Source organism: Primulina eburnea, chromosome 9 (genome assembly GCF_022965805.1).
Source record: "Primulina eburnea isolate SZY01 chromosome 9, ASM2296580v1, whole genome shotgun sequence".
Taxonomy (NCBI): Eukaryota; Viridiplantae; Streptophyta; class Magnoliopsida; order Lamiales; family Gesneriaceae; genus Primulina; species Primulina eburnea.
In genome coordinates this window covers 2,452,721-2,596,899 of record NC_133109.1, presented here as the reverse complement: position 1 = coordinate 2,596,899, position 144,179 = coordinate 2,452,721, and the positions used below count along the sequence as shown (strand labels likewise).

The 144,179-nt window shown below is 34.8% G+C and overlaps 13 protein-coding genes and 1 pseudogene across 20 annotated transcripts; 9 read left to right on the top strand and 5 right to left on the bottom strand.

Moving 5' to 3' along the window:
• Nucleotides 1-13,043: 13,043 nt before the first annotated feature.
• On the bottom strand, nt 13,044-17,783 carry LOC140841109 (uncharacterized). Of its 2 annotated transcripts, XM_073208311.1 has the most exons (5): nt 17,559-17,783; nt 17,361-17,447; nt 15,065-15,509; nt 14,867-14,982; nt 13,044-13,607 (listed from the first exon to the last, which is right to left on the bottom strand). In XM_073208311.1, the coding sequence occupies exons 1-5, from the start codon at nt 17,674-17,676 to the stop codon at nt 13,177-13,179; spliced, it is 1,197 nt and encodes a 398-aa protein (XP_073064412.1). In that variant the 5' UTR covers nt 17,677-17,783; the 3' UTR covers nt 13,044-13,176. The 2 variants fall into 2 exon arrangements, with proteins under 2 accessions (XP_073064412.1, XP_073064411.1); XM_073208310.1 differs by having other exon boundaries at nt 17,361-17,782.
• Nucleotides 17,784-40,859: 23,076 nt separating this feature from the next.
• On the top strand, nt 40,860-49,240 carry LOC140841107 (uncharacterized). Of its 3 annotated transcripts, none has more exons than XM_073208307.1 (14): nt 40,887-41,037; nt 41,108-41,174; nt 41,275-41,416; nt 42,086-42,183; nt 42,476-42,513; nt 42,585-42,661; nt 43,298-43,365; nt 45,207-45,597; nt 45,896-46,008; nt 46,082-46,147; nt 46,652-46,742; nt 46,872-46,939; nt 48,660-48,697; nt 48,813-49,240. In XM_073208307.1, exons 1-14 carry the CDS (start codon nt 41,012-41,014, stop codon nt 48,997-48,999), a joined length of 1,470 nt encoding a protein of 489 aa, XP_073064408.1. In that variant the 5' UTR covers nt 40,887-41,011; the 3' UTR covers nt 49,000-49,240. The 3 variants fall into 3 exon arrangements, with proteins under 3 accessions (XP_073064409.1, XP_073064408.1, XP_073064410.1); XM_073208309.1 differs by having other exon boundaries at nt 40,888-41,037; nt 42,582-42,661; XM_073208308.1 differs by lacking the exon at nt 41,108-41,174 and having other exon boundaries at nt 40,860-41,037; nt 42,582-42,661.
• An 11,703-nt stretch (nt 49,241-60,943) lies between these two features.
• On the top strand, nt 60,944-63,639 carry LOC140841106 (cytoplasmic 60S subunit biogenesis factor REI1 homolog 1-like). Its single transcript, XM_073208306.1, has 5 exons — nt 60,944-61,129; nt 61,998-62,564; nt 62,700-62,869; nt 62,972-63,190; nt 63,283-63,639. Exons 1-5 carry the CDS (start codon nt 61,025-61,027, stop codon nt 63,440-63,442), a joined length of 1,221 nt encoding a protein of 406 aa, XP_073064407.1. The 5' UTR covers nt 60,944-61,024; the 3' UTR covers nt 63,443-63,639.
• A 1,521-nt stretch (nt 63,640-65,160) lies between these two features.
• Nucleotides 65,161-66,997, top strand: LOC140842159 (aquaporin TIP2-1-like). The gene is made up of 3 exons (XM_073209969.1): nt 65,161-65,507; nt 65,674-65,924; nt 66,409-66,997. The coding sequence occupies exons 1-3, from the start codon at nt 65,381-65,383 to the stop codon at nt 66,769-66,771; spliced, it is 741 nt and encodes a 246-aa protein (XP_073066070.1). The 5' UTR covers nt 65,161-65,380; the 3' UTR covers nt 66,772-66,997.
• A 3,523-nt stretch (nt 66,998-70,520) lies between these two features.
• LOC140841105 (uncharacterized) lies at nt 70,521-75,032 on the top strand. 3 transcript variants are annotated; one of them, XM_073208305.1, is made up of 8 exons: nt 70,521-70,633; nt 70,751-70,952; nt 71,652-71,865; nt 72,251-72,417; nt 72,682-72,797; nt 73,132-73,192; nt 73,882-73,892; nt 74,684-75,032. In XM_073208305.1, the coding sequence occupies exons 2-8, from the start codon at nt 70,770-70,772 to the stop codon at nt 74,685-74,687; spliced, it is 756 nt and encodes a 251-aa protein (XP_073064406.1). In that variant the 5' UTR covers nt 70,521-70,633; nt 70,751-70,769; the 3' UTR covers nt 74,688-75,032. The 3 variants fall into 3 exon arrangements, with proteins under 3 accessions (XP_073064406.1, XP_073064404.1, XP_073064405.1); XM_073208303.1 differs by having other exon boundaries at nt 73,882-73,930; XM_073208304.1 differs by lacking the exon at nt 73,882-73,892.
• A 543-nt stretch (nt 75,033-75,575) lies between these two features.
• LOC140841104 (uncharacterized) lies at nt 75,576-77,004 on the bottom strand. The gene is made up of 2 exons (XM_073208302.1): nt 76,648-77,004; nt 75,576-75,995 (listed from the first exon to the last, which is right to left on the bottom strand). Exons 1-2 carry the CDS (start codon nt 76,862-76,864, stop codon nt 75,862-75,864), a joined length of 351 nt encoding a protein of 116 aa, XP_073064403.1. The 5' UTR covers nt 76,865-77,004; the 3' UTR covers nt 75,576-75,861.
• A 1,163-nt stretch (nt 77,005-78,167) lies between these two features.
• Nucleotides 78,168-85,078, bottom strand: LOC140841103 (uncharacterized). 3 transcript variants are annotated; one of them, XM_073208301.1, is made up of 5 exons: nt 84,976-85,078; nt 80,161-80,305; nt 79,924-80,005; nt 79,106-79,222; nt 78,168-78,507 (listed from the first exon to the last, which is right to left on the bottom strand). In XM_073208301.1, exons 2-5 carry the CDS (start codon nt 80,301-80,303, stop codon nt 78,457-78,459), a joined length of 393 nt encoding a protein of 130 aa, XP_073064402.1. In that variant the 5' UTR covers nt 80,304-80,305; nt 84,976-85,078; the 3' UTR covers nt 78,168-78,456. The 3 variants fall into 3 exon arrangements, with proteins under 3 accessions (XP_073064402.1, XP_073064400.1, XP_073064399.1); XM_073208299.1 differs by lacking the exon at nt 84,976-85,078 and adding an exon at nt 80,528-80,682; XM_073208298.1 differs by lacking the exon at nt 84,976-85,078 and adding an exon at nt 80,423-80,468.
• Nucleotides 83,600-83,971, top strand: LOC140842122 (uncharacterized). The gene has a single exon (XM_073209933.1). The coding sequence runs from the start codon at nt 83,600-83,602 to the stop codon at nt 83,969-83,971; it is 372 nt and encodes a 123-aa protein (XP_073066034.1).
• Nucleotides 85,079-91,141: 6,063 nt separating the features above from the next.
• LOC140841102 (hexose carrier protein HEX6-like) lies at nt 91,142-93,485 on the bottom strand. Its single transcript, XM_073208297.1, has 3 exons — nt 93,225-93,485; nt 92,397-92,719; nt 91,142-92,274 (listed from the first exon to the last, which is right to left on the bottom strand). Exons 1-3 carry the CDS (start codon nt 93,352-93,354, stop codon nt 91,198-91,200), a joined length of 1,530 nt encoding a protein of 509 aa, XP_073064398.1. The 5' UTR covers nt 93,355-93,485; the 3' UTR covers nt 91,142-91,197.
• Nucleotides 93,486-99,554: 6,069 nt separating this feature from the next.
• Nucleotides 99,555-100,556, top strand: LOC140840435 (uncharacterized). Its single transcript, XM_073207634.1, has 2 exons — nt 99,555-100,156; nt 100,283-100,556. Exons 1-2 carry the CDS (start codon nt 99,569-99,571, stop codon nt 100,460-100,462), a joined length of 768 nt encoding a protein of 255 aa, XP_073063735.1. The 5' UTR covers nt 99,555-99,568; the 3' UTR covers nt 100,463-100,556.
• Nucleotides 100,557-103,027: 2,471 nt separating this feature from the next.
• On the top strand, nt 103,028-104,883 carry LOC140841101 (autophagy-related protein 3-like; annotated as a pseudogene).
• Nucleotides 104,884-104,905: 22 nt separating this feature from the next.
• Nucleotides 104,906-122,550, top strand: LOC140842121 (uncharacterized). The gene is made up of 10 exons (XM_073209932.1): nt 104,906-105,027; nt 106,715-106,787; nt 106,870-106,899; nt 107,073-107,103; nt 107,226-107,440; nt 107,547-107,610; nt 118,847-118,929; nt 120,549-120,941; nt 121,210-121,311; nt 121,877-122,550. Exons 1-10 carry the CDS (start codon nt 104,906-104,908, stop codon nt 122,006-122,008), a joined length of 1,245 nt encoding a protein of 414 aa, XP_073066033.1. The 3' UTR covers nt 122,009-122,550.
• Nucleotides 122,551-126,118: 3,568 nt separating this feature from the next.
• LOC140841099 (uncharacterized) lies at nt 126,119-128,297 on the bottom strand. Its single transcript, XM_073208296.1, has 4 exons — nt 127,710-128,297; nt 126,959-127,190; nt 126,718-126,811; nt 126,119-126,606 (listed from the first exon to the last, which is right to left on the bottom strand). Exons 1-4 carry the CDS (start codon nt 128,192-128,194, stop codon nt 126,335-126,337), a joined length of 1,083 nt encoding a protein of 360 aa, XP_073064397.1. The 5' UTR covers nt 128,195-128,297; the 3' UTR covers nt 126,119-126,334.
• Nucleotides 128,298-133,084: 4,787 nt separating this feature from the next.
• Nucleotides 133,085-135,021, top strand: LOC140841098 (large ribosomal subunit protein eL15). Its single transcript, XM_073208295.1, has 4 exons — nt 133,085-133,150; nt 133,306-133,472; nt 133,971-134,168; nt 134,602-135,021. The coding sequence occupies exons 1-4, from the start codon at nt 133,147-133,149 to the stop codon at nt 134,845-134,847; spliced, it is 615 nt and encodes a 204-aa protein (XP_073064396.1). The 5' UTR covers nt 133,085-133,146; the 3' UTR covers nt 134,848-135,021.
• Nucleotides 135,022-144,179: the final 9,158 nt, after the last annotated feature.

Here is a 144,179-nt window from a genome sequence, read left to right as displayed (position 1 = left end):
GTATAACTAAAAGACTTTGGATATTACAGTACAACTCTTGTACACACCCACTTCAGAAGGACTTATACCTCGGCCTACTGAAACTCTTAGTTTCTCAACTCACAGAAATGCTAAACACAAAGTTCTGAAAAGACTCTTTTCAGATTACAAACTCTTCTAGATAAAGTGTAAGTGATGTAAAGATTGTGAAGAGTGTAAGAATCAGTAGCACAAGATGATCTTCAAAAGATCAGATATTAGCTATGAAGCGTGTGCTACTTTTCTTTGTGTTGAACTTTTTGTACTCAAGGAATTTCGAGATTTGTCTGATGAGAGATAATAACTTTTGTTCCTTGAAAGATGATATTATGCGAAGTGTCGTGTCGTATAAGGATTTGATCCATGTATATATAATCGACTGAGTTCAACGTTCACAATCAGAGGATGTCTCCAGATAACTGATACAATCAGCTTTATTACCGAAAGAAGTTTCTGCAGAAAAACTATAAAACAATCAGTCTTGTTTCATACTTAATTGGGTAAAATGCATTAAATGACTCCGTATAGTATTTAATGCTGCAATTAATACTAGTACTAGGAACCCTTTAACGGTAACAATAAAGCTAGCAACGTTAGGAAACGTCCTCTACTGGTTTTGTATCCTCTACTGATTTTGTATTACTATCCTTTCTACTGGTTTAGTTTTATGAGACCAGTAGCTTCTGATAAGTTAGTCTACTGTTCTGGTCTGCTGGTTTTAGTTAATCATCGCCATAATAAAATTCATGTCTAACAAGCTCTTTTAGCTAAGATCCAAAATCCTCTCTAATTCTTTAATTATAAAATCTCTAGCTAAATAAATTAAGAAAACCTAGAAAAATACTTAAAATCTAGATAAATAGTATATATAAGTTGAAATTTCATTCGTGCCGATACAATACAATACTATTTTTTAATTAACTAGGTAATTGCCAGGTCCATGTCAATTAATTAACAAGTTGACACCGTTAACACTAATATCGTAAGAAAATATAAATTGTTTCGCGAATATATTTAATACACCCTCGATCCTCATAAACCAAGACTTCATCAAATATTTTAGGAAAATTGCTATTTCGATCATTTATGTTTGTCTCTTCTATATTTTGGTCATTTATGTTGTCAAATTTTAGTATTAGTTATCCATCTTATAATTTTTGACAATTTTAGCTATGTTTCCACGAGAGTGTTGATGAGTCACTGAACACATATCGAAAAAATTATCGATATCGCAAAAAGCAAGATAACGTAACATCATGAAATTTGCTATTTTTCAGAAAATTTTTACTATTAGGTAACATAACAAATCATTATTCGTTTGAAAATTATCGTCTCTAATCGAGTAATCAAGATTAGCTTGACAGACCTTAAAAAAAAAAAAAAAAAAAAAAAAAAGATTAGCTTGACAGCAATTGGAGAAAAGCTTAGCTTTAGAGTTTTCTATGTTGTTGGCAGTCATTTTCTTGTTGACATTTGAGTAAACAAACAACAAAATGTCGTTGGCCCTTTTTATATTTAGGGAGAATAATCTTTAAGGATTAAAATATTAATTTAGTTATTCCAATTTAAAAAGCCACCTAAACTTAGTTATATACTTTAATATTATTGTAGTCTTTGATTTATATTTAACCTATGATTAATGTGCAATTGAACGGATATAACATTCTTCCACGACTTCTCTGCTTCAAAAAAGTAAAAGTGTGACACATAATTTATCATCACTATTTGGAAATATTAGAGAGTTGATTAAGCTCATTAAATAACTCAAACAGAATATTAGTTTTTCGATTTATATTTATTATTCAAGTTTATAAAAATTAATTTTTTGGTTATGCAACTGTTATCGTCAATTCACAGTCTTACACCATTAACTTCACTTTTTTTTAAAAAAATAGTAATTTTACATCGCAATACTGACATGATAACAACACGTGATACAACCATGGATAATTCTGAATGTAAGAAAGAACCTAAGAAGGAATGTGATCCATTAGAATTGCCAATGTGACTAATTACAAGAGAAAGAAGCAAGAAGTCAAAGAAACACTTCATGAACTCGTCTTGAGCACAAGAGAAACAACTACCGGTGGAGATGATATATATGCTAATTTTATTAAAATTGGGAACGGAGCCAAAAAAAATTCAATTTAGAAGAAGCAAAAATGAAATTTAGTTATCAAATATATATATATATATATATATATATATATATATATATATATAGACACACACACATATGAAAAAGAATTAAATACTTTTTACTTAATTGATTCTAATCATTTTAAGATTGGTAAATAGTAGGAGTGGAATAATAATTATTTTAATGGCCGATTCACTCATTATTAAGAAAATGATACTAACAAATATTATTTTTGTTTACCATTAGTATTATTATTGTTATTGCAAAATTTTATATGATTGTTAATTATAAGTAGGGATGGCAATGGGTAGGGTATGTGTAGTAACCCGATTCCTAATGTGAGTAATTATTGGATTAATTATATTTTCGGTAGGATCGGAAGGACCGAACATGTTCGGATCGTCCGATGAGTTCGGATCGTCCGATGAGTTCGGATCGTCCGAGCCAGGTGTCGGACCGTCCGAGACAGGTGGCTGGACACGTGGAAGGGTTCTGGACACGTGGTAAGGTTCGGATCGTCCGATTGGGGGTCGGATCGTCCGAGACAGGTGGCTGTACTCGTGGAAGTCATGCAAGGATCGGATCGTCCGATCAGGGTTCGGACCGTCCGAAGTGTGCTAGATCGGAGCGTCCGAAGTGGTTCGGATCGTCCGAACATTGGCTATAAATAGAGGCGCGAGGCTTCATTTGTGACTCGCCAATTCAGAGAGTTCCATAGCATTTCAGTCGTTTCTGACAGGTTCTAGTCTTTTTCCGAGGTTCGGGCACTAGCAGGGAGCTGCTGGTCTTATAGCGGAGCTGTGCTCTAGTTGGGAGCTAGCGGCATCAGCGGGCTAGCGACGGACGAAGGTTTGGAATTGTATCAGTATTTATCTCAGGATTATCTAGTTAAGTCTGGTAGATAAGTTTTAGTGATGGTTTTCACTTGATGAATAGGCTTGGATTAGACCTGTTGTCTGGTTGTTCCAGTGGATTAAGATTGCAGTGATAGAGGTACGAAGTACTATCCGAGATATCCTGGTTGAGTATACATTCATATATATGTGTTGCATGATTATGTGGTGCATTGATATATGTCATATGATGCATGCTATTATGTCACGTTTATTACTGCATGTTGCATTTCACGTTGAGCCGTATCTCCTTCGAGATAGCCTATACTGTTGAGCTGTATCTCTTTCGAGATAAGCTATATCTTGTGGGGCCGCTCAGCCCTGTCTTGTCTTGTGGACGCATGGACACCGAGAGTACACAGTGGCCGACGGGTCGGGAGGGCTTCGGTGATCCGGGACATTTTTGGTCCACGTCTGTTCTTGTAGTGGATGCAGTGACCCAGAGGAGTACCGCGCGGCACTATCCACTTGGCGCCTCTAGACTGAGCATTTTGAGATCCTTTGTTACTCCTGTTTCTTGACCTACCCTGGTATCATATCATAGCATGTGCATTTCATATAGGTTTGTATACTCATGCTTTTGTACTGGGCGTTCTTATCGCTCACGTCCTCGGTTTTGTTTATCTTGGACACCCCATTCCCACGGGACAGGCCTCAGGTTGGATGGCTCAGGAAGAGCAGGAGGAGGACAGTGAGTAGCTGGTTGGTTTAGTTTTCAGTACTATTCTATTCGATATGGTTGTACCGAATATTTTTGAGTTGTTCTGTTTTCGATTGGGTTGTATAACTATTTGTCGTTGGCCATATTTCCGCTGTTATCTCTGATTATTATTAATTAAGTTAATTGCATGCTTAGTTCTTGATTAGTAGGTGATTCTGGAACGGGTCACTACATTTATGGTATCAGAGCATGCATACGATTTTGGGATATAGATTCTGTTTTGGGATTTTCGTTGACCATTTTATCGTTTTTCCCCATTCTATCTTGTAGCGATGGCTGACCACTTTGATGACGAGAGTAGTCAGGGGAGTGTAGGTCGTTGGGGCGACCAGGATGATCATAGGCGTCATCGTGAGCATCGTCATCGTCGGGATGGTCCTAAGCGTTTTGATTTGCATCGTTTTATTCAGATGGGGCCTAAGCCTCTAGTCGGTGGAGAGACTCCTGATGATGCTGAGGATTGGTTAGAGCGCATGGAGAGTTGTTTCCGTGCATTCCAGTGCACCGAGGAGCAGAAGATGGAGACCCTTAGTTTTCTTCTTGAGGGACGTGCGCGCAAATGGTGGCGATCGACTTCTGCGCCGATAGTCCAGTCCCAGGGTAGGGTGACTTGGGCTGATTTCCGTGCAGCTTTCATGCAGCTATACTTTCCTCCAGCCCTTCGCCAGGCAAAGACGATTGAGCTCCTGAACCTTAAGCAGGGTAGTATGTCTGTTGATGAATATCAGCAGAAGTTCTTCGAGTTGTTACCCTTTGCTCCTCATATCAGTGGCAGTTCTGAGGCCAAGTATGACCATTTCCTTCAGGGTCTTAACCAGGAGATTTTTGATCGAGTCACTGTCTGTGATAATCCTACTTCTTATGATGGGTTAGTGAACCGGTGTCGCCAGGCAGAGATCAGTCTCCAGCGTGGTAGGGCTATTCTTTCTTCTAGACCTCCGAGCACTTTGAGCCCTCGATCTCAGTCTTTCAAGAAGTCAGGTTCTTCTTCTTCTGGATCTGGATCACGGTCTAGCGGTGTTTTTCGCTTTGGTAAGAAGAAGGTTTCTTGTGTGCATTGTGGGAAGAACCATCCATCGGAGCAATGCCGATCAGCCGCGGGAGCTTGTTTTCAGTGCGGAGAGATGGGTCATATCAAGAAGAATTGTCCTCAGTTGCGAGGTGGAGCAGGATCTGGTTCCGGATCTCAGACGACTGTTCAGCAGAGGAGGCAGGGTCAGGCAATGGGTAGTTCAAATCTTCGACCTCGTGCCCAAGGTCAGGTTTTTGCGCTGAACCAGGATCAGGCTGCAGATGAGACAGAGAGAGTCATAGCAGGTACTTTTCGTTTATGCGGTATTCCTTCTTTTGTTCTTATTGATACCGGAGCATCACATTCATTCATTTCTGCACGATTTGTTAAGCGTCATAAGTTACCGTATGTTTCTCTAGACGTCATTCTTTCCGTTTCTACCCCGATGGGTCATTCGGTTTTAGCCAAGCGTCTAGTGATGGGTTGTCCTTTAAATTTTGAGGGTAACGAGTTGACTGCGAATCTTATGATTCTGGAAATGGAAGATTTTGATTGTATTTTGGGTATAGACATTTTGACTACCTATCGAGCTACCGTGGATTGTTACCAGAAGCTTGTTCAGTTTCGTACGACTGAGAGCTCTAGTTGGTTTTTCTATGGTGAGGGAGCGCGACCTACGATGCCAGTGGTATCTGCTCTGAAAGCCTGTCGTGCTTTAGAGGCGGGCGGGGAAGGCTACCTAATCTATGCGATTGATTCCTCCACAGGTAGTGTTGGTATAGATGATATTCCAGTGGTTTGTGAATTTCCTGATGTTTTTCCAGATGAGATTCCTGGTTTTCCTCCGGTTAGAGAGGTGGAATTTGGCATTGAGTTAATGCCAGGGACTGCACCGATTTCTCGTTCCCCCTATCGTCTTGCTCCGTCAGAGATGAGAGAATTAAAGCAGCAATTGCAGGATCTTCTTGATAAAGGTTCTATTCGCCCGAGTGTTTCACCTTGGGGAGCTCCAGTCTTGTTTGTCAAGAAGAAGGATGGATCGATGCGATTGTGTATTGACTATCGCCAGCTGAATCGTGTGACGATCAAAAACAAGTATCCATTACCTCGTATCGATGACTTGTTCGATCAGCTTCAGGGTACCTCTGTTTACTCCAAGATTGACTTGCGATCGGGTTATCATCAGATGAGAGTCAGAGATGATGATATTTCCAAGACTGCATTTCGTACTCGTTATGGGCATTACGAGTTTCTAGTTATGCCATTCGGATTGACGAATGCACCAGCGGTGTTCATGGATTTGATGAACCGAGTCTTTCGGGATTTTCTAGATCAATTTGTTGTGGTGTTCATCGACGATATCTTGATTTATTCTCACAGTGTGGAGGAGCATGTCCAGCACTTGAAGATTGTGTTGCAGATTCTTCGCGAGAAGCAATTGTATGCTAAGCTGAGTAAGTGCGAATTCTGGATTGATCGTGTAGTATTCCTTGGTCATGTGATTTCCAAGGAAGGAATTTCTGTGGATCCCAGCAAGATTGAAGCAGTGCTGAATTGGTCACGTCCTACGACGGTGGCTGAGATCCGTAGTTTCCTAGGTCTGGCAGGGTATTATCGTCGCTTCATTGTGAATTTCTCTCAGGTAGCTAGACCATTGACGCAACTTACTCGGAAGGATGTTCCATTTGAGTGGTCATCTGAGTGCGAAGATAGTTTCAGAGAGCTTCGTCGACTTCTGACTTCTGCACCTGTTTTGGCGTTACCTTCAGGATCTGATGGTTTCAGTGTTTACACCGATGCCTCTTTTCAAGGCTTAGGGTGTGTGTTGACGCAGAATGGTCATGTGATCGCTTACGCTTCCAGGCAGCTGAAATCTCACGAGGAGAAGTACCCTATTCATGATCTAGAGTTGGCAGCTATTGTGTTCGCGCTGAAGATCTGGCGTCATTACTTGTACGGAGTTAAGTTTGAAATCTTTACTGATCATAAGAGTCTGAAGTATCTGTTCACTCAGGCTGAGTTGAACATGAGACAACGTCGTTGGATGGATCTACTGAAAGATTTTGACTGCGAGATCAAGTACCATCCAGGCTCTGCGAATCTCACAGCCGATGCTCTTAGTCGTAAGGTGAGAGCCTCTGCACTTCAGACCAGTGCTATGATTAGTACTATTCAGGATTGTTGTTCGTTGGGATTTAACTTCAAACATCGGAAAGGTATGGAGAGCATTCGTGTTGCTACCATTTTATCTGAGCCAGCTTTGTTCGCTCGGATTCGAGATGCTCAGATGTCTGATCTGAAGACTCAGAGATTAGCTCGGTTAGCGGGTGGAGATAGCGGTTTCCATTATCAGTCTAATGGTCTTCTGTGTTTGTCTAATCGGGTTGTAGTACCAGAGGATGATACGTTGAGGGAGGAGATTTTGTCTCATGCTCATCGAAGCAAGCTGAGTATTCATCCAGGAAGCAACAAGATGTATAAAGATTTGAGGACACGATTTTGGTGGAAAGGGATGAAGCGCAGTGTTTATCAGTTTGTTTCCAAGTGTCTTGTTTGTCAGCAGGTTAAGGCAGAGCACCGTCGACCTGGAGGATTATTGTTGAATTTACCTATTCCTGAATGGAAGTGGGAGCATATCACGATGGATTTCATTACTCACTTGCCATTATCGTCGAGGAATAGTGATGCTATTTGGGTAGTGGTGGATCGACTCACCAAGTCTGCTCATTTTCTGCCATATAACCGTGATTTCACTTTCGATCGTATGGCTCGATTGTACATTCAAGAGATTGTACGTTTGCATGGAGTGCCAGTCAGTATTGTCAGTGACAGAGATCCTCGTTTTACCTCACGGTTTTGGGGTAGTTTCCAGTCAGCTTTGGGTACTACACTGAGTCTGAGTACTGCTTATCATCCGGAGACTGACGGTCAGTCAGAGAGGACTATCCGTACACTTGAGGATATGTTGCGAGCTTGTGTTATGGATTTCGGACCCGCTTGGCAGGATCATTTGCCTTTGATTGAGTTCGCGTACAACAACAGCTACCATCGTAGTATTGGTATGGCACCATTTGAGGCGTTGTATGGGCGACGTTGTCGTACTCCATTATTCTGGGATGAAGTTGGGGAACGACATGTTGAGGGACCAGAGTTAGTCCAGCAGGCTATTGATAAGGTTGCAGTAATCAAGAAGCGGATTAAGACTGCTCAGGATCGACAGGCTAGTTATGCGAACACCAAGCGTCGACCTCTTTATTTTCGGCCAGGTGAGAAAGTGTTTCTCCGAGTTTCGCCTTTTCGCAGGATTTTGAGATTTGGTCTCAAGGGTAAGCTGTCTCCGAGATTTATTGGTCCATTTGAAATATTGGAAAGCGTGGGAGATTTGGCTTACAGACTTGCATTGCCGCCGTACCTATCAAGTATTCATGATGTGTTCCACGTATCTTTGTTGAGACGATACGTAGCAGATGAGTCTCACATTTTGCATCCCTCTGAAGTTCAACTAAATTCAGATTTGTCTTACGTGGAGCGACCAGTTCAGGTTCTCGATCGCAAAGACAAGGTGTTGCGAAATAAGATAATTCCTCTTGTTTTAGTTCAGTGGCAGCGCAGAGGCACTGAAGAAGCCACTTGGGAGTTAGAGAGTCGTATGCGTTCAGAGCATCCAGAGCTCTTTTGAGTTGTGCTTTGTATATGTTTGTGTTTTCAGTTGTAATCGAAATATCAGTTGTGTTTAGCAACAATTGAGATGTAATAACAATGTTGTTATTTCAGTTTTGTTCATCCTATAAACTTGATTTCGAGGACGAAATCTTTTAAGGGGGGGAGAATGTAGTAACCCGATTCCTAATGTGAGTAATTATTGGATTAATTATATTTTCGGTAGGATCGGAAGGACCGAACATGTTCGGATCGTCCGATGAGTTCGGATCGTCCGATGAGTTCGGATCGTCCGAGCCAGGTGTCGGACCGTCCGAGACAGGTGGCTGGACACGTGGAAGGGTTCTGGACACGTGGTAAGGTTCGGATCGTCCGATTGGGGGTCGGATCGTCCGAGACAGGTGGCTGTACTCGTGGAAGTCATGCAAGGATCGGATCGTCCGATCAGGGTTCGGACCGTCCGAAGTGTGCTAGATCGGAGCGTCCAAAGTGGTTCGGATCGTCCGAACATTGGCTATAAATAGAGGCGCGAGGCTTCATTTGTGACTCGCCAATTCAGAGAGTTCCATAGCATTTCAGTCGTTTCTGACAGGTTCTAGTCTTTTTCCGAGGTTCGGGCACTAGCAGGGAGCTGCTGGTCTTATAGCGGAGCTGTGCTCTAGTTGGGAGCTAGCGGCATCAGCGGGCTAGCGACGGACGAAGGTTTGGAATTGTATCAGTATTTATCTCAGGATTATCTAGTTAAGTCTGGTAGATAAGTTTTAGTGATGGTTTTCACTTGATGAATAGGCTTGGATTAGACCTGTTGTCTGGTTGTTCCAGTGGATTAAGATTGCAGTGATAGAGGTACGGAAGTACTATCCGAGATATCCTGGTTGAGTATACATTCATATATATGTGTTGCATGATTATGTGGTGCATTGATATATGTCATATGATGCATGCTATTATGTCACGTTTATTACTGCATGTTGCATTTCACGTTGAGCCGTATCTCCTTCGAGATAGCCTATACTGTTGAGCTGTATCTCTTTCGAGATAAGCTATATCTTGTGGGGCCGCTCAGCCCTGTCTTGTCTTGTGGACGCATGGACACCGAGAGTACACAGTGGCCGACGGGTCGGGAGGGCTTCGGTGATCCGGGACATTTTTGGTCCACGTCTGTTCTTGTAGTGGATGCAGTGACCCAGAGGAGTACCGCGCGGCACTATCCACTTGGCGCCTCTAGACTGAGCATTTTGAGATCCTTTGTTACTCCTGTTTCTTGACCTACCCTGGTATCATATCATAGCATGTGCATTTCATATAGGTTTGTATACTCATGCTTTTGTACTGGGCGTTCTTATCGCTCACGTCCTCGGTTTTGTTTATCTTGGACACCCCATTTCCACGGGGCAGGCCTCAGGTTGGATGGCTCAGGAAGAGCAGGAGGAGGACAGTGAGTAGCTGGTTGGTTTAGTTTTCAGTACTATTCTATTCGATATGGTTGTACCGAATATTTTTGAGTTGTTCTGTTTTCGATTGGGTTGTATAACTATTTGTCGTTGGCCATATTTCCGCTGTTATCTCTGATTATTATTAATTAAGTTAATTGCATGCTTAGTTCTTGATTAGTAGGTGATTCTGGAACGGGTCACTACAGTATGGGTCGGATTTCATACCTCCATTATCATACATATTATTAAATTCGTCCTCATACCCATCTCCATACTCATCGGGTATTGAATTTCATCCTCATCCCCATACCCATCGGATTATCGGATACACATACCCTACCCAAATACCCTATTATCATATACAATTGAATTTTTTCAAATTTAAATTGTTTCAATGAAGTTATGAATATTTAAAAATTTATTTAAATGAACAATAAGAAAAATTATTAATGATAAAAATTTGCAAAATAAATTTTATAGAAAAAATAAAAAAATATTAAAAATAGTTTATATTAGTTGAACAAAAGTACGCAATTCAACAAAAATATAGTGGAATTTACATCAAATCCAAAAATTCATAATTCAATTGATTAATCATCTATGTGTTACCCCTAATTTAATCATATGTAAATATTATCAATCCAAAATCAAACTAGATCGGTTTATCGTCGAACTAATCGTACATGTCTTCATCACTTGACATTGTAGTGTCTTTCAAAATGATGAAGAACAACATAAATAATTGACCCAACAGTTTATTTTCAATGTCAAATTTAACAAAATTATATTGTATTAAAAACTTACGACATCAATATCAATTGTATCTCATCAAATTCAACTGAAGAGTAATATGCTTTCGTTTCTTGTGAACTTGTAGCTACAAAATTCAAAGAAAAAAATCATTATTGTATATTGTAAATTAATAATATTTTTGTTCAAACACAATAAAAACTAAAAGTGCAATTTATATTACCTTATTTCTCATTCAATAACCAACTTTGAGTGCACATCAACGCTTCTATGGTTTTTGGATGAAGCCTGCTTCTATGGGAACTCACCAATCTGCCACCAGTACTAAATGCTGATTCTCAAGCCACCGTTGATATTGGAATGGCAAGTAGATCTCGTGCCATCCTCATCAAAGTGGGATATTTGATTCCATTGGTCTTCCACCACTCCAATATGTCAAAATCAACATTTTTAGGCAACACTTTGTCTTCCAAATAATGATCTAACTCAGTCTTTATATCAGTGTAAACATCACACTCAAGTGCTACTTCTTTATCGAAACCATCGAAAAAATCATCAGTATTTGCATTCAATCTAGACTTTGTTGATCTTTGTTCAACACTGGCATAACCATTATTATTTGTATAATTGTCAACCAAATTATAACACATCTTTTTAATCTTTCTAACAGGTTCTTTAAAACCAATTTCTCCATGTGTTCTTTTCAAACAATACTCAACCAACTTTGTCTTATATCTTGGATCTAAAATAGTAGCTATTCCCATAACTCCATGAATATCACACCAATACTTCTCAAATTTGGAAAGCATCATTTAAGTCATGGAAGAAATTACCTTGATAAGTGATGTGGTTCACTTGAACAATGAAGCTTTAATTTCACAAACCTTGGGCAAAATGATATTTTTCAATTTTTGAAGTCAAACATGGAATAAACTTAAAAGTGGAGAATATGAGAAATTGAATGAAAAATAAAAGAACGGTAAAACCTTGAAACGTAAAAGTGAAAAGTGAAAGGGAAGAGAAAAGAAAAAGTACCGATTTACTTGGATTTGAGAAGATGAATCTTTAATATAAATAAGTATAATTACTATATATATACATATATATATATATATATATATATATATATTAATTTAAACTGGTATTCGGGTCGGGTGTGGGTCGGATTATATCAAACCCGCCTCCATACTCGAACCCGAAAATCCACATACCCGATTACCCAATTATTTAATCGGGTCTAAAAATCCCTCCATACCCTCTTCTATTTGTGTCGGGTATCGGATCCTCCAACGGATTCGGAAGACATTGTCGTCCCTAATTATAAGTTTATTTAAAATAAAAAAGTGCTCCAGTTAAAAACAAGAAGAAAATGGGACATGTAACACATGTTTGGTCACGAAGAGAATTTCTATTTTCTAATAATGGGCATGTTACTCACATCGGTCAAATAAACTTTCTTCTCTCCCATGATCTGGATTTGGATTTGGATCCCATTTCTTTTCCACCTATTAATTTACTCAAAATCGACACTAAATATATCCCAGAAAAACATAAAATTTGCAATAAAAATTAAGTAGGAAGCGAGAAGTTGAATATGAAGTAGATGCGAAAAGGTGAAAGATAATCAATCGGAAAATATAAGATATGTCACCGGCAAAAATTAGTCACTTTTCAATGAATTTAGTTGCCGACCACCACGTCCCATCTGGGGGTGTAAACTAGTCAAGTCGGTCTCATGTATCATATATCATACTATTCGAGCTCGAACTCTATTGTATTTATTTTTCAAACTCAAGTTCAACTCGTGAAAATATCGGGTTTCTCAAGCTTCATAACCTTTGAAGCATAATATTATAGTTTACTAACAAAATACTCTTAATTTTTTTTTTAAAAAAAATAATATATATATATATATATATATATATATATATATATATATATATATATATATATATATATATATATATATAGACACACACTTTAGTAATTCGCAAAGCTACTCGAATAAAAAAATTGAAAATGGAACTCAACTCGAGCTCAATCAAATCAAGCTCAAGTCCGAATTCCCATCATCACTTTCAATACCACCGGAGACAAAACTTTAGAAGAATGTAAACAAAAAAGACTAGTATTTCTTGAAAACCACATTTATTATCGGAAGAGGCCATAATAATATAACTAGTGATACTCATGGGGTATCTACGAATAGGCTGTGGTTAAATTTAATCCGATTCAATAATTTCATCACGCATCATTTCCTTTGACTTGAATTTGATTCTCAATTTTGTGTAGCCTTTATTTAAAGAATATGGGCATCCCCTATATTGATTGCACGCCAAACCAATGAAACAGAACACAGAGAAGCTACTGAAATCTGGAAACTGTAGCATTACCCCTGTGGATACTCAACAACTAACCATAAATATTTGCGGCATTACCACGAACTGAAGGACATCTAAAGAACCACAAACATCTATGACAACGGTACCTGATATCGTCAACTAAAACAAAATTACAAGCACTTGAACCAATCCGATCCCCCAAATTCAACGATACCATGTTTCTGGTTCAGATACCTGAAGATACACCATTTGAGTGTATCCATTGAACACAGAATTATCAAATTGAGACAAGCCAAGCCTCTTAAATAACCCATATCTACCATCTTCTATGATTGGAGTAGATGCACGAGCTGGATCATACCTTGTTTGATGGGTTAGTGAAGGACCAGCAACGGGAGGAAACTCCCAGTAAACATCGAGCACTGACTCAACAAATCTGCTGTTCTCAAAATGTTCAGCATAAGTAATTGGCTTGTTGCTATGGTTAAAATCATCCCGCATATGCCCTCTTACGCCCCACCAGGCTTCTCCAGGTCCACAGAGCTCGTCTATATCAACTGCTTTGTCCCAGAATTTTTTCCTTCTAAATCTTATCCTGGCTTCATCGCTATCTTTGAAACAGCTATGTCCGCCACCTGGATAGACAGACAGATTATACAGTGACTGTGATAAACAGAAAAGGTGGCAAATAAACTGATTGAGAATGTGTGATCAACGAAATGAATGGTTTGAGTGTTCAAGGAAAATGGAGAAAGAAATGCAAGCTTCACTCTTTCATGTACTCATACAACTACCATATTCAACTGATCAAGATATCCACAGCCTAAGAGGAAACGAATATTGTAACTTCAAAAGGAAAATAATTTTGTGGCAGGGGTTAATGATTATTTCAAAGAGAATCAAGCTTTAACATTACAAGTTCTGCCATTTTTTGGCTACTCTTTGAATTAACCCTAAACCCTGCCACAAAATTATTTCCCTTTTGAAGCTCTGCCATTTTTCGCTACTCTTTGCTTGGTTGAATTGATTAGAAAAAGTTGTTAGCCAGTAAAACTGTCCATTATGAACCCTTTTACTGTCAAATTATTGAATGATTTGGACAGCATACATAATAAACTGAAAACCTCGAAATCAATCTGAAACGGGAAAGTTTAGTTTGGTTAGCAGTTTGAAAATTACAATCCTGGAGACTGAAACCAAACCATATACATCATAGGCGGTTTAAAGCAAACTGATCCGAACCCAAACTAAAATTTTAAAAAAAAAAACTGAAAACAACAAACTAAACCACGATATTTTTCCTTAACTTATGCTGTTTTGTCTCAAAACTATGTTGTTTTTTATGTGTGTGCAAATATGGAATTTATACAGACATTCTAAATTTATTTGAACTAGTTTATATCATTATAGACAATAGTCCTATTATTATCCGCTTCATAATATCATCTTATTTCTCGAAGAAAATAAAAATTTTACGTTCTCAACCGAAATTAATCCACGTGCTTTGGTTCAACCATGGTTTGGAAAAACTCTTAAACTGAAACTGACAGTTTTGACTTTAAAGAAAATGAAACTGTCCAACTCGAACGGTGTACACTCTTAGATTTGGTAATCACTTAGTGATTTTGCATAAAAGGCCAATCTATCCACGATTTTTTGCTCTACAATGCACCACGACTCAATACACGCAATCAGGTTTATGACTTGTTTCTAGCCTTACGAGAAAGTATCACTTACCCATATAAATGTTGTTAAAAGAACACTGAGCAGATAAGTCTGACATAATAGCAATATAGAATACAAGGCAATTCGAAATCAACAGACAGATCTTGCATCGCAGGCAAGGATTCAGAGTGACCAACATCAACAGGCTATGAAATAGAAAACAACATACCGCTTATGTAAAATTGATCACATATCTGCCTGAAGGAATAATGGTCCCCAGTTCCAGTATCATAGTTGTCCTCAAAAACTAGATGCTTGAAGCCAGCTTTAAGTGCTACCTTTAATCTACCATCAAAGAATAAAACCATAACAAAAAGGATACTTAGAGTTCCATGGAGAGGAACCTGTAAATTTTATGAAGATTTACCTTTTTAGTTCATTTTGATGGTCATCAAAGAAGATCAAAACCCGGCTGAGGTCTTTTATTCCGTGTTTCTTTATCACTCTTGCCCAATCCATGCTCCCAAAATCAACAAAGTCCTTTCCAGCAAAATATGTGCAATTTCCATCAACATAAGCAGGTCCTTTCTTAAGATACTTTTCTGGATGACGAGGTGAAAGTGACACAATAGGTGTATCCGGCATCGCTTGCCTTAAAACCCACGTAGAATGCCCCTTAAAAGCTCCACTTTCAATCATCAAGTCAGGCTTAAGCCATTGTGTGATAAACCAAAGTCCAAAACTATGGTCAAATCCCATCCCATACATGTTATTCTTTATAGGTCGGGTCTCGTATATTGGCACAAACTCCTCAAGAGCTTTGAGTAAATCCTTGGACGTCCATTCAACAGTTTTTCCATGTTTCGATCTGCCTTTAGACAAGGATAGTTAAATAGGTAACAGGTATAAACTCAGACGACCTTTTTTTCTACCAAATGACAAATTTAAAAACTAACTAACAAAACACAATGACTTCTTATTGCACTGCATGGAAATACGAATCTAAATGATTCTCGAATATTTGGTGAAGAATTAATGTTCCCATCAGTAATTGCATAGGAAATCTCAGCATATCGATTCACTAAAGGTAAAGTTGATACAGGATTGAGTGTCCGGCGTGTTATAAAAAATCACAGAAGTCACTGATGATGTTACTCAAACACCGACCGAATATAGCATAATTGTTCATCGCAGCAATTTCATTTTGGAATGACTTCCACTTTAATAAATCAACTTCTCAAAAAACAAACTCTTTCTAGAAGAGGCAAACCGGGAAACTTAGTTGAGAGTACAATCATGGTTCGCCGAAACGGTCACGGCGCGGCCGGATCGCCCGTTCCGGAACGGTAACGGTCACTGACGTTCCAAAGTTCTATGACAAATCGGTGATTGCTTTGTAGCGCTGTTCTTTGACGTTATAGCGGCGCTTTAACGGTGGAACGGAACGGTAACGGTCGGAACGTGAAAGTGCTAACTAGATGTATCATGTTCAGCAAGGCTCGCCTGAATCCACCGATCAGAAGGTTGTCTTTGTGTTTTTACTCCAGGTCTTCTAATAATCAACTGTATTTGATGAACAAAGTCGTTTCTTGGAAAGTTTATCAGAATTTTGTAGTGTTAGTGACCTAGTTTGCTGAAACGGTATCGGAACGGCCGTTCCGGAACGGGAACGAGGCCCACCTTGATGAAGTTCCGGGGTGTGAATGTTGATGCTTTGGGGCGTCGTTACGTAGATAGAAAATATCGTGTTATCGACGAAACGACATAGAACGGAACGGTAAAAGAAAAAAAAAGATATAGGAGCAAAGTATTCTGGAATACTTGAATACACAAACAAACAATTACAAGGCTTGCTGTAAAGAATATTTAACTGTGAATCTCGAGTCTACTTCTCGCTCCATCAATCAAAGAAAGAAGAGCTACACTGAGATTTAACTGTTTATATTGGGAAATTTTCATCTCGATGTGTAATAATAAAATAATTAAATTGATTGTAAAATATTGATTTTAGTTGATGTACTTTAGTTGATGTTAAATAATATGTAACTCTAGAGTAAGCTTTGAAGAAATTTGATTCCAATTTGGGTTAATATATGTACGTCCAATTGAAATTTTTTCAAAAGTTTAATTGATTATAACCTAAAACTTTCTTAATAGTATATTTTAATTTTGAGAGGGTTGTGAAAATTTCAATATATAACAAAGATATGTTTTGTGATTCAATAAGACGTGAATAAAATTTAAAAAATATATTTACTATATTGTTTTAATCAAATAATCTATTTAAATGATATTTATTTTGATTGACATATTTTTAAATTTTTTTCCAAAATTTTCAATTTATATTAATTTTTAAAAAATATCCGAGCCGAGACTGTTCCGCGAAATGTCATCAGAACTGGAACTGTGACCTCCACGACGGTATCCGCGACCGCGATTGCGAACCTTGAGTACAATATGAGGATTATTCAGCTGCTTTCTATACAAACTCAACTTTTTTAGCTAACTTAAGCTTCAGATCTCTCAATCATCACCCATCCTCAAAAAACAAAACAGAGCATATAATCAAGCATGGAAATCTGAATCCACATGCAATGTAATCGATAATTACAAACACAAACGAGTAAGAATAATTTTGTTGTTCGCATTTGGAAATAAAAATTCTAAAACCCTAACATTTCAAAACAAATAAAGGAAAATTGCAAAAGCTGCGGTTTACTTACACCAGGGAACGCCAAGAGATCCGAAATCCGATTCGAGCCCATCGAACCCGAAGAATCTCAACCGCGAGGTGTGATCGGATGAGGAGACTGAGATGCAGACCAAATCACGCGTATGGTAAATGAAAGACGAGATAATCAAGACACTAAGCCCGATTATGAAAATGGGCCAGATGTATCCAGTTCGGGCCAGGTAACTACCGATCCGCGTACTGACTGACATGTGCTTCCGCGTCTTGGAATCGTCCCCGGTTTCCTCGCCGCCACCGTCTTCGCCGGCATGCGGCGTTCGCCTTGTAGAAAGTACTCTGTCTAGCATTTTGAAATATGGACGGACACCCACAGCATTACCGAGACGAACGCTTCACTGGGCTACACACAGCACAGCACGATTTGGACCATAAATTCGGTTTAATCTCATATAGCTTCCAACGGACAACTAATTTGTTTAAAATAAAATATATTATTTCTTTTTTATCCAAATAAAATATTCGTTTAACTTACGAAATTGACACGTAAGAATATTTCATTAGATTTTTGTGTGTATATATATAATTTTATTTGTATTTTTTAAAATCATTTAAGAAATTTATAGAAAATGTAAGTTTTCGAAGAAATTTTTCGTTTTATCTTAATTAATTAGTGATTTTAATATGATATAAAAACATACTGAAAATAATTAATGTATTTAATAAATATGAGTAGACAACTAAAAGTTAGAGAAAATAATATTAAGACAAAAATTTATGTGAGACAGTCTCATATGTCATATTTTGTGAGACAGATCTTTTATTTGATTCATCCATAAAAAATATTACTTTTTATACTAAGGGTGTGTTTGGTTGAGTGGATTAAACAAAGATAGATTAATAGTCAAATTTTTATCGTTAAAATTTTAAGATGTTTTAATAATCATTTTGATCCAGTTTAAGATCCAATTTTATTAATCAAATAGTTATCCATAAAATTGGATATTAAATCGGGTCAAAATGATTATTAAAACAACTTAAAATTTTAACGAAAAATATTTGACTATTAATCTATCCTTATTTAATCCACCCAATCAAACACACCTTAAAAGTATTACTTTTTAGTGTGGATCTCATATGAGGGGTTTTTTTTAAAAATAATATATTTTTAAAATTTGTTTATTAAAATATAACAAATTCTAAAACATTATGAAAATATAACAATCCGGAGTTTGAAATTCCGGATTCACTGTCCCGGTCAGAATCCGGGACAGACTGACAGAATCCGATTTTAATTTTTTTTTTAAAAAAAAAGGGCAATCGACGACGGTTTAACCTAAACTGTCGCTATCTGAGACAGTTTATCAAACCGTCGCTATATGCGACCGTTTAACATAAAACCGTCGTTAATTCCCAAAATTTTAAAAAAAAATTAAGAAATGTTCTTTCCTAAACAATAATAAAATAACTTTATTTCCCAAACAATATTTCATACTATTGAATCAAAAAATTTATTATTGTTTTGGGATTTAGAAGTTGCGGTAACTTTTATTTGCGACGGTTTAACCAAAAACCGTCGTTAATTCCCAAAATTTAAAAAAAATTTAAGAAATATTCTTTCCTAAACAATAATAAAATAACGTTATTTCTCAAACAATATTTCATACTATTGAATCAAAGAATGTATTATTGTTTGGGAATCTTAATTGTTTTGGGATTTAGAAGTTGCGGTAACTTTTTTTAACATTGTTGAAATTAAACAAATTAAGATTTTCATATTGCTCTTAAAATATGAAAACAATTATTTATAGCTAGAAAAGAATTTACAATTTTTTTAACATTTTTAAACATTTCATCGTTAAGTTACGGTAAATTTAAACAATTACATTATTTATACTAATGCAAATAATTTAAATATATTAATTTATAGTAATTAAATTTAGATAATAGTATTAATTGTGTACTAATTTTTGCATACACGTTTAATTTTTTTTTTTTAATTTAACATAGAATATAAATATATTATGATATTAGTTATTTAACTAATTGTTTATATTGAGATTAATATTTGGATTATTAGTATAATCAAAATATTTGTAGTTATTCATATTACAAACATTATAGAATTAATATACAAAAAACAATTCAATATAGAAAGAAAAAATAGATATTCGAATTAGACTCGACGCAATTCTCCCAAAATCTGATACTCAACACAATTCTCAAAAATCAAATTCTGAATTACTGAGACTCGGCGCAATTCCCTCAAATTCTGTTATGCGACAGAAAACTATCAAATCAAATTAAGAATTCTGTTAAGCATATGATCGACGCAATTTATAAGGGAAAGAGAATCACTGAATTTTTATAACAAAAAAAAAAAAAAAAGACACGGACTGAAGAAGAAAAAAACTGCTCAAGAAGAATGCCGAAACCGAAAAGTTGAGCCGAAGAATGGGATGAATTCGCCAAATATATAGGCATGAAATTGTGTCACGGATTCAAAGAAAATCCGTGCCGTAGCGACGGTTTTTTTATACCGTCGCAAATAGCGACAGTTTATAAACCGTCGCAAATAGCGACGGGTTTTAAACTGTCGTCGGTTTCCTTTTTTTTAAAAAAAAATTAAAATCGGATTCTTAGAATCCGTGTCAGGCTGTCCCAGATTCTGACCGGGACAGTGAAGCCTTCAAACTCCGGATTGTCATATTTTCGTAATGTTTTAGAATCTGTTATATTTTAATAAATAAGTTTTCAAAATATATTATTTTTAAAAAAAACCCCTCATATGAGACTGTCTCACGGATCTTAATCCGTGAGACGGGTCAATCCTAGCCATGTTTACAATAAAAAGTAATACTCTTAGCATAAAAAGTAATATTTTTCATGGATGACCCAAATAAGAGATCCGTCTCACAAATACGATCCCGTGAGACCGTCTCACATAAGTTTTTGTCTAGTTTTTATTGTGAATATAGGTAGGGTTGACCCGTCTCACAGATAAAGATTCGTGAGACCGTCTCATAAGAGATCTATTCAAATATTAAATATAGAAAGTGAACTATATATCTAAAAATTATGGAAATATAAATATATCATTTTATATTTGAGATAAAACGATCATTTCTCTTTGTGTCAAATTTAAGTTTTAGCTTGTAATTTTTTTCTTCTAATTTTAGTTTTTTTCGACGTAACATTAATATGTGCAACAACACGTACATCGTCACTCCTGATTAAAAATTAGTAAAATTATCAAAAAACTGCAAATACAAGACTAATATCGAAATTTCAGAATTTAAGGGACCAAAATCATAAACTAGCAAACATACCAAATCAAAATTGTAATTTCTCCTATTTTATATCAAAATGTATATTATATGAACCGCATTTTTATGACATACTTATTGTGGACCAGTAATGTTGTTAATCCTCATTAGTTACACATGCAATTACTTTGAGTTGAAGTTAATATTTACAAAAAAAAATTGATTCATCAGCCAAAATATCTAAATTTCTCATTAAAAGTTTTCGATTTAGAATAATTCAATACAAATAATAAAATTTAGTTTCAAATAATAAATATATTATAAAAATCTACATAATTTATTTCTTTTAAAGTTATTGTTATTATTTTACTATAAGGTTGATATTTTAAAAAGATAAAAGCCTAAAACTACCGATTGTTACTTGCATATTTTGAAATTTCGTCTTTTTTTTATGGAAAATACTAACGATAATTAAAGGATCTAGATAAACGACGGCATCAGGGGCGGATCTAGGATTTCGACACTGGGGGGCCGCTTACAAAAGACAAACAAAAATTTAAAAAGGAAAAGACAAAAATTCTACGAGTTACATTGAACAAAACATCAACCGTACGTTTCTTAACAACGTACGGTTTTGACAATAACCGTCGCCGATGGTTTGGTTAAACCCGTCGCTATATACTATTAAAAGTTTTTAAATTTTTTGGGAGGACCGTGGCCCCCGTTCGCCCTACACTAAATCCGCCCCTGGACGGCACCGTAATTAATGAATCGAACATGAAAGCGAGCTAAATAAAAATAGAACCGGGTTAGCTTGTTGTAGTTCATCTGATATCAATGTTTTAAATTTGAAACGGATTATCGAGTTTTAAATTCAATGTAATAACATTTCCATAAACTTAAAAAAAAAAATGAACAACAACAAATTGTCAATTAACCCTGGGTTCCTCCGGGAAATTCAATGTAATAACATTTCCATAAACTTAAAAAAAAAATGAACAACAACAAATTGTCAATTAACCCTGGGTTCCTCCGAATACCCGCGGGCTTTCGAGCAAAATCATTCATTGGCGTGGGACAAGGATTACCGAGCCGCAATCCCACCTTCAAAATGCTGGTGGTCTTCCTTTCTCAGAAGTAGCCGGACGGTGTGACAGATTAAACGAAGACAAATAAGGATGCCGATTATAATCGTTACTGAGAACACACAGGATTTCAGAGAAGCAGGCTTGCAGCCAAACAGATTCCCTGGCATGCCATTGGTGGTCTGGTGGATAGGATGAGATTAAAGATTAAGATTGAACAAAAAATGATTATTCTTGGGATTCGGACATGATCTGGGGTCATAGATTAAGACCAAGAAATACATTAAATTCTTAATGCTGACTAAAATTCTTTGATTATGTTTCATAAAAAAAATTAAACTAAATTTGGTGGGTGAGCAAATATGTAATGCCCGAGATTTAATTACTGTAATCAGACGTTGATTAATTGTCAGAATTGTGATTAGCAAATATCACAGGAACCAAATAAGACATGAGAGGTGAAGCCGGGCGTTGGTATATTATAAGCTAAGATGTTGGACAGAACATCTGGCGCCCGAGCGGTAGAAAAGAACCGCCCGAGCGCCCATGCACCATAATTATAGAATTTGGGCAGAATGTATGGCGCCCGAGCGGTAAAGAATTACCGCCCGAGCGCCAATGGATAACAAGCGTGGTCTCGGACAGAAGGCTCCGCGCTCGAGCGGTATATTTTAATCGCCCGAGCGCGAGTCATGCAAAACGTAAAGAAGCCACGTTTGTATGCAGGCGTGAGATGTATATATATATATATATATATATATATATATATATATATATACATACAAATGTTGATAGACTCATTCAGAGGAGATCGAGAAAAGGTTCCTGTATATGGGTTGAAAATCCTTACGCCTTTTGTGAGAAATCCGTCCGTCAGAATTTGAATCCGACTTCAGTACTGTAATCCTATCGACGTAGGCTACAACTGGACGTAAGTTTTGCTACGTTTTGCTACGTTTTAAAATTATGCTATTGTCAGAATTGAATAGGATTCATATATGATGTTCTTGTCATGTTAGACATCATAGAATCGAAGTCAGATTGAGAAACAGACTGTTTATGAAATTGTTATAATTTTTGGAATTGATTTGACTGAGAATTCATATCAGATATGTATTGTTATTGAGATTATGACTGGTATCGATATTGATTATGAGTTCTGGTATTATATCTGTGATGTTCGGACTGACGGGGTTATCGAAACTGTATTGTTATATCGTCGAAACATCAGTTAATTGATATTGATCAGATTCAATAGTTATTTCGATTATATCGTGATATCGTCGATATGGATTAGAATGTATCTCAATTGACATTGATCAGATTATGTGTTTTGATTTGAGTATTGATCAGAACAGGTTCTGAATTGAGTTGTTTATTGATATTATATCTGTTCGATATTGTTATTACCAGATTGGGAATGGACCGAGATAGAGTCGGGACTTCTTCTTCTGAGCGAGAAGATAAAGTTATAAATTAATGTTGAGTGGGATTGCACAACTCGAGTGAGGTTTGACTCGAGTTTCCCTAAATCATATACTTTACTTTATTGCATGGATATTTGCATTGAGTTGATTGATATACATGTTCTCTTGAATAATAGATGACATGTGTTAGACGAGTAATCTTGTGACAGAAGTGCTTGATAGTGGTGGTATCGCCACGGGCACATTGCACGATGTCTCAAGATAGGATGTTATCGATGGAGCTACAGTCCATGACGGTTTGATCAGGACACCGGATGTTTGGTTATATCGAGTAAATAGAATTGGAATTTCTTCTATTACGGAATTCGATATAGGAACACCATATCTGGTTATATCGTAAATCGATATAGGAACACCATATTTGGTTATATCGAGTAATAGGATCAGAGTTCCTTCTATTACGGAATTCGGTATAGGATCACCACATCTGGAAACCGGGATCCCTAGGCTAGGATTGAGTCTAGTCTAAAATGTAGAGTCACGAGATGGGTGACAATTATATTGATTTGTATTGATGGGTGTTAATTTATGTTCCTGAAGATGGTTCATGACCCTTTATGTTCCTGATATTGGTACATGCTTAGAATAGAATTTATTCTTGATACGGATTTATGTTCCTGATTTGGGTACATGTTTAGAATATGATTTATTCTTGTTATTGATTCATGTCATGATTTTGATATATGATATGATTATCTGTTATATGCTTTTATATTGTTTATATGATTGCATGTATACATGATTTATACTGGGATATTTATATCTCACCGGAGTTATCCGGCTTGTGATGTCTCGAAAATTAGAAGTCCACATGAACCACGTGAGTGCAAGTTATTAAATTTCTTATGTATTTTATTAAATGATTTTAATGCATGTTTATTTCATTAGATTGTGTTTTAATTCATAATTTAAGAATTTTCATTATTTTAATAGTTATGTCTAGTGGATACGTTAAAAAGGTTTTCTTGAGTTTATGTTACAGGCGAATATTCGATGTTGGATTGAGGAAAAGATCGGCAACGATTCTGGCTATTTTAAAATATGGTATTTATTTTATTTAAGAAAAAGATGGAGTATTTTAAATAATTTAATTAATTTTAATAATTTAAGAGCCTAATTAAATTATTTAAATGATTAATTGATTTTAAATTTTTAGAGTTGTAGCATTTGTGCATCTTATTTAAATTTAAAATTTATAGTGGGGTTAATATGGGTTTTATTTTAAAGTAGTATGTTAAATATTTTTAAATAGATTTTAATCATGTTCCACTCATATACACACATGTTTCAAATTCTTTTATATATATATATATATATATATATATATATATATATATATATCAAATCATGCAAGCACACACACTTTGACTCACACACACACTCACACCTTTACACATACATATACACGCATATCCTATACTCACAACAAAACAAAACAAACTCTATTCTTTATAACCACACACGTACAACATATACACACCAAACTTATAATTTGTCTTCTTTGACTAAAGAAGAGTTTCAAAAATATTTCTTTGACAAAAAGGGAATAGAAGAATTATTGAAGTTCTCTCCTCCTTTCCCTTCAACGACATCTATTCTCTAAAATTTTCCAGCATCATTTCATTTAGTTTATTCAAGAAAATCGAGCCACGTTCGTCCTGGATCGTCTTCCGTATCGTCTCCGCTTTGGTATCGTCGTTACGGTATTTTTAAATATCAAAAGGCACGTATAATCTGTTCTTGCTGCATTGATCTTGTCATATTATGCGTTGTGTTTTTATTTATGCAAAAATTATATGTGCGATGCGTAGAAGTTTGAGCAATCACGTCTAGATCAAGTTTGAAACAATTTTGGATCACCAAATTCACGTTTTTGTTGTTCTATAAAATACTGCAATTTTTCGGTACATATTTTGAGAAAACTTTTATTACAAAAACGTAGATCTTTTCGATACATTCGATTTGATATAAAATTCGAGTTATTTGGATTAAAAACGAGTGAGTTATGGTGTTTTTAGTATGACTGCTATTTTTAGATCCGAAAACTCATGTTTCGCTGTTCTTTCGAAAACTGCGATTTTTCGGTACATATTTTGAGAAAACTTTTAATTACAAAAACGTAGATCTTTTCGATACGTTCGATTTGATTTTAATATAAAATTCGAGTTATTTGGATTAAAAACGAGTGAGTTATGGTGTTTTTAGTATGACTGCTCAAATCGTGTTTCAAGAAAGTAATGAATTTTAATATGTTCTTGAATTTTTATGTTGCAGGCTTTGTTGGGGATCGACGGGTGATCGTTGCTGCATATAAGAAAGTTAGTAATGATGTTTAGAGTATTTTTGAGGTTTTGATTCATGTCGTTAAGAGCTTGAATTATTAAGATGTCGTAAGAAATAAACTTTAATATAAATGACAATATTTTGGGTCGTATGAATTGTAGGGTGATTATAAAAGTTTAGTTCATTGTTATGGTGTTCTAGAATGGTCTCATAGTGATGAATCTTGATGTCTTATGTGTTAATTGGGAGAATAGACATGTCGCAAAATTTTCATAAAATAATTCGTCGAACAGAGCGGACACGGACCCGGACACGGAGGTAGGCACGGTGTCCGTGCCTTCTTATTTCATCACAACAATTTTTAAGCGCACGGACACGGACCATGATACGGACCTAGGGACGGGGTCCGTGTACCTTCAGATTTTAGGTATATTCTTTTATTATTTAAGGTTTGATTTGAGGTTTTATACCATGGTTTAATATGATGTTTTACAGGGTTATGTCATGGGAAATTATAGAATGTTCTAAGAATCTATTTAGCTTGGGATTAAGCATGACATTTACGTTTAAGTTGTACAAGTTAAGTTTATGTATTCATATTAGTATGTTGCAGCAACGACCCGATTGACATCCAACGAATCCCTCAATGCAAAGTAAGTATGTATGACGTGCAAAGAAAATATTTGAAGTTTTTGAGGTATGCTAAATGTCTTGTGACCAAAAGTGAATGGGTTTGGAAGTGGTGAACGTGGCCGAGGACCTCTCCACCCCGTTAAATTATGAACGGGTTTGAAGTTAGGATCGGAAAGCGTTAAATTATGAACGGGGACCAATCCGTCCGTTAAATTATGAACGGGTTAGATCGTGGTTGTGAAGCGTTAAATTATGAACGTGGATCAACTGGCCTGTTAAATTATGAACATGGATCTCATGTATGTGGCAGTGGATACGGCCCTGTCAGCCCAGTACTGTGGTTTGTCTGATCAGATATTTATTATGTTATAGGTCACTTGCTTTGAAACATCCTCTACGCAAAATGATGAAGTTAAGTATGTTGAAGTATGAAATCATGTTTAAAGAAAAGTTTATGTGATGGCACGTCATATTATGTATGCATGTATGTTCAAAGTTTATGCAAAGCTCAAGTTTATGAAAGTTCAAGTTATTATGCAAGTTCAAGTTTCAAAGTATGTATGTTCAAGTTCAAAGAAGTTTATGAGAGTTCAAAGTTATTATGAAAGTTTAAGTTTATTAAGAGTTCGAGTTTATTACGCAAAGTTTAAGTTTCAAGTATATATGTTATATTTTGAAGTTGTATGTGGTTTTATTATGTAATACTCGTTATTCCCAGTTTATACGTGTTGAGTCTTTAGACTCACTAGACTTGATCGATGCAGGTGAGTATGTTGATGAGGAGACAGGAGGTGGCGACCAAGGGGCAGGCTTGGACTGAGCGGAAGGCTAAACCCGAGGACCATTATGTTTATGTTTTATGAAAACTTTAAAATATTATGTTTTTATGTTGGATGTGAGATGATTTGAAATAAGTACTTTGTTGGAAAATATTAGTTGGGAATGTTGATTTTAATATTATTAAGTTAAATGGCAAGTGACGACCGTATGAAATTTTATGTTTAAGAAAATTTTTAATTTTTCCGTAAATTTTGAAGTAGTAAAAGTACGGTACGTTACACGACTGTTGTCATGTTTGTATGTGTGCATGACAACAGGTGGGACATGATCAGGGTCAAGAAGAGAGCGAGGCTGGACTAGATAGCGTGGAGATCCGGGTTTCAGAATGCAACTTAGGATTCAGCACTGATATGTAGTTGAACCTAGTTGAATTATTGTAGGTCATACAATAATTGTATGTTATGTTTAATATGTAATTTGAATCTAATTACATTATGTTTCCACTGTGTATTTTAGAAAAAAAAAAATTTAGACCCTGTTTATTATAAATGATTAAATAATTCCTAAAGACAATTAGGGAATGAATTAGCGTCCGGGTCCCCACAAAATACGTAAAAAGAATAACTGATAAAAATACGGTGTAAGTAAATGATAAATATTTTAATGATTTTAGCTTACTTTGTGTCATGTGAACATATATAGCTTGATCGTGCAACTTTTTAAAGTTTGATTTATAATGTAACTCAGGTCTTTTAAATTGTACCACAGAAGTCAAACAGTTCTCCAAAACCGAAAGAGCAAGTGGAAGAACCAGACATTCTCAAAAAGCTGCTCTACTTTATCGCGAGTCTGAGGAAACGATTCAAAATACCCTCTGTTTTTTGGGCTCACGGGGGAGGATAGCTAGATTTTATTTTGTCTAGAATCCTGATCCATTTATGATAATTATTGTTCATCAATAATTTGAAATAATCGACATAAATGTGATATCATCATTGTTGTTTAGTTTCTCCAGGAAATTGTTAAAATGGTTATGAAATAAGGATTTCTATAAAATATGTTAAACTTGAATTTAACCAGGATACATGTTTTTATCAATTATTTTTTCAATGTTGTCCCCGTAGAAATAACTATCTTGACATATCCACGAACTCACGACGAAATAATATTTATCTTCAATATATCTATGAACTATGATAAATAGTATATTAACAAATCTTGTTATTAAAAAACATAAAACATTAAACTAATTTTTTTAAATAAAACAATTGAGGATTTCTTTGTTTAAAAAAAAACAAACACATACACTTATTGGGCTTTTATTCCTTTTATTTGCTTTTTCTTTGTCGTTCTTGTCCGGGAGTGGTCGACAAAATTTTGACTCATTCCCATATGGACTGATCACATTGGTGATATGTAGTGATGTCTCTTTTTCTTGTTTAAAAATTGTATGGTGTGGTTGAGTTTACGAATGACACTCTCTTTGACAAACAATTATTTGTTGGATAAATGAAAATGAAGAGTTGTTGGTTTAATAGAAAAGGGAGTGGGAGTTGTCCCATATTGAAGAAATAGACATATGATGTCTCTCTTATAAACTCCAAGTTTGAATAGGGGTTTGGGCCCCAAGGGGTACCAGAAGTTTTTAGAAGGGAGAAGACGCTAATAGGCAGTGTCTCGGTGAAACACACGCGTGCGCGCGCTCGTCTCGGTCGGTGCGGTGCGGTCTTTGACGAGCATTATTCCTTTTGGAACAAGTTTATTTAAAGAATAAAATTTTGTTAGTTGAATGATGCATTCGGAGCAGAGACAGACGCGCGGGTGCGCGTATGTTACTGTATTTGGGGGCTACTGGCCAGAATAGGGCGCGCGCTTTGCTGCATGCTGTGCGAGAACACAGAGCAAGGTGCGCGGCCGCGCAGCTTCTCGCGCGGGCGCGCGCGCCTTGCTGTGCTTGGCTATGGTGGCTTCAGTTTTTCACCCAAACAATGTATCCCTTGACTAAAATGGTGTCTATTCGAAGCATCCGGTCTGGAGAAACATGTCTCCTCAACACAACCATTGATCATCTATCAATAGTTCCTCAAATCACATTCAAGGTTGCTGAATTTTTTGCATCTTCTCTTCTTCATCTTGCTGCATCAATTTCGAAAAACACTTGAGAGCTCTTGCATATTTTGTGTTCGCTGATTTCGAGATTTGAAGTACTGCAAATTCTCGACGTGAAGTCGTTGTATCTTGGGGACGATTGCCTGCGACGTATAGCACTATATACGGGCAATTTCGTCTTGCGGAGAAAGGATCCTCCTTGCCTCGACTTGATCATTTTTGTTGCTGCGGTTGGTTCGATATTCAAGTTGATGCTTTTGCTCGTGTTTCAAGACTTCAAACATATCCGGGTAATATCTACATCTAACATTATTTGAGGTCCTAACACCTATTTTAAGCCCCATCTATCGAAGAGATTGCATTTGTCTATTTTACTTAATCTCATGTAGGGTCAAGCGATCGGTCAACCAAATCAAATCGATCAAACTGTTCTAATGTGAAGTTTGGGTTCGAAGAGGGCGAAAAGTGATCGTCGGTGTTAAACAAGAAGTGGCACCAAACAAGTTTCTAGATGAAGAACTGATCCTCACACTCGAATGTAGGCATGCTTATATGTTGAAGGGTTCCAATTCTAGTCTGATTGCGACTAGTTACGGATCCAACAATGTCGGAATAGGTCAGAACCAATACATGTTCCAAGGTGTGTGCATTGGAATCAATATGATGAGTTGAAAAATACGTCATAAAAAAAATATATAAATGAAACATTGATTTCTACATTAAACATTTAAAATTAATTACAATTTACTACAATATATTTGGAACATCTTACATCTTTCTTAGTGCTTGAGCTTTCAAATTTGTCTATTGTTCCAATGGTCTTTTTTTCTACCGCAAACCTATCTTATATATATGTTAGCATGCTAAATGTTTTCAACTTTAAATTAGTTTTTGGTCACCAATGATTCTATCTCATGTTGAAAATACTAATTTGGAAGCAAAACTTGAACATTAAACGACGATACATCTCTTTCAATTGTCACTAAGGTTGGATAAAGTTCCAAATTTTCTTTCTATAATTCAAATACACGAGATTTAATCTCAATTTAACTAAAGATTAGATTTAATCTTTATTCTTCAAATCTTCAATTTTAAGCAGCAAGCTGTGAGCTCTGCTTCTCAAATGCCTTTAAGGTAATCTTGGACCTTTCCAAATGTGGATGAACAAACCACTGTTTATAAACAGGATTTATCTCTGGATCTTTTAATCGATCTTCAAGATTTTTAATTTGATTATTAATTAATTTAATCTTCTTTTTTAAGATTTTCAAATAATTTGCAGACGGCATAATATAATCAAATGGAGGATCATAAATATAATCGTATGACATAAACTTACATGAAATGATGAAACTTGAAACTGAGAACTCAAGAACTGGAGAAATCTTCGAAACTCTTATTATGAGAAAGTAGTAGAGAATTTTGGTGTGTCGATCACAAAGGGAGTCGACTCCTTAAATAGCAAAGCAATACATACTAGTTACAGTGCTTACACAAATAAAAACATGACACGTGAAAAGTAAAACTCACACTAAATAATGCACCACAATACTACATACTTTCTTACAAAGACTATAAGTCCCGTGATTGCTTGCCTTTTCATCCACTATCTTTAGTGACATCCAGCTCATGCATTCAATAATGCATATATGTCATCTTCCTCATAAGGGTCCTGAGCGTCTTGCAAATTATCCTGATCTGTCATTGGAGTATCATCCTCCATTTTCTCTTTTCCTTTAGAAGAAGTAGATTCTTGTGTTGACAGATTTGATTTTTCTCCAAATACTTCAGTAAACATTGAAGTAATGGTATCTTTATCAAGATGTTGGAAAAGTTCTTTTAACAGTGTTGTTTGTGTTGGGGTATCATTATTTAAATTCTTCATGGTTTCTCTGGCAACTCCCAGAGCTATTACCCCTTGACGGTCATATACTTTGCCTTCTGCAAAGAAATCTTCTTTACCCCACCATTTGATGAGAACTTTTCTGATTAAGAAAGTAGAGGTATATTTGAGATCAAATTTCTCTTTAGCCATATCCTGTAATCCATATTCCCATCGAATAATCCAAGGAACATTGTAGTTAACGGCGAATTGTAATATGGCTGTTAAACCATCAAACTGTGTGTTTGCATTTAAAAATTTATTCCATATGTTTTTAACATTTCTCGGAAGAATAGAGGGCATTACCCCCCATGAGAAGAAAAAAGTTTTAAACCAAATTGGTATGAATTGATGAATATCATCTAATTGGAATTTTACCCACCATGAATGTTTTCTTTGAGAATTTTCATATAAAACAATGATATCCCAAGCCATGATATAATCATGGTAATTAAACATATTAGGCATTGCCTGAAAGGTGTTTAATTGACGTGCTTGTCCAAGGGGTAAACCCCAATTAGCAGCTGGGATAATCTTTTTTATTATCATTTTAGAAAAAGCGTAATCGCGATTGCGATCCATATGTTGGATTTCAACTGAGCCAGTTTCGACTACAATTGTTTCAAAATAATCACGAGTTTTTCTCCCCAATATGGGTTGTAAATCTTTAATTAAATAGCTTTGAGCTATATGAATTGGGGATAGACCTTTTAGGTCTTTGTCAACAGGACAGCAATTAAGACATCCTGAAATTAGATAAGGATATTTTAATTCCTCTTTTGATCCCTTTAAAGCAAATATAGCATTATTATAATAATGTATTTCATACGCAGTAGGATCTTCTGCAAATTCTTTGATTGGATCAAACTTTTCTTCCTCTGTGTTAGCCATATTTGACTGAGGAACTGTAGCACCTCTTTTGAAAGGTGGTTTATTCATGGGCTTCTTCCCGGTGGCTGGTCTTTTTAAGACTGTCTTCCAAGGCTGATCCCTGCAAGAATTCTCTAGTTAAAAAATCTGGTAAAGAATTAGATTTTCCAGAAATATGTTCAATATCAAAATCGAAACAAGCTAATATTGCTTGCCATCTAGCAAATATTTGTTTAGATGCTATTACTTTAACATCTTTTAAAAGAATATCTTTGGCAGATTTGCAATCAACTCTTAATAAAAATTTCTTATTTAAAAGATCACTTTCAAATTTTGTAATACATTTAACAATTGAAAGAATTTCTTTCTTTATTGTAGAATAATTCTTTTGAGTATTATTCCAAGTTCCAGAAGTATATCTTACAAGAATTTCTTTAGATGTATTATCTAATTGTTGTTTAAGTATTCCTCCATATCCAATATCAGAGGCGTCTGTTTCAACTATTTTGAATGCTTCAGGATTAGCAATAGATAAACAAGGGAGTTCTTTAACTCTTTCTTTTATTTTTTGTATTGCTAAAGTATGACTATTAGTCCATGGTTGAGGATTTTTCTTCAACCTTTGAAATAATAATTTACAATCTTGAGCGAGATCTTTATAAAAATCTCCTATATAATTAAGACTTCCAAGAAATCTTTGTAATTGATTTACATCAGTGATTTTATCAGGAAATTTATTAGCAAAAACAATTGCTCTTTCAATAGGAATTATTATTCCATTTTCAATATAATGTCCTAAGAATTTTATCTTAGTTTGAAAAAGTTTTACTTTTTTCTGATTTACTGCCAAACCAGCTTTTTTAGTAACTTGAATAAATATATTTAAATGTTTAAAATGCTGATCAATATTATCAGAATATATAAGGACATCATCTATATAGACAATAATATAATCTGTATAAGAATTATAAATTTCATTCATTATATTTTGGAATTCCATTGGAGCATTTTTTAATCCAAATGGCATTACATTCCATTCGTAATGGCCAAATGGTACAGTAAAAGCTGTTTTATATTTATCTTCTTCTTTTAGAAGAATTTGATAAAATCCTGATTTTAAATCAAAAAAAGAAAATACTTTTCCTTTAAATAATCTATTTAGTAAATCTCTTTTATTTGGTAATGGATGCTTTATCCATTTTAATGCTTTATTAAGTGGTTTATAATTGATAACAAGTCTTGGAGCTCCTCTTTCAATTTCGGCTGCATTTTCAACATAGAAAGCTGGGCAACTCCAAGGACTATTACTTGGTCTGATTAACTCTTTTTTAAGAAGACTATCAATTTCTTCTTTGCAATAATTTAAAAGTCTAGGCCCCATTGCTATAGGCCTTGCTTTTGTAGGAATTTTATCCTCAGAAAAATCATCTGTATAAGGAAGACTGACTTGATGTTTTTTCCTATTCCAGAAGGCATTAGGAACATCAGCGCATATCTCTTTAGATATGATTTCTGAAATAATTTTTATTTTTTCCTGAATTTTATCAGATTTTAACTTATCTTTAATATTTTTAAAGAGAATTTCATCTTTTAATGAAGTAATAAAATTTTCTTTATTACTAACTATTTTTTGTAAAATATTTATAGATTTTGAAACTGGTATTGTTGTGAATGGGAAAAATAAATTATTACCTTTAATGTTGGTATATAAACCCTTTTCATTAATTTTATTAATAGGAAACAACATTTGGAAAAATGGAGTTCCTAAAATCACAGGAGTAGATATATTTTTAATGAGAATAAAAGTTGTATTTAAACAAACGCCAGAATTACATATTGCCACATCAGACAATTTGTAATTAACTATAAGAGGTTGCTTATTAGCAGCAGTGATAAATTGAGTAGTCTTTTTATAATATTTAGACGGAACAATTCCTTCACTGATGCAATTTACATCAGCTCCTGTATCTAATAATGCTTCAATAGTAATTTTAAATTTTTTGTTAATAATTAATGTTACTTTTGAGTACCATTTTTGAGAAATAATCTGATCAATTTTATTGATCCATACCATTTGATTTATTTCTTGATCATCATCATTTTTTGATAAAATTTCTTCTTCTTCTTCCTCAGAAGTAGAATCTTTGTCCCAAGTATTATTATTAATACTAAGAGTATTTACTCTTTCTTTTAAATATTTTATCTCAGATTTTATCTGATCTATTTCTCCTTTTAATTCAGAAATAGTAGGCTCTCTTTCTTTTTGTTTAGCCTTTTCTAATATTTTATTATAAGAATATAATTCATGTTCTTGTACAGTATTTTGTACAAGTTTAGTGGGCTTGTGATTTGCCATATTTAAATAATGTTCTATAGCTTTTCTTTTTTCTATAGGGTCCTTTATTTGATCTATGAGATCTAAAATGAAAGTTTCTTCATTTGATATAACATTGATTTCTAATCCCATAAAATTTATGAGACATGTATCACAATCACAATCTGGATTGCAAATTTTATTTTCTGATATTTCAGAATCATTATCTGTACTACTATTAGAATATTCAGATAATTCATTATCAATAATATTGATATAAAAATCTTTTTCCTGTAGATTTTCTTCTGTATTAAGAAGAATATTTATCAATGATTCTTTTAAATCATTGTTTATATTGAGATTATTAATCTTTTTCTTGACATAACACTTATTAGCTTTATGTCCAATCTTTCCACACTTCCAGCATACTGGAACTTTAGTAGAGTCATTTTTTATAGGTTTTTTAAACTTTTTCTTAAAATATTTTTTAGATTTTTCTTTATCTTTTATATAATGGTTTTTCTTTTTAAAAGGAAATCTTTTCTTTTTCTTATCTCTTTTAGGATATTGTATTGGTTGAAAGCCTATTTGCTCACAAAAATCACCAATAATATTTCTATTTTCTTCTTTTTGCATATCAAGTTGTCTTTTTAACTTGATATCATTGCAAAGATTAATTCCTTCTGCAGTTATTTCTGCAGATAAATCTCCGTAAGTAAGAATGTTCCAATCTATGGAATTTGTTGGAGATTTAGATTTTAATCTATTTTTTACTCTTTCAGCAAAAAGAACTGGAAGTCCAGAAATAAATTTTTCTTTCCAGAAATTTGCATTGCAATCATTTCTAGTTAAAACCTTGGTCATAAAAACATCTTTATACCATCTGAATTCAGATAGTGTTGGGCATCTCAAATTCATTAATTGTTCTTGAGATCTATCTAATTGGAGTTCATTAGCTCCAATAAAATTAGATAAAATTGTATAAATAAGTGTATTTACAGCATCTGACTCTTCTCTTCCATTAAGATCAACTATAGAAGAGTTTAGAATTTTATTCTTTGCTTCTTTAGAAAGATAAAAATCCCACCAACCTTGAAGTTGGCCTGTGAAACCAGTAATAATGGCTTGAGCAATTTGCCTATCATTATTACCTTTTATCTTTGCCGCAGAAGAATATATTAACATTTGTTTAATAATAGTTTTAATCTGATATTCAGATTTTCCATCTATATTCCATTCAGTAATGGCTTCTCCATTAAACTGAACGTAATCTTTTTTCTCTTCAATTTGAAGATCAACAGGTGTAGCCTTTTTATAAAAGGTTTTACAATTGATACTTTATGCATTTTATTAATCTGCATTTCATCTTCTGACGAACTAGAAATATTATCTAGTTGTTCAAATTTGGTAATTACCGAAATAGAACCTTTTTTTTTAATATTAATTTTTTGTAATCGATCTATTAAACCTTCCATAAAATCATCATCTTTTTTAGAACTTAAAAGAAAATTTTCTTTTTAAGATTAGGAGGAGGTTTTATCATCAAAGTCTTTGAACTTTCACCACTAGAATTTCCTTGTTTGGATTTTGATAAAATCTCTTCTATTCTAGTAGTCTGATTTCTTATAGAATGTAGAGTAAGATTGGTAAAATTATTCTGTTGAATAATATGGTCAAAATTACCATGCCCTATTTCTGATTTTATAGGGGCAGCATATATTTCTTTATTACCCTTTTTAATTTGTAAAGTAGTAAAAGGAGGATGAATCTCAAAAGATTCTTCTCCAGTTTCATGAACATATAATTTATATGTTGATTCAAGAGTATTTATAAAAGACTCATCTTTAAAATTTGGAAATATTTTATTCCTTGCTGGAAAATATAAATTTTCCATCCATTTGAAAAAATCTAAATTTAATTTAGTTTCTTCAATCCATTCTAAGTATCTTGAAACATATAATGTTTGTTGTTTTGAATTTAAACAACTTAAAAACCATTTTTTCTTATTAAGATTTTTAATCTTATCTAAACTCTTTTGGATAGAGTTATTATTAATAACCATAACATTATATCCCATATCAGAAAAGGTAGGAGAATTTGATTTTTTATTATTAACAGAATAACTTCGTTGAAATCTAGACGTACTAGATTCAGGAATATTTACTTTATATTCTGGATGAGATACATTATCATTAGTCTTTTGAAGACCAGATATACTAATTTTTTCAAAATCAGATATAGAAGAAGTAGAATTTCTACTTTCTTCAGGAAGTTTAATTCGTAAATGTCTTTGAGATGAGAATTTTATTTCGACATCTCCATCAACATATTGAATTATACTTTCTAGCTTTCTAGATTCTTCTTTTAAAGAAGGGGCTATACTTTCCATTTTCCAGATTTCTGGCAGAGTAACTTGACTCCAATTAATTGTTTTAGGAATCATAATATTACTTTTAGTAATATCAGTTATGAAAAGAGTAGTTTCTCCTCTTTTTGAACTAATTTGATTAGTATTGATTCTAAAATTGGATATCGTTGAATTCATGACTTTGTAACAAATTCTATATAATAGAACAACATTTTCTGTTCCATCTATCATATCAAAACCTTCAGTTTTTATATTTAAAGTGAGGGCTTTCATGATATTTGGATCAGAAAGAGAAATTGGAAAATTAGGGAAACAACTAAAATGTATTGGTCCTTCGCATAATGAAGATTCTACTATTCCTAATAAGGAATCTTCGAATTTATTATGCCTTTGATCTCTTACTAAAATTAAAGCTGAAGTATTTAGACCTAATCTGGTAAGAGGTTTTAAACCTACTTGTATCATTCCCAAATGCATAAATTTGTAATTTTGCTTGTGAATATTAACAAGGTTTTGAGATAATAAACTAAATGAGTCGTATCCTCCTTTTAGAGGAATTGCTTCTTCAATTGTTTTAATAATATAGTCGGATTTAAAATTAAATCCATTAGATCTATAGATCTTCATATTAGAAGATGTTGGTATTTTCCAGTTTTGAATATTTTTCTCGAAATTTTCAGAAATAATTAATTCTTTGTTCTTAGTATTACTACTTGAAGATTTATTCTTCGTAAAAGATCGTATTAATTTATCCATTCAAGAATATGGTAGATACTGTCAAGGCTTTACCCTGCCTTACCCTTTGGCTTTACAGGCCTTATGGAACCCGACTTAAGGATTTCATTCTTTCTTTTTTCCGTCGGCTTTTTCACCGGTTGCTTACTCGGTCCACCATGTTTTATCGGACAAATCAAAAAATTCTTGAAGAGACTACATGATTGACTTTTTTATCGTCAATATTCTTCCAAATACATTTATCATAATATTCAAAAAATAACCATATCTCACCTCGACTTTGCCTAGGATAAGCAAGTTATTCAATCATGCAATCCTTCCAATATTTTAAAATATTTTCTTCCATGATAAAAAAAATGACGCATAACAACATCATCACTATATTCAATAAATGTAACAAACATATTGAAAAACATAAGTAACAACATGGATGAAGTGGGGCAGTTAAATCAAGAAAAAAATGGTTGACTCTTTAAAAATTTTGAACAAAGAAATATAGTTACTCAAAATATCCCAATCAAAGTCATGCGACATTAAAGATTCCGATGCAATACTGTTGTCATATAGAGATACTAAATTTTAAAACGCAACAAAGTGAGAAAATAATACAAAGAAATCCATTGAGTTTCATCAGAAAGAAGAATTTTTTTATATTAAATCTCATTTGTAATGACTAACTGTTTCTAATCAAGATCATATCTTATTTCACACAATAATTTTCTGCATATTTCGAATTTTTCTAGAGTAGAAGTCATGTGTTCATCAAAAGCACACATAAGTTGATAATATAAAATGCATATGTATTATGAAGGAAATTATCATCTAAAATCGATTTTAATGAATATTTAAAGTATTTAAACACAATATTATTGATACTCGCATTATATAATGTAATTTACATTATTCTCCTTTGTATTCCATAACATTAATAACATTTAAAATATATCTAGCTATAATGTATTTGATATGTGACGATTCTAATTTATCTAAAATATATATTTTTTTTGCATATTTTAAGCTTTATCAATGACATGTAAGAATTAGATAAAATTCAGATTTTACATTAGTTCAAAAATCAGTTGTCAGACTAACTCTACAATTATAAAATCGAAATATGCGAAATTAATGATTTTAAGTATCGCTTATACATATCCAAAAATATTTCTTATGTTAATTTACTAGTATTATTTAACCTGATTTCCACAGTATTTCTTAAGTTTGTGTCTAGAAATATTGTGGAAATCAGGTTAAATAATGCTAGTAAATTCAGCAAAACCTTATTGTTTAGCCATTAAAAAAGATATGCAACATTTCACAACAATTTAACAATAGTTCTTCCAAAAATTCATTTTCAATTTGTCAAAATTTTAGCATTAAGAGTATTGATTTGTTGTTGTATTGGTTTTCTACTGAATGACTGTGTAATATCAGAGTCAAGTTTATGTATCTTGATCAAATGTTTTTTCAAAAATTATGGTACCACCGGAACCACCATCCATTTTGTAAGAATATTTAGTTTTGCAAATTTTACACATGACAAAAATAGTTTTTTGTACCTAGTTTTTTTTCAAGTTTGAAGTGATCCCAAACTTCGCATTATTTTTCTCGGTTTGTAATTGTGTTGCTTGCTTGAGCGGACGAGGAACTTGTAAATTTACACCATCTTCGTTGGGTAGTTCAATATCATCTTCCTCTTCCTAGCTAGGTTCGACTTCATCAAAGTTAGAGACGTGGAGAAATATAAAATTAGAAGAATATGATTCTTGTGTAAAAATGATAATGTATTAATGAATTCATGGTGGTTTCGGTTCCGGTTCTTCTGTACCAGTTTCAGGCTTATCAGACCAAACCTGCCCATGAAGCACACCACCCAGAATGGGAGAGATTCTAAAGTTGTGCATGTACGTGACTGTATAGTTAAGAAGTGTTAAAAAAATTTGATAGTTACTACTCATATCAACAAAGTGCATCTTATTTTCGAGAGTTTCACTTTAAAACTTGAAAGTTAACCTTGTTGACTTATGGCAATTATGAGATGAGTGATCCCTCAAAAGTTTCTCAAGGTATATGAATTAAGACATAAGTACGTTGGAAAGACATGTGTTGGTAAAGTGAGGGTAGTTAAAGAATCTAAGACGTTACAAAAATGGTATAAGAGACGACCTATATTAGTACGGTGTGGTCCAAGGACGAACCAACAGAAGCTGGTGGGAAAATGACGCCTTGGAAGAGGGCGTGGATATGGTGCCAAAAGGTTGCACGTACAAGAAGCGACTCTTGGAAGGCTTTTAGGCAAATGGGAATATGAATGAATCGATCATATACTGAAATAAAGAGAGATTACAAGGTTGTGCATGCATGAGAATGCATAGTTTAGGATAACTTAAAAGATTTTTTCAGGAGCTCATCACTTAAAAACTCAAAATTTAAGCGTGCTTTGACTTGAGTAAATTTTGGGATGAGTGACTCATGAGATGTTTTTTAGGTGCACGTGAGTGAAGATATAAGCACGCTAGAAAGATACATATTGATACAATGAGGATAGTAATCGAATATGAGACGTTACATCTAAGTTCTAATCACATATTCAAATTTCCTAATTAAATTAGTTTGGATTGAACTGAACCGAAAAAATCGAATTTTTGAATTAAATCAATTCAGATTTAATCAACTGTTCACCTCTAATCTATGAGCATGGACATATTATTTATCAAAATATGATATTTTAATTAGCCAAATAATAGCTACCTTTAATTTGGCTTAAACTATTAAGATCCAACATATCTTTGTTTACATCATCAATGAGGAGTTTCATCACTATTGGTTTTCAAAATCATTTTTTATTTAATAAAATATTTAAGAATCTTTGTTGAGTTAGGCTGCGTTTGGTTCGGGTGATTAGCCGGGATAGATTATTTTATCCCGGCTAATCACCCGTTTGGTTGGATTTTTAGGAAATACGAGGGCCCGTGATAAAATTGAAAAGCCCGCACTGTAGCTACTATTTGTTGGACAAATAATACTGACAATTTAGGTGTGATAAATTATCCCACTCTTAATACCTCCTATTTTTCCAATTTTACCCTTCTCCTAAATTCAAACTCACCACCATGACCGCCGCCGGCCGACCATCCGGTTAGCGACGGTTTGCAAAAATCCGTCCCAAATAGCGACGGTTTTTGAGAACACCGTCGCTAATAGCCACGGTTTTCTCAAAAACCGTCGCTAATAGCGACGGTTTTTCAGAAATTGTCGCCGATCTGAACAAATCGGCGACGGTAAATCCGTCGCAAATAGCAACGGTTTTTTTAAAAACCGGCGCTATTAGCGACGGTTTTTAAGAAACGTTCGCCGATGTAAACAAGATCGGCGACGGTTGCCCAAAAACCGTCGCTATTCGCGACGGTTTTAGAGAAACCGTCGCCGATTTTCCGGCAATCGTTTCAGACCCTCTCACCCGCCGACCTTTTCCGGCAGACCATTTCCGCCCGACCGCCGGCCACCACCGCCACTGTCGCCGTCGCGAAGGGGAAGGGCAAATTCTTCTTTTCATCAAAAAATTCAAAATAATCCTACACTTAAAAATCTTACCAAACATAATATTATTTTACACCATATATTACAATCCTATCACAATCATTTTCTTTATCATTTACGTACTAATCATTAATTTACTCAATCCTTCAACCAAACGTAGCCTTAGTGGCATAGTTTCATCGTTTGCTTCATTCCTTTTTTCCGGGCCGTTTTGGTCATGCAAGCGGGTCAATTTCGGGCCTAGTCGGTCTGGTCTTATCTGAAGCCCGATTAAGTTTTATCTTTAATTTATCTTTTCGAATATCCGGTACCTTCGCAGCCGCCAGACATTCGCAAATGATCTCTACCAAATCACTCTTGAGGTAATTTTCCATGATCTACAGTCCTATCGAAGTTACGAATTAGTTTCTGTCCTCAAATTTTTGTTTTCAGAATTAATTTTTTAGCTTGGAGAGCAACTAATGCTTGTGCTAAATCAAAGCCCAAGCAGTACCTTCAGGTTTAGAATTTGGATTCTGGAATAGGAATTTTCATATCTACGTTTGTGAAAATTAAGTTGGATGGAGAGTTTAGCCTGATTGTTGTTTGTTATGTCGCAGAAATGCTATTTTCGCCATGATTTGAGCTATGAGTTGACAATGGATGTTAAGAAAGGAATGCTAGAAAATACCTACCGAGGGAAAGGGAAACCGGTGAAGCAGAAATGGAGAGCTGTATCTACTCAATCAAGCAGCTTTGAGCGTAAATTTTAATATTTCTTTGTTTTTTGAACAGATTTTAAGTTGTGGCTGGATTGATTCGTACGATCCCATTTCTTTGGATCGTCATGATTTTAGGCGAATGAACAGTAATGTTTTACCATTTAACAAATGGGTTATGCTTTGCATTGACTTATGAGCTGTACTGTAAAACTATATCTATGAATTTGAAATTTTGGCACGAGTTCAAGGTAACTTAAAGCTTTTAGCCTTCACCAGGTAGGTACCAAACTTGTGAAAATAGTTTTTGAGAGAAACTACTTGAACGTGGAGATGCTTTGTGATCATTGTTTGTTTTTATGATTATGTTATTTAGTGTGGGGTTATCTTTTTTTAATTTTTTGCTGTTCTAATATGTTATAAGATTACTAACTTCTTTCTTGGTACCATGCTTTATATAGCTTTTTCAATAGAATTGTATTTGTGATAACTGTGTTTTGATTTTTTTGGACTTACCTCTCTGCTCCCTCTCGTAAATATATATGAATTTAAATGAGGAGAATATAAACTATATTTGGAGTTTTTAAAGTGTAATTGGCTTGTTAATCATTTGATAAAGTAATTGTCCCGCTTTCAAGAAATATTAAATGTTACCGTGCAGTGTATTCGATGAAGAATGTGACAATTGACCGTGGAAGTTTACATGTTTCAGGTGATGGTGAAAAGGGTGAATTACAAATTCGATTGGAAAATATATATCCTGCTACTTCTTCAACTAATTTGACAGCTGAACATTCAATGTCAATGAATGTGAGTTTTCCTGTCCTTTTGTTTTCATGAAGAGTATTCTGATGTCCCTTTCTTGGTCAACTTATTCAAGGGTTTTTTTCCCCATAAATTAGAAGGTTTAAGCCAAGTTTTTAAGCCTCAACTTTTTCATAACTTACTAGATGGGATACACAGATTGGATGCGTTACTTTTTCCTAGAAAGAGAACTCCATTCAATTCAAAGTTTATTAGATGCTTTTCCTCAATCTCTGTTTAGTTTCTTTGTTTCCATGAACTGATGCAGTTTTTAATCTCGTCTTGTCTGTGTTTGTAGGTAGGTCAGTCCTTAATGCGATTCATTGCAGGGAAAGGGTATGTACGTTTACAAGTACTGTATTATTGGTGGAAAGTTGTAATTTCTGTTATAACATTTTGATCAGAAGAGGCACTCAAGAGGAGATTGAAGAGGAGACTGGAGTCAAAATTATATTACCATCATCTAGAACGGAGGACTCTATAAGTGAGCTCTTGTTCTGGAGTCCAGGACAAATTATGTTTGCAGGCATTTAATTAGTCGCTGTTTCAACTCTATGAGCCAATAATTTTATGAGTTCTTGATAGTTCAATTTAAATTTGTTTTGATCCAAAGATATACTTCTGGTTTGAATATGAATCAGGATAATGTAATAAATGATCGTTGGCTCGTGTTGTTTCTACTTTTTGTATGATTGGTCCAATTCCCTTGGGTTACTACTTGATGGTGACTTAGAAACGACAATATGGAACTTCTATGCTTTGTCAATGATTTATTTTGGAAGAAATATACCATGAAAACCTTTAAGCTTCAAAGAACCAGAAATTTTTTTGTGTTATGATTGGCAACAGACAACCTCGTTTCATTTTCCTCCGTCTGTATTATGAAACTGCCATATGCTAGTCATTTTTGGTAAAGTGTGCCTAGTTAAAACCGTATCAATAATCAATGCCATCTTTGGCATTCTCGTAGCCAATGTTCACCTCTTCCTGACAGATTCCTCTTTTAGTTTTTACTTTTTATGATTGAATATTGTTCAATAACTGGATATTGACAGACTTAAGTAACCACGCCGTACTATTTATCTGATTAACTTGTTTGACTAATTATCTTTTATTGCAGTCATTGAAGGCAACTCTATTGAAAGTGTTACTAAGGCATCTGAGAAAGTACAAATCATTATTGATAAGGTTTTGATGTCATAACTTTTATTCTTTTTGGCTTTATTAGCATTTTTTCCTTGGCCAGATGTAACCAATTTAACAACCGTATTGTTCATGGCTTCATTCTCTTCCAGACCTACCCTTATCTGACCGCCAACGATACACACAAAATTTTGTGTCTATAAAAGGTGGTTTTGTATTAACTGTACTAACTTTGAATTTATATCATAAAGTAGTTTTTGAGATACATGTGCTCACAATGATGATGTGCGACTTCAATGTACATTTCAAAACTTGTCGTGCAGCTGATACGATATAATAAGCACAATTCGAGTATGTGTGAACTCCTAATACAATGCAATAGAATTTCTCAATACCCCTTGACTCACTCTACTATGGCTTATATATACCTTTTTCTCTAATCAACAACACTAAGTAACAACCAAACGTGATTACAACTAGAGTAGTCAAAATCAGACCCGACACACCAACCCGACACGGTTCAACCCGAAAAAATCAGGTTTGGGTTTGTGGTTAATGACCCGAAAAAATGATCGGGTTGGGCCGGGTTCGGTTGACCCGTATAATTAATAAATATTATTTATATTTTTATATATTGTATTTCTGTAAAAATATTTACTGTATACTTATATCATGAGTTTTCATAATTTAATATTTATTTTATACATTTTTTATTTTTTAAACAATTGTTTATTTAATTAGTAAATGTATTTTATTTCTCTATATTTCTACTTTTAAAATTAACATTTAAATTTAAATTATATACATAAGAGAGATTCTTTTATTTTGTGTTTAAATTAAATATTATTATTACTATTTTGAATTTTATGTAATTTTTTAAAAAAATTAAAAAAATTGGGTTAGTCGGGTTGATCAGATTAGTTGGGTTCGTGTTCGGGTTGGGAGTTTTTGGGTTCGGGTCAGGTTCGGGTCGAGCAAATTTTTAATAGTACTATGCATCAACCCGGCCCACCTGAATTGACACCCCTAATTACAACTCAGAATCATAACCAACCAATATTTCCCTTCATTCAAGTGAAGTAATCATGCATCCATGTGGGTGGCTCACTCTTTGCTGGTGAGCCCTCCATTTCCTCTCCCACGTGTGTGATGGTATTTTGGTTGGGTTCTCTTGTGAGTTGCTCCTGAACTTGGGCCATTTCTATAATTCTTTTTTTTTGTCCATTCTCTACTTTGCTGGTCCAGTAGTTGGGAGCCCATGTCAATTTCCACGTGTTATCAGCAACTGCATCAACAAAGATAGTTACACAACTTTTCACACATATGCAGAAGTTCCGGTGTAAACTTGTGTCACGCCCAACTGTGTGAGAAAGTTACTTTTATGATCAGCAACCAAATCTTTGTACTCAGTCAAATTTTGAACTCTATATTTTCAACTGACTCTCACCCATCAAGTTCAACGTTTGGCATATATTTAGTCTTACAGTATTATTGGCATGCTTAGTTTCTTCAGAAAATTAAATCGATTTCAAGCTGATTGTCTTTTAAATGATGCTCACTATATTTTGTTCTGACTTAACATTGACTGATGCAAGGTTTCTTAATTATCAATCCAACATACAGGCTTTTGATAAACGAAAATTTTCACTGGTTTTCGAGAGAAAAATGTTTTTTTTCAAGGTAGAAATTTATTTTGACAAAGCACAACAGTTCTATCAAGGGAGTATAAAAGCTTTAAGCATCTGCATCCTGGTGGAAAATGTTTAACGAAAGGAAACGGACATCATAATTTTCTATCTCAGGAATCTGTTGGTTCACTGAAATTTGTTACTTGAAGTTTTTGCTTTTGTGTGATATCTGATCTGCTATATTAATGTATTGAACAGGCAGTTAATAGTCGAGCTCTTGATTATTCTCACTTTGTTTCGCTCCCTTTGGCTATTCATCCTGGATTAGTGGATAAACTCATCAATTTTCAGAAGACAATACTACAAATTGTGGCATGTGATAATGGAGAGAACCTTGACAGTGATACAAGTGGAGATAAACAACCAATGGAAGCACAAAAAATTGATGTTGTGATGAATGCTGAAAAAGGTGATGCTTATGTTGATGTACATGTTAAAAGTGATCAACACTCCAGAAAAGCATATGTGGTCAAAGATAGAGATGTTGATACACCGGTCAAAGTGAAAATAGCCAATATCCCTCTTGTAAGTTTTTATCCGAAAAAGTCAAAGACTCCCATCTCACAGTCCAGCTCTTCTAAATTAAGGGGTAAGCTTAATTATTATTTTAATCACCTTGTTTGTTTTCAACTCTTTCTCTCTGCTTCCCTGCTCCTCTCCCTTCAACAAGGACAAAATTATGCCACTATTGATTGAAACTTTCTCTTCACTCCCTTGTGGTTTAGGCTGCTTAGGATATCCTTTAACATTTGAAACCCGGCAATTGATCTCAGTAAATTTTGTGTTCTCTCTTTTCATCCATTACTCAATTTGCATTATTTGATATTTACGAAGAATAGTTATATAATGCAATTCTTCCTCTGCCTTAATCAGACTATCTCGTGCAGATTTAGGGATTGAAAAGTCAATTTTTATAAACCCCAAGACCTTTCACTTGACCATTCTCATGCTGAAGTTATGGAATAAAGAACGAGTTAATGCAGCTTCTGAGGTTTTGTGGGTAAATTTTTTAACCAAATTATGCACAGGTTGCAGACAATATTATTCGTAGTAACACTATTCCTTTTTTCTAGAGTGTCTCGTCTCAGGTCATGGATGTTTTGGACAATCGGCCAGTTTCGATCAAACTCAAAGGGCTGGTAGAATTTCTTCTGAATTAAATCTCAACTCTGACTTCAGCATTTATTTCAGTCATTGGGTGGTTACTCTTGATTGACCAAAAAAAAAATTCAGTTACACTCCCGTGTATTCCTCTACCTGACACCCCACTAGTAATATTCAGTTCTACAAACAACATATGATGCTGTTAGTGTTACTGATTTCTGGTGGTTGTAGCATTGTATCCGTTATGTTCTATTACCAATCAATCGCAAGGGTAAAACCATCCTTGGAGAAAAACACAAACACCTTCATTATGTTGTGGACGTGGCTCTGTCAAGTATTTTTAAACACACTATTACATTAATATTGATAAACCCTGCATGAGTCAGGGTGCAAAGTTTTCCATGTCTGGGTTAGGGGTTGGTTGGGGAGAAAGCTTGTTGCAACTGTGTATTACTGTTTGGTGTGGCATAATAATTTGTCTTGTTTTTTCTCAGTGCCTCTAAAATATGCATCAAAAAAGTTGAATGATATTCTTGCAGGATTGCATGAAGGGGTCTTTGGCCAAGGCTCGTGTTCTTTATGCGCCTGTAGAAGAAGTCAATGGAGAGGACCGTCTTTTGCGTGCCAGTCGTATCCATATTTTGTGGCCAATATTTTATTTCCATGTTATTTTTTTTTACCATCCGTTTGAGTAAGAGCAGCTTGAGCTGTAAATGTTCTAATTACTTGTCGACTTTTGATTTCCTTGAACTTCCTTAGAAGTTATCATTGATGCATTTGCTGAGGCTGGTTTACTCGTTGGAACAGATGCGCAGCAAAAGCTAAAGGTATTTTTTCTTTTTACTAGACAATACAAGTCCTTTCACTCCAGTGCGCTTGGAGATGTTTAATACATGACTTGTACTTATGGTTTCTGTGATGCATTGAACTTTAAGGCATAGAAAATTCAGTTCTAGTTCTGTCTGTGTGTGTTAGTGGATGGGTGGGTTCTCCCTGTGAAACAACTGAAAGTTCATTATTTTGAATTTCTTTTTCTGTGTATATATATATATATATATATATATATATATATATATATATATATATATTTGCGATGCCGCGTCATTATTTTGCTACTTTATAAATACGAAAAGTGGCTATATTGATTCCTTTGTTTGCAAACGAACAATTAGTAGCATACTTCTATTGTTTTTATTGAGAGTTTTCCTCTCGATACCGAGGCGTATGACACCGGCGTTGTTTCACAATCACATATTGCAAAACATCAAGTTTCGGAAGTACAGAATTTCCAAACCAGTCTTTATTCATAAATAGAAACATTGTCTATACAACTCCGAAATAATCACAGAATATTTTACAGCATCTGAATGTAAAAAATTAATTATTGTGTGGAAACATGCAACTTGAAATAAACTGATAATGAAAATGAAGCTTAAACATTAACAGCGGTCTTCTTTTTCCTTACCATCCCCAAAACTATTATTGTTTTTCATCTTCTAACTGATCTTCATTCTTATATGAGAGGGGAGTGAGTTTGTGAATGATATGGTCGTCGTTCAGGAAGCAGGGAAATTCTTCTCACCCTTTAAATTCATTTTTCAACTAAAACAGTAATAGCGTATGTATATAGAAATATTCTTATTTTTCAGAAATCATGTATCAGAATTACGCACTTAACAAATTATGAATTTCATGACCAATTGATATCAGTTTTCTATATGTTCTCTTCTATGAGGGGTGAGGCCAGAAATCAGGAATGTTCAGAATATATATTCTTACCATTAGTTCACAAAGTTCCTGTGTTTCAGAAATACAGATTTCAGAAATCATATTTTAAACAATATAATACCTATATGTTGGTGACTTTTAAAACATATATCTCGAGATAAAACAGAAAGTTCACTTACAGAAATATGCTCCAAAAACTTGAAGAACTTGCTGGATTTTTCTATAATTGGTCGCCTAAACAGAAAGCCTATGCTCCTCGAATTGGACAGAAATTTGGCTCGATAATTTGGCAGCACTCTTTCTCGAAATTTTGGTATGATTTTCTTGCATGTTGTGAATCTGTATCTATAGGTCTTCAAGGGTGAGTTGAGGAGTGACTCGATTCATGGTCATTCTTAAATATAATTATTCATGGTCATTAACCTCATCTTAAAAGACACCTATTCAGGGCCATTAGCCTCCTCTTGAGCATTATTCAACCAATAGATGACTGATGCATATTTTAACCTTCATTATCACCCATTAATCACCATCACTTGGTGATTACAATCTCATGGAGGTGAGGGGTCTCATGGCACATAATTCAGAAAGTTGGTTAGGATGAGTTTGGGCCACTGGACTTATCACTGAATTCTGTATAGTGACTGAGTCACAATGTTTTGATGTTTTCCCTGTAATTCATCAAAAATGAAGCTCTTTCCCACTTTAACTTGATCACTTTTCTCCTTGAAGTAAGTGCTGGCCATGCTACAATATGTACTTCTTTTATGTTCATTCTTTTTTATACTGACGATAGACTACTTTTCCCTTGGAATGCAGTTGCACGCTACTCTTATGAATGCTCGACACAGAAAGAGGTGTTATTCTGTTTGTCAGTTCATATGTTTGAGTATCTTTTATTAAAAAATCATTTACTTTGTTGGAAACTCTACCAAGGGTGCTTTAGTTTTTCTTTCATCATACTTGTTTCAGAAACAAGAACACAAGGAATCCCGACTCATTTGATGCTAGGATTATTTTTGATCGTTATGGTTCTGAAGAATGGGGAGAGTATCCTATACGTGAAGCTCATCTCTCTCAAAGGTTTGTGTACGATGAGAATGGATACTATCACTGCTGTGCCTCAATTCCATTTCCAGGAAATATTCAAGTAGAGTGATTCATTTACCAAAGATTTTCCTTGTATTTCTCTACTAGAAACTGAACAGTGTTTAGGTAGTTCTTTTTTTATGTTGGTCTTTATGTGATTTGATCTGCATCATATTGTTATTTCTGAAACTTATGAATAACACCATATCATAGAGATTTATTCTATAAATCTCAAATCTAAATAGAACTGATAGCCATCATATCACGACCATATTGATTGATCAATGACCTACATCTGGTAATCTCTTATACTTGCTATCAGTAGTATCTTCTGTGCCCTTTGCACTCTGTATAATGGTGGTATATGAAGCTGTAGTGTTAAAAAATTGCCCCTGTTAAGAAGTCGCAAAATGGGAAGCTTGGTGTTTTCTGAGAGGAAAATCACATAGTTTAACATTATTCATGAAATTTGAAATTTCCTTTGAAGGGGCGGCTGTCCCTTTCTCATCTGCCAGTGGTCTGGCCCGGCTGACAGTTGTTGAGCAAAACATGATTTGTTACGAAGTGCAGAGGTTGGTTTGTGTTAAACATACTTGATCCCCAATTCAGTGCCATTGCTTGAGTTATACCGTGAGTATATGATATTATCTTGATATTTACATAGTCAATAGTGTGCATATCTAGTAGTTGCAGTGGAGGAAAGGCTGGAAGGGCGGTTGATAAGTCTCAGATGTGAAATTTTTCACTTGGCCGAAACGACGGTTGAGAAAGCTCTCAGATGTATGATAACATCATAAATAGATGTTTGTGGCTCTCTGTGAGCCTAGACCTGGCCACGGCCGGGTCCGGGTCTGACTCGCCAGGTTGGATCGGGTTGGAAAAACCCCCGACCGTTTATTTGCTCACTTGTGACCTGTCATGGCCTGGATCTGAGTAACAGTTGGTTTTGAGTTCGGTTCGATCATTTTATTTTTTTAAAAAAAACATTTAAAAAAAAAAGACTTGCACAATTGAGCATATAAAAACTCAATCAAACATTTTGTTAGTTCAATAAAAAAAATTACATTTATTCAATAAAAGTTCTCTCATATTTCAATTTTCAACATCTTATATAAAAATATATTACATTTTATTATATTCAATCATATTCACTCATATTTCTTTCCGTCGTTCCAGTGTTTCTTCGGTTTTGTCTTGGTCTTCTTCATCGATTTTAATATGTTGTGTTCGGCTAGTGGTTTGGTCAATCATTGAGCAAATATTGGATTTCTAAATATTCCGACCTTAAGCTAGAGTGGCTCTCATCCAATACTAAAAGTTTGTTCCACTGCAATCGTTGAAACGAGATAAATTAGAATTTATTTTGTTATTATAGAAAAAAATTGTATATATTTATGTTTTTTGTGACAATTGCAAAATTTCGAAACTTTCTGAATGATCGGTTTTGACACCTTTGAAGGTGTATCAAACACAATATTCTCCATAAGTTGCAATAGCTTGTGTTATAAAAATAAATACATCGATGAATTAAATTGAGTTTGGTTTTGACACCAAGCGGAAAATACTCAAATAATCATTCGTTAAGAAAATGAACAGTTTAAAGCTTTTAGCTTGTGTTTAAACTGAATAATTGAAGTAAAGGGGATCAGCTATGGCTTGTATCAGTTCAGTTATGGAAGGAATTGAACTGATTCTAGCTTGAACTGATCAAATATGTTTTAGAACAATAGTTAAACAGTTAAGGACACAACACATGTTTATGGATGTTCGGAGACTTTAACTACCTCTTCTACCACCTCGAGTAGGATCTACTAGAAGACTTTGATTTATACAAATATTTGTACAAACTCACTCCAGAAGGACAACACCCAACTAGAATTTCTAGTACTTAAGATTGCAGGCAGCACCTTGCAATCTGCCTGCAATCTACATAATGTTTAACGTCTTTATGTCAAGACTATAAACACAATTTTGATGTCTTTGTGTGAAGACTCATTCAGCTAAACAATAAGCTCAACCCTCTGTATATGTGAGTGATTATGTGTGAATGTGTGAGAACTGATCTAATCAATACAACACGAAGGTGTTCTCACACAGCTTGGGTAACTGCTTCTAGTAAGCTGATATGAGCGTGCCCCCAGTTTTCTTCATATACTGGAATTCAGTTGTAGTTCCTCTCTTATTGTTGTTGATGTGGTTGTTGTTGTTATGTTCAACGGTCTTGGTCGGGTATTTATAGCCGCTCAGCTAACTGTACATGAAGACTCTATAACAATGTCCATTGCATTTGCATGTGCTTCTTTTAGACATGGCTTGTCATTCTGAAAACTGTTTTGGAATCTTTTTCTTTTCAGTTTTGCTGCAACGTCCATTATTGTACCTTCGTCTGTGAGGTAGCTTGTACCATGAATATTTGTGTTTAGCTAAATTCCATTAGATTGTCTTGTCGTGACATGCGACTATCTTAATTGCAAATGCTCTGAAATGTCCCGTTGAACTAGTTTTCTGAGATGATCTGGACTGATTTAACTGTATTAGTTCTTTTGTTCAGCCGAGTTCTTTATCAGTTGAGCTCTTCATCAGTTGGAAAGGCTTTTGAAGGTCTATATTTGAATCATTTATCAGCTGGACAATCAGTTGAAATGTTCTTTGATATATCAGCTAAGCTGGTTCAGTTTTGACAATCAGTTAGAGTCTCGACAGCTTCAGTTTTGGCTTTACTAACTGATTAATTTGCGACCTGATCACTTTTAGCTTTCTACGCGCTAGGTAATTTTGTTAAAAACAAAGTAATAAGTTTTATTAACATCAAAATTAAGATTGTGAACATAAGATGCTCCAACAGTTTCCTCACTTGCATCACTAAAATTAAAAGAATTGTTAAAATAATTATCAAGATTCTGACTGGGACTTGAGGACCCTCGTGCACGTTTCGTTCGTTCTCTTAATAAAGTTGTGTTTTAGTAAGTTTAGAAGTAATATTACTAATGGTAGTGGATTATGTTTCCTGTGAAACATATTATCCACCATATTTGATGTTATATTCATTATAAATATCATATAAATGAGTTTTAATATTAAACAAAATCAATGAGATATTAGGAATCGTTTTCGTAACATGGTCTAAAGATTCATAATATAATGCAACTTTTCTTGTAAGCCATCTAATTTAAGTCTAGGATCTAAAACAAAAACGTATAAAAATATTTCAGGAATTTGTAAAAAAAATATTTTTTTCCATTTTTTTCATGACATAGATACATTAAACTAAATCATCATCATTAGATTTAATATGTTCACTAAAAATATATGCAATGTTGACAATATGTTAAAACTAAATGAGAAATATGATGATAAATATCGGATAATTGGTTACCAGCATCATGAAAAACTTTTAAAATTTTACAAATACTAGTGCATGTGTTCCATTGATTTGAGAACAAACAAATATTACGAGCTTGAACATGTTGTTGAAAAATGTACATAATAAATCTTTAATTCAAAAAAATAATAATAACAATTTATATGTTGAATTCCTACGAGTGTGGACGTCTCGTGCAAATCTTTTATGTCTCATACCATTTATTTTGCAAAATTTGCTCCATTGTTTCATAACTTATGGTTGTGTCCATAAATAATGAATCACGTTCCTAATTGGTTGAACATGTGATGATAAATTTTTTAATCAATCATGAGAACACAAATTTAAAATATGACATGTGCACTTAACATAAAAAAATTTACCACCTAAGATGGTTTATGTATTTCAATAAGTTAACTAATATTATAAGTATTTGCACTGATATTTTAAGATTACACCTTCTTATTTATAACTTAACATTAATTATCCATATATTTCGCCTTCTTATTATCTTCTATTATCTGATTATATTTAATTAAAGTTATGTCTCAGCTGAAAATATTTTAATTGATTTCATCAAGTATTATTTAAATTACAAGCATACCCTCATTTAACTATATTTTCAAAATTCAATCCTATATTTATCTATGTTTTCAATTTTTTAGATAGTCTATCATATCTAACCAAAAGTATGCAAAAAATCATTAATTCGAAAATAATAAAATTTATCATATTTAAATAAATATTTTAACTATATAAGCACTCAAAATATTTAAATTATCACTAGTTCTATATAAAGGGATAGCCTAATTTTGATAGAAATTCACGTTTTCACATATTAATAAAGATATATAAATGGTTCGAGTTATACATGGACATGTCTATATATATATATATATATATATATATATATATATATATATATATATATATATATATATATATATATATATATATATATATATATATATAATGTGATTATTTCATTGTTTATCTATTTTATTGTGTTATATAATAATGTGATGTTGTTATTTCACTGTTTATATATTTTTATTTTGTTATATAATAATTATATATATATTTGTATAATGTCACAATATTATATAAAGGAGTCACTGACACTTCATTATAATAATGTGATGTGATATACATAATTATTTAAACATTATTAACATTATATACATCATATTATTACCATAAAATTTACATATACACATTTATTTTTTTAATATTTTGTAACGCTCATAAACAACTAGTTTTTACCCTATAAATATGATTTTACAAACGCATTCAATCACTCCAAACTTACTCTTCCTCCTTAAAAATTTCTTTCATCAAAATTTTCGAATAAGAAGAAGATGGTTCTTTCAAAGTTATTTCGTATAATTATTTTGGTTATTATACTCACTAGTCTTGCATTTACCGGAGAATATCTGCATCGCGTTTTTTCTTTATTTTTAAGAATATTTGTACTTATAATTTATCCGTTACTTTGTATTGCTATATTAATAGATTTAGAACTTAAGTAATAAAATACATTGTTATTTTTATAGTATCACCATGTCAAATTTGGCAAAGCTCGAATTTGTTGCGCTCGACATTACGGGAAAAAATTATATGACATGGACTCTCGATGTAGAAATGCACCTTCATTCATTGGGTCTAAATGAGACCATTAAAGAAAATGGTATCTCATCATCACAAGAAAAAATAAAAGCTATGATATTTTTGCGTCGACATCTTCATGAATGACTAAAATGTGAATATCTCATTGAAAAAGATCTCATAACTTTATAGAAAGGATTAAAGGAAAATTTGAACATATGATAGAAGTTATACTTCCAACCGCCCGTGATGAATGAAATACGTTAATATTCCAAAATTTTAAGAAAGTCAGTTATTACAATTCGACAATGTATCAAATAATCTTGTAATTAAAATTTTTTGGACATGAGGTTACAGAATCAGAAATGCTTGAAAAATATTTTTCACTTTTCATGTATCAAATATAACTCTACAATAACAATATAGAGTGCATGGATTTGCGACATATTGTAAACTTATCTCATGTCTTTTTGATGGCTGAAAAGAACAACGAGCTGCTAATGAGAAATCATCAGTCCCAACCCACTGGATCAACATCATTTCAGAAATAAATGTTGTAAGTAAAAATTAATTTAAACCTGGAAACCAAAATCAAAGTCAAAGACAAGGATTTGGTTGAGGTCAAAATCGAGGTCGTGGTCGTGGTCGTGGTCGTGGAAGTGGTCGTGGAAGTGATCGTGGTCGTGGCTGTGGTTTTGAAAACAATCGAGTTAGTTACTTCTATAACTCATCTCAAAAGGGCGTCACGAACCACCCACTAAAAAGGCATCATGAGAACATGAGTGTTAATGAAAATCACTCAAAACGATTTGAAAGTTTTTGTTTTAGATGCGGCAATCCAGGACATTGGTTTCGTATTTGTCGAGCCTTCGAGCACATTTGTAAGCTCTATAAAGAATCAATAAAGGGAGAAAAAAAAAGAGATAAACTTCACTGAACAAAGTGACTATTTGAGTTATTCAACTCATTTTGACGCTGAAGATTTTCTGAATGATTTATCTGAAAATGATCAATATATTAGTGGAATATAAATATAAAATATTTTATTTTTCATGTGCTCATATACTAATGTTTTAATGTATAATTATGATATACGTTATATTTTCCAATAAATTACATATATATTGTCAGCAATTTTTTTTCATTGTATAATTTTTTAAGTTCAAACATGAAAAATGCTATGAAATAAGCTAAACAATGAACTAATCTCATGGAAGTTTACATACTTGACAGTGGTACAACACACACTATTCTCCGAGATAAAAGATATTTTTGGAACTAAAACCAACAAAAATAATGGTGATTACAATATCAAGTCATGTAGACTTGATTAAAGGTTGTGATAAAGTACAATTTTTGTTACTTAATGATACGAAATTTCTGATAAATGATGTTTTGTATTCACCACAATCGAAAAGAAATTTGTTGAGTTTTAATGACATATATTCCCATGGCTATGATACTCAGACAATAAATGAAGGAAATGAGACATATGAGTGTCTTACCACATATAAATCGGGAAAAAAAATATGTAGTTGAAAAAAATACCAATGCTTTATATTGGATTGCATTATACATATCTAAGTCCAATTAAATCAAGCATGGTAATTGATAATTCTTCAGTATTAATCAATTGGCATGATCGATTAGGACATCCTGATTCAACAATGATGCGAAAAATTATAGAAAATACACATGATCATTCGCTGAAGACCAAAAGGTATTTCAAAATAATAAGTTTCAATGCAAATCATGTTCTCTTGGAAAACTTATTATAAGACCATCATCAGCTAAAATCCAAACTGAATCACCATGTTTCTTGAACGTATTCAGGGTGATATTTGTGGACCAATTCATCCACTATATATAACATTTATATATATTATCGTATTGATCGGTGTCTCTAGGAGATGGTCATATGTATATGTATTATATATTTGGAATGTGGCATTTGCAAGATTACTTGCTCAAATAATAAAATTGTGGAATCAATTTCTCAATTATACAATCAAGAAAATTAAACTTGATAATACAGATGCATTTATTTTTCAGACTTTCAATGATTATTGTATGTCAAATTGAATCATGTTGAGTATCTTGTTGCTCATTACATAGACAAAATGGATTAGCTGAATAATTGATTAAACGTCTACAACTGATTGTTAGACCAATGATTTTGAAAACAGAACTCCCTGTTTCTATATAGGGACATGCAATTTTACACGCTGCTGCATTAATTCACATCAGACCAAGTGCATATTATAAATACTCTCCATTGCAGCTTGCCTTTAGTAAAGAACCAGACATTTCTCATCTAAGAATTTTTTGATGTATGATATATATGACTATTGCACCGCCTCAATGAACAAAAAATGTGACCTCAAAGAAATATCAAATTTTATATTGGTTATGATATCCAATCAATCATTTGATATCTTGAGCCTCAGACATGCGATGTGTTTATAGCACGTCTTGCTGATTGTCATTTTAATGAGGATATCATCTCAATGTTATGGAGAGAAAAGAGACATATCGAAAAGGAAAACATGGTATACATCATCATTGTTAGGTCTGGATCTAAGCACTAAATAATGTGAAAAAGATGTACAACAAATTGTGCACTTGCAAATGATAGAAAATCAAATACCAGATGTATTTGCAGACTCAAAAAGGATAAATAAATCATATATACATTCTGTAAATGCCCCTACTCGAATTGAAATTCCAAAAAAACAAATTGAAGACATTCATGATGTTATAAAACGATTGGAAGCATGGAAGACCAATCGGTTCCGATGATAAAAATCATCAAAAAAGAAAATGCACATAGAAACACGATGATCACAAATAAAGATGATATTCCGGCAGAAATACATGATGATGAAAAATATTCTGTTAAAACCACAAACTGATGAGAATCGTTAAATCTCTATCAACTATATTAATATTGGGAAAATATGGAACAAAAAAGATATAAAAGAAATTGATTAGATATTTGCTTTCAATGTGACATTTGAATGAAGATCATGAACCAAAATCTTTTGGTGAATGTAAAAATCGACATGACTGGATAAAATAGAAAAACATCATCCATGTTGAATTGGATTCGCTAAATAAACGTAATGTTTTTGGACCTGTAGTTCTTACACCTAAATGTGTAAAACCTGTTGGGTACAAATGGATTTTTATTCGAAATCGAAATGAGAAAAATAAAATAGTAAGATATAAAGTTCGACTTGTTGCTCAGAGTTTTTCTCAAATATCTGGAATTGATTATGAAGAAACATATTCTCCTGTTATGGATGCAATTGTGTTATACTTGAAGGAAGAATTTGAAATGACTTAAAAAACAAAGAATTGTCTGAGTTTGCAAATTGAACAAAAAAATGTGAAATATTTGTCCGCCAGTCAAATTATACAAAAAAGATCCTTAAACGTTTTGTTATGGATAAATCAAATCCTTCAAGTACTTCAATGGTTATTATAAGATTGTTAAACATAGAAAATGATATATTCCGTCCATGTGAAGATGATGAAGTTATTCTTGGTCCAGAAATACCATATCTAAGTGTTATTGGTGTCCTTATGTTTCTTATAAATTGTACATGACCAGACATATCTTTTGCTATAAATTTATTAGCAAGATTTAGCTCATATCCAACAAAGAGATACTGAAACGAAATTAAATATATATTCTATTATCTACGAGGACGACAGACTTGAGTACTTTTGTATTCAAAAGATATCAATCAAAGTATAATTGGTTATGTTGATACTGGGTACTTACATGATCCACATAAAAGCACGTTCTCAAATCGGATATTTATTTATTGTGAAGGTACCACAATTTCTTGGCGTTCACAGAAACAAACATTCTTAACAACTTCATCAAATCAAGCCGAGATTATTGCACTACATGAGGCAAGCCGTGAACGTGTGTGGCTAAAATCAATGACCAAATATATCCAAATCTCATGCGGATTGTCATTCGACTAAAAGCTTGACACTATATGAAGATTGTAAGGCCCGAGAATTTGTTTACCGTAATCTGAGATTAGTCTGAAATGATTTATTGACTAATTGATGTAATATAGACGGAACAGATTAGATCGGAAAAGACGGGAAAAGACGCGAAATATATGTGCGAGAGTGTGCATTCGCGCACATGCGCGATGAGATGCGTGGGTCATGCGCCGAACGTCCAGAGAGCTGGGCGCATATGCGCCGGATGGTATGCGCATTTGCGCGAGGGACCATGTGCTGAGACAGTAGGTCTCATGCATATGCGCGGTGTCAGTGCGCGCATATGCGCGAGCACTCCAGTAAACAAGGAGACGGAACAGAGCATTACGCGCACGCGCACCTGCGCGAGATAGACAGAAAGTGTGGCGCATATGCGCGGGGTAGAGTCGCGCATATGCGCAGGGTGGATAAATGTGGAAGGCCGAACCTTTGGCGCATATGCGCGGCATTATGGGAGCATATGCGCCAGTCATGCAGCACGTAAACTCGCCACTTGTTTGTATGGGGCGACGTGTATATATATATACATACAAACGTAAATTTTCAGAAAAAGGAAACGAATAGCTGGGGAAAAGCTTTAAAACTTCTTCGATATTTATTTTGCGATTTACGAGCGAACCGTCTGTTTGATTTTGAATCCAACTTCAGTACTGTATTCCTAGCGACGACAGCTACAACTGGACGTAATTTTTGTTACGTTTAGACATGATTTGAAATTATGATATTGTTAGAGTTGAATAGGATTCATATATGATGTTCTTGTCGTGTTAGACATCATAGAATCAAAGTCAGATTGAAGAAAGGATTAGTTATGTAATTGTTATGATTTTTGGAGTCGATTAGACTGAGATTTCATATCAGATATGTATTGTTATTGGGATTATGAGTTGAATTGATATCGATTATGAGTTCTGGTATTATATCTGTGGTGTTTGGACTGACGGGGTTATCGAGATAGTATTGTTATGCCGTCAAAACATCAGTGGATTGATATTGATCAGTTTCAGTAGTGCCTTCGATTATATCGGGATATTATCGATATGGATTAAATTGTATATGATCCGATACTGAGCAGTTTATGTTTTAATTTGAATATCGAACAGAACAGATTCTGAATTGAGATATATATTGATATTGTGTCTGTTCGGCATTGTTATTATCAGATTGAGAATGGACAGAGTTGAATTCGAGACTTCATCTTCGTCAGAACGGGAAGATAAATGTATAAGTCAATGTGGTATTGGGAGATCGACTTGAGTCAGCTTGGACTTGAGTTTCCCTAAATCACATACTTTATTTTATTGCATTGATATTTGCATGTATTGATTGATATACTTGTTCTCTTGATATATAGATAGCATGTATTAAAGTACTTGTTTTCTTGATATATAGACAACAGGTATTAGTCGAGTAATCTTGTAACAGAAGTGCCTGTTAGTGGCGGGATCGCCACGGGCACATTGCACGATGTTACAGGATAATGTATTGGCGATAGAGCCAAAGTCTGTCACTGGAGGATTGGCTATTGATGTGGATAGAATTTGGGTTTCTTCTATTACTGTTGATCGATGTCGTATCGGTGTGGATAGAATTGGAGCTTCTTCTATTACTGGTGATCGATATTATATCGGTGTGGATAGAATGAGAGTTCCTTCTATTACTGATGATCGATACCATATCGGTGTGGATAGAATCAGACCTTTTTCTATTTCTGGTGATCGATACTTTATCGACGTGGATAGAACTGGAGTCTTTTCTATTACTGTTGGTCGATATAGGAATGCCAACTTCTAGAAACCGGGATCCCTAGACTAGGATTGAGTCTAGTCTAAATTGTGTAGCTACGAGTATAGTCGACAGTTTGATATTAGTTATGTTTCCGATTTGATACATATTGCTGTTACCTGTTACATGCTTTATATTTGTTTATATGATTGCATGTTTCGTTGATTTATACTGGGATTTATTCTCACCGGAATTATCCGGCTGTTGTCTTGTCTGTATGTGTACCTGACAACAGGTGAGACAGGTTCAGGGTCAAGAAGAGAACGAGGCTTGCCTAGATAGCGTGGAGATCCGAGCTTTGAAGCAACTTAGTATTCAACACTGATATGTAGTTGAACCTAGTTGAATTCTTGTAGATAACACAGGATTATATGTTTATGTTTAATATGTAATTTGAGGTACATTACATTACGTTTCCACTTTGCATTTAAAAAAAAAAAATTAGACCCTGTTTATACTAATTGATTAATTAGTCCCAATGATGATTTCGAATATGATTAGTGTCCGGGTCCCCACAAAGATAATGATGCATGTGTTGCTCAAATGAAAGAAGGATACGCAAAAAGCGACAAAACTAAACATATTCACCCTAAGTTCTTCGCATTCACCCAAGAGCTTGAGAAGAATACAGATATTGATATTCGTTATATTCAATCAAGTGAAAACTCATCAGATCTCTTTACAAAGACATTTCCAACTACAATATTCAAAAAGCATATATATAATATTGAGATGCGCAATCTACGGAATTTGTAAAGAATTGTTCTTGTTAACATGAGGGGAGTTTACTTGACTGCACTATTTTTCCCTTATTATGATTTTTATCCCAATAGGTTTTTTCTTAGTAAGATTTTTAACGAGACAATATGAAAACACGTAATGAAGACAATCATTGTATCATGATTATCATCACAAGGGTGAGTGTTGAAAATAAGAGTTGAAATTATTAAATGTTAAAAATAAGAGTCGTAAATATTGAAAATTAACGTGTGATATTGTATATAATGATGTATTTATTTTTGGATTATTTTCAAAGAAATTCTATAAATAGGTCTCTCACGAAAAAAAAAACACAATTGAGTGGAATTTTTTTATAAAATGTAACTTTATATATTTTATGAGTTTGATATTTTTATTTTTTAACGTAAATTTTTATTTTTAACATATATAATAATAATATACTGTTGAGAAAATACGTGAATAATATTGGGACGCCAAACAAAATGTCGGTTAAAATAAAACCCTGATCTCCCTTAAATTAACCTAATTCCGGGAACCAAAGAATTTTCTTCAAGGAAAAAATCAGACACCAGAGCAAGGGATGCCGGGATTGACTTGCAACGCTTGCAACAAGGAATTCCTTGACGATTCTGAGCAGAAGCTTCACTATAAATCTGAGTGGCACCGTTACAATCTTAAACGGAAGGTGAGCCGTCGTCGATTCCTTTTCATAACCTTATTGTATGTGTTTGATTTTGTTTATATTTATGGGATTTCTTTTACTCGATACTTCACATCATATTTCATGTGTTATAAGTTGTGAAAGGAGGAGTCTTTTCTTTTTTGGCTTTTGTTTAATAAGTTGTTGATGGGTTGCTTATTGTACGGAGCTCATATTTGTATGAATTTATGGTGACTCTTGGTGAATGATTGGTTCTCTACCGCAGATAATGAGCATAGAAAGATAGCTGTTTGTAAAAAAATTGACATTTGATGTTATTTGTGGAAGAATATTCAATATTGTAATGTGAGGTGATTAGAGAATGAAAGGTTGGATATTTTATATGATCGAGGAAAGCACATGATCAAAGTAAAATTCAGCATGTTGTCTTGAATTTGAACAGCTTACTAGTGAACACAGGGTGTCTGAACTTGAAGGATATGGATTGCCTGTGTTTGGGACCCTAGGAAGAGTTCCTTACTTGCTTATTTTATGAACAAGATATTCTAGTCACTCATTACTCGACCAAATACATGATTGACATGATGATATAAAACTTTATTGTAGAAACACAGCGCTGAATTTTAGAAGTGCTGGTATTTATCGCCTTTGTTTGAAGCTGGCGTTTTGAGTAAGATCATGATCGCCCATGTTTTTTTCGCTTATAGTTTCATGTTAAATTGAGTGTGAAAGCAAGTAGCTGTTAGTATGGACATTTTAGTTGTCTTCCATGATTGAATAATTTGAAATTCTTGTCTTAGGTATTGCTCCAGAGCCATCGTATCTGTATTCTGCTGCTGTGTGTTTCTTAAATTTCTCCTGATGCTTTAATTAAGTTCCTGGTTTCGTTCAGGTTGCAGGTGTTCCTGGAGTGACTGAAACACTTTTTCTAGCTAGACAATCTGCACTTGCAGAAGAGCAAAATAAATCAGATGAAACTCCCCTCCTGTATAGTTGTGGACTTTGTGGAAAGGGATACAGAAGTTCTAAAGCCCACGAACAACATCTAAAATCTAAGAGTCACTTATCACGCTCTTCTGAATCAACAACTGGCGAAGATGAGGGAAGTACAATTATTAAGCCGCTTCCACGTGTTCCAAAGGTGCCTTTGCATCGTTCGGTACCAGAGGATGACGATAGTGAAGAGAGTGAATGGGAAGAGGTTGATGATATGGAGGAAGACTTGGCTGGTGAAGCCAGTGATTCTAGGGCCAAACTCAGGGTGAACGAGAGTCCTGATAATGATGATATGGATGAGGATGATTATAAGTTGGATCCAACTTGCTGCTTTATGTGTGATTTAGAGCATGATTCAGTGGAGAACTGTATGGTTCACATGCACAAGAAACATGGGTTCTTCATACCTGACATTGAGTATCTGAAGGATCCTAAAGGTCTTCTTACTTATCTCAGCCTCAAGGTATTAAATGTGTTTTTTTATCAAGGACGATTTTGTTTTCCACTATATTATTTCCTCCAAATGTTCACGGTGTTTCATTAATTTTATCTTTCGCGCTTCTTTAAAGTTTAAATCTTGATGCCTGAACCCACACAGGTTAAAAAGGATTTGATGTGTTTGTATTGCAATGAGAGATGTCATCCATTCTCCAGTATCGAAGCCGTTCGGAAGCATATGGAGGCAAAAAGCCACTGCAAAGTGCATTATGGTGATGGAAGTGAAGAGGAGGAAGCAGAGATAGAAGTGTTTTATGATTATAGCAGCAGGTTTTTATGACACCAAGAAACTACGTAGTTGTGTATGAATAAATTATACATGCGAACTTGTAACCTAACCTAGTTGGTTCTTTTTTGTTCATGCGTATAAAGTTTTGTTGACGAGGAAGGCAAGCAGCTGGTTGTGGCTGATGACATGGAGAAAGATGTTGAACTTGGTAGTGGTGGCTCTGAGTTAATTATTACCCGAAGAATTGGCGGCACAACCCTGACCAAAATGATCGGTTCAAGAGAATTTTTAATATATTACCGCCAGAAACCACGGCCAACTCCTGCAAATAGCGCCATTACTGCCGCCAAATTGGCCTCTAGGTATGTGAAATGACTGGATAGATCATTACTTCCTACTCCTAAAAGTAAAATAAAACTGGATAGTTAAGTGAAATTATACAATTTGCCCACAGGTATAGGAGCATGGGTCTGGCAACAGTGCAATCAAGAGAACACGTACTCAGGATGAAGGTAATGAAAGCAATGAATCGGTCTGGTATTGACGCCATGCGCTCTAAGATTGGTATGAAGAGTAATGTTATACGCAACCTCCCCAACAACGTTCCGTATTAGTTCTTGTTGTATCTGTTATAGATGTGCGGTGAAGAAAAAGATTGTTATTCATATTCTTCTGTTCATTCATATAACTACTGCATGCACACCTCAATACTGTCGCAAAGTTACATTTGTGACGGGTTAATGTGTAATCTACTTTATTTTAATTAATTTTTTTTTAAAAAAAAAACTATGAAATAGCATAAGAAAAAGCATACTTTCCTGTCTAAGTATACTTTTGATTCATATGACTGCTGTATGCTCACCTCAATTAAGTTGAGATCGTTGAGTGTAATAATTGTCGGGAAAAAAAGATAAGGATAAGGTTGATATTATAGCTTTTCAAAAATTATGATAAAAAGATAATGGGAAGTGGTTGAGTATAATTGGGGGGTCGCTTTAATTTGTGGGCATGCCGACCATTTTTATTTTAAAGTTCGACATATTTAAAAATTTTAAGACATACAGGGAATTTATTAATAACTCCAAAATTTATAATTTATACAAACTTTTCACCCGATTATACTAGAACATTGTAAGCTCCATATATGATATCTCCAAATGAGTGTGTTCTTAAAATTTCGTTTGTTCATATTTCTTAAAAATATATTTTGTTCAAAATAAATGGTGTATGGTTGTTTTCCTTTTTAAGAATCGTACTAAAAAAATATGAAGTCAGAAATAGAAAAAAGTGTAACCGACCTTGTTGAAATCGAACGTTTGTCGTTTTACTAAAAACTATAGTTGGTGATAACGATGCAACTCATATATTTTCACTATGATACCAGTTGTAGGATCAAATGCTTGTCACTTTACCAAAAGTTATAGCTGGTGGTGATAGTGCAACTCAAATATTTTAAACCGTATAGCATCTCAAAAATCATGTTTCAATTGATCTACATAACATGAATAATTATTACACCTGACCTACTTTTAGACTTTTTCTTTAAAAAAGGATACTTATGTCAAAAAAATTACTAAAATTGATTGGTTAGAATTAGTTGCGTGACTTAAATTTATAATCTCGTACATAAATGAGAAAAAAAGTCACGTGTTTATGGTAATGGGACTAAAATCATGATGATATTTTCAAGAATTTGTATTACATAAAGTATTAAAATATTAATAGCTTTAAAAGGGTTATTATAAACGAAATATGTACATAATGAAGTTTCATTATTCGCACGCTAAATTAATTATTTCATGATCCCAATTAGGGATTTTTTTTGTCTAAGTAACTTGTCAAATTTTGATCGTATTAACTTTTAATTTTCAACTATTTTGTTTTAATTACTGATACATTATCGCATATGTCAACAATTTCGGATGTCATGTCAACATTTCTCGGTGCTAGTACTCCAACAAAATAAAATAAAAAGCAAAAAATAAAAAATAAAAAAAAATCAATGTTATCAACGAAACCCAAGCGTTGAATACTTAGCGGATCGAAACTCGAAATAGAACAAGTTACTAGACCAAAAGCGTTATTTTCCCATCAAAATTAAAATTCTTCAATAAATTGACTGATTTACCACAATTTTAAAACTGTTCAAAGTTGGAAATAATAATAACTAATTAATTTGCGTATGAAAAATTCATCCTTCGATCCTGAAATCAAGTTGTTCCCACTTCTGAATAGGGTCCCTTGTCAGGTAGAATAACCATTCCTTAGAGCTTATGAATCTGAATGAAAGAAGAGTTTGAAGCCAATATTACAATCTTTATTTCATCCAAAGAAAAAAAACAGAACAACAAAAATTTTATTTTTGAAATTATTATTAAAAAATTTATTATCATAGTACTATTCTAAATAAATATTTTTTAAAAAAAAATTAGATTTCAAGATTTATGTATATATATGTGTGTGTCATGCTATCACCACAGAAAATAAGTAACCTTTAGTTTTCCCTTCCGATCTCTATTTTCTTGATCATAAGTATTTGATTCTAATTAATTATGGCCGGAATCGCTTTCGGAGGATTCGATGACTCGTTCAGCATTTCCTCGTTGAAGGCATACATCGCCGAGTTCATATCAACGCTGCTCTTTGTCTTTGCCGGTGTTGGCTCCGCCATGGCTTACAGTTGAGGCTTAAGAATTTAGTCGATAATCAGGATTGATATATACAAAATCTTTATATTTTTAAAAATATTTCACGTGAAATTTGAAGCTATTTTATCTGAATATCTATGTGTGGCATGCATAACCATTGCTACGCCTAACGTCCTAGATTTCATTGTTCTTGACAGACAAGTTGACAATAGATGCTGCCCTCGATCCAGACGGGCTGGTGGCAGTGGCTGTTTGCCACGGATTCGCTCTTTTCGTGGCGGTGGCGGTAGGAGCAAACATCTCCGGTGGCCATGTCAACCCTGCCGTCACATTCGGTTTGGCTGTTGGCGGCCAGATCACTGTCCTCACGGGTATCTTCTACTGGGTTGCTCAGAATTTGGGATCCATTGTAGCGTGTTTATTGCTTAAAGTCGTCACAGGAGGCTTGGTAAGTCTAATTATGACATTTTAAGTTAGTGTCTATATTGAATTACTTCTAGCCTGAAAGAAAGAACGATCATAATAATAGGAGAATTAATGTCATTGTGAAATATCGATATTGTTAAAATTTTTTACTGTTTTCAAATCTTGATCACAAATACTTCTGAAAATGTAAATGAACAAGAGTTTGTTTGCTCAAGATTTGAAAACATGAAAATATATGTGTCCAAGATTTGAACACACAATATGTTGATAGATATTTTTTTATGAGGTTTTTAGCGATCCTGGGATTTCAGGAGTAATGTATGAAACTAACCATAATAATATAATGCTGGCAAAATAGAAACGATGAAGTATACTTTTTATATCAGTATTATCTAAAGCATAACTATTAATAACCACGAATTTGAAAAAACTTCTAAATTCTAAATGAGGAGAAGCCAACAAAATTCCTCAGTTTCTGAACCTTGGGATGAATATCGGGCATGCAGGCTATCCCAACCCATGGTGTGGCTGCTGGAGCCGTCGAAGGAGTTATAATGGAAATAATTATCACATTTGCCTTAGTCTACACAGTCTATGCTACGGCAGCGGATCCGAAGAAAGGCTCGTTGGGCACCATTGCACCGATTGCTATTGGATTTATTGTGGGTGCAAACATCTTGGCTGCGGGACCATTTTCCGGTGGGTCGATGAACCCCGCCCGATCTTTTGGACCCGCCGTTGTTAGTGGGGACTACTCCGGAAATTGGATCTATTGGGTCGGGCCACTTATTGGCGGAGGATTGGCTGGGACCATCTACAGTAATATATTCATGCATCGTGAGCACATATCACTTACGAATGAGTTCTAAGGTTGATTTTTGAATGTTTTATGCAATTTTTGTAATGTTTGTGGTGGATAATGAGATGTCCCTTTTGATAAGGGATTCTTTTGTAATAAGAGAGAGTTGAGGGGATTTGTTTTCTTTTTCATCTTTTTGTTTTTATTGAATTTGGTTTGCAGCCTTTGGATCCATTTTCTTGGTGTCTTGTTTGCTTGGTGAAAAGATATTGAATTTGGTGAGGATTTTACGCTTTTGTTTTTTGATTTTTGAAGCTTACAATCAAGAAACATATTATATCCCGGACATATTCAATGAAAGGGTAATGATCATGTGTGAAGTAAATGAAAATTTATTCTTTGTAGAAAATTTGAATCAAATTTAGAGTTTTAATAAAAATAATGTCTCATGAATGTGAGACTGTCTTTTGGCTCTCCACATTCTTAAGTTAGTTGTGGTTCATTATTGTAGAATTGTCTTTTGACTTTCCACATTCTTGAGTTAATTGAGGACTTTTGGCTCTTCATATTCTTGAGTTAATGAGAAGATTAATTGAGTTAATTAATCTTGCATGACTCTTGACATGCATTTTGTGGCTTATAAATAGTGTGTTCATTTCTTCATTTCAAACAAATGAAAATCTTATCTCTTTCAAGCATTATTTTGCATTTCATATTGCTGGCTTTTCGTTTGGCATCTGTTATATTTTGGTGATAAAGTGAAGGTACGTTTACAGTTCGCCGTAGTAGTGCTAAATCACTGCTGGTTGTTCCATTATACCCTGGGAAACAGACGTCTAAGACGATCCTCAAAGCACATACAACTATACAAGAGGTGACGAATATGTTTTAAGGACAATGTACTTCGTACAAGCCTCGATTTGGTTTACTTTAAGCTTTGCTATATTGTGTTTTCCTCACCATTTAGTGCACTAGTTTTTACGAACATTTACTGTACTTTATCGTTCGATATATTGTGCAACATTCTCATCGTGAAAGAATAATTTGAAAAAAAATATAGGATTTATAGCACTCTTGCCCGGACGCCTACACTAAACACGAAATGCATGCATAATCACACTTAATTAAAACAGTAATCAAATCCAACATATGTCCGACATGTTCATAATCCTCCAAGAAACAAGTGGAAAACCAAGTAAATGTAATTAGTTTACAACTATATCGAAGGCATAATAATGTAAAAAGCCAAATAACAACATATAAAACTCCTCGATATCAGACCCTGATCCAAGCTAACCGCTGCCATGTCCGTCCAACTTAGAATTTGCCTCGTGAGAACGAGATGCTCAAGATAAAAGTAAAGATGTAAACGACCTAATCGCTCGATACACAAACACAAGTATACAAACATATATGAAAATGCATGAACATGTACTGGTGATCATGTATCAATATTAGAAGTAAAACGTGCAACACGGAAGAATGTAAGTACAATTGGATATATCAGACAGTACATGCGTATTTTTATACTACCTCGAGAATGTCTACGCTCTGATATCAGATGTTACATCAAAAGACGTTTATTGCTAATTTTCCAGATTCACATATTTCTTTATCCTCGACTATTTCTATGGCTTTCAAATAATACTTTCGTCCTCCACGGCTTCGCTGCTCAAGGTAGTGTTTGCAATCACTAAAAATAAGTGATTATTGAATTTTGGTTCTAAAAAAAAATCAGTTTTTGTGTTTCTTAAACTCGGATTTTTGTGTTTCTTAAAATCAGTTTTTGTGTTTCCATAATGGTAGTTAGGAATGGTTGTTATTGCTTCACCACCGGCTGTTATTACGGTGCAATATAGATGCTAAGGACGGAAGAAATGGAGTCGGTACAAAAACCGCTTCAAATAAATTCGAAGCGGTGAAAAACCGCGGTAGATAGTCCCAAAAACCGATTCTAAAACACATGTTTTTTTGTAGTGTTGCTTAAATCTTAAACTTTTGGGATGCTACTGCACTGTTATTGTTGTGATTACGTGTTTTATGAGTTGATTAATTCTCGGCCAAAACAAGGAATTTATTTGAAATGAAAGAAATGGATAAAGGAATTGCAAATAACTTATAGAAGGAATTTATTAGATTTTTTTTTGACATTTTATTAAAGAGTAAGTACGAAAATTGTTTATTTATCAAATACATTGCTTTAAAATTTGAATTTTAATTTCGAACACTACCCACTTATATATATTTTTAATTTGTTATAATTTATAAATTTAATCACTTTTTCAAAAACATACTATTTTGCAGACTCTTGAAAAAAAAGCTGCACTGCAAAATCCATATCAAATTATAAAACAATTTTTTTTTTTAAAAAGGTAATTTAAGCAAAAACAAATTGAAATCCAAATGCACTCTAAGCCTCGTGATCGCCCGCCCCTATACGCCGCCGGCCGCTACCAACCTCACCTTCTATCCGCCGCCGTAATCCGCCTATCTCGGTGAGTGGTTGATTTTAAAAATCGATTATTTTCTTACCAAAATTAAGTATGTTTTAGGTCAAATTAATGTTTAATTGTATTTCACGATGAATATATGATATGTTTATTTTAAAAAATAAATAATACATTAATACATATTTTATTTATTGAGATCACTCCATTATCGAGTATTTTCTCATCAAAATTGAGTATCAGCTTAACAAAGTCAGATATATGTTAAATCAAATTAAATAATTTTTAAGCCTTATTTATTCTTTAACGTTACTACATAATAATTATTTAACATGTTTATTTAAAAATATAAATAAAATTTAATAAATCATCTTAATGCATCTTCCACACAACACAGCCACATACTTCAATGGAACCGTTGGCTCTGATTTTCCGACAGCCATTGATAAAGGCAGCAGAAGCTGCAACAAAATTATTATTTGATCCATTTTGCCATTCTGAATTCTAATATTTAAAATTTCAATCATTGTTCATCTTAAATTTTATTCTTGATCATAATCACTTTTTTTAAAAAAAAATATATATTATTGTTTAATCCCGTAAAAATAACCGACATTCGCGAGATAACATATATTTTCAGTGGTCCAGCAATTCAATATCGATTACTAGGGGTGAATAAATGTTCGGTTAAATCAAAATAACCGATCGACTCGAATTAGTTCGAAATTCGGTTTAAATATTTTGAAAAATCGATCAAATCGGTTCAATTTTGGTTTTTATTACTAACAGATTTAATTTTTAACTAATTTTCAATTTATATATAGGGCCATTTTGTTAGACTATAGGATTGAACTTTGGTTTCCTGGGCCAGCTTTAAGAAAACCTTTCCCCTCGGAGGCCTAAATCTTCTCGCCCTTTCCAAAGAATCGGAGAAAACCTTTTAGTCGAATCGTACATCGTGAATTTAGGAGTGACATATATCGAAAATTATATATCATATCGAAAATTATGATATAAGTAAATTCATATCAATATTGATAGACCGAAAATTTCAGTACATATAATTAATATATCGATTATATCGAAATTGTACGGTATACCGAGATTTGAGTACAGTATCGGTATATATCGTTTTATACCGAAATTTTTTTAGTTTTTAAAAATTTCTATATTAATTGTTTTAAAATATTATATATTTTATATTTTTTTCAGTATTTGATATTCCGATATATACCGAAATTTTCAATTAGTATATTGTTAACATAACGAAAAATTCGGTATTGTAATCATATCGTACCAAAATCTTCGGTGTACTAAAAAATCGATAAATTCGCAATTTTTTAGTACCATAATCTCGCTGTATCGAAAATTCGTATTTTTTCAAACCCGTAATCGTGATTCTGTCCACATATTCGATAATAGGCTCATTCGCACAAAAGCGATCAAAACCCCTAATTCAATCGCACTGCACAATTGCCAGGACATGTAATTCATTCGTTTATCAGCATTATCCGATCCAAGTTTACCATTTCCATCATACACAGGATGATTGGTATTTCCTGTTTAGTTCCATTCTCACTATATTTGGTTATTTTTCTTTAGGATAAAATTTGGGTAAAAAATGTTGCCGCGGTGGAGCAGAGTTGCTGGCCGTATTTGGAGAGCTAACAATTCACAAAACATCTCGGAAGTTGTGAGGAGAGATTTTCCCCTTTGTTCGTTTCAAAACTATGCGAAGGTTGCTGCTGCTGTGGAGGCAAATGTTGCTAATTCTACTGAGACAACTGGCATTGTTAAGACTGAGGTATCGAATTGCGTAACTGTTGTTGTTCTATTTTGTTTTTTCGATTATGTGTATGGTTTTATGGTGTGTACTTGTTATTTGTTTGTTTTTTGAATGAGAGCACTTAATGTTCGTAAATGGCCGAATTTCCTATTGTTGGAGTATGTGTTTATTCATTTTCAAAGGGGAACGGAGGGTTGTTCTAATTTTGAGGTAAAAATGGAACTTGAAGCTTAGTTACATCAAAGGGTATGGGACATCCAAAAATAGTAATTTGATAACTAGTGCTTTAGTGGAAGTTCGGTTCACTGACAACAATTAAGAAACTGATAACAATATCGAAGCATCTTGCCACGGGGTTAAATATTTTTTCATGCTGTAGATTTCTGTATTATCATTATGTACTAAAATTTGAACTAAACGGCTGTGGTGCATAAGGTAGAAACAATTCCGTGATAATAAAGCTTCACAATTAATCCAGGATCACACCATCATAAGTGTAATATGTGGGATCAAGTCAACAATTTATCACCGTATCAAAGTGAATGGACTAGTGAGAACATAGAGAAAACTTTCAGTGCATGAGTTGGGAATGGATTCATGTACTATATGGTTGATGCTATACTTATGAGTATTTGTAATTTTATTTGTTTCCTCATCCACGTTAGTTATCAAATGTTTCATTATACTTGATTTACATAATCATATTTATTCCATTAGGTGAATCTGAGTCGGATGTTTTGGTCCAAGCCTTGTTCATTGGCATTGGCTAGTGATTCACGATATAGAGTTGAAGACCCTAATTATGAGGGTGTTAAGCGGTTCGTCCTCAAATTGATGTTGTTCTACAGCAAACAAAGCCAATTCATTCGTCGGGCAAATGTTATTTACAGTCGTGTAACCTATCAAGTTGATAAACCTGCTATTTATGATGGTCAGTTTATTTCTCACAGCATTCCTTGTTGCAACATTTTTTTTGGATGAGATGTTTTCCTCATTTCTTTTGAATTCTTTTTCCTTGTTTCCCTTGTCTACATCATGCATGAAATTTTTACAAAGCTGCGTGTTCTGTAAGGTCTGGGAGGAGAGATGGATTAAGCTGGGGTTAACAGTTGAATTGTTTTCTAGGAAATAACGTGATTTGGAGACTGAAATTAATTAGTTTACTTTCTTTAAATTGCATGGATTCTTAATGTTTCGAAGATTCTCATGTAATGTTTGAACCCCAATGCAAAATTACTACCTTAATTGTGTTTTATGCAATTTGTCAACATTTACTGTTATAAGTTCAATGACAGTACTCTCTTATTTGCTGGCAGCTTTTAGCTTGGAGCAGACATTTAAAACAACGTTTTCTTTGCTTGTGCTCCATATGTGGCTTTGTTTGCGCCGGATAAAGGAAGAGGGAAAGGAAGGTGTTGAATTGGGACAGTACTTGTATGAGATATATAATCATAACCTGGAACTGCGTGTGTCTAAAGCCGGGGTGGGTAATCTGTACACTTGCATTAAAATTCATTTGTTTTTCCCTTCTATGACCTCACAATTATGAAGGTCTGGCATAAATGACAAGAGAAGTAATTATTATGTTTAACATTGTACATTAATTAAAATAAAAATCTAAAACTCATAAATTATTAGATGATGTATGCCTGATCATGTAGTGCTGTAGTTTGTTATTAACTTCTTTAAAACAATTAAAATAATTATGTTTATGATTTACTATTTTGGTTTTTCTTTGACACTTCAGGTAAACTTGTTGCTGATAAAATGGATGAAAGAGTTGGAGAAAATATTTTATGGAAATATCGTTGCTTATGATGCTGCACTTGGGAAGCGGGATGAGTTGCAAACTGTCATTTGGAAGTATGGCACTCAGGAACATTTATTATTGTTTGTTTTGCATACTTTTCATTTTTATTTTGTCCACATATCTAGTTAACAACAATGCTCTTAGAACCATGACAAACTTACTCCAATTTTGGAATTCTTCCTCTACTTATTATCCTAAACTGTGTTTTGTAAGGAATATAATCTAATAATTTGAAATATTGTTGATGAAGATCTTAAATATAATTTCGATACATTTGCTGCTTATTTGGACATAAGGCAGAAGTGGCTTCAATTTGAGTTCATAACAAAATATTCTTCAAACTGTTACATGTGAATTTTCTCATCCTTGTGTTTCTCTGCATTGTAGAAATGTGTTCTCTGATGATGGTTCACCAGAACCAAGTACTGCCGCCTTGCTTCCTGTCCAGGCGAGTTCTCATATACAATGTTTCAACATAGATCCACTATTAATTTTCTACTAATGAGATATTTGATTATTAATTCTCATTTATCATATGATTATCAAATAAACAAATTATTGAGTTGCACTTTAAAGCTAGTTGGGAAAAATTGCACTTGCTTCAACTTGCATTCCAATTCTTGGGTTTGATCTGAGCTGTTATTGCACTTGTTTTGATGGGTTGAGTCAACACAGATTTCATCACATTTGACAAATTTCTGTACATTGTCTTGATTATTATGACGGATTTAAGTTCTTTATATTGGATCCCTTTGAGAATCTTGCTTTTATTTCGATGTTCTTTTTTCTAGTTTGCAAAGAAATATTTATAGTTTCCAAAGACAAATTTAAACTGATGGGTAGTAATTTTCTTTCCACTGATGGATTCTTTTGAGGTCCTATAAGTTGGTGTTAATATTAATGAGATTCTCATCATCCACGTGGTTCCCCAAGGTTAGTTACTTGTGAATTTGAAAGGAGTATTGCCTATTTTATTAACCCTGCATGTTTAATGATCTCATTTTTTCATATCCATCTTTCTGATATGAGCTGTTTCCATTTTCTTTGAAATGACGGAAGGGCCGTTGTATTCAAACTTTATCACATTGAAGGTTAATGAAAGGTCACCCATGCTTATAGTTCCGTTTGTAATTCCAGGCTATGACAAGGTATGTTCAACGGGAAGCTAGCTGTCTGTCATTAACTGGTATACCCCAGTTATTCATGCCGATTTGAGTCTACATAAGATTTTGATTATTGTGCCAATTCAGCATGGAATGAAACTGACTAAATTTGAATGTGGAGACAAAAGTTGATAAGTCTGACAGTTTTTAATGTGATGAACTCGTTGTTGACCAAAAAATGATACTGCTCCGTATAGTGAAGTTAAACTAAGACAATTCGTTAATAGGAAAAGCAAGGCTAGGATGCATATTTAAAGCAACTTGTGATGCGTATGATTTGGAATTTCAGTTTTTTATTGCAAGAATGTTTATTGCCGTGAATAGCCAAAGTGCCCATCTATTTGTTAGTTTATTTGGGAGCTTTTTTATTTATGCTGGCATATCTGTCAAAATTGCTTAGAAAAGGTCCCTTGCCGATTAGCTAATTTCAAGTCAAGGAACTCGACTCATAAATATTTATTCCATTTTTGGCATGCTTGCAAATGTCCCCTGAGGATTACATACATGATTCGATTATGACTCAAGCCTGTAGCATATTTTTTGCCTCTTGCATCATCAAAAGACTTTGACCACTAAGACATGGTTGTCAATATGTAGATTCGAATTCATGCTTATATGTGGAACACTCATAAATGGGGAACATGTAATTGTGTCCTTTTGATTCTTTAAAAAGTTTGTTCCCATGTTTATTTCTTGAACTTCATTTATTACTATGATTGTAGCAAGTCTGATTCAATTGTCTCCCAATTGACAATCTTAGTTTTATCGATCTACAGATAAAGAAGCCATTCTATCGGGAAACTTTATGTTTACATCCGTAGGGAGTTCTGGTTCTGATGCAGTGGGAAAGTAACCAGAAGTGGAAAGATAAAGGACTCTAGTGTTCATCAAAGTATATACAAGTGAATCCAAATAATACTGGAAATGATTTTCAGTTTTGGCTTGTATTCAAACAGCCGATCGATTATCCATTCGGGTGCGAACATTGCATCTGTGATTGGGCCAAAAATTTTGAAAGGGCTTTCTGAACTTTTAACTTATTGCTTTTGGTATTAAAAGTAATTGAAGTGTTTGAGACGGTTGAAACTTGCTCTTCTTACCTTGAAGCTCGAGAATTATTATATATACTAGTTTTTCGACGCAAACAATATATAGTTGTTTTGTAATTAATTTGATTTATATTAAAATAAAGATAATATGTAAAAATTTGTGAGATGTTATATTGTAATTTGAGAGCGGTAATATGAATGAAAAGTTGAAATGACAAATTTGGGATACTTTTTTGGTTAAGGACGATTTTTGGAAATATTGATATGTAGCATAGACGTCACCTTTCGTAGGAGGAACTTGTAAATATGATTGATAATTTACAAGGTAACTCACCCGCATGTGACCATGCTAAAGGTATTCTAGAAATTTGCGGCCCCTGGCAAGGATCAAATGCACACATTTGAATACGTCCGAGTAGATTGACCCACGTACCCAACCATGCTAACTAAATATAAAAATAAAAAGGAAGCAGATGGTGATCATGTAAAATAGCTTACAATAATGATATGAATTCAATCCTACTAAGTTCAATGACTCGTTTTCTAATCCGACCAAGTAAATGCCCACTACTAAACTAAAAAAAGATTTCGAAAAAGGTAGGTGACATTGCAATAGATATACAAAATGAACCCGTCTAAGATCAATGACTCAGCAAGTATTGTCCTCAAACTGAACTAAAAAACATATTTTAAAAAAAGGATGCAGATGGTTATCTTGTAACGAAAGCATATAAAAAAGAGCGAGCACCAAGGCTCTACAAAAACTATATCATGTCTTTGAGTAAGCTGCCACTGAGGTTACTTACAAGGTTGAACTTAAATTAATAGCATCAAATGATCACAATGCTACTAGCAGAAGAGGTTAACCACAGCGAAAGATCTCCACTAATTAAAACACAGCAGCATTACACATTATGCTTGCGCCTAATCTTGCCCTTTCCGTGATGTTTCCTTTTGGAAATCTTGATCTTCCTTTTTAGCTTCTTCCCAATAGGTTTCAAAAACTTTGAGCTTTGATTGCCATAAGCCATCCCCATATCTGCCATCCAGCAGTGGAAAGATTAGAACATCGTTTTATGAATGCCAATAGAGATTGCAGACAATAAAGCTTCTTTATTTTAATAATCAATCCAGTGTATAATGACTCGACTCTAGACTTGTGCAACCGTGCAACCAAATGGATGACAATGAACATTTGCATAAAATCGAATTTCAGCACTAGATTTTGCAAGGTCCTTCCTCGCCATTCCTGCTGATATACATGGGGCTGGGATCATAGTAGGATTGTGTCCACCTCCAAACGATTAGCCACTTGAGAACTAAACCAATAATAATCAACAAATCAAATATATCAGCTAGCCTAGAAAAAACACAGAATTCTTCAAACACTGAATGGATCAAATATATCCCCTAGCATAGAAAAGACACAGAATTCTGCTTTACTACGAGTGAGGATGGTGAGGTAAACAGCTTTGTAGCTCATAAATACTCAAAAGTTGTAGCAAATCAAACTCTAAAACAGCAATTGCACGTCTGAAATACAGAACCAATAACAAAATACAGACAAAGCAAAACAGAAAATAAATCAAAATAGAATATATACATGAGTTAAAGAAACGTAACGACAGATTCAATGCAAAACGAGAGGAAAATAAAAACCCACAAAAGTACGAAGGGAAACGATAATGTACCGTCGTCATCATCTTTAGCAACAGAAGTGATGGCCTCGGCGGTGACATCCATGGCCTCGGCGGCAGGAGAAGCCTTGACGGGAAGCTTGGGGGCGGCGAGGGCAGCTTCCTGGACAGCAAGCTTGGCGGCTTCTTTCTTGTCGTAAAATGGCTCAACCAAATCTCTCCTTATGGCTCTCAGCCTCTTCTCCCTCTTCGATCTCATTGATTTTGCCATAGTTTGTTCCTTGAATTCTTCGGTCACTGGGTTCGGATAAATCAGATAAAAGCTTCAATCTTTTTCACTGGAGGCTTGGAGGACCAAATTAGGGTTTCTGGGTTCACCAAAGTTGAATTCAGCAACCTTTTAGCTTTGGATATTGTAAATAAAAAACACATAAAATAATATCAAATATTTGTTTCAAAGAACCGGCGGTTTCAAGGAACCGGGGGTTGCCGTAGCGGTTTGAAATGGTTTTAAAATTTTGAATTTGTTTTTTTCATTTTTTAAAACTTATTCCAACAAATTTTGTATCTGGTTTTATTTGTACGTACGTGTATTTTTTTCCTCGTACTTTTCCATTTCAAAGTTATCATAAAAATTTAATTTTAAATAAATTACACTCATAAAACAATATAAATTTGCTTTAAGTAATAAAAACTATATTATTTATTTTAAATAATAATAATAATCATTTAAAATTAAAAACGTATTTGATTAATGTACAATAAAAATACAAAAGAATAAGTGCACGGTGAGACTCACAAATAATGAATGTAATATTAAAATAAATGTGGAAGAACGTAGATGTTAATATAATGTATATGTAACATATGAACCCTACGATTTTTTGATAAAGTGGTTGATGTTATAACTATAACCAATGCAGATGGCATAACACAAATTGTGGTTGTTTCCCTAGCAATCTCCAGAGTTTGAATGAGACGGTTGATGCTATAACAGAGAAATTTCAACGGAAGAAATCTCCAGAGTTTAATAAAACCGTCGCTATTCTACAAAAACCGTCACCGGATATTGCGACGATCTTGTATTATACCGTCGCCTACTATGGCGGCGGACTTAATTCGGTCGGCGACGGTAGTCAAAAACTGTCGCTAATAGCGACGGTATACAAAAACCATCACCGAATATTGCGACGGTCTTGTATTATACCGTCGCACATGGCGACAGGTAAAAACATGTCACCTAATATGGCGACGGACTTGAATATAAACGTCGCCAAAGACGACGGTCAAAAAACTCGTCGCACAAAATGTCGATGGGTTTGTTCGTATAATCGCAATATTAGCGACGGTTTTATGATAAACCTTCGTTTACTTTAGTAGGCGACGGTTTTATGATAAACCGTCGCTTACTTTAGTAAGCAGCTGTTTAACAAAAATCGTCGCTATATTAATAACGGTTAATCCTATAACCATCGCTAATCCAACCATTTTTTGGTAGTGAATTATGGTTTTGGTTGTAATTTAATGGTAAATTTTACATTCTATTATTTATTATATTATGATCTAACATAATATATTTTTTCGAAATTTCATGTAACAAAACTATAACTAAAATTCTAACAATTATTACCAATGATGGGTACATTAGAATTAACTACAAGCCTTGAGGCTCAATGCAAATTACAATGCGGTATTGTATTCCACACTAGATAAGAGAAATTGTTGAACAATGGTATTGCGTTCCAATCCTATAAAGGCGACTATTTTTAGTACTTTCTTTCATCCGAAATTGTCGTTAATAGAGTAGTAATTCTTCAAGCGTGAGATTTCGAATTGTATCTATAAATAATTAGTGCCACTCACCTAGCCACTTCCATCGAGCTGCCCTTGCGAGGCAAGGTGCGCCATGTATTGCTACAAAACCACAAAAAACGACAGTGTTGACGACATATCGAACAACTTAAAGAGGTAAAAAAAATGCAGTAATTCAAGTAAATCTCCAACACCCTGACCTCATAATTCAATTGTAATTCAATCAATTAATCGTAAGATGTGGAATGTAACAGACACCAAACCCATTGCTTAGGAAAAAACTCGTTAAATCAGGAGAAAAAACAAAATCTCCCCCAACAACACTTGGTTTTATCCAAATCTCAATAGATATTCTATATTGCTGCATTTCTTCACATGACATACAACAATCACAATTTTAACTTCACATATGCTATGATTGTTTGGTAATCCGAATACATTGTAGTACAGCATACAAGCATGCCTAGATTCATAATATTCATGGTTTTTTTTAATCATATTCCCTCTCAACTAATGCTAATACCAGGTTGAAAGCGACACTATACAGATCCTTCGGATACGAAAATAGAACAAATGCAAACTACTCATTACTTTTCATACTTCATTAATTGAAATCTGCTAGAATTGTCACAAAATAATTAAGAGCAAAGGCTATGAAAACAATATGAAACAGACTGACTGTAACACGTAACCAGCTTACAGCATGATACGCATATGGAGATTTTCCTTGGCGTTCAAAATGCTTAGCCAAAATGCACCATTCAATCGGTCCCCACTCCTCTATTTCAAAGCAATTCCCGAGCGCAACTTTGTATAGCTGTTAGCGAATCAAAATTTCAAGAGAACATCAGCTTGAAAAAAGAAATTTGGAATTGCATGACTATAATATAGAGCAAAAGCCCATTTAAAATTTTAGTGAAGCAAAGAGCACGGGAAATTCTAGATGAAAATAAGGAAAGAGCGCACATTTATGCTTTAGGAGAAAAGTACTGGCATCAGGTTGAAGACAATCAAAATTGATCAAGCAGGTTCAGTCTAATTCATACATTAATTCAATATATTCTGCCAAATCAACACCACATCACAAACTAATAAAACCCAGTTAAACCAATCAAAAGAAACTCAAAGGGCTTAGATTTACGCACAACAAAATTTCTTACCAGTCTTACCAATTATCTATTTTTCTGATTTTTATTTGTCACCATGCATGTTGTCTGACCGAGTTTCTGCATAACCATGCACTGGTCTTACTTATGTACAAAAGATAGATGCCCATGATCAATTTATTCAATTGAATCCTTCATTTTCATCCCCGCCTCCCTGGTTTTCGATACATACAAACATTCCAACAATTTAACACTCATCGGTCTCAAATTCTAATTTTATCTCCAGAGATCGATGAAATCTCCAATCCCAAGAAACGTATCACCGACTACATGCCACTAAAAATGGGTAAAAAAACAAGAACATTTTATGGTTTATAATCCACAACACATCCGAATAATTTAACTAACTGACCTTAGTAGTGTCTACGAGAAGCTCAGTCCCAGCCGGATAAGATGCATAGAATTGGTCTGCTCTTGAGAATCCAGCTCTAGTCCTGATTATACCAAAAAAACAAAGAAATAGATAAAACAATGATATCCCATCAAACTTTAACCAGACTTTCCGGAATAGAAACCAAAACCCAACCATAAAATAGATATTCAAATAAAAGCAGACAAACAAAGGATCCAACATATGCGATAAACTCACGTATTGTTAGTGTAGGCATAGCTGATGAGAGCAGTGAAGCCGAAAAACCCAGCGTAAGAAACCATTCGGCGGAACTTCTGAATTCTCACAATCTCATTCCAGCCATCATAAAGCCGCCACATATTAAACTTTGGCATAAACATTCCTGAAAGCAACAATTTGGGTTTTTCAGGCAAATAATAGAACATGTGCTCTGCTTTCTCGTGACTAAATAAATGCATAAGCTACTCAGTATAACAAAATCAATTTGGTGTAAATTAACTTGGGATGAAACAGGACGAGGACACAAACATCAGTGGCAATCAAGATATTGGTTTAAAGGAATTTAACAGGAAAGAGTAGAGGAGAATTAGCAGAGGAAACCAACCACCCAATTCCGAAACCCCCTTTTCTTTTCGGTAACAGCGAATGAATGAGAAGAACCCTAAAATTGATTTTTAAAAATCTTCAAAATCCACCCAAATCTTCTTGCGTCGATTCACAATCAATTGAACGAAACTTAGGGTAAAATTGTTCGATTTATTCAAAATTAATTAATATAAAAATAAAATTTTAAAATATTCCTTCTTACATATGCTCGAGATTAGGTGAAATACTTTAGGAGGAAAATCAATATATTTGAAATAAAAATTAATAATTTGACTTGTTTATTATACAAACTAGTTTTTCACCCGTGCGATGCACGGACAATTATTTTATCTAATTGATTATTAAAATTAGTGTATACGATAATTTGTTTACTTTCTCTATAACTTGACTTTTTATCAAAGTGAAATATTTATTGTTTTCATATATATATAGATCTTAACAATGAATTACTGAATAAAAAAGCCATTTTTGTATTTTGGCTGAAAATTAATATCACGTTTGTATTAGACAATGAATGACATGACATAATGTGTTTATCAATTATATTGTATTCACATATAAATTTATGTGCCATGTAGAAAACAATAACTGTAACAAAATAAAATGATAAACATGATACAAATTTTTAATGTGGTTTTAATTTCAATAAATAATCTAAATTAAAATACAAATAAACTAAATGGATTATAGATCATACAATTAGAAAACAAAAAAGAAATTACTAATTTTGAAAAACTTTCTTAAATATAACCTTTGTTGTTGAATTTTTCGGGTTGCTATCACTATCACATATCAAAATTTTTAGACTCTTAGGATTCATAACTCTGGATACAGCAATGTACGACTGACCATGACTAAAAACAGAGTTATTTAAAAAAAGTCCTATATGAGACAATGATTGCCCCTGACTTTCGTTGATTATCATTGAATATAATACAATCAAAGAATACTGAACTATCTTTGTTGAAATTTAAAAGGAAGTCTTAGATAAGAAGACGTCAATGACATTATTGGAATAAACACTTTATGACATGCATTACTTCCAGTAAGAAATTTTCCTTCCAGACATGGTTTCCGATCCTTGTCACGATCAATCTAGTGTCATTGCATAATTCAAGAGAATGATCTACGTTGGAGATAAAGTACTAATTCTAAAAGAAACATTTATAATGATAACTCACAAGATAAATTTATTCAAGTATAAAAAAATAGTAATTGGTATTTAATATAAATTTATTTAACATGAATTATTAATAATAGCCTACTAACAACTCCATAATCAATTTTGGCCTTGAAGTAATTTAACAAACAAAATTTGCATGTTAACTATGTCAAATTCCATACATATATTTTAATTCTAAATATGTTAATTAACAATGTTTTCTTGTTTATATTATTTTGCATGAATAAAAAAATAATAAAAATGATAGTTTATATTAAATTGACTTACGATTATTTTTTAATAATCTATAATAATTCGAGAATTGTTGGTCTAAGATTAAAGTTAATATATTGAAGAAAAAAATGATTTTATACTATCATTGAAATAAATATATTAGATCTCAAAAATAAAACAAATTAAAAATAGTTCATCTAAAATATAGATGAAATTTTTTAATTATAATAACTTTACATCTATATATATGTGTCATTAATTTTAAATTAATAAAATAATTTCAGCGGAGCACAATTTTTGAAACATGTTTCAAAATTTCAGAATTCATATTTAAATTTTGAATAACGATTTAAATTTGGTTTATAATTTCCAGAATGAAATTTTATTTCTGGATTTGAAATTTGAAATGTAATTTAATTTGATTTGTAATTTCTAAGAAAGATTCAATTTTCAAGCAGTTATACATACAAACATTAATATACAGTTTTAATAATGAATTAAATATTTTTAGACATTTATTATAATATATATTACAACATTTTTCGTTTATTTCATTTTTTAGAATGTCATTTAGGCGGAAACTTACTAAATTTAGAAACAACTCTGCTTTTATATATATATATATATATATATATATATATATATATATAGATTTTTAAAACTCAACCAATTTTATTTTTAGAAAATTTAAATAAACTAATCAAATATTGTATTTCTTTTTAGTACGTAATTTGGGCAGTAAATTACTTAAAATAGCAAAAAATATTTGACTTGAGATTAGGTGAAATACTTTAGGAGGAAAATCAATATATTTGAAATAAAAATTAATAATTTGACTTGTTTATTATACAAATTATAAAAATGATATTTTTGCAGTTAAATCAATATGTTTGATGTAAAAATTAATACTTGAGTCAAATAAGCACAAATCAAGGAAAAAAAGAAAAGAAAAAAGAGTTATATTTTTATTGTGATAATAATAATATATTACAAAGCAATAATTTTGACCAAAATATTAAAATTCTTCAATAAAATAAAATTATATTACAAAAATAATGTCATATAAAAATTAATATTTTTATGATTTAATATGAAACAACTCAACAAAAAAATAAATATTTTACTAGATCAAAAACCAAATCTAATTTCTAAATCCAAATGATTTCATGGATCATCGTGAACAATATATATTTAGATCTACAAGCTCTAATTTGCATAAGATAAAATCTGAAAATCTAACTTTTTCCATTTGTGTCGAGTCGAATGTTATTAAAGAAGCAATTAAAATTCGAACTCGAAACGAGTGAAGAATTGAGCTACTTGAATTTGATCAAATCAAACTGGAGCCGAGTTTTAATCGAGCCAATAACTAAGAGCATCTCCAACCCAAGCAGCAAAATAGCGTTTTCATGCTATTTTGCTGCTTGAAAATAGCGCAGCTCCAATGTTCTCTGCGCCACATTTGGCGCAGAGAGAAGCTCTGCGCCAAATGTGGCGCAGAGTTCTTTTATTTTTTTTTTAATTTTTTTTTGTTTTTTTAATTATAAATATTTATATTAATAATTATAAATATTTTTTCTATAATAATATGATATTATTATATTAATTTAATAATTAGATATATTTAAATAATAGTATAAAATTTATTATCTTATTTTAATAATTAGAATAGTCATGCAGTATTTTGCGATGAAGCAAGAGTCATGCAGGAAAGATATGGAGCGTGCATTTGGCGTTCTTCAATCACGATTTGCGATTGTGGCATCTCCAGCACGTGGTTGGAAGAAAAATCATTTGAATGATATAATGAAAGCATGCATTATAATGCACAATATGATAATCGAAGATGAACGTGATCTTAGTGCACCGATTGAAGATGCTAGAGAAGCACCGACTCCAATGGTAGAAATGGCTGTCAATGAACATACCAGATTTCGAGAATTTCTCGCTCGATATAAAAAAATAAAAGACAAAGACGCTCATTATGCATTACGAAATGCTTTAATTGATCATTTATGGGATGAATATGGTCGTTCAAATATTTGAACGAGTATTTGTAATATGTTATTTAATTTAATGTCATGTATTAATTTTATTTCACCACTTGAAATTATTTCTATTTCAATTCGTATAATATAGATTTCAATAATATATTTAAAATAATTATCACATTTTATTAAAAATAAAATATTAAATATGTTTATTATAAAATGTAATTATAATTATATCACACATTATAAAAAATATATATTTAATAACTTATAAAAAAATGAAATAAATAAAATAAAATAGAATATTCCGAGAATATTCTTTTTTAGAGTAAGATTTGAAGTAGATGGGTTAGAGATGAATATTGTATTTGATGTAGAAACTGCACTATTTTAGAGTAGAGTTGCTTTAAAATAGAGTTTTGAGTTGGAGATGGCCTAATAGAGCTCAACTCAAGCTTCTCTAACTCGCTTACATCGCTAGTAGTAATGCCGTAGTTGTGGCCATTCTCATAAACCTAACAAATTATTACTTTTTTAAGAATTCGATATTATTCATAGACTATTATTATATATTTAATAATTAAAATAATTATTATTAGATTTTGATTTTTATGATAAATTATATGATCTAAACCATAGTAACAAAAATTTAAAGTTAAAAAGACAAATCACTACAAAAAAGAGGCTAACGATTGTTAAACCCTTGCCTAGAGAGTTAAACGACGGTTTTAGCGACGGTTTGGTGGTCAGTAACCGGAGGTCGTGCCGTCTTCTATCAGCGACGATTTCTCAATAACCGTTACAAATTAGTGACGATTTTGTTGAAAAATACCGTCCCTAAACCGTAGCTAATTTAGGCGACGGTTATACTTAACTGTCGTTATATTCAGCGACGGTTTTTAATCAACAGTCGATAAATTCAGCGACGGTTTTACAAAATAAATCATCTACTACGCTAAAATTCAAAAATAAAATACTATACTAAAATTCATAAATAAACTACTACGCAAAAATTAAATTTAAATATTAAATTTTCTGAAAAGAAAACGCTTTAAAAACTGACGTTCGCGAAAATAGGCAGATCCACGTAACGCCAGAAGATCACACCGACGAGCAAATCTACAAAATTAATACGAAAAAATATTAGTACAAAGTAAAAAAACCGAAACAGCCAAAAAAAAAAAAAAGTTTCGCTACTACCAGAGAAGAAAGGCGAAAATCGCTGAAAAAAATGTTCGCGAACCTCGGTATATATATAGATACATCGCGTTGGTTTTTACAAAGACCGTCGCCATTAGCGACGGTTGTAGTCAAACCGTCGCTTATAGCAACGGTTATTTTACAAACCGTCGACAATGTAGATCTGCGACAGGTTTAGAAACACCGTCGCTATTAGCGACGGTCAACAATCCTGTCGCCAGGTCAGCGACGGTTGGCACCGTCGCTATTGGCAACGGTGAACAATCCTGTCGCTAGAGCAGCGACGGTTTATATAAAACCGTCGCCAAATCTGGTTTGATAAACCGTCGCTTACTTAAGTAAGCGATGTTTTAAGTAGTCGACGGTTTAAAACCGTCGCTATTTTTGTAGGGTAAACATAATATGACTCGCACACATCCACCAATCTTAAATACTACCAACCATTACACCACTTTAAAGAAACATATATTGGGATTAGAAAACAACTTTAGATGAGGAAAAAAAATGTTTCTTACATTCCAAACTCAACTGGATATAAAGTTTGGATTTGATAGAATGATATTGTCGAAGGACAGATGTCTCCCGTCATGGTTGTTTTAATTTTGGATAAATTGAAAAAATCGTAAATCTAAAAAGAAGAAAATGAAAATCGAATTTTTGAATTCGGATAAATGTTAAAACCAAAGTTTATATAGTTTAGTTTCGGATTTTATTTGTCAAAGTATAACCGATCGAGAAAACTAAATTTAATTAAATTGTCTATTTTATTTAGATTAAAAGACCTAAAAATGTATCTTTAAAACAGTAGAAATAATAAGTAAATACGATAAATAAATAAATAAACAAAAATTTGTTTGTGGATGTTCAAATATGAACAACTTTTATGTCTCCCTTTCGTCTCTTTGTGAATAATCCACTAGAAGACTTTGATTTTATGCAACTATTTGTAAAAACTCATTTCAACTTAGAGATAATTAGGATTTATGTCTTACCTAATGAAACTCCTATCACACTCCCGATTGTTGGCCGCAACCTCACATTTTGCATAATATTTAATGTCTTGTATACCAAGACTACAAACACAATCTTTAATGTCTTTGTGTAGAGACATTTGTATTTGATCTTAAAGATGTTTGGAAATTTTTTAATATGGAAACTGTCATTTCCACTTTACTGGTCGTTTTTTCCCGAGTCCAACTGATTTTGAGGTCTGCTGCCACTTTGATTTTATGCAACTATTTGTAAAAACTCATTTCAACTTAGAGATAATTAGGATTTATGTCTTACCTAATGAAACTCCTATCACACTCCCGATTGTTGGCCGCAACCTCACATTTTGCATAATATTTAATGTCTTGTATACCAAGACTACAAACACAATCTTTAATGTCTTTATGTAGAGACATTTGTATTTGATCTTAAAGATGTTTGGAAATTTTTTAATATGGAAACTGTCATTTCCACTTTACTGGTCGTTTTTTCCTGAGTCCAACTGATTTTGAGGTCTGCTGCCAGTTGGGCTTATTTGCTAGACTGATCATCTTGTTGAGCTCGTCAACTAGACTGAACAAATTGATGATGTCTGTTGAAATCAGCATGTGCAGAACTAGTAGCTTCATCATTATTTATCATAATCTCTCACTACAATTCACACTTCGACATGTGAATATTATTTGTAGATAATCTTCTTATTAAAGCAAACTGAATCGTTTCATTTGGATAATCGAGTTGATCAGGCTGACCAAAACACCATAACTAATCCTACTCAATCCTTGCTGATAAGCCAAACAGATGAGCCTTGTTGCCATCAATTTGCCTATGTTGCATTTGATTTAGCGCAATGGGCGTAAAATATGATTTGTCTCAAATAGATTTTTATGTTCAATAGTTTTAGCAGCTGATCATTTGCGCCACTGAGTTGTGAGATATCATCAAAATAATACAGCTCACCAGATTTTCAGTTTGGCTAAATTCGATCTTCAGTTTCTATCTTGAGTTAACAACTTCATACTTAAGTAAATATGTTATAAACATAATAAAAAATAATTTTATCATAAAATTCGGGATTGTTAGACTTTCTAAACCTAACAAACTCTCTATTTTTTCTAATAAAAAAAGTTAGATAAATAATGATTTCACGTACATATTTCTCCCCTTCATTGAGTGAATCAAGGCATATTTTTAATCAATTTAAGCACAACAATTTTATGCCTCTCAATATTTAAAATCAATATCTCCTTTAAAATTTTAATGAGTTCCTCCCTGTGTCTCTGAAATTTTGAAATTGATAAATGTACAGTGAGAACTAATCAATTTTCTTCATAGCTCATTTTCTATCACACCACACTTGGTACTAATTTAATGATTAAATTGCTTTTCCTCGAGCATGATCAAGCTTCAAATTTTATATCACTGAGATCCTATAAAGTCTAGTTTGCAATGCAAAAAGCGATTCGGTATTTTGACACTCGAGCAAGGAGTTATGCCATTTTTCCTGCTGCTGCTACAAGCTGTCAAAAAATTGAACAATGAATATATATGTTTGAAAAATATGAATTTTCGAATTTAAAATATCAAAATCAGTTTCAAATGCTTATTCAAGAATAATCGGCTTTGATACCACTTGACATGATCGACCTTAGGATAATCATTGAGCTAAAATAGCTCGTTTCTTAAAATATTATACAGCGATAAATTAAATCGAGTTTGTTTTTCAAACCAAGCGGAAGATACTCAAAATAATTATTCGTAGAAATCGAATAAACATTTTAGTTAAATATTTAAATATTTAAAATATATGCAAGTTGAATGTAATATTTTTGGTTGAATCATTTTACCAACATTGTTATGTAATATTTTGGTATTTGAAATACACATAAAATGTTTCAACAATCCGCATCTTAAAAATAGTATGAATAATAAATAAATGTGATAAGTAAATATATATGAATTTGTTTATGGATATTCAGATTTTATCAACTCCTACATCGCCAGTCTTTTCCTTGGGAATGCTCCACTAGAATACTTTGATTTATAAAATTCTTTGTACAAATCAATTTCAACTGAGGACATATTATCCTTTGTCTAATTGAAACTCCTAGCATACTCTCGATTTTAGGCTGTAACTTCACAATTCACATGATGTTTAATGTCTTTTATGTCAAGACTACAAACACAATTTTTAACGTCTTTGCATGAAGACTCGTTCATCTAAACTTTGAAGCTCAAATCTCATGTATATGTATGAGTAATTGCATGCGAGGATTTTTACAGTGTATGTATAAAATAAATGTATCATCACACTTGAGTTTGCTCTCATTCTAGCTAGTTTCTTCATGTAAGTTTCCCATACTTTGAATCTCTTTCAAAGTTTGTATTTGATCTTCAAAACATTGTATTTATAAGGTCCAAAAATTATATATATGTTAGACATAAGAATATGACCGTTTGGAAAGTTTTTATACTGATTCTGATATTGAAATGGTCATTTCTATTTTGCTGGTTACTTTTTCCGAGCCTTAAAATTAAGGCCTGTTGCCAATTGAGTTCATCAGTTAGATCGAGCATCCACTTGGGCAAACTTATAAAATTTATTTTCGCACATCGTGAAGAGACGTATCTCAAATTTGAGTGAAAATGGCCGAAGGAAGAAAAAGGGCGTGATGAACCTCCAAATCTGCATAAATAAATACACTAAATAAAATAATAAATTTACCTTAAATATTTTGAAAATATCTGATTAGAAAAAAGATAATATTTCGATTATCGTAGAGTTGCAGGTGATAGGCACCTGTGGTCAGCAAACAAACCACGAAATATGTCTTTGTCACCAAAGGCAGAGAGTTATAATATCTGTTTTTTTTTTAATATATATATATATATATATATATATATATATATATATATATATATATATATATACACACACACACACATATATATACATGATTTAATCGTAATATAAGTCGAAAATTAATAATAACATAAATTGATAATCTCAACTTAATAAATCTAAGGTATTGTGGTCGATAAGATCTGATTGTGGGAGACAATAAATCGATCGATCTCCGATTTTTAGTCTTCAAATACGTGATATTCATATTCGAATCTAAAGTAAAAAAAAAATAGATTTAATATTGTTGAAGTATAATATTTGTAGGTTAGGTTTAACTAATCCTATGCATTGAGTGTGTATCATTTTGTATTATACTACTTGGTCCACACCCTAAAAGAAAGAAAGCCTATTTCAATTCCAAATTTATCATACCAAGCCAAGATTAATATTCTTGTTGTTTAAAAAAAGGGATTAATATTCTTTTATTATGTTTGAATCGGGTCCAATTATTTTCAAGAAAAGAAAACAATCAAAAAGGAAAAGAAAATGGGTCACATTCATAGACTCTCATTTTGAATGGCAACCGATACAAGTTGAATATCGTGACCAAGTCCCAATTGATTGAAGGAAAATGCTAATCAAAGACAAAATCGAGCCATCAGGTAAAATAATATTCATTAAAATGAGAGATTGTACGTATTTTTTTCGATTATCTCAAATATATACTTAGTTTTTGTATTTAATAATAATTTTTTTTATTAAGATACAAGAAATTTGAATGAATTTATTGAGAATGATATAAGAAATTTGTTTTTCCAATAATTTTTCTTAATATATGTGAAAAACAAAAAATCATATATATTTGGAACGAAGAAGTATGGTAAGTTCCCAAGGGAAATACAATTCTTATATTAAATTTATTTCTCAAGATAATTCTTCTTTGTTGATATGATATTTAATATTTAATTATGGTTTTGCTTTTCTAGATAATTATGTAAAAATTTTATTGTGATATCATTTCTTCCTTAAATTTAATTTCATATTGATAAAATTGTGTGGAATATTTGGTTTTACCTTTCTAGATATTATCTTTATGATAAAGATCTTCTAGATATAATATTTATGATAATGATTTAAATGATATGGTATTATTGATTTTGTTTCTAATAGAATTCTTGTTTGCCATATCTTATAGATTTCTTTATAGAATGATAAACCCTAGGAGAGATGAAAGCTATAAATAAGAGGTGATCAACATGAGGTGAGTGCGGACAAATAGAGAGAAGAGTGTAGAGAGAGAAGAGAAAAGAGAAAAATTCAGAGAGTTCGCGTCTATGATTTTTCGTGGAAGAGATTTTCTTGAAGGGAGTTTTCGTAGAAATAGTTTTTCGTGGAGGTGATTTTCGTGGGAGTTTTTCGTGGTGTTCTCCTCTCTCAATCATACACACTTACACGCACTTGTGCACGCCGTGAACAAGTCAAAGAAATAATCCTTAGATGGACGTGCTGTTTTGAAGAGTGCAGATACGAGGTGTTGCCTTGAATGTTGGGAACATCTGCAGACAACATGCTTAACGAAGTTGGCTGAAGATTGTTTTTGTTACTCTAGTCTTCTGGCTCACGTTTTTAGCTTTCTTGATTAAGTTTTTATTCTAGTTAATTGTTTTAGAAAGCATTTGTTTTCTCAACTTGTTGAGTAAATTGATTTTAGTCTTAATCACTAGTGATTGTTTTTGTGTAAACGATTTGATAATCTAGTGATTAATTTTTGCCATAAGGCACCGTACAAGTATAAATACTTTATAGTTGTGCATATTCAATCGTGTCCATCATATTTATATAAAGTCAATTTGTGTTACAAAATATAATTTTCCGCTGCATGTTCTGGCAAAACACTTAATTCTGATTACACACAAATTCACTATTTTACACCCTATTCTGATATTCTTATTATTTACCCATAATTGTCAAACAATATATTCTTACAAGTTCGATTTACGGGATAATTATGTAAAAACAATAACAATTACTATGTCATTAACATATGATATATTGGTAAGATATATATTTTTTGAGAATTTTCATGCAAATTTATGTATGCATCGACGTGTTGTCACTGGCATGTTTGATATGTAAGTTTCTATGTTTTATTTTATCCAATAATTGAGTGACACTTCTTACATAAGTGTCCAGAATAGTTGTACAGCGTATCAAAATTCATTCTTACCACAAATTTGTTATGCTAATTAAGCTATGCTGGCTGCATGAATCCCTCCCTGCTCGTTCGCCACTACTTTCTTCCAAAACCAATGCTCTTTCCATATCCTCTCCATCTGTTCCATCGGCACATTCTTCGTCTCCGGTAACAGAAGATAAACAAACACCGTCATCACCAAAACCCACCCCCCAAAGAAGAAGAAAAGGCCAGACTTGAAACGACAAAGCATCGCCAAGAACGTCTGCCCGACGATGAAAGTGAAAAGAAAATTTACAGCCACAGTAATACTCTGTCCCGCAGATCGGATTTCCAGAGGAAAAATCTCACTAGGGATCAACCATCCTAATGGACCCCAAGAAACTCCAAAGCCAGCTACGTATATGCAAATCCATGTCAAAACCGTGTAGGAGTTTGCTTTGCTTAATTGATTGTGGTCCTCTAGTTTAGCTGCCAGTATGCTACCGACAATCAATTGAGAAACTAGCATTGTTATTCCCCCGATTATTAGCAGAAGTCTTCTCCCGGTTCTGTCGACAACCATCATTGTTATCAAGGTTGTGGAGGAACCCACAACCCCGGTAAGCACTGAAGACATGAGGGAAGCACTTTCACCCAAACCGATTGTCCGAAATAGTATTGGAGCATAGAATCCAATCACATTGATTCCTGTTACAATCTGAAAAAATGGGATTGCTATCGACATCACGAGTTGAGGCCAGTAGTTCCGCTGGAGGATGATTTGGTATTGGTTTTTTTTGGTCTTTGGAACGTCCCTTGCTTTGACAAGATCTTCTAGTTCTGCGTGGATATCATCTGTGCCTCGAATTCTTTGCAGTACACGTTTTGCTTCCTCATAGTCGTTTCTTCGTTGCATGATGCTGTTTGGTGTGTCTGGTAGAAAAAGTGCTCCCAATGTCAAAACTGATGCTGGAACTGCAGCCATGGCGAGTGAAACTCGCCATCCCCACCCACCAGTGATTTTTTCGGTACCGTAGTTAATAAGGCTTGCTGCAAAGAACCCTATACCTAGACACAACTGGAAACCATTACTGATCGCTCCTCTGTGCTTAGGCAGCGCCATTTCGGAAAGATACAATGGGACTGCCTACAAAACAATCCCGAATATAGTCAGATATACTAAGACGAATTTCGCAGCAAACATTTGGTCAGTGTATCGAAGAATGCAACACTTAGTGTAACAGAAGATCTGAAATGATTTAGATCCACCTGATTAGTGAAACCCACACCAACTCCAAGCAGGACTCTGCCAAAAATCAGCATGTACATATTGGCGGCAGCACCATTAAGTGCTGCACCAAGAAGAAACGCAGCACCTCCAACAAGCATGGATGTTTTTCGTCCAAATGATTTGGTGACAAATGAGGCAAAAAGTGAAGTGATCAAGCCAGCTAAGTATAGTGAAGATGTGAACAATGTCAGCAACTGGCTGTCAAATTTACAGTAGTTGCTGATATCTTTGTCTTCTATCATCCTGGTGTAGACTTTTGAGAAGAACATCTTCAGGAACGGCTCCATAGATGTCACTCCACCTACAGGTTAAGGATGCCACTTTTTTTCTCATCATACCAACATCGAAAAATCGGATTAACAAAAGCAAACAAGAACAACTTATGCTATTCAAGCTGTGGTTTTATGTCAAAACCGAACTTTCTCTGTTCGAAATCTTAGTTCCACCCTTCTTATAGAGATGAACAGTCTTTCACTTCTTCTTAACAGAAATCAAAGCTTCAAATCTTGAAAACATCCAACGATATAATCTCTATACAACAATTTACAAAACCATGAAATGAAACCAGAGACCGAAACACTGACACGGTGACACCAACAACAAACCACCCAAGTTCTGGAACTGCATAAAAATTATCTTTACACACACTTATTGTGTGAAAAACCCAAGTTCAAGAACTGCACAAAGCAGAAAAAACTGGATTCTATCTTCTCCACAAGAAACAAGCGAAAGTGATTAATCTTTACATTCAAATAGCAAATGAAACCCAAGTAATCAAAGCTGAAAGCTGTTTCATCAGCAGAAACCTGAAACTCCGATATCATAACCAAAGATGAAGCCTCCCATGGCTGCCACTGCACAGGATAAGATCACAAATATAGTAATTCTTCCATTGTAATCCCCTGCTTCACCTGTAATCACAAAGCCCGCCGCCATCTTTCTCCAAGTTTCTTGCACAGCATCGCATATACTAATATATACCTATAAATATACATGTGCTAGCTTTCAGACTTGCTGCAGTAATGGTTGACTGAGGACAACCAACGTGATCCATTGGTAGACATTATTCGTGTCACCTCCAAATTAACCCAATTCAATTCAAATAAATAAATAAATATATAAAGTGAGTAGGGATCGTTATCAAATAGCGGAATTAAAATAAATTGATTATATAATTTATATTCAAATATTCACCAAGTAAATTCAAGTTCTATATATATATATATATATATATATCAAAACAACCCGAACACGTACCTAAAAAATTGACTACCCGATTTTGCGGTTGGAAATTTTAGGCGTAAACACCCAAAAAACAACCCCTCCACTGCATGAAAACAAACAAATAAATAATATTTTTAAAAGAAATATTTTTTTCGCTCAAAAAATGAGTTTCTTTTCCTACTTAAGTTGTAAGAACAAAATAAAATAAATAATTTTCGTTACTGATGTATCCAAACACAAAGTTACTCCTTTAAAAAAAAATTACAAATGGAGAACTCGGTTTAATAAAGTAATTTTTGAAATAATTACTTTTTGTATTCAATTTAACTCATTATTTTTTCTGGAAAAAATAATGACCCACTATTTTGAAATAGATAATGAAACCAAATTTCTTTTTTTGCTGATTCGAGCTCTATTCTAATTTAGCCAAAATTTATGTAATCTAATTTAAAAAATTTAGCTCCATTTTTTAGTGAGACCAGTCCGTATGTTAATTTTTTAATATTTTAAATGTATAATATTAATATTATATATATATATATATATATATATATATATATATATATATATATATATATATATATATATATCACAAAATTAGAGTAATTTTTAATCTATAACACTACTAATATAAAATGAATTCATATTGCGATTCTATTGAAATATCATATATGATTTTGACTGCACGAGTGAAATTGTTGAGCAAAACAAGCACCACTGTACAATGGAAATCCATTAGATAATGCAACTAAATAACAAGTCGGTTCACAATTTTTTCGAGTTATTTCGATTAATATTTATATTAAACTTTGATATTGTCGAGCCTAAGCAGATTTTGAAAATGTTTCAACGTATGCATTTCAACCCAAACACAAGTCGATATTATTTTATTCGATAACTTACGAGTAATTATTCGCTAACTTAATATATATTTTACTATTTTTTTATATAGATATATCAAAAACTAAATGAATCCCTTGAGGCATAATTTGAAGATTTACGTGGTAGTGTTTCGTAATTTAGTTAAAATCAAATCCATTCAGGCAGGGGCGGAGACACATACTTGTTTAGTCCGTGTGGCCCAATTTTTTTTTTTTAAAAATATATATGTAAATTTTGTATAATTTCGGAATAATATGATATTAGCCCGACAGATCAATTTAAAATATTAAAAAATTCTAGGGTTTAAAATTCCAATCCAGACATAAGCATATTTCTGGCTCCGTCACGCATACTGAGAACCTAAATTCTTATATATACTCGAATCCAGCTCAAACTTAAATAATTAACTTTCCTAAATTCTTATATATACTCGAATCGAGCTCAAACTCAAATAACTAATTTTTTTTAATTTTAATTCAACTGAAAATAATGACATAAATTAAACTTTATTTGATAGGTTTCTGCCCTTTTATTTAATATATATAAATATTATTTTGGACCTTATTTAATATTTGAAACATAATATACAGTTGACCGATATAGTCCTATAGATTCTACCAGCTATAGATACAAAAATAGGGATATATTTGTAAATTCGGATTATAAATCTGCTGAGGGGACCATGTCTGCAGTGCGTGTGTGTGAAGTGCTTGCAGTACCTGTTTATGTGAAAATTTTCAATTTTTTTTTTAAAAAAGACAAATTTCAGAATTTTTATATATTCAGTGTTTTTGGCTAACAAACTATAAACACATTCTTCTGATTAAATCCACTTTCATAGATCTTTTTCTCCATTGTATAGTTCAGTTTTTTCTATCCATTTTCTCTGGATTTTCTTGCATCTTCTTCTCCATACTTCACAAAATCAGCTGCATATTCTCATTCAAGAAAACCCGTCGCAGCTCCTTCCGAATCTGCATCTCCAAAAAGGTGTAATCTTTTGCTCCCAGTGAATGTTTTTCACTCCAAGAACGTGATTTTTCTTCTTTATCATGCATGTATATGCGTACAAAATCTTTATGCATATTAGGGTTCTTGTAAACAATGGCTCTTCTGCGAAGAAAAATGGATTCTTGGGCACTCGAAATCAATGGTTTGTGCTGTACTGAAGTTTTCGTTCTAGGGCTTGTTTGTTAGCACAGTAGAACTTCGTTTGAGTCGTTTGCGCCGGTTGATTTTTTCTACGTTTTTACAAAGTGGGTTCAGTCTGTTTCTGTAATCCTTGGTCTTTGATTCAAAAACAAGAGCCGAAACTTTGCTTCGAACTTGAGATTTCACAGAACTTTACAGCCTTATTTCTTGCTGTTAATATGCAAATGCATGGAGTCTGCAGCCACTGTTAATGGTGCTTATATCCAGGTTGTTTGTCTGCTTTGATTTCTATATCTGTGACATAACCTTTCTGATACCAAGCCGCAATATTAGTTTCTTTACTATACATGGAAACAATAGGTTTTTTCAGATTTTTTCAATCTGCACCTTTCTCGAAAACCCTAAATCAGCTCCAATATTTTTTCTCGTTTCTTGATTCGTTATTTGCGGAAAACACCATTAACTTAGCATTACAAAGCTTGGATTTTGTAAAAGAATAGTTGGTTTTCTTCATCCATGTTCTTATGCAGATTATGGCGATGGAAACCTATCACAGAAAACGATCCAGAAGAGCCCTCCAAAGCAACCCTGTGACTGTAAGCTCTCTCTCCTCTCTCTCTCCAACCTGTCATCTCACGCATGGTTTCGCATCAAAAAATTCCCTTTCTTCTGTTATTTCTGTCCAACACAACCGTATCAATCTCTCACGCGCTTTCACTCTCTGTGAGTTCCAATCCAGATGCATGTGTACTGCGTGATTTCATCATACTTGGAAAAATCCCAAATCTTTAAATCCGTTGTGTTGTTAGCTAAAGGAACAGCACGATCGACAGGGACTTGAATTTTTTTCGAAAAACCCTTTTGGGTCCAATATTTTTCGCGAAACGTGTGTGCCTATTTTCTGTGATCACGCACACGCACACATGTTAAAAATATATTTTTGCATAAAATATGGGAGGAAGAAACATTTTGTTCAAGTAGAAAAGACAAAAGGTGACTCTGATTTTCGCAGGAGATGGAGCCACTGGCAGAACAAGGTGGCGGAAACGACGCCGGGAAGTCTCTGTTTGCTAACAGACACCACCTCGTACCACCGCCACCAACATCCGACCACTGTACTCTCCTGCTTAAAGGTGGAGGCACTGTTTATAGTGTTCATACATAATTTTGTTCAACTTATATTTACATGAACTTGAAAATGGTATTGACAATATTTGTTTAATATCAAGAAGCTGTTTGGGTTTCGGGATTGGGTTTTATGCGAAAAAATGTGTGCTAAACCTTTATCTTTCAGTAGGAGGTGAAAAAGAGGAAGACGACATGGACAAGCATATTCAAGTGGGTGCATTTTACGAGATCGATCATATTCATTTACCCCCAAGAACTCCGGTCCAGCTCAGATCCGTCCGTGTAGCAATGGTAAGAAAATTCCATCAATGAAAATTACCCCGATCGAATATTCTTTATTTTTGGTTGTGGGAATTTTGAATAGTTATTATTTCACGGTGTTGGGTTAGGTATGCGAGAAGACAAAGCTTCATGTGGCAGTAAGGTTCCCAAGTATGGAGTCATTGAGAGCATTTTTCAGCTACAGCAAAAGTGAAACGCACCCTGCATTGGATGAGAAATTTGTGATGGGATTCGCTCTTTCTGGAAAGGTGCTTTTTCGACTTGTTTCAGAGGAGATGTTTACTGAAAAGAGGTGTTCTGAGAATTTCTGGCTGATTAGTTCTGTGGTGTGCTCGGTTAGAGATAAAGAAGATGGGTATTGCTTGTCCGAGTTGAAAGGTAATGGGATGGTAAGATGGGGGATTAGGAGGCAAGTGAAGTATTTGGGAAGGCATAAAAGTGATGGAGATGGTGATAACGGTGGGAAAATTGATGCTCAGAACTCTTCTTCAAGCTTTGTGAATGGATTTGAGGAAAAAGGGATGAGATTAAGGGGTGGTGGTGATAAGAGAGAGTTATCAGGAAAGGAAGAGGGACATGAAGAGAGTGATTATGATGTGATTAATGGCGAAGAAATAGTCAAAGAAGAGGTAAACATGAGAGAAGAAGAAGATGAAGAGAATATTGAGGAGGAGGAGGAGGAGGAGGAGGAGGAGGAGGAAAATATTCCTGAAGCTGAGTTTAATTTGAAAAGAAAGAGGTTTTCCTCAAGAAACATCAGTGTGAAGAAACGAAAGAATGAAATGATTAAGACCAAAAACCGGAAGCAGCTTGACCAGAAGAAGAATCAGGTTAAGAGAAACAAGAATGGGATCAAATTTAAAGAATCCCGTATTCTTCGAAATCCCAAAGATCGTTGGTCTGCGGGAAGGTAAGTTCGATGAATCGGTTTGTGATTGATGGATATATAATGTCTAGTGTATTGACACTGTGAAATGTTCAGGTACAAGCTTGCAGAGCAGAATCTTTTGGAGGTGATGAAAGTGAAAGAAGCAACGGCTGAGAAGCCTATTCTTCGCCCTCAACTGAGGGCCGAAGCAAGGAAGAGGATTGGCGACACAGGGCTCTTGGATCACCTCTTAAAGCACATGGCAGGCAAGCTTGCACCTGGTGGGAAAGAAAGATTTCGGAGGCGACACAATGCCGATGGAGCAATGGAGTATTGGTTGGAAAGTGCTGATCTTGTTAATGTAAGGAGGGATGCTGGGATCACTGACCCTTATTGGATTCCACCACCTGGTTGGAAGCCCGGTGATTCCCCAACCCAGGATCCCATTTGTGCTCGTGAGATCAAAATTTTGAATGACGATATTTCGAAGATAAAACGGTAAGAAGGTAATCTATGAAATATGCATTTGTGATCAATAACCAGCAAGCCATATACCCGATAGGTGTTGGGGACATCTTTAAACGTTAAGCCTAGAAAATAGAGGTCCATTTCAAAAGTGGGATCTTTCAGACATCCTCGATCGCTAGGTTGAATTAATATTTGCGAACTTTTGTCGTGTTTTGTGAACAGAGATTTGGAGTTAATGGCAACAAGAAAGCTATTAGAGGAAGAAATTATGAAGTTAAGGAGGTGATGCTAGTTAAACTTTCTTAAATATTTATCAAACGAAGCTTATCCTTTTCCGGACTTTGAAATTTATTGAATATTGTTTACAGAGAACTGGATGAACTTTCTTGTAAAACAAAGCTAGAAGAGAATCAATCAACGGCATTAATATCAAGCGGTTCTTGCAATATCAGTCAACTTGCTGTTAAATTGGTACCCCCAAAATGTGATCTAGACAAGTCACCTCTTTCAATGGTAGTTAAGATTTAGTTTCCAGTAGCTTTAGCAAGTTTACGCTATTAGATCATGTATTAAATGTTCATTATGGGATGTGCTTTTCAGGAAATGTTCAAGGAACAAATTATGGCCATCTCTACTTTTGTGAAAGAAGTGGAGGTAATAAATACTTGGCCATTAATTAATACTGCATGTGAACAAATTATAGCTTTAAATAAAGAACCGCAAGTTATTTATGATTTGAATTGAATAGCTTGCTTCCAGTTGTTGTCGTTTAGCATTCCTCAAGTTTATAATTCCCTATAAAAGAACATGCATTTCCATTTTATACAACTATATTCACTGAGCAATATATGGAATGTATGACTAAATTTTTCCTTTTTTTGTTTTAATATCAACATGTGAGCTAGTTAGTATCTAAGAAGTCTAAAGAGTGAATCTCTCACAAAAATTATAGATGAATTGCGGAGTTCAATATATTGCAGAAATATTGCAAAAAGACATTTCAATCTTGGGAGTCGCATATATATATATATATATATATAAATATCCATTAAATGCAACCATTTATTGCATGTCATAACCTTTGACTTGTAACTTTATCATTGCTTGGTTATGGAAATTTTCAATCAGAAAAAATATGGAAAGCTGATGACACCAAATGAGGAAAAAAGAAAGAGAGCAGATTTCCCATTAATGGCTCCAACAAACCAGTTTAAATCTGAAAAGGATGAGAGAAAGAACAAGCCACCTCAAGTACAAGAAATATCAACGGTGTGGGATGAAAGATCAGATTTTGGAGAGAAACCAGCCTTCAGATCATCACCATCGGCTGACCAAAAGGCAGCAAAGATACAAAGGCTGAAGAGTGGGTTCAGAATCTGCAAGCCTCAGGGGACTTTTCTTTGGCCAAATATGGTAAACAATTACTCCGCTCCTTGTGCTAACATGTTGTCCCCTCAGCCCGATCAGGTTCTTGTCCAGGTCGACGTTCCAACCCCACCTTCAGTTTCATCCTCCACCGCCTCAGCTCCTCCGCAGCTGCCTTATCAGCACCTCCTCCACCCTTCACCGCCGATGAAGCCATTGGCGGAGAGAGGTGCAGTTGCAGTTGCAGTTTCACTCCCCACCGTACCTAAAGGCACAAATACTGAGGATGTTGGTGCAAACGCTTTCTCCACAACCACCGTGATCAATCTAAAGAATCTCCCCAATAGTCCTAACCATGTCATTCCCCTTGTAAGTGAATACTATATTTAGCCTCCTTTCCTCAGTCTTATATCATATGAATCGATGATAAATATTAGAAAAAATGAAATCTTGAAATTGCCATTTGTATGTAATAATTATATATATGCACTGCAGGTGTCAACTGCTGCAAATATAAAGATATGTGAGGGTTATGTGTATGGGCCAAGAAATGCAATGGAATATGTCCAAAAGCAACAGAATGCATGCTGTTCTTCCCCAGCAAGTTTGGCTTCTGAAGTTGGAAACTGGTTGGCACTTTCTGCTCCCAAATCCGGATCTGATGAATCTGCCTAACCATGGTTAATGATTTTTTCATTTCATCATATTATGGAACTTAATATATCATTTTGCTCTTTGTTTTTTGTCATATGAAGAATTTTTGGCTTATTTTCGAATCCTATGATATATGAATCTTGTCTCATTGTGTGTGATATCATCTAGATTTAGAACATTTTATATCACATTATGTTACATCAATTTTTCATAATTTATTTTGTTGTTGATAACGAACTATGTTATCACTGTCCGGTCAGGTCGTAGGGCCCCCAAAAGCTATTCGGAATTCACACAACCTTTTTCGCAAAAAGTAACACAACTCTTTGGAAACAACACATTGTTTCATGATGTATTTTCATGAAATGATACATTGTTTCATGAAGAGTCGCGTTCGTTCTGAATCAATGTTTTATTTCTATATATATGACATCATTAATTCAAGAAAAAAACATTTAGATTTTGATTTGATTTAGTGATCACCTAAAAATTCAGAAAATTTTCATTGTATCCTAAGAGAAATTTTTTGTATCCATGTGACTAAAGCGAGCGAGAAAACATTTCTTTAAAAAAGCGTTGCAAACGTGCCTTGGAGTTCATTCACATTTGTTTTTTCGAAATAATCTCATAACACATTAGGCTAGCATGATTCTAAGACTTGAAAGTGTTTCCACTTTGATATTATTATCGCAATTAAATATATGGGATATATTATAATATGCATACATAGGCTTAACGGAATAATTGTGGGTCTAGAAAAAAAAAGGTGTAAAATTATATAAATGATTTACCTTTCACATATCTAACAATCATCTAATTAATTAAATATATTTACATTATGATATAAAATTAATTATGGAAATTCCTCCAAAGATGATTAATTCTGTAATTGTGTTTCGATGGGAATATTCAATTTTTTAAAAAAAAAATGTGTTAAATTTGAATTTCTGATTCAAATGACATTTTAGATTTTCAATAAATTATAAACATTCACCTTAAAAAAAAGACATGTCTAGATTTACAACCTTATATATGGTTGGTTTTTAATGGAACTAATGGACTAATATTTAGCTGAATTCAATTGGCCGAAAATACAAGTTTCTTGGTGATCCAAAGAAATTGGATTAGCATTATTCAGCCAAACAACATACTCTATCACGAGTTAAAATTCGTCACAAAAAATAATTGCAAAAACTTATGTGAGACACATAAGCGGATCTAGGATTTCGACAAATACGGACAAAATATTAAAAGATTAAAGACAAAAATTTCATCAGTTATATTCAACTAAACATAAACAATATATTTTGAAAAGAAAATTTCTAACTAAAAGGAATTCGACGTTCCACATCTATACAAATATTTTAAGCAATATCTCTTTAAATAAATATCATCAATACATCCGAGAGAAAATCATCATCTATTTTGCTCCAAAGCCTAGTTTTGACGATATTCATAGTTGAGAATGACCGTTCTTAAGTAACGATATAAACTGGAAGAGTCAGCAGACTCAGCACCTGATAGTTGAAAATATTTTTCATAGATGATAAATTTAAAAATAATAAAGTATTAAAAAATTAAAAGTAAATCAATTATTTAAAAAAGGAAAAAAAAACTAAGATTGGAACATAAGTTTACACGTACTGAAACTCTTGCCTTGTTATGGAGATACATGTTCTTTAATTTATTGTTGTGGACCACACACATATATATACTAAAAAAAATTAAAATTTTGGGGGGCCATGGCCTTGTGGGCCTCCATGTAGATTCGCCCCTGGTGAGACGGTCTCACGGGTCGTATTTTGTGAGACGATCTCACGTGTCGTATTTTGTGAGACAGATCTCTTATTTGTGTCATCCATTAAAAAGTATTATTTTTTATAATAAGAGTATTACTTTTTATTGTGAATATGGGTAGGGTTGACCCGTCTCACAGATAAAGATTTGTGAAACCGTCACACAAGAGACATACTCATTCAAATAATAATTCATTCAATGATAATATCGATTTTTTTTTTAAAAAAGATAATATCTATTAAGACTTAAATATTTCTAGTTTTTTCATATATTAGAATTATAAGCAATTAAATAAAAATTTAGAATAACATCACTAAAAAAATAAGTTAAAAAAATATAATACGTAAATTCAACAAATAATATTAATTGAAACACAAGTAACACGTGTACCATAAGAACTAGTATAAATTATATCTCAGATTTTGTCTGGTTTGAGAAGTCGTTGATCTAATTTTTTTAAAAAAATTATATTAAAAATATATTATTTGGTTTCTAATTGTTTATTTTTAAAAATACACATTTTTGAACATTTATGAAAACTCAATTATAAGTTCTTTGTTTTTAATAAAATTTTTTTTGAAAAAAAGGTCTTATTTTAATTTTCTTTAAACTAGAACTTGTTTATCATGCTAAGAACAATAGTATAATTAAAAGTAATAATAATATAATATAACTATTATAAAAGAGTTGATATTTATATTTTATTTTGTATTATTTATTTATTTATTATTATTTTAAATATAAAAGACGTGTCAAATTTAGTGAATTAGTGCAAAAAGTAATGTCAAATTCCATGTCGTAAGCAGAAGATTCAGCTTGCTACGATTTTCCGAATTCTCTCCAGTCCCCAATCAAAATCGCGGGGAACTTAGAGTCCTGACTCTGATTCCGGCGAATTCCGAAGATGACGCTGTCACAGAAAATCCACGAAGCGTTCAAGGGAACGGTGGAGCGAATTACGAGCCCCCGCACCGTCTCCGCTTTCAAAGAAAAAGGCGTTCTTACCATCAATGAGTTCATTCTCGCCGGGGATAACCTTGTTTCCAAGTGCCCCACATGGGCTCGGTAAAGTTCCGGCTCGTGCCCTTGATCCCAAATCCTTATTTTCATTGATTGCCATCCCGTCTTGTTTATTAATTCGCTGTTTCTCTGCTATTGAGTTAACTGTCAATCTCTGTTCTATATGGCTCTTGGCTCCTGAGTTTGATTTAACCTGATTTGAGAATGGATAATCATGGAGCTAAAATGTGAAATTGGATTTTTTTGGGATTGAGTGGAATTTAATTCGGGAGTCCAAAAAACTATCTCTAGGCCAGTAGAATGTCTACCACCAAATGCCACAAGCCACTACATTCTTGGAGTTAAGCTTAGTTTTCACCTAGATTTGTCATTTTTAATTCCTGCGTGTACTTTGCATATCTTTCTTTACCTTTTGTACTCCATTCTTACTTTGTGAGCTTTCTACTTGCAGTCCCCTGTCTACTCAGAGCTTCCTCTATAGAAGAAGAGTATGAGGCTGCTGGAGGTGAAGTTTTACTTGAGAATGATGGTTGGTTGGCAACTCATGGCTGACCTTTAGGTGTATCAATGTTTTTATTACTTTTGCGAGTATGTAATTTTTATTATTTTATGTGTTAGTCTTCCTTAACGACATTTTTCCGTGCTCACTAGAAAGCATAGACGACGTGGATTTCCCCTCCATGGAGACACTTGAAATCAGCAAAAAGAATACAATCCAGTCAATCCCATCTTATTTTGGTGGCGAGGAAGAGGAGATTCCAGATATGGCAGAATTTGGTGAAACAGACAACCTTGTCGAAAATGATCCGGTGAGTTAGGATTTCCTGGGTGTGCATAAGTGAAGTAGTTATACAGCTCCACTTGCCAAACTATTGGTGTTATTTATTATTTTTTTAAAAAAAATTGCTTATCCTTGAGCACGGTGAAGTGAGTAAAACTTTTCAGGCCTTCTGACGACACACGAGTTTACATTTCAAAAAGTATGGAAAACTGTTTCCTTTTCTGTGGCTCGTTTTAGTCAACTTCGTTTTATTGTGTATGACTCCATCATACTGTAATCCTTGAACTTGTTTTTAAATGAGGATTGAAGTGATGAAATTTTCAATGATGTGGATTGTATTCACGGTCTGGGTTTGAAGCAAGACAGTAACTAGAATATACATTAGCCAGCTGAAATGAACATGCAAAACAAGAAAATGAAGAAGACACCCCTGAAATGGATTTTCTGTACTTATGTTTGCTCCATGTGGATAACATGAAAATGTTGTTAGATGTTCATGCTTCGTTTGAATTTTGGAATGACTGTATGAAAATATTATGATGCATAATAGCAACCGTTGATAATACGATTACAATTTTGACCTTATGGTAAATGCAGGCAATGCTTCAGACTCCATACCTTGTGGCCTTTGAAGATTACAACATTCTACGAACGCGAACATATGATGTTAGCATAACGTAGGCCACCTTTGCTCTTAAAACCCACAAATGCTTCTAGTTTTTTGTACCTTGTATGATATTCTCTGACTCAGGCATGAAAAATACTACCAAACTCCCCATCAGTTGGCTTTATTTTTAATCTTCATGGATCATTTTTAATTTCTATTTAACAAAGTCAAACAATTAGTGAGATGTTTGTGCCCGGTTATGGAAGTTTTTCCCTATAATAGGAATAATAGTATTTGTTACTGGTCAATTGCTGGTCAAGGATGCTTTTACCACCAGAACTTATTCTTGAAGATGTTGGTTAAGACCATGCTCGCAAAACGGTAAGTAATTATTTTAGCACATTTGGATGCCTGAGTCCATTTACCGGACCTTATTTTTTTACTTGGTCTTCTTTGGATCGTCATAGTCATGTTTTTTAATTCCATTGCTGATTTTTAAGACCTCAATAAAAGATAGGAAGGTTGAGGTTCAGAGTTTTAGGCCTCAAAAACTTTTTCATTACTTTCCTGGTATCTGACTAGGTAAATACTCATGATATTTCTTTACATTCTTATCAGGTCACCATTGAAGACCATCCGCACACCCCTGGAAAACATGCTTCTGTACATGCATGTCGCCACGGGGCAGTAATGAAGAAAATCATCGATGTTCTAATGTCACGAGGAGTACAGCCTGAAGTTGACAAGTATTTCATTTCTCCTACCTTTTATTTGGCAGCTATTGTTTTCCTATTGCTTCTGCCCCCAGTCTTTCATTTTTGTGGCAATCACTATTATTTTGAGTCCTTGGGAAGACTGGCGTATGACTGTTTTATCATGCTTTGTAAGAAAGACATATATCATAATTACTCTTAACTATGACAAGATTAATCCCTGAAGTAATATAACCAAAACTGTTCAACATGTCTAGTCTAAAATGCAAATCCCGAAGGTGTTTTTCGTAATTGTTCTTTCTATATGTACTCCATGTGGCAAACTCGAAACTAGATAAAAGGGCATGTTTAGTTAGATAGAATACTGAACAGGTCTTTGTGTTTCGACATATTGTTGAGATTTTTCTTGTAGTACAGAAATCGGCAAACTAAAAGAATAGAAGAAGGTTGAAAAAGGTGTATAATGAATATTCTGATTCACTATTGAATCTTATGATGGTTACCAAGGAAGGAGGGAGAAAAAGTGGAGAATCAAGGTCGGTCTGTTATGACACTTGAACATATGAACTCATCATGCCGAGAAACATCCCTTTAATTAGGGATGTAAATGAGCCGAGCTGTTCGCGAGTTTTTCGGATCTCGGCTCGTTAAAAAGCTCGTTCGGGCTCGTTCGTTAAGCTTATCGAGCCGAGCCCGAGTCTTATTTTGGGCTCGACAATTTTGTTGAGCCGAGCTTGAGATTAATGATGTTCGGCTCGTTAGCTCGTGAACATGTTCGATAATAGGTTCGTGAGCTCAAAATTGAGCTCGGCTCATTTAGCTGGCTCGTGAGCTCGAGCTCGGCTCGTTTGTTTTGCTATTTTCCTCTTCTTCAGCGGCAAACATACTTGTGGTTTTCAGCGGTCGCAGGTTCGAATCTCACCTAGCTCCTTTGTTTTTGCTATTTTCCTCTTCTTCATCTCTTTCCCTACGCTAACTCTAGATTTTGCAGAAAATATCTTCGATCTTTTCATCTTTTGATTCAATGCTAACTGATTTTGCTCATTCAACATCACCGGATTAAGCGATTTGAAAATCGTCCGCATATTTCATGGATCCCAATCCCCCTTCTGAAAGTCCTAGAAAGGTTTGCACGTAATCAATTTCTCTTTTTTGTTTTCTCCATCAAATTCTCAATCTATTCAAATTACTAGTTCCAGGTGAAATTTGCTCCCAAAGGACCTCCCCGCCGACCTGTGAAATCCGCGGCCACCAAAATGTATATTACCCTTAACCTCAATTCGAAATTTTTATCCCTTAATATGTGTATCCACGTATTTTTGTTTCTTTTCTGCTAAAATTAAAGAAATTTGCAGTGAAACAGTAGCTGAGGATGACCGAAGCCACAACGTCGAAGCTGAACAGAGAGCTGCTCTTCGCCGAGTCGAAGTGATCTCTCTCTCTCTCTCTCTCTCGCAAAGATTTGAACTTTTGATTACTGTATTTGGTTTTTATTTTTTGGTATTTTTAGTTTGCAACATTTGACTTAGTGGAGACAACGGTAATAAAACAAAATTCTTGATATTTAAATTGGGGGATGCTACCATACTGGCTATGTAACACATCAGTTACCAAAGAAGTCATATAAAGTGCTGTGGGATTTGGCAGTAAATTTATAGAATGGTAATGTGCTGCAAGTTTTTTATTGCTGTAGTTTTCCACTGTAGGATTTAGCTGAGGCGTGGATCTAAAGTCGAGAAAAAATGTAATCTCCTTTCCTGCACTTCTCATTAGCTTCTGTATTTGTTCCTATATTCAGTGTCTACTGGTTTATGTTTGGATACTATAAGAGTATAAATAACTTAATATATGCATTGAAAACTACAGCTTCGATTCAAGTTGTATTTTCCCATGGTGTCGCGTCCACCCCCTTGAGGACCTTTGGCAAACCAAGGGAAAGAACCATGGATAAAAGCGAAGCTGCTGATGCAGAAGAGGTGGCATTTGATAATGGGAGAATCAGTTTTACCTCACCATCAACTTATGCAGAGTCAACCAATGCTGTTATCAAAAAGAAGAAAAGTGAATATATGGAACCCTGGGTGATAATAAATTGATATTTGACTCTGATATTTTGTTTGAGAAAGCGGGGAAATAAAAAGCCTGTTATCTATTTATGGTTTACCTATTATTTTGTGATGCATGCAGGATTACGAACATAGTAATTATCCTGTAACTCTTCCTTTGAGGAGGCCTTATTCAGGAGATCCAGGTATTTCCCAAGTGCAATGCAATACTTCAACAATAGAGCTCTTTCTGATTTTTGTCTTTTAAAAAATAAAATGGAAAGTCTTCTCATTATAATCGTGGTATGGTAAATTTGGCCAATTTGTGTGAAAAGCAAGTGTCCTGAATGACCTCCAAATTTTTCGTGAATTAAACTGTTCTCAGTATCTAAATTTGTAATTTAAATATTAGCAAATTATGATGGCCGTGAATCCATTAATGTGCCCACTGAAGAACTCAAATTGGAATTCCATAGCCAATGAAAACGCATGGTGTAGTCCTTGCATCAAGCTTTTGTCTGAGCTCCTTGGATACATGTGCGTACGCCAAACATCCAAATACTCTTAAGTGTGAGTATGATGGATCCTTTCTAGACCACAGTTTCTCCGGAACTTCAAAATTAAGTGGTACTGATGGTGATCTGTTGATCAGGTAACAGGCGGCTCTGACTGCTTCTCCCCAGAATGACTTTGGCAGTTTAGCCATACTGAGCATACTCCGAACACGTTCCATGATTGTCCGGTTAATTCTTTCGGCTACACCGTTGTGTTGAGGGGTGCGAGGGACCGTCTTCTCATGTCGAATGCCGTATGTTTTGCAATACGCATCGAAAACCTTGAAAGTGTATTCGCTTCCATTATCTGACCGAAGACACTTCAATTTCTTCCCAGTCTCACGTTCTACCATGACATGAAACATTTTGAAATATTCGAATACCTGGTCCTTAGTTTTTAGGAAATAGACCCACACCTTTCGAGAAGCATCATCAATGAACGTCAGAAAATATTTATTTCCGCCTAGTGATTCCTCCTCCAGGGGACCGCAAACGTCAGAGTGCACCAGACTGAGCAACCCTGATCTTCTCGTTGAATAGGAACTGAATGAGACTCTGTGCTGCTTACCAAATAGACAATGATTGCAAGGATCTGGCGCAACATCTTTGTCAACGATGATAAGCTCTTTCTTTATTAGGGTAGACAACCCTTTCTCACTCATATGCCCGAGTATCTGGTGCCACAAATTTTGAGAACCCTCTTTCTTAGCTACGTTGAGGGTGTCTGTACATATCTTCATGTGAGTCTTGTACAGTGTGCCACAAATGTGTCCTCGAACGACTATCAAAGCACCCTTTGACATCTTCCATGTGCCATTGCTGAAATAATTATCATAGCCCTGGTTGTCAAGGGCTATTCCAGAAAGAAGATTGAGCCGAAGATCTGGCACATGTCGGACATCCTTCAAAGTGATTGTACTTCCAACACTTGTATTTATTTGGATATCTCCAATTCCTACAATCCCAGAAGAACTGGAATTTCCCATCTTCACTGCTCCAAAGTCACCAGCTTTGTATGTCATGAAGTATTCCTTGTGCGAAGTCACGTGGTAGGAAGCTGCAGTATCTACCACCCATTCTGTGTCTTCTTTTGAAACGTGAAGGCATGTCTCATTATGGGTCGAACAAAACGCTACATCTCCAGGAATGATGACTAGCGTTTCTCCACCCTTGTTCTTCGACTGAGAACTGCTCTGGCCTTGCTCCTCTAGCCATTTGTAGCAATTCTTATTCATATGACCCTCTATTCCACAGTGATGACATTTATACGAAGGTTTTCTGCCATCGGTGGTTCTGCCTCTACTCTTGCTTCTGCCTCTCTATTTGCCTTTACCCCTTTGTTGTTTCACTTGTTGTCTTCCTCGGGGTTCTGTGACAAGGGCATGAGTCTGGTCTGTGCCCATATCCTTTCTCCTGGCCTCCTCGTTGAACATGGCATCCTTAACCATGGACATGGTAAGTTTGCCATCTGGAGCCGAGTTGCTGAGAGAAACTACAAGTGTTTCCCAGCTATCAGGAAGTGAACTGAGAAGTAAGAGTGCCTGCATCTCATCTCCAAGCGGCATCTCTACAGACGATAATTGATTTACCAGACTCTGGTACTCACTGGTATGCTCGGCAACAGAAGTTCCACTTTTGAACTTCATATTGACTAACCGCCTCATCAACAGGGCTTTATTCCGAGCGGTCTTGGCCTGGTACATGTCCTCCAGCTTCTTCCAGAGAGCATATGCGTCTGTCTCCTATGCAACATGGTGGAAGATACTATGATCAATCCATTGTCGGATTTGACCAATAGATTTCCGGTTTAATTTTCTCCACTCTGACGCTTTGGTTGGATCAGGATTTTCACCTTTCAATTCTACGGTATCGAACAAATCTTTACAGTTGAGGAGATCTTCCATCCGAGGTTTCCACAGCGTGTAATTGGTTGCCGTGAGCATAATCATAGCTCCAGAATATGATGTTGACTCTTCTGTGGTCATCTTCAATATTTATTTATCAAAATAAGAGCTGAATCTCGTAAAACGGAGTACACTGTTGTGTCCGGAACGGCCGAAAATGGTGGAATAGGCACTTCGAGGTCAGAAATTCTATTGCTGAAAATTTTGGGATCACTATATAACTATCTGATAGTTCATGGGTCTCTAAGTCATTACCAAAAGTTCAGGTACCATTCTGTACTTTAGGAAAGATAATGGACCATTTTGAAACGAGCAGAAAATATACGGACCAAAATGCAATTTTCAGAAAATTGAATAGTTCTGGTGACGTGGCACTGACGGGACGTTTACGTGGCAATGACGTGGCGCTGACTGGGCGTTTACGTGGCAATGACGTGACGCTGACGGGACGCTTACGTGTCAACGACGTGGCGCTGACTGAACCTTTACGTGGCAATGACGTGGCGCTGACGGGACGCTTACGTGGCAATGACGTGGCAGGCACCGTTCATCATCTTCTTCGTAAAAACTTTTGAAAAATCACAGAAAATTCGTTTGATGTCCGATTTTCGATCTGAAAATACCGGTAGACTCGTGGGAACGAGAGCTACGTCGTGGTATAATCAAAACAAGATTTCAGACACTTTCACGAAATCGAATTTTTCACAGAGAGCTCTCCATCTATGGCTATTACCTCTAACCAGGCTCTGATACCACTTGTTGGGAATTAAACTATCAAAGATCAAACTAATTTGAGAGAAAAATCAATCTATTCAATTCATAGAAGCAATACAAAGCTTCGAAAAATAGAGAGAGCATTCGAGTGTTGAGTGTTCTCTTGTGTGAGTTAGAGAAAATATTTTCTCGGTTATACTCGGGTTGGGAGTGTGAGATATTTAGTGTATCATTGTGTACACTTGTAATATTTCTCCTGTTATAAAAGATCTGTAGTAGCTCCGTGGACGTAGCCTAATTTTTGGGTGAACCACGTAAATCTTTGTGTTCTTGTTGATTATTTTATTCCGCAATTTCGGCACTATATTATCATCGGGTCGGAATCGCTTCGGGGTTAATTCCCCAACAACTGGTATCAGAGCCTTGTTGTGAAAATTCTTAAGAATTCTGAGTATGCTCTGTGATTGCAGCTTTGTCTGATCTTCCACATCAAAAAGATTTTTTAGAATTTTTTCTAAGGTTGGAGAAGTGATGGCCGGAGATGATGGATCGGGACCGGGAACCAACAAGTTCGACGGAACAGATTTTTCGTTCTGACGGTTACAGATAATTGATTATTTGTATAGCAAGAAGTTGCATCAACCTCTATCAGGAAAGAAACCGGAAAAGATGGAGGATGATGACTGGAAGCTTCTTGACCGACAAGTGTTAGGTGTAATACGATTGACCCTAACGAAGAACGTGGCACATAACGTGGCAGAGCAAAAACAACGGAGGAGATGATGTCCATTTTGTCGGACATGTACGAAAAGCCATCGGCAAATAATAAAGTACATCTCATGAAGAAGTTATTTAACTTGAAGATGAGAGAAGATGCATCGGTGGCTAAACACATCAATGAATTCAACACGATCGTTTCACAGCTAACATCGGTTGAAATTAAATTTGATGATGAGATTCGAGCACTTATTCTTTTGGCGTCTTTACCAGACAATTGGGAACCGATGCGGGCAGCGGTTAGTAACTCTGTTGAAAAAAGAAAGCTACAATTCAATGATGTTAGAGATCAAATTCTTGCTGAAGAAGTTCGCAAGATGGATTTTGGTGAAGGAACGTCATCAAGTTCTGCTCTAAATCTCGAGAATAGAGGAATGGGCAGGAGTGGCGAAAAGAGTTTTAACCAATGACATGGTAGATCCAAGTCAGGAAATGGAAAAGACAAAAGCAACCTTGAAAAGAATGTGAAGTGCTGGAGCTGTGGTGAGACTGGTCACTTGAAAAAGAATTGTAGATCAACGAAGAATAATGCCAATGCTGTTACTGAGGAAGTATATGATGCTCTGATATTATCCATGGAAAACCCTGTTGATTCTTGGGTTATGGACTCGGGAGCTTCGTTTCATACCACTGGTAATCGTGATGTATTCGATAATTACATTGCGGGAGATTACAGAAAAGTTTTCCTGGCTGATGGAAAACCTTTGGAAATAATTGGTATGGGTGATATCCGGATGAAGATGACAAATGAATCTGTCTGGAAAATCAACAAAGTAATGCATGTACCAAGGTTGACACGCAATCTGATTTCAGTGGGACAGCTTGACGACGAAGGTCATAAGGTGACCTTTGGTGATGGTTCCTGGAAAGTGAAAAAGAGAGCCATGATTGTTGCTCGAGGAAAGAAAACCGGAACACTTTATATGACTTCCAGTTTGGGAAATAAATTAGCGGCTGTGGATGCTGGAGCTAATTCAAGTCTATGGCATAGTAGGCTTGGGGATACGAGTGAGAAGGGAATGAAGATGCTTGTTTCAAACGGAAAGCTACCGGAATTAAAGATCGTTGAACACAAGCTGTGTGAAGCTGTATTTTTTGGAAAGCAGAAAAAGGTGAGCTTTTCAAAAGAGGTTAGAGAACCGAAATCAGCTGATTTGGAGCTGGTACATACTGATGTATGTGGACCATCTCCTGTGATATCCCTTGGAGATCACTCAAGATATTATGGCACTACTGTTGATGATTCGAGCAGGAAATTTTGGGTTTATTTTGTGAAAAATGAATCGGATGTTTATGAGACCTTTAAACAGTGGGAGTTAGCCATGAAAGATGTGATGGATTCACTGTCATCCAATCACATGTGGGAGTTGTCAGAACTTCCTGAAGGTAAAAATGTTTTACATAGCAAGTGGGAGTACCAGTTAGAACATGATGGTAGCAAGCGGTACCAAGAAATACTTGTTGGTAAAAGGTGAAAAAGAAGTCATTGGTTACACTGATATTTTCTCTCTGGTGGTAAAGTTAACTACTATCAGAACTGTACTTGGATTGATGGCAAAAGAAGATTTACATCTGGAACAGTTAGATGTAAAGACGACGTTTCTTCATGGTGAGCTAGATGAAGAAATGAATCAATCACAGGGATTTGAAGTACGAGTGAAAGAGAAAATGGTGTGCAAACTTCAGAAGAGCTTGTATTGTCTCAAACAAGCTCCAAAACAGTGGTACAAGAAGTTTGATGGTGTAATGAATAATGATGGTTTTCTATGGTATCAGGCTGATCATTGTTGTCATGTGAAGCTTGATGGTTATTATATCATATTATTGATATATGTAGATGATATGTTGATAGCAGGAGCTTGTCTGGAGGAGATTGATAAACTCGAGTAAGAGTTATCAAAAGGAATTTGCTTTGAAGGATTTGGGGCCTGCAAAACAAATCCTTGGAATGAGAATCCTTAGAGATCAGGTGAATGTAGTCTTGAAGCTTATAAGATTCCTGGAAGCAAGAATCCAGCTGATATGCTCATGAAGGCTGTTATCATAGAAAAACTGAAGTTGTGTTTGACTTCAGTTGGTCTTCTGGACTAACACAAAGGAGGTATGGGCTGCTGCACTGATGGTGTGAACACATGATTGAAATCAAGTCTTCAAGTGGGAGAATTGTTAGGTACAAATTTAATGGGGTGGGACCCGCATTAAATTAAATAATATAAAAACATGCTTTCTCACATATCCCACATCGGTTTTGTTATAAAATTGAACGAGGAATTTAGTTATAAATAGAGCTCAATTCCTTCAGTTATTGTATCCCAAAATCAAAAGCTTTTCAGCTTTGATAAAAAGAGAGTGCATAGAAAAAATAGTGTATTTTTTTTCTTGAGTGCGAGATTTCTCTTTTGTGAGTTAGAGAAAATATTTTTCTCGGTATACTCGGATTGGGATCATGAGATATTGAGTGTATTGGTGTATACACTTGTTGTAATATTTCTTCCGGTTATAAGATTTGCAGTAGCTCCGTGGACGTAGCCTATTTTGGGTGAACCACGTAAATCTTTGTGTTCTTGTTGGTTGTTTTATTCCGCAAGTTTGGGTACTATTATCATCGTGGTCGGCATCGCTTCGGAGGTAATTTCCCAACAACAGGCGCTGACGGGACGCTTACGTATCAACGACGTGGCGCTGACTGGAGCCACGTCATTGCCACGTAAGCGTCCCGTCAGCGCCACGTCATTGCCACGTAAGCGTCCAGTCAGTGCCACGTCACCAGAACTATTCAATTTTCTGAAAATTGCATTTTGGTCTTTATATTTTCTGCTCGTTTCAAAATGGTCCTTTATCTTTCCTAAAGTACAGAATGGTCCCTGAACTTTTGGTAATGACTTAGAGACCCCTGAACTATCAGACAGTTATATAGTGATCCCAAAATTTTCAGCAATAGAATTTCTGACCTCGAAGTGCCTATTCCACCATTTTCGACCGTTCCGGACAACGGTGTACTCCGTTTTACGAGATTCAGCTCCTATTTTGATAAATAAATATTGAAGATGACCACAGAAGAGTCAACATCATATTCTGGAGCTATGATTATGCTCACGGCAACCAACTACACGCTGTGGAAACCTCGGGTGGAAGATCTCCTCAGCTGTAAAGATTTGTTTGATCCCGTAGAATTGAAAGGTGAAAATCCTGATCCAACCAAAGCGTCAGAGTGGAGGAAATTAAACCGGAAATCTATTGGTCAAATCCGACAATGGATTGATCATAGTGTCTTCCACCATGTTGCACAGGAGACAGACGCATATGCTCTCTGGAAGAAGCTGGAGGACATGTACCAGGCCAAGACCGCTCGGAATAAAGCCCTGTTGATGAGGCGGTTAGTCAATATGAAGTTCAAAAGTGGAACTTCTGTTGCCGAGCATACCAGTGAGTACCAGAGTCTGGTAAATCAATTATCGTCTGTAGAGATGCCGCTTGGAGATGAGATGCAGGCACTCTTACTTCTCAGTTCACTTCCTGATAGCTGGGAAACACTTGTAGTTTCTCTCAGCAACTCGGCTCCAGATGGCAAACTTACCATGTCCATGGTTAAGGATGCCCTGTTCAACGAGGAGGCCAGGAGAAAGGATATGGGCACAGACCAGACTCATGCCCTTGTCACAGAGCCCCGAGGAAGACAACAAGTGAAACAACAAAGGGGTAAAGGCAAATGGAGAGGCAAAAGCAAGAGTAGAGGCAGATCCACCGATGGCAGAAAACCTTCGTATAAATGTCATCACTGTGGAATAGAGGGTTATATGAAGAAGAATTGCTACAAATGGCTAGAGGAGCAAGGCCAGAGCAGTTCCCAGTCGAAGAACAAGGGTGGAGAAACGCTAGTCATCATTCCTGGAGATGTAGCGTTCTGTTCGACCCATAATGAGACATGCCTTCACGTTTCAAAAGAAGACACAGAATGGGTGGTAGATACTGCAGCTTCCTACCACATGACTTCGCACAAGGAATACTTCATGACATACAAAGCTGGTGACTTTGGAGTACAGTTCTTCTGGGATTGTAGGAATTGGAGATATCCAAATAAATACAAGTGTTGGAAGTACAATCACTTTGAAGGATGTCCGACATGTGCCAGATCTTCGGCTCAATCTTCTTTCTGGAATAGCTCTTGACAACCAGGGCTATGATAATCATTTCAGCAATGGCACATGGAAGATGTCAAAGAGTGCTTTGATAGTCGCTCGAGGACACATTTGTGGCACACTGTACAAGACTCACATGAAGATATGTACAGACACCCTCAACGTAGCTGAGAAGGAGGGTTCTTAAAATTTGTGGCACCAGAGACTCGGCCATATGAGTGAGAAAGGGTTGTCTACCCTAATAAAGAAAGAGCTTATCATCGTTGACAAAGATGTTGCGCCAGATCCTTGCAATCATTGTCTATTTGGTAAGCAGCACAGAGTCTCATTCAGTTCCTATTCAACGAGAAGATCAGAGTTGCTCAGTCTGATGCACTCTGACGTTTGCGGTCCCCTGGAGGAGGAATCACTAGGCGGAAATAAATATTTTCTGACGTTCATTGATGATGCTTCTCGAAAGGCGTGGGTCTATTTCCTAAAAACGAAGGACCAGGCATTCGAATACTTCAAAATGTTTCATGTCATGGTAGAACGTGAGACTGGGAAGAAATTGAAGTGTCTCCGGTCAGTTAATGGAGGCGAATACACTATCAAGGTGTTCGATGCGTATTGCAAAACATACGGCATTCGACATGAGAAGACGGTCCCTCGCACCCCTCAACACAACGGTGTAGCCGAAAGAATGAACCGGACAATCATGGAACGTGTTCGGAGTATGCTCAGTATGGCTAAACTGCCAAAGTCATTCTGGGGAGAAGCAGTCAGAGCCACCTGTTACCTGATCAACAGATCACCATCAGTACCACTTAATTTTGAAGTTCCGGAGAAACTGTGGTCTCGAAAGGATCCATCATACTCACACTTAAAAGTATTTGGATGTTTGGCGTACGCACATGTATCCAAGGAGCTCAGACAAAAGCTTGATGCAAGGACTACACCATGCGATTTCTTTGGCTATGGAGATGAAGAATTTGGATACAGACTATGGGATCCAAAGGAGAAAAAGGTGATCAGAAGCAGGGACATTGTGTTCCATGAAAGCCAGACAATAGAAGACATTGAAAAACCTACAATGTCTCAGAAGTCAAATGTCGGTGCTCTAAATTCAGATGCAGCACTAAACCCGTTCGATATAGTGACAGAATACATGCCAGAAGCAGAAGCTGAGGAAGAAGGGGGTGTTGAGCAGGGGGAGCCACAACCCACTCCACCAGATGTTCCAGGACCATCACAAGGCCCAGATGATGGTGAATCTTCTCAGACTATTCCAGAAGTTCGTAGGTCTGAACGAGGACGGATTCCATCTAGAAGATATACGGAATCCGAGTATCTTCTGCTTACTGAAGATGGAGAACCAGAGAGTTTCCAAGAAGCATTATCTTATAAGGACAAAGAAACATGGTTGTCAGCAATGCAAGATGAGATGGAATCTCTGCAGAAGAATCACACTTATGAGATCGTAGAACTTCCAAAAGGGAAGAAGGCACTAAGAAACAAATGGGTGTTCAAGATGAAGAAAGATGGCAGCGGACAAGTGGTGAAATACAAAGCACGATTGGTAGTCAAAGGATTCCAACAGGAGAAAGGAATTGACTTTGATGAGATATTTTCACCAGTAGTCAAGATGATGTCAATTCGAGTTATACTTGGCTTGGTAGCAAGTTGAACTTGGAGCTTGAACAGATGGACGTGAAGACAGCTTTTCTTCACGGAGATTTAAAAGAAGAAATCTATATGGAGCAGCCAGAAGGTTTTGAGGTTTCAGGTGATAACCTCGTTTGCAAGCTTAAGAAAAGCTTGTACGGTCTAAAGCAGGCACCAAGGCAGTGATACAAGAAGTTTGACTCATGCATGGCAAGTCAAGGCTATAAGAAAACTGCTGCAGATGAGTGCGTTTACATTCAGAAATTTTCAGACGGGAGTTTCGTTGCTCTTCTACTTTATGTAGACAATATTATGATCGTGGGAAAGGATGCAACGAAGATTAGTCAGTTGAAGAATGAACTCTCTAAGTTTTTTGAAATGAAGGACTTGGGACTAGCTCAACAGATTTTGGGAATGCAGATTGTTCGAGACAGAAACAACCAACGGTTATGGTTATATCAGGAGAATTACATTGAACGTGTGCTCGAGAGGTTCAACATGAACAACGTCAAACCAGTCAGCATTCCACTTGCCAATCATTTCAAGATGAGCAAGAGTGCATGTCCTTTATCCAAGAAAGAGATCGGGGAAATGTCATCAATACCATATTCTTCAGCTGTTGGAAGTTTGATGTATGCAATGGTATGCACAAGGCCAGATATTGCTCATGCAGTGGGAAAGGTGAGTCGTTTTCTCTCTAACCCTGGGAAGCGGCATTGGGAGGCAGTAAAGTGGATTCTCAGGTATCTAAAGGGTACTACTAAATTATGTCTTTGTTACGGGGGAACTGATCCAATATTGGAGGGCTATACGGATGCAGATATGGCCGGAGATATTGATAGTAGCAAATCTACTTCAGGATATATCTACACTTTCGCGGGGGGAGCTGTCTCATGGCAGTCACGATTGCAGAAGTGTGTTGCTTTATCCACAACAGAAGCAGAGTATATTGCTGTCGCTGAAGCTGGGAAAGAAATGTTGTGGCTAAAGCGATATCTTCAAGAACTTGGAATCAAGCAGAAAGAGTACCGGTACATTGTGACAGTCAAAGTGCTCTCGACTTAAGCAAGAACTCCATGTACCATTCCCGTACAAAGTATATTGATATTCGATATCATTGGATACGTGAAGTTATGGATAGACAACTATTGAGACTAGTTAAGATTCATACGAAGGAGAATCCAGCAGATATGTTGACAAAAGTGGTAACTCGAGAAAAGTTAGAGCTATGCAGAGAAATAGCTGGAATGCTCTTTTTGGATATGGCTGGAGGGGGAGAATTGAAGAACTCAAATTGGAATTCTCCAGCCACCATCTAGAAGGTCCGCGGTAGGTGCAGCCATTGTTGATTCTCCAATGGCTGCCATCGTCCATTCACACCCATTAACATGTGCAGAATATCCTCTATAAATAGAGGCTTCAGCTCGTTGTTCAAATCATCCCATTCCCAGATGAGAAATCTTAATCCCAAGTAGAGGAGAGCCTTGAGAGTGCTGTGAGGATCTGAGAGTTTTTATTTCTTTCTGTAAAATTAAATCTTTGAATTGAATATATTGATTTTTCTCTCAAATTAGTTTGATCTTTGATAGTTTAATTCCCAACACCCACTACTATGTCTTTCATAAACAAAACCAAAATCTTAACATCATAATCTTGGGAAACCACAAGTATCGGGGAAAGCTTAGCTATCTTCCTGTTTCCTTTTCCCAGAACTTCTCGATGAAGCTGAATTTGAGAAAGGTGCTGAGTATGATGAAAACAGACTTTGTTCAGCTAAAGATCTTGGCTTGCTGGTTGGCAATCTGCATCACCAGTTCCACACTACTCCCTACCATCCCCTAACTGTTGGGAAATTATACCGAAGCGATGCCAACTCCCCACCATCCCCTAACTGTTGGGAAATTATACCGAAGCGATGTCGACCACGATGATAATATAGTACTCCCAAATTGCGGAATAAAATAACCAACAAGAACATAAAGATTTACGTGGTTCACCCAATATAAGCTACGTCCACGGAGCACTGCAACTTTTATAACTGGAAGAAATATTACAACAAATGTATACACCAATACGCTCAATATTTCTCATTCTCAACCCCGAGTATACCGAGAAAATAATTTCTCTAACTCACACAAGAGAATTCCCGTACTCAAGAAAAAAATACACTTTTTTTTTTCTATGCACTCTTTTATCAAAGCTGAAAAGCTTTTGATTTTAGGATACAATAACTGAAGGGATTGAGCTCTATTTGTAACTAATTTCCTCGTTCAGTTTTGTAAACACTTCCGATGTGGGATAAATAAGAAAACACGTTTTCTTATTATTTTATTTAATGTGGACCTCACCCCATTAAATAAATCTCACCTAACAATTCTCTCACTTGAAGACTTGATTTCAATCATGTCTTCACACCATCAGTGCATCAGCTCATACCTCCTTTGTTAGTCCAGGAGACCAACTGAAGTCAAACACAACTTGTTATGTGAAGCTTGATGGTTATTATATCATACTACTGATATATGTAGATGATATGTTGATAGCAGGATCTTGTCTGGAGGAGATCGATAAACTCGAGAAAGAGATATCAAAAGAATTTGCTTTGAAGGATTTGGGTGCTGCAAAACAAAGCCTTGGAATGGGGATCCTCAGAGATCGGATGAATGGAGTCTTGAAGCTTGAGAAGATTCCTGGAAGCAAGAATTCAGCCGATATGCTCACGAAAGCTGTTATCATTGAAAAACTGAAGTTGTGTTTGATTTCAGTTGGTCTCCTGGACTAACAAAGGAGGTATGAGCTGATTCACTGATGATGTGATGACATGATTGAAATCAGGTCTTCAAGTGGAGAATTGTTACGTGAGATTTATTTAATGGGGGGCCCACATTAAATAAAATAATAAGAAAATGTGTTTTCTTATTTATCCCACGTCGGAAATGTTTACAAAATTGAACGAGAGAATTAGTTATAAATAGAGCTCAATCCCTTCAGTTATTGTATCCCAAAATCAAAAGCTTTTCAGCTTTGATAAAAAGAGAGTGCATAGAAAAAAGTGTGTATTTTTTTTCTTGGTGCGGGAATTCTTTTGTGTGAGTTAGAAAAATTATTTTCTCTGTATAATCGGGGTTGAGAGTGAGAAATATTGAGTGTATTGGTAAATACATTTGTTGTAATATTACTTCCAATTATAAAAGTTGCAGTGCTACGTGGACGTAGCCTATATTGGGTGAACCACGTAAATCTTTGTGTTCTTGTTGGTTATTTTATTCCGCAATTTGGGTACTATATTATCATCGTTGTCGGCATCGCTTCGGTATAATTTCCCAACACTAACCAAACCTACAAGCTCACTCATGTTGATGTTTATGATTGTAAATTAGTGCAATTGATATTCGATTTCTGCTCATCACAGAACCAAGGTGATGCATCAAAGATGCTTCTATTTCAGTTTCCTGCTAATCTACCTCTAGACAGGGTAAACTCGAGAACCAATCGTGTAGAGAGAGCTGATAGCTTGCAGGTACTCAGTAAATCAGATGCAAATCAGAAAGAGATACTTGGTAGCACTTTCCCATCAGTGCCTTTGTCTGCTGCTGCTAAAGGGTACCAGATAGCTAGCAGCCCTCCTAGTGTTTCTTCCTGCGCAAAGGGTAAAGGAATATATTGGAGCCCGACAAATCAGGGTTCTGGATATGATTCGAGAGAAAAAAATAGTTTGGAGGAGTTGCCTAAAGGATACATGGGCAAAATGCTGGTATACAAAAGTGGCACTGTTAAATTGAAGCTAGGAGACATCCAGTATGATGTGAGTAGCCTACCCTTTCTTTAGTCTAATGACACAAGATTAGCGAAGATATATCTTTAAGGTAATAATGAGTTTGTATATTTCAAACCACCAAAATTGCCCATGCGTTGCCTCTTGTTGTTCGTGCAACCTGCTACGTTATATCTCTGTCATTTCATAATCTTTTAAATGGGAACCACATCGTATGTCATCATGCTCTTTCTGAAAATATCCTGATGTTTGAATAATTTTGCTCTCTTCGTGGAATGCAACTCTCTTATCTTTCCAGGTTTCTCCTGGTTCTGAATGCACATTTGCTCAAAATGTTGTGGCAATCAATACCAGCGACAGACACTGCTGTGAATTAGGGGCGGTGATGAAACGGGCAATTGTGAGTCCTGACATAGATTCACTGCTGGTTAATGTAATCAATTCAGGATAAACCCATTCGTCCCCATCAAGTTTTTGTACATGGCTTCGAATATATGACCGGAAAATGACTGTGAAAGGAATATTTTATTCATTTATTATTTTGCTAAATTGATATTATCAATTTATGATTTTGCCTTTCTAGATTATTAAATCTTGCTTGATTTAATTTAAATGATAATATCTTGGTTTACTTATTTGTAGACTATGAGATCTTGCTTTATTTATCTATAGATATTATAGTATTTGTTTTTAATATGATTTGTATCTCCAAGATATTTTATCTTTATTTGAAAGTGTTTTTTATCTAATGAAAATCTTGTTTCCATATTTTGTAGGACACTTTTATGAAATAAATTTTAGGTCAAACTATTGATATAAATATGGATACCCTTGCAGCCGTACAGTGGGGTTTTTGGAGAGGAGAGAGTTAGACTAGGAAGCTTTTCACATAGAAGAAATTACAAAAGTCCAACATATATTTGCTCTACATTTTTATGTGATCGGGTTGTCACTTTATTGTGTAGGTGCTGAAGTTTTGTGTGATTGTGGATCACTTTGTTGTGAAGAGAAGCTGCTGGAGTTTTTGGGAGTCTTCGGGAAGGTCGGCAGAGGAGTTCTTACATAGAAGAATATACGAAAGCCAAGCCTATTTTTGATGAGAAGTTTTCGTGTGATCGATTGATCACTTTGCAACGCAGAAAGCTGCTGGAGCATTTTCTGAACACACAAGTTCAGTATTGGAGATTTTCGTGTGAAGTGTTTGAGTGATTGATTCACAGATTTTCCGTGTTGCCGATTGGTGTTGCCAACACTCGGAGACAACACTGACGCAGAGTGTTGGACGAAGAGTGGTTGTGTTTGTTTTAAGCAATACGTTTTTATTTTATGCATCTAGTTTTTATGTGGTTTATTTTGATGCATTTTTAATTCCTTGGAGTGTAAAGGAATTTGCTTTTGTTTTCTCACTAGTATTGTTTTTGGTGTAAACGATTTACATAATTTTTCTAGTGAAATTTTTGCCATGAGGCATCGCACAAGTATTCGTACTTGTGCATAATTTAAAGCTGGTGTTTATTCATTAAAATTATATTTGTGTGTTAATAATTAATTTCCGCTGCATGTTGTGTGCTCGTGTTAACAACACCAGAGCACAACACTAACTTCTGATACACACATTATAATAATGTTTTTATATTTATTTCCTGCACAACAATAATTCCTTACAAGTGGTATCAGAGCCAACGCTTGATATACTAAGTGATTGATTCTGGTTTATTGTTGTTTTTGTTTACAGGAAATTTAACAGAATCCCAATGGACGTACTATCCACGAAAAATGTTGTTTTGAAGGAAAAATGCTGGCTGCAAGTCAACCCGCACGGTGTTGCCTCCGGTGTTGCAACACCGGGCCGCAACACCACTTCAAAATCCTTGTATCTCAATGCTAAATCTCACGGTGACTCAGGTAATCATGAAATCCAGGATAATGATTCTGATGAACTCACATTTGAATGTGCACAGGCCTTGTATGGACTGAAACAGGCTCCACGGACATGGTACGGTAGGTTAGCTGACAATCTGATAAACTTGAGCTTCAAACGAGGTGAGATTGACAAAACTCTTTTCATTCAAAAACTGAAATATGATATTTTGATCTATCAAGTGTATGTAGATGATATTATTTTCAGTGCTTCATCTCAAATGCTTGTGAATAACTCTGTGGATCGCATGTCATCACAATTCGAAATGAGCATGGTAGGAGAACTAACTTTCTTTCTTGGATTGCAAGTTAAGCAATTGCATGATGGTATATTGTGACAACTCAAGTGTTATAGACATTTCTAAGAATCATGTTCAACACTCTCGAACAAAACACATAGACATAAGACGTCACTTTATTCGAGATTTGGTTGAAAAAAAGCATAATTCACTGGAATTTGTTAGGACTGAGAATCAACTGGCTGATATATTCACGAAACCTTTGGATTTTGAGAGATTTTCCAATCTTCGGAAATCTCTCAGCATGTGTACTTTTAAAACATTTGTTCAGTGTTGTCCATGGTGTTGCCAACACCAGAGACAACATCCGTTTGTGCATGACCATTACTAGGATATTAGGCATACTGCATATTCATAATCATCCTATTTATTTGTGCAATGACTGAACAGTGAAGGCAAATTTCTGAAAGGTACCCCTGAGTGTTCATACTTCCAATCGTATGTTGAGAAATAGATTTTGCTCAAATCCAAGGCATTGAGTAGTTGAGGACATTCATGAAAATAGTGATCTTGTCTAAAGTGAAAAGATGACTTGGAAAATGTGAGCAAAAGGAGAAAAACAGAAAAGAGATAAATAAAAAAAAAATTGTTTAGAAGAAAATAGAAAAAGCTACCTAGAGGAGTCCATTGAAGACCGTTCTTCTAGTGTGGGAGCTACCACTTCTAAGTAAAAATAGTAATGGAAAAAGCTACCTAGGGGAGTCCATTGAAGACCGTTCTTCTAGTGTGGGAGCTACCATTTCTGATCAAAATAAAATTTTATGGAAGTTTGAATAAAACTCAGTGGTGTTGCCAACACCAAGTTCTGACATAGCACACTTTTTACATTGCCTGACATTTTGAAAATTCATCATATTGGAGGCATATGTAGGACATGCATATTGATTTTTGTTTCGTGAATTCATCATGTGCAGTGACATATCAGTGTTGACCTATGACAGTTGATAAAAACCTTGATTATCTAGATTTTGAATTTATGTGTATACTTGTGTTAGTGAGTTATAATCGACGTGGGTTTTACTGGATTTTCTTTTGAAATCGTCGTAACACGAGTTTGAATCAATTTTACTGTTTGATTTTGGGATAGAATCGTTATGAGTGTTTTGGGTAAATTTCGGAAATATTACATTTACCATGCGGTTTTTTTTTGGAGCTGAAGGATTGAATCGGTGTATTTTTTTTTGTTAGAGTAAGAGCATATATGTTTTGTTATAGTCTGATTTTGGAACTTGGCTTACATTCTGGCCAAAAAAGGGGAGTATGAGGACCAAAAATGCAAAAGAATGATGCTGAGTATCTGGAGTTGCTGAGCTTGAATGAATACTTATACTCTGTCTTTAATGCTCTTTTTAGGTTGCTTTACATGATTAATGAATTTCTCATTCGTATGACTTATTATGTTTTCAGGTGTTCTAATGATGGTGTTGACAACACTGTCAACAACACCAGTGTTCTAACATGTTTAATTCAGGGGGAGATGAACTTTGACTCAGGGGGAGACACACTCCAATGCAGGGGGAGCTTAACTGACTGCGATGCTAACCAAGATTATCATTTTTGGATGTTTTGTCCAGAAAGGCAAAAAGGTGGAGATTGAAAGGAATATTTTATTCCTTTATTATTTTGCTAAATTGATATTATCAATTTATGATTTTGCCTTTCTAGATTATTAAATCTTGCTTGATTTAATTTAAATGATAATATCTTGGTTTACTTATTTGTAGACTATGAGATCTTGCTTTATTTATCTATAGATATTATAGTATTTGTTTTTAATATGATTTGTATCTCCAAGATATTTTATCTTTATTTGACAGTGTTTTTTATCTAATGAAAATCTTGTTTCCATATTTTGTAGGACACTTTTATGGAATAAATTTTAGGTCAAACTATTGATATAAATATGGATACCCTTGCAGCCGTACAGTGGGGTTTTTGGAGAGGAGAGAGTTAGACTATGAAGCTTTTCACATAGAAGAAATTACAAAAGTCCAACATATATTTGCTCTACATTTTTATGTGATCGGGTTGTCACTTTATTGTGTAGGTGCTGAAGTTTTGTGTGATTGTGGATCACTTTGTTGTGAAGAGAAGCTGCTGGAGTTTTTGGGAGTCTTCGGGAAGGTCGGCAGAGGAGTTCTTACATAGAAGAATATACGAAAGCCGAGCCTATTTTTGATGAGAAGTTTTCGTGTGATCGATTGATCACTTTGCAACGCAGAAAGCTGCTGGAGCATTTTCTGAACACACAAGTTCAGTATTGGAGATTTTCGTGTGAAGTGTTTGAGTGATTGATTCACAGATTTTCCGTGTTGCCGATTGGTGTTGCCAACACTCGGAGACAACACTGACGCAGAGTGTTGGACGAAGAGTGGTTGTGTTTGTTTTAAGCAATACGTTTTTATTTTATGCATCTAGTTTTTATGTGGTTTATTTTGATGCATTTTTAATTCCTTGGAGTGTAAAGGAATTTGCTTTTGTTTTCTCACTAGTATTGTTTTTGGTGTAAACGATTTACATAATTTTTCTAGTGAAATTTTTGCCATGAGGCATCGCACAAGTATTCGTACTTGTGCATAATTTAAAGCTGGTGTTTATTCATTAAAATTATATTTGTGTGTTAATAATTAATTTCCGCTGCATGTTGTGTGCTCGTGTTAACAACACCAGAGCACAACACTAACTTCTGATACACACATTATAATAATGTTTTTATATTTATTTCCTGCACAACAACAATTCCTTACAGACTGCAATGGCGTAGGAGTGAAAGAGGATACTAAATTGAGAGCAGAGCAAATTTCAGACACAGTTTGTAAAAAATGATATTTTGGTGATCCAGGTAAGAGAAGTTCGATATTACCTGAACATCAACTATAGGTGTACGTTTAGTGTAAAGATGTATAACTTTTTCTCAACACAAGTTGTAACCTACTTGACGACTTCCTGCAGATCCCATAATTCTTCTAGTTTAAAAATGTATTGTGATAGGATTCTAGTGGCTGACATTTCAGCTTGACTAGATTAACAATCTAAATATTCGAGTTCTGATAGAAAATATCGGTTTATTTTACAAACAACCACCCTCATGTACCGGTTGCATATCTGACCTCAACAACTTGAATACACAACACAAGATCAAAGGTCCCTCGATATAAAGGTCTACAGAGGTAGGAACCATCAGTGAACTCGACAGATTCATGATCAAGCGCTCTGGACTCGACTTAAAACAACTATCAATAGGACGACTACCGAAAGAAGCAACGAAGTTCTCAGCTTTCCATCGACAGAATCCATATCATCTTTCTTGCCTTCGTCTGAAGGATGAAAAATATCATGCACAATCCCGGTGATTTTGTTAATCAGCTCCATGATTTTCGCTCTAGCGTTAACGAAAACCCAATCCATGATATCCTTCAATGGATTGGATCCATCGTCAGAGGCGGCCTCCGCGCTTTCCCTTACTTCGTTATCAACTGATCAATAAGATTAGAAATGAAATATGAGTTGCACCCAATTTACAGGGCTCCTATTCAGATTTCCTGTAGGCCAGTCACATTCAGTGCAAACGATTCAGACAAACCAACCTTGAGTAATGGAACCTCTGAGCTCCCTAACAACATCATTGTTCAAGACAGCATCCCAAACTGCTTTGTCGGATGATAAAGAAATCACCATCCTCTAAAACAAGTGTATCACAGATCAGTAAACCAAATCTAAAACAATAAAATCGAAACCTCTCTCGTTTGTATTGCGATTTTTGGCTGCAACTACTACGAAAGCTCTATGTGTATAAAAGACAGAAACTAGATAGTATTGATGAAGAACCTGAACAGAAGGGTCGGTCTGCAATAAATGGAAGGCATCATAAACTCTTTGTGATCCTCGAGGTTGCAACAGTTTAGAATGGCAGAGATCGGGGGACGGCTCGATCCAATCCGATTCAAGCTCCTCAGAAGATATACTCTTTATTATCCCCATGGGACTTCCATTTTCGTTGCGAAAATTCGTGCCTGAAGCGTCCGCAAGTTCTTCACTTGGATATCGTATGCCAGCAACCCTGGAGATAAATAACTCGAAACGTAAGCTCTATCAGTAGTTATTTGTATATCTAAAGACGAATGAGTGGCTAAATATCGTTGGTCAAAACTAAACCACGAGTGGAGCCTGTTTCTTCATTCATTCGTAACACTTGAAACCAAGATCTTATCTTTTTTCAAAGAAAAACGAGCCCAAGAAGCACACTAGATATATAAATGTCTCATTGGGGACATAAGGGCTGCCTAAAACAAAAAAAAAAGTTGAATCTTTCTGGTAATCTAAATCTCTAACTAAAACTAAACGTACATGCAAATTTTCAGTCATTAGTTTTCCCATTAGTTACCAATAAACTAATGAGAATGAAGACCAACTAACGATATATAATATCAAGAATTTATAAACCTGCAGCTTTCTTTCAAGAACTTTTAAAATTTTCAGAACCCTTCTGAATCAAACAAAGACATACAACAAATCCATTCTTATGAAATAATCAGAATTAAAATACTTCTTAAAAATAGGCAGATTCAAGAACTCGTACTGTTGAAGAGCAGAAACTGCATGCTGCACTTCATCTCTAGATGGAATAGTTCCAAACACAAAATCATCGTCAAACGCACGCGCCGCCCTTTCATATCCACCGCTTCCCTCCACAACCTCCCACTCCAAATCTTCATAATTAGGAGAAGGACAAGCTCCCCACGCGGGCACAGCCGCGCCGGAAGCAGCTGAAATAGGAAGATTTATCAGTGAAGAAAAAGGCGACGACCCATTACTGCTATTATTGGAAGAAGAATTAGAAAGGGCCAAATTTCTGTTCGGAGAGGATGGTTGCTTAATGCGAGACTTCTTCGTTTTCCTTGAACTGGAAGCAGAAACAGAGCCAGAGCCGGCGGAAGGCGAAAATGGTTCAGGCGGCGCGCCGCCGATGCCAGCCCTGACAGCTCTGTGGACGCTTCTGAGCATCCCGCCGCCTCCGCCGCTTCCTCCACCCATACTGCTCCCGCCACCGAATGACCTCCGCATGTTCTTATCTATATAGATTTGGTTTTTTGTCTGTAGCTTTGTGTTTACTCGCTATGCTGAGATTGAGAAGGTGACGCTGCATGGTGTTCGATTTTTTTGTGGATGTATGCATTTTGATGGCAGATTTAATTTTTCTTTTATTTATTTATTACAGGCGAGATTTATATTTTTATATAACTATATTTTAAAGTTTTGAAAAAAACCTATATTTACTCACAAAAATTAACACAAAAACACCCGTGAGACGGTCTCAATAATCAATTTCGTTGGTCGAATCTCTTATTTGGGTTATCAATAAAAAAATACTATTTTTTATATTAAGAGTATTATTTTTTATTGTGAATATCGGTAGGATTGACCCGTCTCACAAATAAAAATTCATGAGATCGTCACCTACTCAAAAATTAATTAGGGTAAGCAGAAATATTTTAGTGTACATTAGTGCACTCCCGCACGTGGTGCGTGCGTGCATGATGTTTTTTAGTTAATTTAATTTATATTTAAATAAAAATAATATCATAATTTTAAAAATTAACGAAAGATATACTATCATTTGAATTGATCATATTTATATGAAGATCATATCGTAATTTTAAATTTATCAAGGACTAAAGTACAATTTAAAATATTGATATAAAAAACAAAAGAAAAAACTAAAGTTTAGGAATTAATTTAGTTAATATTTTAATTAAAAAATACAGGTTGAATCTTGGACTTAATTTGGTGTAGGAATTAATTTAATTTGTTTATATTTCTAATTTGGCTTTCAAATTATTTTTGAAAGGTGAAAAAAAAAGTGGATTTTGACTGCATTTTTGAATGGGAAAATGAATTTAAACAGCTCCTATAATTGAGGATTTAAAATATCTTAATTCCTTTGGATTAATAATTTAAAATTAAATTCAAGATTGCAAATATATTTTTATTTGTTTGGATAAATATAGCTGAGGGTCAACCTAGTATTAATTGGGATAACTTTCAAATATTTCATTTGGATAGGTCTTTTATGATACGGTCTCACGAATATTTATCCGTGATACGGGTCAACCCTAATTTAAATTACTAGAATGAAACTAGAGTGAGTCTCATGTGAGACCGTCTCACGGGTCATAATCCGTGAGACGGCTCAACCCTACCCATATTCACAATAAAAAGTAATACTTTTAGCATAAAAAGTAATACTTTTTCATGGGTGACCCAAATAAGAGATCCGTCTCACAAATACGACCCGTGAGACCGTCTCACACAAGTTTTTGCCATGAAACTAAGGGAGGGTGTATTAATTCTATACTTTCAAAGACTTTTAATGAATTTTTTTTAAATGATGGACTTTTGTGGAGTTGATGGATTTTTATTGACTTTTATGGAATCTCATAGAATTGTAAAACAAATTTCATAGACTTTTATATACTTATTTTCAAGATTTTTGTTCATTTTTGTAAACTTTTTTATAGAATTATGTGAATGTTGTAGTTTATAATTGTGATTTATTTTTTATTAATTTTTTTAAAATAATTATTGCACATAGATAACATCTTCAATTTTAAATTATTATTTTTATTTATGAATGTAAATGAATTTACTTACTTAAAGTTAAATCAATTTAATTTGTGAAAAACGACAAATGAACTATCCAAGTTATTGAAATCAAAATTTCAATTCTTTATGTCAATTCAACATATTAATGAATAATGTTTTTATAAGTTCATAATAAAATTTTATTAAAAGAACACTCAAAACAATTGAGCTTCATTATCTAGTTCAATTTGAAATTCATCAAATTGACACTTCTTTCAAAGAAAATTGTGTAATATAGCACATGCCAATAAAAGCCCTGTTAGGGGGGGAAAAATACCGAATTTTCGATATACCGAGATTACCATAACAAAAAAATATTGAATTTGCTGAATTTTAAATATACCGAAGATTTCGGTACGGTAACAATATCGAATTTTTCGGTACGGTAACGATATCCAATTTGAAAATTTTGGTATATACCGAAATACCGGAAAAATATACAAAAATTTTAAAATATATAATATTTTAAAACAATAAATTATAAATTTTTTAAAAATGTAAGGTTTTTTTGGTTCCTTATACCAAAAATTTTGGTACAGTATCTGTGGGGACCCGGACACTAATCAAGTTCTTAATCATCATTGGGACTAATTAATCAATTATAAAACAAGGTCTAAATTTTTTTATTTTAAAATGCAGAACGTAGTGACATAAAACATACATATATACTTCTCAGTATATAAAAGTACAAATCATGTACCACATACATTTATTCAACTAAGGTTTAAACAGCTAATGTCAAGTGTCCAACCCTATCTCTAATCCAAGTCCGGAGCCTCCACTCTAATCACGATCTTTCTTCATCTCCTGGACCCTGATCTTGTCCCACCTGTTGTCATGTACACATACAGACAAGACAACAGTCGGATAACTCCGGTGAGAATAAATCTCAGTATAAATCAAAGAAACATGCAATCATATAAACAAATATAAAGCATGTAATCAGGTAACAGATATATGTATCAAAATCTGAAACATAAACAATCATAGACTGTCGACAATGCTCATAACTCTATCATTCAGACTAGACTCAATCCTAGTCTAGGGATCCCGGTTTCCAGATGTGGTGTTCCTATATCGAATTCCGTAATAGAAGGAATAGTAATTCCATTACTCGATATAACCAAATATGGTGTTCCTATATCGAATTCCGTAATAGAAGAATTCCAATCCTATTTACTCGATATAACCAAACATCCGGTGTCCCGACCTAGCCGTCATGGACTGTAGCTCTATCACTAATATCCTATCTTGAGACCTCGTGCAATGTGCCCGTGGCGATCCCGCCACTGTCAGGCACTTCCGTCCCAAGATTTCTACACTATCCTGTGACATCGTGCAATGTGCCCGTGGCGATCCCGCCACTGTCAGGCACTTCTTCACAAGATTACTCGTCTAATACTTGCTATCTATAATTCGAGAGAACAAGTACATCAGGAAAATCAATGCAATATCAATGTAATAAAGTAAAGTATGTGATATAGGGAAACTCAAGTCCAAACCGACTCAAGTCGATCTCCCAATACCACATTGACTTATACCTTTCTTTCGTCGGTTTCTGGCTCAGTCGAAGTCCTGAATTCACAGTCTGCCTGGCGTAAGGTATAAATCAATATACCCTAAAAATCCAGTCACAATTCAAATCTGTCTGGTATAAATCAATATACCCTAAAAATTCATAACAATTCCATAATCGATCTGTTTCTTAATCTGACTTCGATTCTACGATGTCTAACATATCAAGAACATCATATATGAATCCTATTCAATTCTGACAATAGCATAATTTCAAAGGATGTCAAAACGTAGCCAAACTTACGTCCAGTTGTAGCCTACGTCGATAGGATTACAGTACTGAAGTTGGATTCAAAATCAGACGGACGGATTTTTCACAAAAGGCGTAAGTATTTTCACGATACTTCCTCGAGGCTCTTCTCGATTTCCTCCTTCAGAATTCTGAGGAAAAGATGAAGGAGCTTTATATATATATTGCATGTAATTCATACGTGGCTTCTCCAGAATTTCGCTCATTTCAGGCGGCGCTCGGGCGGTGCTAAACTACCGCTCGGGCGCTTGCTCGGCGCTCGGGCGGTTAAAACTTACCGCCCGGGCGCGGGAGGTTCTGCCCTCACCCGTCCTCTTTGGCGCTCGGGCGGTCAAAAACTACCGCCCGGGCGCCACATCTTCTGTCCAAGACGTGATTCTATTGAACTTTGGCGCTCGGGCGGTCATTTCTTACCGCTCGGGCGCCACTAGTTCTGTCCAAAAATTGGCACCCTTCATATGTAATCTTATTCCATGTCCCGATTAACCCTTTCATATTCATATCAATTATAAATCAATAATTACAGATTACTAGGATTACCGTTCCGGGCATTACAGTATCGGTATGAATTTACTTATACAATAATTTAAGATATAAATTAACTAAAATTAAAGAAAATAATTAAAAATAAAATGTTATATAATAATTAATAAAAAATTAAATTTTAATTATGTTTTTAAAAAGTACAAATAAAAAGAAAAATATAGATGATTAAAAAATGAAAGTTTGTATTGAATTTGATAGATTTCTCAATGTATATCCAAATTTTTAGGTTGAATCAAAGACTTTTGTATATTAGGCTATAATTCTTGTACTTAATAGAATTCCATAGAGTCATTAAAAGTCTATTGACATTTTGAATATCTATAGACTTTTGTAGAGTTTTTAAAAGTCTAGTTTAAATAACACATGACTTTTTAAAATTCTACAAAAGTTTACATTGAATACCACTAAACTTTTATGGAGTATATAAAAGTCTAGTTTGAATACCTCTAGACTTTAAACTCCATAAAAATCATTAAAAGTCTATAACCAATACACTCCCTTAAAAGATTATAAGTCCTATTTGGAATAAATCTCGAATTAAAAGGCAATATAATTAGAAAAATGTTATACGTACATCATCGAGAGTTACGTATTGTATTTTAAATCATAAATTTCAAAATTAATATAATATTGAGTGAGTCTCATATAAGACCGTCTCACGGATCATAATATGTGAGACGGGTCAATCCTACCCATATTCACAATAAAAAGTAATGTTCTTAGCATAAAAAATAATATTTTTTCATGGATGAACCAAATAAAGAGATCTGTCTCACAAATACGACCCGTAAGACTGCAGAAAAAATATTATACATGTAAAGATCTCCTCGCCTAAAAAAATATAAAAAAGGTGAAATTTGTTGGAAACCAGGAAGGCCCAATGGATCAGCCCAGACAACAAAATATGGGCCATTTACGATAAAGCCCAAAATTACGTAACCCTAACATTTTTATTAAAACCCTGATTCGAGTGGTGGTTTCTGTTTACGCCACAGCAGCAACAATGGGTGCGTCTGAGGCTCTGAGCTGACCTTTACGAAACCGAATTTTCTTGTTTCGATTGCATTTTATAGATCAGTAACCTATATTGTTGTAGCTTCATCTGTTATTCTATTTGGAATTTTCTGTTTTAATGATTCATTTTTTTATGATTTGATTGCAGGTGCTTACACGTACGTATCGGAGTTGTGGAAGAAAAAGCAATCTGATGTTATGAGGTTCTTGCTGAGGGTGCGCTGCTGGGAGTACCGTCAGCTTCCGGCTATTGTTCGAGTCACTCACTCGACTCGCCCCGACAAAGCCCGACGCCTGGGTTACAAGGCTAAGCAAGTAAATGATTAGGTGGTTGATATTTTATATGTCAGATGATATTCTTGGGTTGTTACGTGGACGATATATGAATCGACTGAAGCATTGATTTGTGAAATATTTAATTTTTGATTTTTTATGGAATGCTTTGACATGCAATATATCCATAGTGATGATGTGATGGTGCTCGAAGTTGCCTGAATTAGTGTTTGTTGCGAAAAGTCCGACACCTGTGTTTTGCTTTCTTTGGTGAGTTTAAGATGTCAGTTGGTTTTCGTTTGTTTTGATGTGGGGGGTTGGGATAATTCATGGTACTGGCTTTATGATGCAGTTGCTTTTCTTGATTGTGTGATTTAGTGAATATGAAGGATTTTCTTATCGTTTCGATGGACTGTTGATAAATGCAATTGATCTACTTTTTTATTCTCCTCTACGATAAGATTGTGGCTTTCTTGGTAACCCTGGTAGATGTTTATGCTTCTTCACGTGTTGCTCTGTCGTATTAATGATATCTACTAGGGATATGTTATCTACCGTGTCCGTGTTAGACGTGGTGGAAGGAAGAGACCTGTTCCTAAGGGTATTGTGTATGGAAAGCCCACCAACCAGGGTGTTACACAGCTGAAATTTCAGCGCAGCAAACGTTCAGTTGCAGAAGAGCGAGCTGGAAGGAAACTGGGTGGGCTGAGGGTTTTGAATTCCTATTGGATCAACGAGGTCTGCATCTTTTATTTGTTAACATTTGAACCTCAACATTTCTCTTTGCATTAGCTACATAAAGCTTTTGTTTTGTCTTACTGCAGTAATTATGATAACTGAGCTTGCATGGGTGTGAACATTCTAACCATTCATTGACTATTAGACTACTTAGGTTGGCAATTTTCCCATGTTATACCTAATTGCGACGCATTCCTCCACCCCACTTTGAGAAAAGAATCAGAAACCAAAAACATTGATTGACCAATCTTAAGTAGTACAGCTTGGGCATGATATATCTATGTGGTGGATTTTGTAATTTGAGAAGCTAACTTGTGCCCAACTGACTTGTTTATTAACTAGTTATAGTTTTTGGTTTTTTTGTGCTTTGATGAAGATATCCGATCGTCTCATTTACTTAAAAGACTATGTTTTTTGTCCTTGTAAATTTCAGGACTCTACCTACAAGTATTTTGAAGTTATTTTGATCGATCCTGCCCATACTACAATCCGGAATGACCCAAGGGTTAACTGGATTTGCAATCCAGTTCACAAACACAGAGAACTGAGGGGACTTACCTCAGCAGGAAAGAAATACAGAGGTCTACGAGGGAAGGGCCACCTTCACCACAAAGCACGCCCTTCAAGAAGGGCTACATGGAAGAGGAACCAAACATTGTCACTTCGCCGTTATCGTTGATTTTCTTGTTATGTTTTGGTACTCCCACAGTAGACTTGAATCTTTTGACTCTGCGTCAGTAATTTTTAATTTTATTTGTTGAGCATGGAGTCTGTGTTTGGCTGAGAATTTGAAACCCTTCCGTTGCATTCCATAATTTTGAACTCTTTAAATTTATCTACTGTTTGAATTGAATGCCTTTTTTGTCTTTTGGTGGAAGCATTATGAATCCTTTTGCTTTTCCATTGATTAGTACTAACTAAATGCGACGACTATATTTCGACCCTGAGAAGGCTTAAACTTGGTATACCTTTTGGGAAATCAAACTGAGTTGAAGATTTGTTCCAACTTGTGAGATCTTGATGGTGTTTCATCTCCAGTCGATGACCAACCTGTCCGAAGGATCTACGCCGTTCTAAATTTTGGTGCCACTAAGTACGATGTTACACTTAATGTCTGGAAGAGAGCCTTAAGCTTAGAGTCTAATGTTCAAATGTCTTTACTATTATTGTACTTCAATAGATGTATTTTATTTCTCCAGCTAAATCACTCCATTTTGTAAAAGCCTTGGTTCCACACTAACTTCCTACTTGCATCGAAACAGACGCTAGACACAGGATCCGTAGTGAAACCCCCAAACTTTGTATCCCCGAGTTGGTGTGGTGCTGCACTTGCTCTTTTGATTGGGAACGAAACATCCGAAAAGAAACACGCAGGGTCATTTTTGCGTTTTATACTCGTGCAAATTATCAAGTTTAGAATCGGAATGCGCCATATAACCAACATTAGTGACTACGATTTAGATCTACATTATGCCTTCCAGGTACCAAACCAACAATTATAGATATTGAATAACGTAGACCAAAGAAAGAACATCACTTGACTAGTGGGTCTCCTCCATATGGGCTGTCCTCCATGTAAGAAATAGTCACCAACGATACACACAAAAAAATCATGGCTAATTATGAACTTTGAAAACGTGGGTGCGGATAGAAAGTGAGTGGCAGTAAGATTAATGATGAAAGATAAAGACTAGAGGGTCTTTGACGAGTACCCAATTAAGCCAAAAAAGTCACACTAAGTTGAAAAAGATTTCAATCTTGGGATTTGAGTAGTTTGCTTGAAAGGGTGGACTCCTTAGTGCTTTCCTTTTGTACATCTGGCTTTCCCTTCCAGATGCAGGAATGTTTTGGGTTGTGTGTGTGTTTGTGTATAAATGAAGGGGTAACTTCTTCATATCATTGCATATGTTAATATATCTTACCAGTGGTTATTTAGTGTGGTGAAATTGAATGCAAATTTACTAGAACTGAAAAATAAGATAATTCTTGGATTATTGCATTGTCAAACTTCCCATCGATACCTCTTTTCAAAAAAAAAATTGTGACTCCATTTTTTAATATATTTACTTGATTACTTGTTGCGAAAAATGAGTTAAGACTTAAGAATCATATATTTCTATATGGAGAGCTATAGCTTGTGTAGAGATATAACATATTATTTAAAATATACAAGATATAGTTTTATGTAAGATTTTTGCTTAAATCAAATCAGTCGTAAATACAAGTGTATATACAAGCATTTGAAAATATTTCACAGAATCAATCGAATCTTCATTCTTGGTGACAAGGGAAAATCTCTTTGGGATTGAAATGATGTGGGAATTGATTTAATAGCCTACTTTATGCTACACAAGATAATATTTTCTCAATAAATTAGGTACTGAAAAATATTTTACTTTCATTTATCGTTGGGCAAGAATCCAATGAAGCCCTGGGGTTAGCTCAGCTATATCCATGGTGGCGATTTCCATTTTATTCCATCATAATTTCGTGAAATCATTCCGGGTGTTCTTTTCATAGTTGTCCAAAACTTATTAAAAAAATGATATATATATTTAAAAGATATAAACTCGTATAAGTTTTGTTGAAGTGCGATAATTATCTCTGCTAGGAGAGTAATTTGTTGGGAAATTACACCGAAACGATGCCGATCACGATGATAATAGCACCCAAAAATGCGGAATAAAATAACTAACAAGAACACAAAGATTTACGTGATTCACCCAAAATAGGCTGCGTCCATGGAGCACTGCAACTTTTATAACCGGAAGAAATGTTACAACAAGTGTATACACCAATACACTCAATATTCCTCACTCCCAAACCCGAGTATACCGAGAAAATAATTTCTCTAACTCACAAAAGAGAATTCCTGCACTCAAGAAAAAAATACACTTTTGATTTTGGGATACAATAACTGAAAGAATTGAGCTCTATTTATAACTAAATCACTCATTCAGTTTTGTTAACTTTCCGATGTGGATGTGATTTTAATATTATTTTATTTAATGTGTGGGTCCCACCCCATTAAATAAATCAAACCTAACAATTCTCCCACTTGAAGACTTGATTTCAATCATGTCTTCACGCCATCAGTGCAGCGGCTCATACCTCCTTTGTTAGTCCAGGAGACCAACTGAAGTCAAACACAAATTCAGTTTTTCAATGATAACAGCCTTCGTGAGCACATCAGCTGGATTCTTGCTTCCAGGAATTTTCTCAAGCTTCAAAACTCCATTCACCCGATCTCTAAGGATCCCAAGGATTTGTTTTGTAGCACCCAAATCCTTCAAAGCAAATTCCTTTGATAACTCTTTTTTCGAGTTTATCAATCTCCTCCAGACAAGCTCCTGCTATCAACATATCATCTAAATATATTAATAGTATGATATAATAACAATCAAGCTTCACATGACAACAGTGATCAGCTTGATACTTCAGAAAACCATCATTATTCATTATACCATCTAACTTCTTGTACCACTGTCTTGGAGCTTGTTTGAGACCATACAAGCTCTTCTGAAGTTTGCACACTATTTTCTCTTTCCCTCCTTCAAATCCCTGTGATCGATTCATTTATTCATCTAGCTTACCATGAAGAAACGTCTTCTTTACATCTAACTGCTCCAGATGTAAATCTTCTTTTGTCATCAATCCAAGTACAGTCCTGATAGTAGTTAAATTTACCACCAGAGAGAAAATATCAGTGTAACCAATGACTTCCTTTTCACCTTTTGCAACAAGTATTTCTTTGTACTGCTTGCTACCGTCATGTTCTAACCGGTACTCCCACTTGCTATGTAAAACCTTTTTACCTTCAGGAAGTTCTGACAACTCCCACATGCGATTGGATGACAGTGAATCCATCACATCTTCTATGACTAACTCCCACTGTTTAAAGGTCTCATAAACATCCGATTTATTTTTTCACAAAATAAACCCAAAATTTCCTGCTCGAATCGTCAACAGTAGTGCCATAATATCTTGAGTGATCTCCAAGGGATGTCACAGGAGATGGTCCACATACATAAGTATGTACCAGCTCCAAATCAGCTGATTTCGGTTCTCTAACCTTTTTGAAAAACTCACCTTTTTTCTGCTTTCTAAAAAATAAAGCTTCACACAGATTGTGTTCAACGATCTTTAATTTCGGTAGCTTTCTGTTTGAAACAAGTATCTCCATTCCCTTCTCACTAGTATCCCCAAGCCTACTATGCCATAGACTTGAATTAGCTCCAGCATCCACAGCCGCTAATTTATTTCTCAAACTGGAAGTCATATAAAGTGTTCCAGTTTTCTTTCCTCGAGCAACAATCATGGCTCCCTTTTTCACTTTCCAGGAACCATCACCAAAGGTCACCTTATGACCTTCGTCGTCAAGCTGTCTCACTGAAATCGGATTGTGTGTCAACTTTGGTACGTGACTTACTTTTTTGATTTTCCAGACAGATCCATTTGTCATCGTCATCCGTGGTACATGCCTCACTTTTTTGATTTTCCAGACAGATCCATTTGTCATCTTCATCCGGATATCACCCATACCAATTATTTCCAAAGGTTTTCCATCAGCCAGGAAAACTTTTCCGTAATCTCCTGCAATGTAATTATCGAATACATCACGATTACCAGTGGTATGAAACGAAGCTCCCGAGTCCATAACCCAAGAATCAACCGGGATTTCCATGGATAGTAATAGAGCATCATGTACCGCCTCAGTAACAACATTAGCGTTGTTCCTTGTTGATTTTCACTTTTTCAAATGACCAGTCTCACCACAGCTCCAGCACTTCACATTCTTTTCAAAGTTGCTTTTGTCTTTTCCATTTCTTGACTTGGACCCACCATGCCAAAAACTCTTTTCGCCACTCCCGCCCCTTACTCTATTCTCGATATTTAGAGCAGAACTCGATGATGTTCTTTCACCCGAATCCATCCTGCGAACTTCTTCAGCAAGAATTTGATTTGACATCATTGAATTGTAGCTTTCTTTTTCCAACAGAGTTGCTGTGGGGGCTCGGACGCTAATCATCTTCTTAATCATCTTTGGGATTTAATTATCAATTAAAATAATAGGGTCGAAAAATTTTTCTTTTTAAAATATAACTACAGAATATAGTGGAATGTAACTAATACACATCTCAGTATATAAGTACAATAATGTACAAAAATTATTCAAACTATTCTAAGGTTCAATTACTAATTTTCAAGTATTAAACCAAATCTACAATAAGTCCGGAATCACCACTCTAAACTCGTCTTCTCTCATCATCTTCTTGACCTCAATCTTGTTCCACATGTTGTCATGCACACATACAAAACAAGACAACAGCCGGATAACTCCGGTGAGATATACATATCCCAGTATAAACAATGTATACATATGCATTTAATATAAACATATATAAAAGCATAAACAATTATTAAGAAATGTATCCAATCTGATTACATGAATCAATACGAATCTGTATTTAAGTCAATGACTTGTTATCTTATCTTAACTTATTTCTAACCTAGGGATCCCAATCTAATTTAGACTTCGGCATGTTGCATCGAATGTCTACAATAGAAGTCGTTCTACATCTAAGCTCATCGATACACCGTAAGTCTAGAGTCTTAGCGGTTCTGACAAAGACTCGGCGGTTCTTCCCTAGCTAGGCTGATCTGTCCTAGACTCAAACTCTTGCTCTGCTATAATTCAATAAGCTAAACATATCAATCTGATAATCTGCAATTATCAATGCAATAAAATAAAGTATGTAATTTTGGGAAACTCAAGTCAAACCTAACTCGAGTTGTGCAATCCCGAATCAACATTTATTTATACCTTTGTCTTCCCGGTCTGACGAAGACGAAGTCTTGTATTCTGATCTTTCCATACCCAGTCTGGCAATGACAATCGTATAATCACAATATCAGTAAATAACTCAATTCAAAACATGTTCTGATCAATACTCAAATCAGTATATAATTTGATCCATATCTGAACAAGGTACAATCTAATTCATATCAACGATATCACGATACAATCGAAATCATTACTGAATTTGATCAATCTAAATCAACTGATATTTTGACGGTATAATAATACAGTCTTGATAACCCCGTCAATCTCAACATCACATATATAATACCAGAACTCATAATCAATATCGGTATAACTCATAATTCAACGATAATACAAATCTACTATCGAATCTCAGTCAAATAGATTCCGGAAATCATAACAATTACAGAAACAGTGTGTTCTTCGATCTGACTTCAATTATACGATGTCTATTATAGCTGGAACACCATATATAATTCATATTCAGTTCTGACAATATCATAATTTCAAAGCATGTCAAAACGTAACAAAACTTACGTCCAGTTGTAGCTGTCGTCACTAAAAACACGATACCGAAGTCGGATTCAAAATCAGACGGGCGGATTGTTCGCATCGCACAATCAAGGCCAAATGGCTTGTCCTTGTTCTGCATGTCGCGCCCATATGGCTTTCTGCCCGGCACTTCCGAGTTCATCTACTCGCGCATATGCGCGCTTCCTCGCGCATATGCGCGAGTCCTTCTGGACCCCTCGCGCAAATGCGCGTGTTTCTTCGCGCATGTGCGCCAGCCGTTTGAGATGTTCGGCCCAACATCTTGAGATGTTCGGTTCAACATCTTGGCTTATAATGTAACGATGCCCGGCTTCTTCATTCAAGTTCGTATAACCTCAATCATGTCAATTAATCAACGTCTGATTACAGTAATTAAGTCTCTGGCATTACAGTTGCTAACCGCTGCTCGCATTGGTTCTCAATTGTCTGGTAAAGACGGCAAAAGAATAAGTGCCCGAATCTCATCATCAAATTTAATTTCAACAGATGTTAGCTATGAAACAATCGTGTTGAATCCATTGATGTGTTTAGCCACATATGCATCTTCTCTCATCTTCAAGTTAAATAACTTCTTCATGATATGTACTTTATTGTTTGTGATGACTTCTCGTACATGTCCGATAAAATGGACATCAATCTCCTCCGTTGTTTTTGCCTCCGCCACGTTATTTGCCACGTTCTTCGTTACAGGAGTGCACCCGCGGTCATACAATTAGGAATTTTTACAAGAAAGGCCGAAGCCACACCGCACCCGCGGTGCTACCCAGACCGCACCCGCAGTGCATGAACAGAAAGTTGGCAAATTTTATTCGAAGCAAGACCGCACCCGCGGTGGTGTGACCGCACCCGCGGTAAGAACAAGACCGCACCCGCGGTCGTCATTTTTGAAAAATAAAAACCATGCCGAAGCATGAGCGCACCCGCGGTCTGGACATGAGCGCACTCGCGGTGCTGCATGCGAGAAATCCACCTTGATTCTTATGATGACACATGGAGCAAAAACGTAAATAATGACATAACATGACAAACTGAGAAGCATAAGCAATTAATAGAAAATAACATACCCACTAGCATCAGCTATCTCTCGAGAGATTTTCATTTTTCTCGTAGATCCTTTGTATAGCTCTTCTAAGCTGCAAGCCAACGTCTGCTCAATTGGAGGAGCCTTTCTTGGACCTGAGCTCATTGGTCTGCTTTCTCCTCCGAATGAACTAAACATATGGTCCCCAAACAGGGAATTAGAAAACCTCAGACCACCCCTCATTCCATTACCACTTCCCATGCCACCAAATGGACTTGATGAGCCAAAAAACTCTGCAAAGAACATTCTTATGCATATCCGAAGTCTTAATTCCCAGATCGGCACTGGAAGTCAAGAAGACGCTCATGAAATTTTAAGGTTTTGTCAGTGGACCATAGAATCCACTCATCATCTTTTACCCAGCCCCTAGATGGACCCTCATCTTTGACATCTCAAACACTCATGCATCTTTTCTGCTGTATCAAGTAGTATACCTTACTATCATGAAATTTCTTCCATTTTTAGGCTTATTGTGGCGCCCATGCAGTCAATATGCCTCGAACGTTTGGGCGGAGAAAATGTTGTCGACCCCATACTGCAGGAGACAACTTTTATACAACATACATTTGGGGGTCGTATAACCTCAATCATGTCAATTAATGAACGTCTGATTACAGTAATTAAGTCTCGGGCATTACAGTTGCTAACCGCTGCCCGCATTGGTTCTCAATTGTCTGGTAAAGACGCCAAAAGAATAAGTGCCCGAATCTCATCATCAAATTTAATTTCAACAGATGTTAGCTGTGAAACAATCGTGTTGAATTCATTGATGTGTTTAGCCACCTATGCATCTTCTCTCATCTTCAAGTTAAATAACTTCTTCATGATATGTACTTTATTGTTTGTGATGGCTTCTCGTACATGTCCGATAAAATGGACATCATCTCCTCCGTTGTTTTTGCCTCCGCCACGTTATTTGCCACGTTCTTCGTTAGGGTCAATCGTATTACACCTAACACTTATTGGTCAAGAAACTTCCAGTCATCGTCCTCCATCTTTTCCGGTTTCTTTCCTGATAGAGGTTGATGCAACTTCTTGTTATACAAATAATCAATTATCTGTATTTGCCAGAACGTAAAATCTGTACCGTCGAACTTATTGATTCCCGATCCCGATCCATCATCTCCGGCCATCACTTCTCTAGCCTTAGAAAAATCTAAAAAATTCTTTTCTGATGTGGATGATCAGACAACGCTGCAAGCCACAAAGAATACTCATAATTCTTAAAATTTTCATAACAAGGCTCTGATACCAGTTGTTGGGGAATTACACTGAAGCGATGCCGATCACAATGATAATAGCACCCAAAAATGCGGAATAAAATAATCAACAAGAACACAAAGATTTACGTGGTTCACCCAAAATAGGCTACGTCCACGGAGCACTACAACTTTTATAACCGGAAGAAATATTACAACAAGTGTATACACCAATACACTCAATATTCCTCACTCCCAAACCCGAGTATACCGAGAAAATAATTTCTCTAACTCACAAAAGAAAATTCCTGCACTCAAGAAAAAATACACTCTTTTATCTATGCACACTCTTTTTATCAAAGCTGAAAAGCTTTTGATTTTGGGATACAATAACTGAAAGAATTAAGCTCTATTTATAACCAAATCTCTCATTCAGTTTTGTTAACTTTCCGATGTAGGATGTGATTTTAATATTATTTTATTTAATGTGTGGGTCCCACCCCATTAAATAAATCAACCTAACAAAATTAATACGTGTTGCTTGAGGTGCTGTATAATTTAAAATATTTAAGTTGCACCGTTACTGTTAGGATCGAAGATATCAGTTTAGAGGAGGTGAATTAACTGTTATTCAAACTATGTTAAATAATGTTAAGTTTAAGCTATGTTAACATCTAAGACAATATTCCAATCAGACTGAATAATTTGAGCTAGCTACTAAAAACGTATTATAAGTGCGAAAACTGCTCAAATTATTTAATGAGTATGATATAAGATGCAACAGCTCAATTTACTTTAGTTCACTTATCAGCACAAACAATAGACTTAGCAGCTCAAGCAAATAGTAGTAAATAAAGAGGAAAGAAGTTGTTTATGAAAGTTCGAAGGCCAAGCTTCTATGTCTACCATTTTTCTGTTTTCAAAAGAATTCTACTAGAAGATTTGATCAGTATAATAACTTGTACAAACTCAATTCAACTTGATTCCACAACCCTAATGAGCCGAAACTCCTAACACTCTTTTATTATACTTGATATGTCCAGAAACAAACTTCTGATAGTTACAATTGATTCTCATAATACAATAACACCTGTTTAAAAGATAAGTGAGAATACAAAGTGCACAATATTGATTCTTAATCGCATTGATGAGAAACTAAGTTAGCAAATAAAGAATTCAAGGAGGATTCAACTAAAATTTTTAATAGAATGTGTTCGAAGTTGACTCGAGTTAAATAATTTTAAAAATAAATTATTAATATTCAAATCCAGTAAAGTAAAAAAAAATTATGAAAGGAGTATGTGGTTTGCATTACATTTCTTTTGGGTGAAATTGTCCTCTCCTATTAATTATTT

Coding starts and splice junctions, on each gene's coding strand:
- LOC140841109 (XM_073208310.1), bottom strand. CDS start 17,676: ATGCTAGACAGAGTACTTTCTACAAGGCGAACGCCGCATGCCGGCGAA. Junction 14,983..15,064: donor CATCAAAATGAACTAAAAAG/GTAAATCTTCAT, acceptor CTTTGATGGTAG/ATTAAAGGTAGCACTTAAAG. Junction 13,608..14,866: donor TGATCAATTTTACATAAGCG/GTATGTTGTTTT, acceptor CTGTCTATCCAG/GTGGCGGACATAGCTGTTTC.
- LOC140841107 (XM_073208309.1), top strand. CDS start 41,012: ATGATCTCTACCAAATCACTCTTGAG. Junction 41,038..41,107: donor TCTACCAAATCACTCTTGAG/GTAATTTTCCAT, acceptor TTTTGTTTTCAG/AATTAATTTTTTAGCTTGGA. Junction 46,148..46,651: donor CGATCAAACTCAAAGGGCTG/GTAGAATTTCTT, acceptor ATATTCTTGCAG/GATTGCATGAAGGGGTCTTT.
- LOC140841106 (XM_073208306.1), top strand. CDS start 61,025: ATGCCGGGATTGACTTGCAACGCTTGCAACAAGGAATTCCTTGACGAT. Junction 62,565..62,699: donor TTACTTATCTCAGCCTCAAG/GTATTAAATGTG, acceptor GAACCCACACAG/GTTAAAAAGGATTTGATGTG. Junction 63,191..63,282: donor GCCGCCAAATTGGCCTCTAG/GTATGTGAAATG, acceptor ATTTGCCCACAG/GTATAGGAGCATGGGTCTGG.
- LOC140842159 (XM_073209969.1), top strand. CDS start 65,381: ATGGCCGGAATCGCTTTCGGAGGATTCGATGACTCGTTCAGCATTTCC. Junction 65,508..65,673: donor TGGCTCCGCCATGGCTTACA/GTTGAGGCTTAA, acceptor TGTTCTTGACAG/ACAAGTTGACAATAGATGCT. Junction 65,925..66,408: donor AAGTCGTCACAGGAGGCTTG/GTAAGTCTAATT, acceptor TCGGGCATGCAG/GCTATCCCAACCCATGGTGT.
- LOC140841105 (XM_073208303.1), top strand. CDS start 70,770: ATGTTGCCGCGGTGGAGCAGAGTTGCTGGCCGTATTTGGAGAGCTAAC. Junction 73,193..73,881: donor CCGCCTTGCTTCCTGTCCAG/GCGAGTTCTCAT, acceptor TTGTAATTCCAG/GCTATGACAAGGTATGTTCA. Junction 73,931..74,683: donor TAGCTGTCTGTCATTAACTG/GTATACCCCAGT, acceptor ATCGATCTACAG/ATAAAGAAGCCATTCTATCG.
- LOC140841104 (XM_073208302.1), bottom strand. CDS start 76,864: ATGGCAAAATCAATGAGATCGAAGAGGGAGAAGAGGCTGAGAGCCATA. Junction 75,996..76,647: donor TGCTAAAGATGATGACGACG/GTACATTATCGT, acceptor GCTGGATGGCAG/ATATGGGGATGGCTTATGGC.
- LOC140841103 (XM_073208298.1), bottom strand. CDS start 80,453: ATGTTTGTGTCCTCGTCCTGTTTCATCCCAA. Junction 80,006..80,160: donor TATGCCTACACTAACAATAC/GTGAGTTTATCG, acceptor TGGTATAATCAG/GACTAGAGCTGGATTCTCAA. Junction 78,508..79,105: donor CTCCATATGCGTATCATGCT/GTAAGCTGGTTA, acceptor GTGGTTTTGTAG/CAATACATGGCGCACCTTGC.
- LOC140842122 (XM_073209933.1), top strand. CDS start 83,600: ATGCAGTATTTTGCGATGAAGCAAGAGTCATGCAGGAAAGATATGGAG.
- LOC140841102 (XM_073208297.1), bottom strand. CDS start 93,354: ATGGCGGCGGGCTTTGTGATTACAGGTGAAGCAGGGGATTACAATGGA. Junction 92,720..93,224: donor TTATGATATCGGAGTTTCAG/GTTTCTGCTGAT, acceptor CTTAACCTGTAG/GTGGAGTGACATCTATGGAG. Junction 92,275..92,396: donor GTGTGGGTTTCACTAATCAG/GTGGATCTAAAT, acceptor ATTGTTTTGTAG/GCAGTCCCATTGTATCTTTC.
- LOC140840435 (XM_073207634.1), top strand. CDS start 99,569: ATGACACCAAATGAGGAAAAAAGAAAGAGAGCAGATTTCCCATTAATG. Junction 100,157..100,282: donor CTAACCATGTCATTCCCCTT/GTAAGTGAATAC, acceptor TATGCACTGCAG/GTGTCAACTGCTGCAAATAT.
- LOC140842121 (XM_073209932.1), top strand. CDS start 104,906: ATGGAAGTTTTTCCCTATAATAGGAATAATAGTATTTGTTACTGGTCA. Junction 107,104..107,225: donor ATCTAAAGTCGAGAAAAAAT/GTAATCTCCTTT, acceptor TGAAAACTACAG/CTTCGATTCAAGTTGTATTT. Junction 107,611..118,846: donor GCCTTATTCAGGAGATCCAG/GTATTTCCCAAG, acceptor TCCTTTTCCCAG/AACTTCTCGATGAAGCTGAA.
- LOC140841099 (XM_073208296.1), bottom strand. CDS start 128,194: ATGCGGAGGTCATTCGGTGGCGGGAGCAGTATGGGTGGAGGAAGCGGC. Junction 126,812..126,958: donor AGACCGACCCTTCTGTTCAG/GTTCTTCATCAA, acceptor CACTTGTTTTAG/AGGATGGTGATTTCTTTATC. Junction 126,607..126,717: donor CAGAGGTTCCATTACTCAAG/GTTGGTTTGTCT, acceptor CTTATTGATCAG/TTGATAACGAAGTAAGGGAA.
- LOC140841098 (XM_073208295.1), top strand. Junction 133,473..133,970: donor TGGGTTACAAGGCTAAGCAA/GTAAATGATTAG, acceptor GATATCTACTAG/GGATATGTTATCTACCGTGT. Junction 134,169..134,601: donor ATTCCTATTGGATCAACGAG/GTCTGCATCTTT, acceptor TGTAAATTTCAG/GACTCTACCTACAAGTATTT.